Source organism: Dermacentor albipictus, chromosome 10 (assembly GCF_038994185.2).
Source record: "Dermacentor albipictus isolate Rhodes 1998 colony chromosome 10, USDA_Dalb.pri_finalv2, whole genome shotgun sequence".
NCBI classification, from domain to species: Eukaryota; Metazoa; Arthropoda; class Arachnida; order Ixodida; family Ixodidae; genus Dermacentor; species Dermacentor albipictus.
The window spans coordinates 43,311,061-43,432,956 of NC_091830.1; the positions used below are offsets into that span (position 1 = coordinate 43,311,061).

At 43.3% G+C, this 121,896-nt stretch overlaps 3 long non-coding RNA genes across 3 annotated transcripts; all 3 read left to right on the forward strand.

Annotated features, from left to right (window-relative positions):
• The first annotated feature begins 3,711 nt into the window (after window positions 1-3,711).
• LOC139050944 (uncharacterized) lies at window positions 3,712-14,077 on the forward strand. Its single transcript, XR_011509158.1, has 5 exons — window positions 3,712-3,832; window positions 5,476-5,502; window positions 7,579-7,605; window positions 10,753-10,779; window positions 13,960-14,077. It is a non-coding gene; the product is annotated as an uncharacterized lncRNA (long non-coding RNA).
• Window positions 14,078-77,092: 63,015 nt separating this feature from the next.
• LOC139050617 (uncharacterized) lies at window positions 77,093-92,698 on the forward strand. Its single transcript, XR_011508977.1, has 6 exons — window positions 77,093-77,185; window positions 78,833-78,859; window positions 80,834-80,860; window positions 89,282-89,308; window positions 91,334-91,360; window positions 92,562-92,698. It is a non-coding gene; the product is annotated as an uncharacterized lncRNA (long non-coding RNA).
• A 13,116-nt stretch (window positions 92,699-105,814) lies between these two features.
• On the forward strand, window positions 105,815-121,048 carry LOC139050769 (uncharacterized). Its single transcript, XR_011509074.1, has 6 exons — window positions 105,815-105,895; window positions 108,471-108,559; window positions 111,478-111,495; window positions 113,409-113,435; window positions 115,768-115,794; window positions 120,930-121,048. It is a non-coding gene; the product is annotated as an uncharacterized lncRNA (long non-coding RNA).
• The last annotated feature ends 848 nt before the right edge of the window (window positions 121,049-121,896 follow it).

The following is a 121,896-nucleotide window of genomic DNA, read 5'->3' on the forward strand; positions in this document are numbered from 1 at the left end:
TGTGCTCAGCAAGGTGCGCTGTAGAGACCATAACATGCTAAGAACTCGAATTACCCTAGACTTGAGGAGGGAACGGAAGAAACTGGTAGATAAGAAGCCGATCAATGAGTTAGCGGTAAGAGGAAAAATAGAGGAATTCCGGATCAAGTTACAGAAAAGGTACTCGGCTTTAACTCAGGCAGAGGACCTTAGTGTGCAAGCAATGAACGACAATCTTATGGGGATCATTAAGGAGTGTGCAAGAGAAGTCGGTGTTAACTGCGTTAGACAGGATGCCAGTAAGCGCTATCGCAGGAGACGAAAGATCTGATCAAAAAATGCGAATGTATGAAAGGCTGTAACCCTACTGCTAGAACTGGCAGAATTCTCCAAGTTATTCAACAAGCGTAAGACAGCTGACACAAGTAAGTATAATATGAATAGAATTGAACATGCTCTCAGGAATGGAGCAAGCCTGAAAGCAGTAAAGCAGAAACTAGGAATAGGCAAAAATCAGATGCATGCTTAAAGAGGGAAAGCCGGCAATATGATTACTGATACGGATGAGATAGTTCAATTGGCTGTGGAGTTCTAAAGCGATTAATACAGTACCAGTGGCAGGCACGGTGATAATGAAAGTGAGAATGGTCTAGAGAAATTTGAAATCCCATAAGTAACGCCAGAAGAAGTAAACAAAGTCTTGGGGTCTATGCAATGAGGGAAGGCAGCTGGGGACGATCAGGTAACAGCAGATTTGTTGAAGGGTGGTGGACAGATTGTTCTAGAAAAAGTGGCCACCCTGTATTGCAATGCCTCAAGACCTCGAGCCTACCAGAATCTTGGACGAACGCTAACATAATCCTAATCCACAAGAAAGCGGACGCCAAAGACATGAAAAATATGGAACGATCAGATTCCTCTCCGTTGCCTACAAAGTATTTACTGAGGTAATCGCAAATAGAATTCGGAACACCCTAGACATCTGTCAACCAAAGGACCAGGCCGGATTCCGTAAAGGTTACTCAACAATAGACCATATTCACACTAACAATCAGGTGATAGAGAAATGAGCGTAATACAACCTATATTCATATGTAGCTTTCATTGATTACGAGAAAGCGTTTGATTCATTCGAAACCTCAGCAGTCATGGAGGCATTACGAAATCAGGGTGAAGACGAGCCGTATGGAAAAATACAGAACGATATCTATAGCCCCTCCACAGCCATTATAGTCCTTCATAAAGAAAGAAACAAAATCCCAATAAAGAAAGGCGCCAGGTAGGGAGACACGATCTCTCATATGCTATTCACATCGTGTTTACAGGAAGTATGCTGAGATCTTGATTGGGAAAAATTGGGGATAAGAGTTAATGGCGAATACCTTAGTAACTTGCAATTGGCTGATCATATTACCTTGCTTAGTACCTGAAGGCACTAATCGCAATGCATGCTCACTGACCTGGAGAGGCAAAGCAGAAGGGTGGGACTAAAGAATCCATCTGCAGACAACTAAAGTAATGTTTAACAGTCTCGGAAGGGAACAGCAGTTTACGATAGGAAGCGTAGCACTGGAAGTGGTAAGAGAATACCTTTACTAAGGGTGAGTAGTGACCGCGGATTGGGGTCATGAGACTGAAATAATCAGAAGAATAAGAATGGGCTGGGGTGCGTTTGGCAGGCATTCTCAGATCATGAACAGCAGGTTGCCATTGTCCCTCGAAATTAGGGTCTATTATAGCTGTCTCTCACCAGTACTCACCTATGGGGCAGAAACCTGGAGGCTGACGAAAAGGGTTCTGCTTAAATTGAAGACGGCGCAATGAGCTAGGAAAAAGGAATGACGGGTGTGACGTTAAGGGAAAAGAAAAGAGCAGATTGGTTGAGGGAACAAACGCGAGGTAATGATATCTTAGTTGAAATCAAGATAAGAAAATGGGCATGGGGAGGACATGTAATGAGGAGGCAGGTTAACCGATAGTCATTAGGGTTACGGACTGGATTCCAAGGGAAGGGAAGCGTGGCAGGGGGCGGCAGAAAGTTAGGTGGGTGGTTGTGATTAAGAAATTTGCAGGGACGCCATGGCCACAATTAGTAAATGACCGAGGTTGTTGGAGAAATATGGGAGAGGCCTTTGCCCTGCAGTGGGCCTAACCAAGCTGATTATGATGATGGCCTGCTGCAAAGAGCGGTGCATTGCAGCGGTTGTGCAGTGGTTAGCGCGTTGAGCTAGGGAGAAGTATCACGGCTGGTGGGGCTGAGCATGGAGTACTCACGGTGGCCACTACGTATTTTTGAGGTTGGATGAAGTGACGGTATATGTGTGCCATTTTTTTCTCGCACGACTTTTGACACTGTGTTGCGATGACGGCGGGGTCGCGCATTGAGCCAAGTAATACCCTCGCATGGAAAAAGGTGGCATGCCCTGTATGCACGTTATCAGTGGTGTTGAGAAACAGTTCGTATATTTATGGCCTTCTCCAACAAGCTGCGTCAGCGTAAAAAAAGCGCGCACGCAACCTGGAATGGGGAAGCAATTGGGAATGCATAGATTAAATACATGGCGCTTTACTCCATGTGCCACCAGGTAAATAAATGTCCCCCCAAAAGAACTCGGCTAAAGAACTGCACCGTAGTTCAAGAACGTCATGCTCATCGTACATGTCATTTACGAAATGTAACAATGAATTTCGAGGAGGCATAAAAGCGCCTAGAGTTATCTTTAACCTAACCAAGAGAATAATGGCAACAAATTCGATCCTGCTGTTAGTATCAGTGAGTTGCTGTTGCAAAAGTTTGAGTACGGCATGTAGTACAACACTGCTTCTGCATTGAAACTCCCGATAGAGGGATGTGTGACGAAACACCAACCGCGCGGAACATGCAGATTTTCTTGATTGCTCATTTTCAGACGATTGCTAACTCCTTATAGCGCTATGCGTACCAATGCACCTCTTAAGCGGCAAGAGTGATAAATTCGTAAAAAGGTCGTATGAATAATTAGCCTACCAATGCGGAAGGTTACTGAGGTCCTGCAGCACGGGTTTTAATACGGAGAAAATATTACGAAGTGCTTGTGTGGAAATTTACTGGAAGCGACAAAAGATACAGGTCCGTTGGCTCGCGTGAATTCCTCGCTGAAGTATTGCGCTTCGTATAGTGATATAGCAATTGCAGTAGAATATTTCTCTGCATTGCAGAGCTGTGAAGAACAAAAAAAGCAGGTTCCTGTTACGCTTAGTGAAGCACTTGTACAGAACCTCGCATATGATTTTCCACAAAACACTTCCAAATGATTGGAAAGGAAATGAAATAACAAAATTGTCGCTCTCAAGACACCAACATGCTGGAAGGATGAGATGTTCTCCTATTAACACACACACTACTTTCCTTTTAGGTTCCTTTTTTAAAAGCCAGAAGGAGCACAATGGTGTTCTTTCCAGCATTCATCTTGATGTACATTTAATAATAGGTCGCTGTTGTCAATACGGGTCCATCAACTGACTTACATTTCTGCTTTTTTTTGGCTGTTTAGAGAACAATGAATTCTTTATTGTTGCAGGTGCAGAGCGTGGGACGAGTATAGACAGGAATCCCACTATTGTCGCGAATTTCGTGGTGAAGTCTTAGCCACTCATTTAACGAGAATTTAAGGAGTATTTCAAGCCTCAAACAAACATATTCTCAGCCATCTGATCGGACCACCTCTATGTATGCGGATACATAGCACAGCATATATAAAGATGCGGAAACAGCTGAATGTCACTGCAGCCATGGCGTGCATCGTTCAAATGTCACTGCTTTGTTTGTTGCTGCTCTCGGTGTCCTGCACCCCAGGAAGTGATGCTGCTACACGTATGTAGAATTTCCCTACGCTATCATTTTTGTTGTGCAAAAAAAAAAAGGGTTAGCCAAGGGGCCCGAAAAATCGGGGCCCCCGGATAGCTGCTTTTCATCTCATTATTTTCCTAACGAGGGTACCGAATACATTGTTTAGCGCAAAACAACCGACACAAGAAAGACGACCAGGACAAGGCTCTACTCTCAACGGACATCATTTTATTGCGTCACTCCTTTATAGAAAGCTGAAACTAGGGGAACATGGGCAGAGAGCACCATGTGGTGAAAACGCCAACATGCGATCACAAGAGCGCACTCATGCGACAGCATACAAAAAATTATATTCGGCTCCGTACGAGGTTAAGGAAGGCACACTAATGCACTGTGACCCCAATGACTGAAGGAAGAATGCTTGCGATAACTCTCGGGTGGTGGTGTCACGGCTCTTTTTCAAAATCGTGGTATCTCGAAACATGGGTTTTGGTGGTTCCTCCACATGGTGCTCACTGCGCATGTTCCTCTAGTTTCAGCTGTCTATAAAGGAGTGACGCACAAAAATGACGTCCATCGAGAGTAGCGCTTTGCCCAGGTCGTCCTTCTTGTGTCCTTTTGTTTTGCGCTAAACAAAGTATTCATGTATTCGCACCAACTAGCCCACCAACGCATTGTGCTGAATGTCCCGAACCCGGCAACATTACCGCCTTCAGGTAGGACGCGCGGGTTTATTGACCAGTTGTCTTCACCCAAAAAGATCACGTACTCGGGACGCCTGCGGCAGAGAGAATGTTCTGCGTCCGCCACCAAGCTTTTTGAGTCGTGGCGATGCCTAAAACTCACATTGATAGGTCTCGTAGTAACACGTAAATACCCCGGAAAGTTATTTGGAAAACGGTGCCGCCGGTACCTCAATCGGAAGGGCACCGCACGCGTAATGCGAAAGACGGGGGGTCGTTCCCCACCAGCGGCAAATGGTTTCTTCATCCACTTTCATTTCCGTCAATTGGTCGTTTCTTATATCAGTTACAAGGCACAATTATTTCCTGTGTGTCCTCCTTGGTCTCTTTGTTTGTTTGTTTCCTGTAACATTCCTGTAACAGGCCTGTAACAGGCCTGTTTGCTTTCTGTAGCAGGCCCCTCGGTTAACCCCCTTTCATTTCGTCCATCGCATAACGAGGGTCCTGAACCCGTCAACGTTGATGCCTTCAGGTAACACGGCGGGTTTATTGACCTGTTGCCTTCACCCAAGAAAATCATGTACTCGTGAAAATTGCGGCACAAAGGATGCTCCAGATCCGCCGCCAGAGTTTGTGAGTGGTGGCGCTGGCTAACACTCCCAAGGTTCATGTATGAAGCATAGATACCCAAGAAAGTGGACGGTAAGACGCCACCCCGATAGCTCAATTGGTAGAGCATCGGACGCATAATGTGTAGACGTGCGATCGTTCCCCACCTCCGGCGTGTTTTTTCATCCACTTTCACTTCCATTATTTATTATTTCTTTAATTGAATTACTAACCACAAGTATTTTTCCCTGTGTTTACCTTGGTGTCCTTGTTTGTTGACTTCTTATGAAATTATAAAAATATTGGCCACTCGGTTAATCTCTTTTCTTCTCCTTGATGACGAAATGAGTGTATTTTTTTCCGTTTCATTTTCAGTGCCTCCGGGGACCATTCATACGATACGTGAGTGTTTTAAGAATGTCATTTACACAAAGACGAGGTGTATTAAATTTCTACTGCATAACAAAATTTTCTAACCGGCACTTTATAAACATCGAGATTCATTTCTACGTGTTGTGTAATGGGAAAGATTTACGTAGCTAGGATGGTAGTTTGAATTTTTTTTCTAGCAATAACTTCCCCAAAACCTGCGTAGTAGCCAAACAGATATGTGAGAGTGGTTCAGGTTTGTGTAGTGTACTACTCAGGCTCTAGTGTCGGTGATGCTTGACGCAGTGCCGTAACTGTGTTACAAGTTTGGCTCTTTGTTGGGCGAACTTGTGCCCTGAAATACAAGTAACTCTCCAGCAATTCGATAGCGGCGAGCAAAGTCAACGATCGTGGAAAATCTGATCTGTGGGTTAGGCGCTTAAGCTTCAATGCATTCCTCTTCGAAAGTTGTAGGATAATCGCTCGTACTCGAGTGCTTTCCAGAAGCTACTGCGCAATACATGTCGCACATGGAATCAGATTACTTATGTTTGGCTACAGCGTAGACGACAGACAAAATCAACGATAGCACCCGAGTAGGTTCCATATCATGGAGGCGCGTCTTGCACTGAGCAATAACGTTTAAAATTCGTTATCCGGTGGAAAGCGCTCACCGGTGTAACATAAAACAGATACTTTTCTCAATAGAATCGTCAACACCCTTTTCTTGGGCAAGTTGGTACTTGCTGAAGCACACGACATTGCAGCGCGAAAACGTCCAAAAGAAAGATTCACACCTCGTTCGGCTATCACCCCTGTTGCGGAAACCTTCCTTATGAGGCATAATGTCAAGGTGGGCTTGTAGGTACAAGCAGGGTTGCCGAAAAAAGCCGAAGGTGGTGCTATGTTACAAGGTGAAAAACAACCACAGGAAGGCGTCAAAAATCTAGGGGTTACCTGTTGCGTTTTCCGCTCCGAAGAAACCATCTTCCCTATGCCCTCGAATCACTGGATTCACTGCGCAAACGTGTAACTGTAAGTGCGCAAAACGCTGTGTGCACCCCTGCGTGAGAGTGGTATACCCGGTACCGCTAATTGAGACTTATAATGCACCGGACAGACCGGCCGTAGTGTGACCTATTGGATGACAGATCATGCGAATATTTAAAGAAAGAGTATGACCAGACATCCTCTTGCGCATAGCAGGTGTTGCTGCTGTGATCCACATTTTTCTTTGGTGACGATCCTGAGTAGCAGAAGATATAAAACCGCGCGGCAACTGCTTTATCATATTCATATCAGTGGTCAAGCTTGTGCGAGTCAAACATCTATTTTATTAAATGATACGCAAATTCAATTTGTGCGTTTGTCTCAAACAAGATGGCTTGTCATTTGCTCTTTCCCGCGCCCTGGTGTCGAGAGTGCGTGTGAGTTAGATAGGTAGCGAGCATTTCACCTAAAAGGAAAGACAGTTGTGAGGATAGCGCCGTCTTTCTTTCACCTCTGTTTGTAGCTGTCAATGGATCTTTCCGAGCACTTTTGCGCTGAAATATCATGTCTCTCAGTGTAGCAATATGATCACCTTACAAAAATATTCAGTAGTTAGTTGTATTGGCTTTGAGAAGTCATTAGGACATTAAACAGGATAAAGAAGTACAAAATCTTTACTCCGCTATGTGTATTGCACTATAAATTTTTGCGGAAACCTCAAATCGGTGTACCCGAACAACGTATCAGCGATCTAAGCGGCAACTTTGCAGTTACCGGCACAGCAGCTTATTTTACACTGATTTTCTTATTAAGGTTGGGGAGATCGAGCTGTGCGTACATACGCTGGTGTGTGGAAGTTACTGGCTACATGTCTGATTGTCGCAAGCTTCCTCCTGCTTCACTTTTTTTCTTTGACCACGGTTAGTACGGAAGCCTCTGTGTTTCTGTGAGCTCCCTTTTTTCTTAATTTCTGCATCTGTTTGTTGATTATATACGGCTTCTGAAACCTCACTCACCTAGTTTAGTAGTGCAGAATTTCCTTATGAAAAGACGAAAAATACGATGAGCGACATATTTTGCCGAGGAAAATTACCGCATTGTCTTTTCCGGTATTTGCAGCAAAATTTGGGAATCTTCCATTGACAGGTAAGCTTGAAAATTTCCGTTATCTTCAATACGCATTTTTTTCGCTTTCAAAATAACAGTGTACTCTCAAACTTCCTAAAGTTTTTTTAATATGGGGTTTTATGTGGCAAAACCATTTTCTGGTTATGAGGCACGTCGAAGCGGAGGACTGCGGAAATTTTGACCCCATGGGATTGTTTGACGTGCACATAAATCTAAGTAAACGGGCGTTTTCGCATTTCGCCCCCCACCGAAATGAGGCCGCACCAGCCCGGATTCAATCCTGCCGCCTCGTGCTCATCAGCACAACACCATAGCTCACTGACGTTACTCCTATCAACACTTTTAACGCGATAGCGTTAAGGAGCTCGTGTCGCAGAAAAGCCGGTGTCGTCGGCGTCGGGTGTCGGCGTCGGCGGCGTTGACCGTGAGCGATAAATCACGGCAGGCGCTTCATAAATAAAAAGCAAATTCCAAGATTGGCCCGGTGGGAATCGAACCCGGGTCTCCGGAGTGTGAGACGGAGACGCTACCACTCAGCCACGAGTTCGATGCTTCCAAGCGGTGCAAACGCGCCTCTAGTGAATGCGGTGTTGCCTTCGAAACGAGCCGTGGAAAGTTATACTGCGGTGTATATCGGTAATTACGAACATGTAACGTACAGAAGTCACAATTACACGAGTTGCGAAGTGCGTTTCCGCTGCATTTCTTCTGCGCTTTCCGCACACGCAGAGCCATCTTGCGGCAAACACAGAAGACCCCCTCCTCTCAATGTACGGCGCTGCCCCGACAGGAGGCGCGCCGCGCGCGCATTGGGACCGCTGCCAGGCGCGTCGCGGGACTCCCTCTCCCCTGACGACGCTTCGCCGTGCTCCCGCTTTAGATTACTATCTATCTCTCTGCCCGTGCCGATCACGACGTTTGGCTGGCGTAGATCGTTTCCCCTCCGAGACACCGAGTTCTTTGGTTCGTTTCGTTCGCTCAGGCGCACGTTTCGTTGGCGCGCCGAACGCTGCGTTGCTCGACGCTCACCGCGTGATAGGTGGGCGCTAAGTCCGATGCGGGGCGCATCGTAAGTGATTGCTGTGCCGTAGCGCATTGTCTTATACCCCTTGGCGGGTTGACGGCAACGCTGTCGCGTCGCACTCTTGAAGGCGAAGCTTAAGCGTCCTCCAATTTTTGTATCCGTAATGTTACAATAAGTGCCTCGCCTGCACTTCCAACTCTTCTTGCGTGCGATCAGTATAGGCTTGTCCGTTGAAGTCAAGACTCTTTCGACGGCGCGGTCACATCATGGTCGAAGTTATTAAACTTGTGTAGCCCTCAATTCTTGCTCTGTGTCTAAGTTACATAGACAGCGTTAAAAATGAATGATTTAATCATACAGCTATATTCTGGCTCCAGTGATCTCCAGCAGAAAGAAGGCGCATAGACGTTTCTACAAGTGGCCTAATTAGTCTCAATATCACTATTTCAAATGTTTATCGTCATAAAAGTGTACGAAGGTTTAGGCATCAACCAGAAAAAAAAGGAAAAGACGAACATCCTGCCCCGATTTTCTTTTTTTCCAGAGCTCGGTTTGAACCAAATAGCCTAAGTGAAAGCTAATGAGTACAGGGCGAAGGCAGCGTTCGGTGCACAGCTGCAAGAAAACTTTTGCCCAGAGGCAAAGAACATTGCGACGTCGAGAATAAATTTAGGCACCTTACGAAATCAGGGTTTGCTTTACTCAGACGCTCGTCTATTTTGCTCTTCATCGGCGTGGAAAAGCCGAAGCGGAATGTGTAGTTGGAGCAAGCAGTGACTACCCGAGTGGTATCAGAATTTATCCTTCATGGTGCGGATTACAGCAGCGTATGGACTGAACAGATTCGACGATATGCAGTACCACCGTATGGCACGGTTGGATGTACATACTCATTCGTCTCGTTTACTACTCGCTCGAGTGCTCTGCATGCACATTAGGAATAATAAAGTTTTTGTTGCGGTAGAATTTGTGCAGACATTCTAGGCGCATTTGTGCCTATGCCGTCGCCGTGAGGTTCTGTATAAAGTACAAGGGCGATAAAAGTGTCACCGCGTGCCGCATGCTTTATCTACGAGTGCAAGCGCGCGAGGATGAGCCCGCCAACGCGTCTCAATCTTGGGGGCGCGAGTTAGGAAGGCGAGGCGGTAGCGCGCCCGCTTCTATAGCTCGTGGGACAGGGGGGTGTGGCGAGGGAGGTGCTGCGTTCTTCTCCGGTGGCTGCTGGTTATGGTGCGGTCATGTGGGTAGCGCATTTTTAAAGCGCTCTGCGATGTGGCCAAGGGCTGCGCCAGCACGGGTCTCATCTTCAGAGCGATCGGCGATGCTTGGAGAGTGCGCTTGGTGCCGGTAGCTTCGTATAGGCTGTGCTTTTGACGTTTCGTTCGCGTTAGAGCGAGAGATGCATGAAGGTCCATTCGCTCGCTGCTGCTGATGCTGTGTGCGTGCGTGACACCGTGCTTGGTAATTTAGTTAGTAAGCGAGTGTTTACAAATTTCTCCGCCGATAAATGTACTATCCTAAATTCGTATCTGCGTCTAGTAAATTGCTTTCACAATCGATGCTTCTCCTCTCGGGCGAAAGTGCAACTTCTTGTTTCGTTCTATGGTTAATTATCAAAGCACTCAACCGGAAATGACACCTATGTTCACATCGTTCTATGGGGCTGTGCCCTGGCTTCACCGCTTCTTTTAACGAAATAAATAGATATATCAATAGTCACGAAGGTATTACCACATAAACAAAATTAATGAACCACACACTCACAGAAACTACAAGCGCAATGTCGACACGGAAAATTGTATACCTTAACATACAGTGAAATATTATTTGGTATCCTATGCTAACGGATTATAACCAAATGTAAAGGATAACTAAAGAAATGTGCCAAACGTTTACAAAGAAACGGAGAGTGCTAGCCCCTAATAGTATGGCGCATTGAAAATGAATTTATCTGCATTTCTCTCCATACGGGCTTCCTTCAACTTAATTCTTCAACGTAGAACTACTTCGTATTATTACTATGCTCATCTTGTACGTTTAGGGTGCAACGCATCACAGCGAAGCATTTGCTTCTAGACTTATCGGTAAATATAATGACAATCTTATTTCAAAACGAGATAATCATTCACTTTTTTTTTCAGTGCGAGGGCAAGGACTGGAAAAATCAGGTATGAATTTTGAGATTATTCATTTATATTTACAAACAAAGCATGCATTTTTCGTCTATAACATACCCAGTGCTTACTCAGTACATACGCAGTACATTCCTCTATAACATAGCAAGAGTTTTAAATTACAAACCCGTTAATATACAAACTTCACCTGATACTTACAATAATAATGTATAAAGCTTATGCGCGTGGTTGATTATAACAAACTCAGATCGCGCACAACCTTGCTGAAATGTTCTAAGCCCTCAAAGTCCAACTAAACGAACTGATGTAAGAAATGCGGAAAGCAAATGCCAACGTTGGTTGAAGTTTTCTAGTGGCCCTGTTCCTAGAACCAACTGTCAGTTTTTTTCAGGCAAAAATACTTTTCCAAAATACTTGAAGAGAGAAGGATCATATCAGCTTTAAAGACAAGCATACATTTCTAGGAAAACCACATAGACCCAGCGGACTATATTAGGTACACCTGGGTTCATTGTTATTTAACTTTGTATAAATTATTAGCATATGCAGTGTAAATTATGCACATAGTACGGCGTTGTTTTAGGAAAATTAAACTGAAAAATTAGCTTCGCTAAGCAAGTACTAAGCATGATAGAATATTTTAGGTGGCGCGTACTGTTGCGCTTGCTATGTCCCGTACTTTTCCGATTTTGACGATGAATAGACCAGTGGCATCATGAAGCCTTTATATAATATGGCTAAAGCACTGTTGCTTTGGCAGACCTTTCTGAGGAAAATGGAATACTAAGAAAAAGATAATGTTTAGTTTTATTTCTTTAAGAAATGGTGCGGTGCCTTTATTTACTGGCCGCTGACCAGTTGCCTGATGAATGGTTGTCCTGGCAGTCGAAATTGCGCTCTAAGTAAGCTAGGAGACTTAAAAAACTGCGAAACAGAAACAAACCATCTATTTTGGTGTACCTTTTTAACATGAAAGCCATTTCGGAATTCTAAACTTGCGCCATGTGCTGCCTCAATATGTCTTCACTGGCGTAGTGTATTAGGCACCAAGATGGCCAAAGATAAGCTTGGTAGGCGAGAATTTACTTCCAAAACATAAAAGGTTACAACCATATTACATGAAATGTCAGAAACAAGCAAGCTAGTATTGTCATGGCCTAGAATGCATGATATGTTCACTACTTCTAGGCCCGATAGAGGTCGTTCCACTTTAAGGTATGTATTTGGAAAACCGGCAGTGAGCTCAAGCCGGATTATTCGATTTCCCATTTGAGTGATGTTCTTTAAAAGCGTAAATCTTAAGTGTTGGTGTGTGAGAGGTTGTCGTATGAGGAAGAGTTGCTCGTTTCTGTTCCGCACAAGCATTACATGGTAATAACGTTCAAATGTATTCACGCTGACAGTTCATTCTGCAAGATTACCCCGTATTAGAAAATCCAAATCTGTTTTTGCATCCTATACGATTAACAAAACTGGCAAGGTATAGCGGATGCGTCCTTATTTATAACAGATATTTTCAATTATTTCGTAGACATTTGTTGGCGACAAAATTATATGTAGCCTTTCAAGTACTTTTTCGTCGATAAAGATATTCTTTACCAGTCCTTTTAAAACACCGTTAAAAAAACAATACATGTGCCTCATTGCTCTATAGCAGCAGTGTTTGCTCTTTTAAAGCGATTGTTTTGCTCTCACCCTATATAGAAGTATGCCAGGTGTCCCAGCAAACTTTACCAGACTAAAATTATGTGAATACCACGTATCTGGTAAAAAGAAAAGTAATGTTGCTTGCCGTCGCTTTGAGATACTCAAATTATTTCTTTAATTACATCTGATTAGAAATTTAGTCTTCAATAATTAATGAATTTCTCCAATATTATTATTAGATGAAAAGTGTAAGTGATAAAATTGCAGAGAGACATGAAAAGCTTCCGAAACCACTTTCTGTTCGCCCAGTACTTGCTACATAAAAGTGATTTTCCCGAGCGTGAAAGTTGCGTGCAAATGCACGAAAAATTACCGTGCGACTGGCCGGTCTAGCCACTTGGTATGTGTTCGCGGGCTTATTTCACGCTCGGAAAAACACACTTATGTAGCACGTATTGAGCAACAGAGAGCTCTATGGGGAGTTTTTCATGTCGTGCTACAGTTCTTTCATTGACACTTTTCACCTACTTATATTATTTGAGTCGAATAAAAAAAAATTAGGACTAATTATCTAATTCTACGGAATCAAAAAAAAGTTTGAGTGTCTCTAAGCGACGGAAATAGCATTACGTTTAAATAAAGGGAAAATCAGACATCCACCCGTTCGTAGCAATTGCTACAAATGAAACCCATTCCTCGAAAAAAAAAAGCCTCATAGTTGAAGAAAAATTCGTCCTTGTCCGGGACTTTAACCCGGAACCACCGCCCTTCCGGGGCAGCCGCTCTACCATCTGAGCTAACCAGGCGGCTAGCACATGGCAGGGGAAGTCGAATTTGTCGACAACATGAACCAAAGGCAAGAGTTTGAAGTAGTATTTCTGCAGAACCCGCTAGGTCGAGAGAAGGCAAACTCTTGCCTTTGCTTCGTGTTGTCGACAAATTCGACTTCGCCCTGCCATCTGCTAGCCGCCTGGTTAGCCAGATGGTAGAGCGGCTGCCCTGGAAAGGCGGTGGTCCCGGTTACGAGCCCCGGATCAGGAGAAATTTTTCTTCAACTATGAAGCTTTTCTTTCGAGGAACCCGTATGGGTTTCCTTAGTAGCAATTGCTACGAACGGGTGGTTGTCTGTTTTTCCCTTTATTCATTACTTCTCCCCACCTTGCAAGTATCCGCAGAACTACTACTTCAAGTATTACTTTTGTTCTTTCCGGCTACTTGGAATTCGCATATCTTTTTAATAATATATGGGGTTTTACGTGCCAAAACCGCTTTCTCATTATGAAGCACGCCGTAGTGGGGGACTCCGGATATTTTGACCACCTGGGGTTCTTTAGCGTGCACCTAAATCTAAGTACACGAGAGTTTTCGCATTTTGCCCCCATCGAAATGCTGCCGCCGTGGCCGGGATTCGATCCCGCGACCTCGTACTCAGCAGTCTAACACCATAGCCACTGAGCAACCACGGCGGGTCGCATATCTTTTAACTTTGGCTAAAGTTAGCTGGGACGCCCGGAAGATTGACATTATTTGAGTTGAAATGTACTGTCTTCTTTTTCAATTCTGCAGCAGGCTAGGCTTCAAGAAAACGAACAGCCTAGAGGCAGCAGCACCGTGTGAAATGCAATATTTGGAAGAGGTGCAACAATAAAGGTGTCCCTGCCATTACTGCCAACGCTACTGAGAACATTCTATATGCATGTGTTCTTGATGCACTTGACACTTAGAAAATTTGGATCAAGTTCTTATTCTTCATTTGGCTAAAGTTAAGGTGAACGCGCAACAACACACCTCATTGGTTGGTGCGCATGCGGGTAGTTTCAGGCACTATCCGAGGAGCCTATGAGGTGGGCGTTCCAGCTGCGAGTTGCCCCTCCTCAAAAGAGCATTATCGAGATCAGCAGGGCACGTTGGCGACGTCATCCACTGGCAAATGAGCAGGCGATGGGGGCGTGCCACATATGGGAACGCCCCATTCGCAGCAGAGATCTGTGCACCGCTGTAGGGAACGCATGTTTGGCCAGATAAGAGAGGTGGAGCAAGCAAACGGTCGGTGTCTTGAACACTGATATTTGTACTGTCTTAAACCAGCGGTTTGCTAAGATAACGGCTCCTTTTGGGCTAGATCAAGTCAGTTGATCTGCTGTTTCCAATTTGAGAACCCGTGATACCGACGACCACACTTTGTCAACGTATCCAGCTTTTTGGACACGAAGGTTTAGTTTGCGGGAGTGGCATCACGTGGCGTAGTGACGTTGAACATTTCAAACTTCCCGCGGTGATGTTTGATGACGTCAAAGAAAGAAAAATGGAAGAATAAAAGCTATCCCTGTGCATTCAACTTCATCACAACAGATGTCCCACCGAGGGTTATCAGTGTTTTTGATAAAGAGTGGCAACTGGTCGGCTGGAAATTACTTGTCATTCAAAGAACCATTAGACGCGACGAGACAAACGCAGCGGTAATTGATTCCAGGTTTTTCAGAGGCATCCCAAAAACCTGCCACGGTACTTTTTTTTTTTTCCTTCATATCTTCTAATGCTGCGAAGTCGAAGGGCTAGGATAATCGTCGGAAGAACTGCGCGGCAGCTTTAGCACGGGCCTAACTCCGATGTCGCCTATTCCAATACATGTAAAACGCAGAAACGTTTGCTGGAGACAACCAGTGGGCTGTTTTTAGCGGAATATTGTGCATTTGAAAGATGACGTTAGTGTAAAGTGAATGTCAGAAGCAGAACTTTGCATTAGCTTTTGATGTTTCAAAAATTTTTTTTTTAATTTGTAACCTTGAAATAAACACAAGCCCGAAGCTTACACATTCGCGACTCTGCAGCTAGCATAGATATTGCAGTCCTGTAAACTACCCATCAGAGCTTTGAAGGCGGACAAATTTGACACCTTGACTTATATTTTACATGAATTTCTCTCATTGTTTACAATGGTCTCCGAAAAGTTCTACTCACAAATTAGCGTTATTTTTTATAGTCATGAATAACCTCTCAATCCTACAGAATAAACGATGTTTCCACTAATGCTCCTCATGTTATTGCTGCGGCTTTAAACTCGTATTTTCAGTCAGTCTAATCTGTAGACAAGTTAAAAAGCCCTACTTTCGGTTCAGTATCGCGGCTTCCTGTCAATAACCTAATGTATCTATTTTGGTGTCTGAAACCTAGTTTAAACTTCGCATGAAAGAAAGCACAGTACAAGTTTCGAGGAGTGCGGCCTATTTCCGCTGTACAGAATCCCACTTTCATACCGGAAGCATGTCAGCCAAACCGGCCGATGCGTCACTGACAGAATTTGCGACCACCGCGCCGCCGGTAAATCATATGAAGGGCGCGGACATTTGACAGATCACTGGAGATGGTGGTGCTCATGGAAGCCTGACTTTCGCGGGACCCACTTCCTATGCAAGTTTCCCAAGCAAGCTAGAAGAACATTTGCGACCATTTGTATTAGAAACAAAACTGGCAAATGTGCGAGGGCTCCTTCACTGCCCTTGCATGACAAGGAAAAATCATATCTCGAGTTGCACTGAAATTATTTTGAGTGACGATTGCGCCTTCTGCGTCTTTTTGTAGGTTTCTGCGCCATGCCGGTTGCTGGTTCTTTTTGTTAATAAACACTTCTGCTGATCTCTAGCAACAATATATCCTGCGTATACTTGTGTTCATGTGCCTTTGTTATGGTCATGATGTCCAAGTTCTCTTATCGCACCTGGCGGTAACTTCTGCAATGAGTAAAAGTACATATTAGCATGCTTTATAAAAATCCAGGGAAGTAGTACAATACTGACTGGAAGTGACATAATTGGCAAGAACGTTCTGGCTCAAAACAACATATCGAATTTGTAAATATTGACGGACAACTAATTGAGAAAGTTGGTGCACCTACATGTTCAACTTTTGCATATGAGACAAGTGACATAGGGGAAGACCACCGGACACAAAAGCTATCAATTCAACATTTCGTTCGATGCAACCATTGAAAATAACATTTACACTGCTCGTGCACCTGTTGCACGAGCGTTCTTTTAGAAGAAGGGCACAAGTTGCACTGCAAATGTGCAAAAACATGATGAAGTGCACTTGCTTAAAGAATAGAATAAATAAGCACGGAGTGATTGCTATTCCACGTCATTCAGAGAGTATTCCTCTTTGTGATGCGATCATAACCAGCGCTGGCGGAGACGTGTCAGATTTGTTGAAGTGGTATGCCTCAGCTATTTTGATGATGAATCGGTCGACGTAGGGGAACAAAACAGAAGAATAATCTAAATCTGACGCGCATCACCACTCCTGCCTGGGTATCGTTAACTGGAACGGATACTTGTCCATTGGGTTAATTATAGTGCACTCCTTCTGCAGATCCCTATGCAGATGCACATTGCCATCAGCCCCATGTACATTTGGCGAAATATACACATGAGCAAAGGCATAGCTTGCAGTGCCAATGACGAACACGAAACAAATTAGGTGGTACCTTCAATAAAATCTCTCGTGCCTGCAAGCTTTTCTCGATTCACTTGTGGACTACTATGCACACGTATTTCCAGCGAAAAAAATAAAGGGGACAGCATATGCACGACAATCCAAAGTGAATTGAGAGAAGCCAGCACTCAAGCGAGGTTTGCTGAGTAACACCACCAAATTTGTGAATTGTGTGACACACGCAGTGTTCTGTATTCTTACCATGTGTGGTGAAATGTAAACATAGCACACTAGTCAGTGCATAAATGTGTGCCAACGAATCTCCATAATTCGCTGGGAAGACCAGTATGCTCATCCGACTTGGCCACGCATTGACGCGATGAGGCCTTAGGTGGGATTAAATCCTTAACCTATTTTCGGCCACCATGATAAAATGAGAACAGCAATCCCTGATGCATACCACACAAATAAGACATTCTTCAGCCGCCACCTATTATAAATGCTTAAAAATGGTGTTCTTCGTAGATGAGAATATATAGAAATTAGCCTGTGCCTATTTGCTTTATTGACGAAAATCTGTTCATCGTGATTTTAGGCCCTTTTATTAATACTCGCATTTTTCTCCTGAGAGAACCTCTTCACAACATAGGCACACGTGCAGTGTTACACATTCGTCTGCAGCCTTACAAATTATCAGCTGATTTTCAAATGCAGAATGCCCAAATAACTAACTGCCTGGCGAATCTTCTTACGTGAACAACACCAAGCAGAATGAATTGCAAACTACCCACTGTGCCGACCAAATACATGGAAAAGCACCAAAAGTAACAGAAATATTTCTTGAGTGCTGTAGAATAACAACTTGTTGGTTGATAATCAATATTAAAATTACACAAGTACCAAGCAGGTGTTCAGTGGCGCTGTTGAAATCAATTTTATTTGGTGAGCAACACTGCAGTAACAACCAGACCCTATAGCAAGAGGAAGCAGGCAATTTTGCCCAATGTGTGAAATTCCGTGCTCATATAATGATACACCATCACTAGCCTCAACTACCTACCTGCTTCCTTTGTGGTTTATGCTATATAGAAATAAAGAGAAAAATAATGCAGTTGGACACTGACTCCCTCCTGCTACACTGCCTATTTGCTTGACTCGCGATTGCTTAAGAAAAATATAAATAAGTAGAGAGCGAAAAAGCATCTTACAGAATGCTCGTACCTACTGCCTTAACTTTAGCACAATGAATACTGGCGTTTGTATAATTTCCAGAAATTGAAGCTGATCAAATGTTTCAAAAGCTAAGCAGTGGCTGTTATTCCGGGAAGATTACCCAACTCACATTATCATGTAAGCTGGGTAATTGGCTTTGCCATCTAATTACCCTGTAAGTGGGATGTCTATGTGCATGTGGCAGGACAGTGGCAGAGAAAATGATGTGAGCAACAATCTGCCCACTAAAAGTTAAGCTCTTATGTCACACTACTGCTAAAATAACAGATTTACTGAGCGAACGCGTGTATAGTTTCCTGAGTTACAGAAGTGCAAAGCCATTAGTAAGCACAGTGCTTGTGTTTACTAAATACCCTTTCTTCCCTTCACTATGTGTCATTCTTATCTCGTTCCCGCATAATGTTTAGTATAATGTATGCTTAAGTGGGCGATGCAGTGGTGCCGTAGAGATAGAGTATCCGCCTCGCATGCAAGAGGATCGTGGTTCGAATCCCGGTGCCACGCCGTTTTCTACCGGAATAAACAAAAATCCGCGTATTGATAAAACTGCATAAACAGGACTGGAGTGCGGCCTGATCCCGGTGACCAGAACCGGTGACGCACTCCCTCACCAGAGCAGGATTGGTCGCCCTGTTGCAGTATTTGGCCACAACCTCCTATACGAGTACAACAATAAAACCTCTGCCCTCAGTCCCCAGCGGCTGCGAAGCAGCGGACCACGGTGGCGGTCAGTCTTGTGACGTAGCAGCGGGTGCTAAGGATACCTAGGTGTGAACAGGCCGTCATCGAAATCTCAACCTGGCAACGTTTAACGCTAGAACATTATCTACTGAGGCGAGCCTAGCAGTGCTGTTGGAGGAAGTATAGGGCAGTAATAGGGATATAATAGGGCTCAGTAAAGTTAGGAGCCCGAAACAATCATATACAGTGCTAAAATGCGGGAACGTCCTGTGCTACCGGAGCTTAGCGAAGAGACGAGAACTACGAGTTAATAAGGATATAGGTGGTGACACATTATTTTCAAGCATTACCGAGAGGTGGCAGGTCTTGTTGGGAAGCTTAATCAGCGGTACACAATGAAAGTCGTACAGGTCTACGCCCCTTCAACCATTCATGATGACCAGGAAGCCGAAAGCTTCTATGAAGACGTGGAATTGGCGATGGGTGAAGTCAAAACAAATACACCATACTGATACGGGACTTCAATGCAAGGGTAGGCAAGAAGCGGGCTGGAGACAAGTAAGTGGGGGATTATGGCATAGGCTCTAGGAATAGCAGGGGAGAGTTATTAGTAGAGTTTGCAGAACATATTATTATGCGGATAATGAATACCTTCTTCCGCAAGCGGGATAGCCAAAAGTGGACGCGGAGAAGCCCGAATGGTGAGACTAGAAATGAAATATGCCTTATAATCTGCGCTAACGCTGGCATCGTGCACGATGTGGACGTGCTCGGCAAGGTGCGTTGTAGAGACCATAGGATGGTAAGAACTCGAATTAACGTAGACTTGAGGAGGAAACGGAAGAAACTGATACATAAGAAGCCGATCAATGAGTTAGCCGCAAGAGGACGAATAGAGGAATTCCGGATCAAGCTACAGAGAAAGTACTCGGCTTTCACTCAGGAAGAGGACCTCAGTGTGGAAGCAATGGACGACAATCTTATGGGTATCATTAAGGATTCTGCAAGAGAAGTCGGTGGTAACTCCGTTAGACAGGGTTCCAGTAAGTGCTATCGCAGGAGACGAAAGATCTGATCAAGAAATGCGAATGGTTGAAAGGCTGTAACCCTGCAGCTATTCTTCTTCAACAAGCTAACTTCTAACAAGCTAACTTCAACAAGCGTAAGACAGCTGACACAAGTAAGTATAATATGGATAGAACTGAACCTGCTCTCAGGAATGGAGCAAGCCTGAAAGCAGTGAAGAAGAAACTAGGAATAGGCAAAAGTCAGATGTATGCTTAAAGAGGCAAAGCCGGCAATATGATTACTGATACGGATGAGATAGTTCAATTGGCTATGGAGATCTATAGCGATTTATACAGTACCAGTGGCAGGCACGGTGATAATGAAAGTGAGAATGGTCTAGAGGAATTTGAAATCCCACAAGTAACGCCAGAAGAAGTAAGGAAAGCCTTGGGGGCTATACAAAGGGTGAAGGCTGCTGGGAACGATCAGGTAACGGCAGATTTGTTGAAGGATGGTGGACAGATTGTTCTAGAAAAACTGGCCACCCTGTATATACAATGCCTCAAGACCTCGAGCCTACCAGAATCTTGTATGTACGCTAACCTAATCCTAATTCACAAGAAAGTGGACGCCAAAGACATGAAAAATATGGAACGATGAGATTCCTCTCCGTTGCCTACAAAGTATTTACTGAGGTAATCGCAAATAGAATTCAGAACACCTTAGACATCTGTCAACCAAAGGACCAGGCCGGATTCCGTAAAGGTTACTCAACAATAGACCATATTCACACAAACAATCAGGGGATAGAGAAATGAGCGGAATATAACCTACATTCATATGTAGCTTTCATTGATTACAAGAAAGCGTTTGATTCAGTCGAAACCTCAGCTGTCATGGAGGCATTACGCAATCAGGGTGAAGACGAGCCGTATGCAAAAATACAGAACGATATCTATAGCCCCTCCACAGCCATTATAGTCCTTCGTAAAGAAAGCAATAAAATCGCAATAAAGAAAGGCGCCAGGCAGGGAGATACGATCTCTCATATGCTATTCACATCGTGTTTACAGAAAGTATGCTGAGACTTTGATTGGGAAAAATTGGGGATAATAGTTAATGGAGAATACCTTAGTAACTTGCAATTCGCTGATGATATTACTTTGCTTAGTACCTCAAGGGACTAATTGCAATGCATGCTCACTGACCTGCTGAAGGATGGCAGAAGGTCAGTGAGCATGCATGAGCAAACCAGAAGGATGGGTCTAAAAATTGACCTGCAGAAAACTAATGTAATGTTTACCAGCCTCGGAAGAGACCAGCAGTTTACGATGGGAAGCGAGGCACTGGAAGTGTTAAGGGAATACATTTACTAAGGGCGGGTAGTGACCGCGGATCGGGATCATGAGACTGAAATAATCAGAAGAATAAGAATGGGCACAGGTGCGTTTGGCAGGCATTCTCAGATCATGAACAGCATGTTGCCATTATCCCTCAAGAGAATCGTGTATTATAGCTGTGTCCCACCAGTACTCACCTACGGGGCAGAAACCTGGAGGCTTACGAAAAGGGTTCTACTTAAAGTGAAGACGACGCAATGAGCTATGTAAAGAAGAATGATGGGTGTAATTTTAAGGGAGAAGAAAAGAGTAGATTGGGTGAGGGAACAAACGCGAGTAATGACATCTTAGTTGAAATCAAGATAAGGAAATGGGCATGGCGAGGACATGTAATGAGGAGGCAGGATAACCGATGGTCAGATGGTCATTAGGGTTACGGACTGGATTCCAAGGGAAGGGAAGCGTAGCAGGGAGACGTAGAAAGTTAGGTGGGTGGTTGTGATTAAGAAATTTGCAGGGACGCCACGGCCACAATTAGTACATGACCGCGGTTGTTGGAGAAATATGGGAGAGGCCTTTGCCCTGCAGTGGACGTAAACAGGCTGATGATGATGATGACCTGCTGCAAAGAGCGGAACATTCCAGCGGTTGTGGAGTGGTTAGTGCGTTTAGCTAGGGAAAAGTATCACGGCTGTTGGGGCTCAGCATGGAATACTCACGGTGGCCACTACGTATTTTTGAGGTTGGATGAAGGGACGGTATATGTGTGCCATTTTTTTTTCTCGCACGACTTTTGACACTGTGTTGCGATGACGGTGGGGTCGCGCATTAAGCCAAGTAATACCCTCGCATGGAAAAAGGTCGGCATGCCCTGCATGCATGTTATCAGTGGTGTTGAGAAAACAGTTCGTATATTTATGGGGTTCTCCAACAAGCTGCGTCAGCGTAAAAAAAGCGCGCACGCAACCTAGAATTGGGAAGCAAGTGGGAATATATAGATTAAATAGAGGGCCCTTTACTCCGTGTGACATCAGGTAAATAAATGTCCCCCCAAAAAAACTCGGCTAAAGTACTGTACCCTCATTCAAGAACGTGATGCTCATCGTACATGTGATTGACGAAATGTAACAATGAATTTCGAGGAGGCATAAAAACGCCTAGGGTTATCTTTAATCTAACCAAGAGAATAATGGCAACAAATTCGATGCTACTGTTAGTACCAGTGAGTTGCTATTGCACAACTTTGTGTATGGCATGTAGTACAACACTGCTTCTGCATTGCAATTCCCGATAGAGGGTTGTCTGACGAAACACCAACCGCGTGGAACCTGCAGATTTTCTTGATTGCTCATTTCCAGACGATTGCTAACTCCTTATACCGCTATGCGTACCAATGCACCTCTTAAGCGGCAAGAGTTATAACTGCGTAAAAAGGTCGTATGAATAATTAGCCTACCAATGTGGAACGTTACTGAGGTCCTGCGGTACGGGGTATAATGCGGAGAAAATAATACGAAGTACTTCTGTGGAAATTGACTGGTAGCGACAAAAGATACAGGCCCATTGGTCCGCGTGGATTCTTCACTGAAGTATTGCGCTTCGTCTTGTGATATAGCAATTTCAGTAGAATATTTCTGGGCATTGCAGAGCTGTGAACAAAAAAAAAACAAGTTCCTGTTACGCTTAGTGAATCACTTGTACAGAGCCTCGCATATGATTTTCCACAAAACACTTGCAAATGATTGGAAAGGAAATGAAATAACAAAATTGTCGCTCTCAAGACACCAACATCCTGGAAGGATGAGATGTTCTGCTATTAACACACACACAGTACTTTCCTTTTATTTGTTTTTTTAAAAGCCAGAAGGAGCACAATGGTGTTCTTTCCTGCATTCATCTTGATGTACATTTAATAATAGGTCGCTGATGTCAATACGGGTCCATCAACTGACCTACATTTCCGCTTTTTTTTGATGTTTAGAGAACAATGAATTCTTTATTGTTGCAGGTGCAGAGCGTGGGACGAGTATAGACAGGAATCCCACTATTGTCGCGAATTTCGTGGTGAAGTCTTAGCCACTCATTTAACGAGAATTTAAGGAGTATTTCAAGCCTCAAACAAACATATTCTCAGCCATCTGATCGGACCACCTCTATGTATGTGGAGATAGAGCACAGCATATATAAAGATGTGACAAGTGAATGTCCCTGCAGCCATGGCGATCATCGTTCAAATGTCACTGCTTTGTTTGTTGCTGCTCTCGGTGTCCTGCATCCCAGGAAGTGATGCTGCTGAACGTATGTAGAACTTCCCTACGCTTTCATTTGTGTTGTGCAAAAAAAAAAAGGGTAAGCCAAGGTGCCCGAAAAATCGGGCCCCCCGGATAACTCTTTTTCATCTCATTAATTTCCTAACGAGGTTCCCGAATACATTGTTTAGTACAAAACAACCGACACAAGAAAGACGACCAGGACAAGGCGCTAGCTACTCTCAACGGACATCATTTTATTGCGTCACTCCTTTATAGAAAGCTGAAACTAGGGGAACATGGGCAGTGAGCACCATGTGGTGGAAACGCCAACATGCGATCACTAGAGCGCACTCATGCGACAGAATACAAAAAATCATATTCAGCTCTGTACGAGGTTAAGGAAGGCACACTAATGCACTGTGACCCCAATGACTGAAGGAAGAATGCTTGCGATAACTCTCGGGTGGCGGTGTGACGGCTCTTTTTCAAAATCGTGGTATTACGGAACATGGGGTTTGGTGGTTCCACGACATGGTGCTCACTGCGTATGTTGCACTAGTTAAAGCTGTCTATCAAGGAGTGATGATATAAAATGACGTCCACTGAGAGTGGCCCCTTGTCCTGTCGTCTTTCCTGTGTCCTTTTGTTTTGCGCTAAGCAAAGTATTCATGTATTCGCACCAACTAGCCCACCAACGCAATGTGCTGAATGTCCCGAACCCGGCAACATTAACGCCTTCAGGTAGGACACGCGGGTTTATTGACCAGCTGTCTTCACCCAAAAAGATCACGTACTGGGAACGCCTGCGGCTGCGAGGATGTTCTGCATCCGCCGCCAAGCTTTGTGAGTCATGGCGATGCCTAAAACTCCCATCGATAGGTCTCGTGGTAACACGTAAATACCCCGGAAAGTTATTTGGAAAACGGTGCCGCCGGTACCTCAACTGGTAGAGCACCCCACGCGTAATGCGAAAGACGTGGGTCCCACCAGCGGCAAATGGTTTTTTCATCCACTTTCATTTTCGTCAATTTGTCATTTCTTATTTCAGTTACTAAGCCCAATTACCTTCCCCTGTGTCGTCCTTGGTGTCTTTTTTTGTTTGCTTCCTGTAACATTCCTGTAACAGGCCTGTTTGCTTACTGTAGCAGGCCCCTCGGTTAACCCCCCTTCATATCGTTCATTGTATAACGAGGGTCCTGAACCCGTCAACGTTGATGCCTTCAGGTAACACTGTGGGTTTATTGACCCGTTGCCTTCTCCCAAGAAGATCACGTACTCGTGACGCCTGCGGCAGAAAGGATGTTCCAGATCCGCTGCCAGACTTTGTGAGTGGTGGCGCTGGCTAACACTCGCAAGGTCCAAGCAGGAAACAGATACTCAAGAATGTGGACGGCAAGACGCCGCCCAGGTAGCTCAATTGGTAGAGCATCGAACGCATAATGAATAGACGTGCGATCATTCCCCACCTGCTGCAAGTTTTTTTTCATCCACTTTCACTTCCATTATTTATTATTTCTTTAATTCAAATACTAAGCACAAGTAGTTTTCCCTGTGTTTACCTTGGTGTCTGATTGTTGGCTTCTTATGAAGTTATAAAAATATTGGGCCACTCGGTTAATCTCTTTTCTTCTCCTTCATGACCAAATTAGAATATTTTTCGCCTTTCATTTTCAGTACCTCCTGGGGACATTCAATCTGAGTGTAAGTGTTTTAGGAATATCCTTTAAACAAAGAGGACGTATATTCAATTTCTGCTGCATAACACACTTTTCTAAACTGGCTCTTTCTAAACGTGCAGATTCATTTGTACATTTTGTGTAATGGGAATGATTTACGTTGCTCGGATGTTAGTTCGAAATTTTTTTTCTAGCAATAATTTCCCCGAAATCTGTGTAGTAGCCAAATAGATATGTGAGCGTGGTTGAGGTTTGTGTGGTGTAATAATCACGCTCTAGTGATTGTGATGCATGACGCAGTACCAAAACTGTTTTACAAGTTGGACTCTTTGTAGGTCGAACTTTTGCCCTGAAAGACAAGTAACTCTCCAGCAATTCGATAGCGGCGAGTAAAGTCACTGATCGTGGAAAATCTGATCTGTGGGTTAGGCGCGTAAGCTTTAATGCATTCTTCTTCGAAAGTTGTAGGATAATCGCTGGTACTCAAGTGCCTTCCAGAAGCTAGTGCGCAATCCATGTCGCACATGGAATCGGATTATGTAGTTTTGGCGACAGCGTAGACACCCGACTGAATTAGCGATAACACCCGAGTAGGTTCCATATCCTGGAGACGCGTCTTGCGCTGAGCGATAACGTTTAAAATTCCTTATCAGGTGGAAAGTGGTCACGGGTGTAACATACGACATGTACTTTTGTTAATATAATACCCAACACCTCTCTTTTTTTTTTTGGGGGGGGGGGGGCTAGTCGGTACTTGCTGAAGGACACGACATTGTAGCGCAAAAACGTCCAAAATAACGATTCCTTCCTCGTTCGGCTATCAACCCTGTTGTGGAAACCTTCCTTATGAGGCATAATGTCCTGGTGGGCTTGAGGTACAATCAGGGTTGCCAAAAAAAGCCGCAGGTGGTGCTATGTTACGAAAAGATGAACCACAACCAGAGGAAGGCGGCGAAAAGCTAGGGGTTACCTGTTCCGTTTTCCGCTCCGAAGAAACCATCTTCCCAATGCCCTCGAATCACTGAATTCACTGTGCGAACGTGTAACTGTAAGTGCGTAAAACGCTGCGTGCACTTTTCCGTGGCAGCGTTTCACCAGGTACCGTTAATTGAGGTTATGCACTGGACAGACCGGCCATAGTGTGACCTGTAGAATGGCAGATCCCGAGAATAGTAAAAAAAGGGTATGACCGCACATCCTTGTGCGCATTGCACGTCTTGCTGCTGTGATCCACATTTTTCTGAGGTGACGATGCTGAGTAGCAGTAGAGATCAAACCGCATGGCAGGTGCTTGATCATATTCATATCAGTGGTCAAGCTTGTGGGACTGCACAAATTAAAATACAGGGTTTGTCTGAAAAAGATGGCTTGTCATTTGCTCTTTGCCGCGCCCTGGTGTCGACATTGTGTGCGGGTTAGGTATGTAGCGAGCATTGTGCCTAAAGAGCAAGACAGTTGTGAGGGTAGTGCCGTCTTTCTGTCACCTCTCTTTTCGAGCTCTTTTGCGCTGCATTAAATTATATTTCAGCATGCCATTATGATCAGCTAACAAAAATATAGAGTAGGTAGCTGTTCTTATTTGATAGATCATTAGGACACTAAACTGGACGAACAAAAACAAAATATTCATTCGGCTATGTGAATTGCACAATAAGTTATCAGAAATCTTGCCTGTGTGTACAGGAACACCCCATTAGCGAGATAAGCGGCTCCTTAAGAGTTACCGAAGCGCTAGTTAATTTCGCACTGTTTTTTCTTATTAAGACTGCGGAGAGTGGGCTGTCCGTACATACAGTGCTATGTACAAGTGACTGGCTACAGAGAAGAAGCAGGCCTTATTGTCGCATGCTCCCTCCAGCGACACTTTTTTTCTTCGACCACAGTTTGTACTGAGAGCCTCTGAGTTTCTGTGAGCTCCCGTCTTTATGAAACCTGTGTCTGTTTGTTGATTATAATGGCCTCTAAAACATAATTCATCTAGTTGGGTAGTACAGCGTTTCCTTAAGAAAATATGAAAGATACGATGAGCGACATACTTTGCAGAGGGAAATGACCACATTGTCTTGTCTTATATTTGCAGTAATCAGACAGGCTACTGTAGTGAAACGTAAGTTTGAAAATTTGTATTATCTTCGGCACGTATTTTTTTCGCTTTCTAAATAGCAGTGTAGTCTCCAAATGCCTAACGTTTTGTTGTAAAATATGGGGTTTTACGTGCCAAAACCAATTCTTGATTATGAGGCCCGCTGTAGTGGAGGACTCCGGAAATTTCGACCACCTGGGGTTGGTGTTTTTCCATTTTGCCCACATCAAAATGCGGCCGCCCTAGCCGCGATTCGATTCCGCGACCTCTAGCTCAGCAGCCCAACACGATAGGTGCCTAACGTTACTCATATCGACATTTTTGGATCCCCCCTGTTAAAAAAGTGCCGCGTCTGCACTTCCAACACTTCTTGCGTGCGATCAGTATACGCTGGTCGGTCGAGTTCAAGAGTCTTTGGACGGCGTGGGCAGCACATGTGCGAATTTATTAAACTTTGGTCGTCCTCAATTGTTGCTCTGTGTCTAAGAGACATAGACAGCGTGAAAAACGAATGATTTAATTATACAGGCATATTCTGGCTCCACTGATTTCCAACAGAAAGCTGGTCTATAGACACCTCTACAATTGGCCTACTATTCTCAATATCACTATTTCGAATGATTTTCGCCATAAACGGATACGAAGTTTTCGGCATCAACGAAGGAAAAGGAAAGAATGAACATCCTGCGCCGATTCTCTTTTTCGAGAACTCGGTTTGAACCAAACAGCCTAACTGAAAGCTAATGAGTACAAGGTGAATGAAACGTTCTGCGTGCAGCTGCAAGACAGCATTCGCCGAGACGCCATGAAGACAGCTACGTCGAGATAATATTTAAAATCTAACCAAATCAGTGTATGCTTTACTCAGATGGGTGTCTATTTAACTCTTCATCGGCGTGGAAAAGCCGAAGCGGAATGTGTAGAAGCAGCAAGCAGAAGCCACGGTGCTGGGCTCACATTTTATTCTTTATGGTGCAGAATGCAGTAGTGCATGGACTGAGCAGATTCAACGTTATGTAGTACCAACGGATGGCGCGGTTAGATTGACAAACTCATTCTTCACGTTTTCTATTCACTCGAGTTTGCGGTAGCAATTATATAGGCATTCTATGCGCATTTGTGCCGTCGTCATCACCGTCGCCGTGAAGTTCCATATAAAGTCCAAGGGAGATAAAATTGTCACCGCGTGCCGTATGTTGTATCTTCGAGTGAAAACGCGCGAGGATGAGCCCATCTACGCGTCTCAATCTCGGGGGCGCGAGCTAGGAAGGCGAGGCGGAAGCGCGCCCTCTTCTATAGATGGTGATCAGGCACGAGGCTGTGGCGAGGGATGCGTTGCGTTCTTCCCCAGCGGCTGCTGTTGACAATGCGGCCGTGTGAGTACCGCAAGTCGGTGTCGGCGTCGGCGGCGTTGGCCATGAGTGATAAATCCCAGCAGGCACTTCATGAATGAAAAACAACTTGCAAGATGGGCTGGGTGGGAATCGAACCAGGGTTTCCGGAGTGTGAGATGGAGGCGCTACCACTCAGCCACGAGTTCGATGCTTCAAAGCGGTGCAAAAGCGCCTCTAGTGAATGTGGTCTTGCCTTAGAAACGAGCTGTTTCTACGGCTCAGGCGTGCGTCGCTTGCTCAGGCGCAACTTTCGTTGCCGCGCCGAACGCTGCGTTGCTCGACGCTCACCGTGTCCGATGCGGGACGCCTAGTCGCTGCGCCGTAGCCCATTGTCTTACACCCCTTGGCGAGTCGACGGGAACGCTTTCGCGTTCCACTCTTGAAGGCGAAGCTTAAGCGACCTCCAATTTTTATGCGAAGCATATTACGATCGGCTCAACCCAGCTCCTCAGGCGCGGCGGTGACCATGAAATCACGTGACACCGTGACGTCACGACAGAGGAGAAGTGGCTTTGGCTCAACGCTTGCAAGACGGGCTGGGTGGGAATCGAACCAGGGTCTCCGGAGTGTGGGACGGAGACGCTACCACTGAGCCACGAGTACAACGCTTCAAAGCGGTACAAAAGCGCCTCTAGTGAATGCGGTGTTGCCTTAGAAACGCGCTGTTTCTAAGGCGTGCGTCTCTTGCTCAGGCGCACATTTCGTTGCCGCGCCGAACGCTGCTTTGCTCGACGCTCACCGCGTCCAATGCGGGGCGCGTAGTCGCTGCCCTGTAGCCCATTGTCTTACACCCCTTGGCGGGTCGACGGGAACGCTGTCGCGTTCCACTCTTGAAGGCGAAGAAGTAATGCATGAGTTGTTTCTTCGTCTAGCCGAACCAAATATAGCCAAGCAACAGCAGTTCACCAGGCTAAACAGTGGTTCAACAACTAAAATAAAGGCTAGTATGCTTCGCATCCTGGGCTTAACCTTACCTAAGCCACAGCCATTTTTTTTTTAAAACGCACTGCGACGTGGCCAAAGCCTGCGCCAGCGCGGGCCTCAACTTCAGAGCATTCAGCGATGATTGGAGAGAGCGCGTAGTGCCGGTAACTTCGTATAGGCTGTGCCTTTGACGTTTCGTTCGCGTTAAAGCGAGAGATGCATGAAGGCCGATTTGCTCGCTGCTGCTGATGCTGCGGGCGTGCGTTACACCATGCTTGCTAATTTCATTAGTTGGCGAATATTTACATATTTCTCCGGCCGATAAATCTACTATCCTTGTTTCGTATGGGCATCGGCTAATTTGCTATCGCAATCGATGCTTCCCCTCTCGGGCGAAACTGGGACTAGTTGTTTCGCTCTATGGTTAATTATCAAAGCACTCAACCGGAAATGACACCTCTATTTACATTGTTCTATGGGGCTGTGCCCTTGCTTCACCGCTTCTGTTAACGTAATAAACACAAAGATCAACAATCCTGAATGTATTACCACAAAAACAAAATTAATTAACCACACAATCACAGAAGGTACAAGCGCATTGAAGACACGCAAGATTGTACACCTAAAAATACAGTGAAATTTCATTTGGTATCTTATGGTAACGGAATATAACCAAATGCAAAGGATATTTATACAAATCTGCCAAATATTTAGAAAGAAACGGAGAATGCTAGCCGCTAATGTATCGCGATTGAACATGAGTGTATTTATATTTCTCTGCACATGGGCTTCCTTAAACTTATTTCGTCAACTTACAACTATTTCATATTACTACTATGCTAATCTTGCACGTTTAGGCTGGCACACATCACAGCGAAGCCTTTGCTTCTAGACGTATCAGTGAACATATTGACAAACTTATTTCAAAACGAGAAACATTCACTTGTTTTTTTCAGTGCCACCGGAAATGCTGAGAAGAAGAGGTATCAATTTTGAGATTGTTCACTTATATCTACAAAAAACGTTTACATTTTGCGTCTATAACATACCCACTGCTTTAAATCACTAACCCGTTATTATAGAAACTTCAGTTGATGTCTTAGATTAATGAAGTACCAAGCTTGTGGGCGTGGTTGATTATACCGAATTCAAATCGCGCACAAGCTTGGTGAAATGTTCTAAGCCCTCTACGTCCCACTACAGGAACTGATGTAAGAAATGGGTAAAGAAAATGCCAATGTTGGTGAAACTTTTCTAATGGCTATTCCAAAATACTTGAAGAGAAAATGATCATATCAGCTTTAAGGACAAGCATACCCTTAGAGCCAAAGGCCATAGACCCAGCGTACTATATTAGGTACACATGAGTCCACTTTATTTATTTCTATATAAATTATTGGCTTATACTACGGCATTATCTTATGAAAATTAATCTTAAAAATTAGCTTTGCGAAGCAAGTACTGAGCCTGATAGAAAAAAGGCGACGTGCACTGTTGCCCTTCCTAGGTCCCGTACTTTTCCGATTTTGACGATAAATAGATCAGTTGCCTTATGCTGCCTTGAAAAAAATACCTACACAACTGTTGCTTTGGCAGACCTTTCAGAGCAAAATGGAATACTAAAAAAAAGAAAATGTTTTTATTTCTTTAAAAATGGTGCTGTGCTTTTATATACAGGCCGCTGACCAGGTAACTGATGAATGGTTGCCCTGGCAGTCGAAATCACGCTCTAATTAAGGTAGACAACCTAAGACATCGCGAAAAAAAAAAAACAAACGATCTATTATGTTGTACCTTTTTAACACGAAAGCCGCTTCGGAATTCCTAACTTGCGCCATGAGCCGCCTGAAAATGTCATCACTGGTGTAGTGTATTTAGGCACCAAGGGCGCTATAGCGTAAAACCATTCCAAACTTTTCTATTCCAATTCTGTTATCAGCCCTCCATGACTGGTCAAAAACTTTTTTCCACCACGCCCACTTCACCTGCCTGTCACGCGACGTCACGAAAACCGCGATACCTTTCCATCTGGTACGATGTGTACCCACTGATTAGGGATGATTTCACAGAAACAGGAAAAACAGTTATTTCTGATTCGACGCCTTTGACGCCTTTGACGACTCACCGCGTCAAAGTGACGTGTACGCGATAAAGATGCATTATTATGCCGAACAAAACTGAATTTTCTTCGGAATAGCCGCAGGCTGCCCCATTCCGAAAGGAATAAAAGATGGCTGCCGCCGATCACGGAGACGATGGCTACTCGCACCTGCCGGAGAGCATGGGTGTATTTGCGTGTAATAAAACTTCTTGCGTGGCCGTCTAACGTTTTCGAGCACTTTCGGAACGTTTACCGCCTCATTCTGCCAACTCTTCTTTCCTGAGGGTGAGTTTTAGCCTCATTCTTAAGCTTCCGTTGCATGCCGCCGTGATTTTCGACCAGCCACCACAAGCTAAGTAAGGGAAAGCCGGCCAATCGCACGCGCCGGCACCACCCTCTTCATCCGGTTATCGATTTTCAGTGCACTGGCTCTGCCCCAGTGAGTCCCTCTCCACTTGAGCGTTTTCCTCGCCTCTTGTCAGCCAATTAGATACGACAAGCAGCTCAGTTCAGGCAACGTTATTCGCATTTCAAGCAAACAAAAGTGACCTATGAACGAGGAGAGCGTTTGATTGGTTTGTTCCGACAACTCTGCGGGTAACCGCCCGGTGGTTGCGTCAGTGGTTACGCACATTTGACGTCAAGAGATTGGAATAGAAACATAATAGAATAGTTCTACGTCATAGGGCCCCAAGATGGCCAAAGCTAAGCTTGGTAGGCGAGAATTTACTTCTGAAACATAACAGGTTACAACCATATTACATAAAATGTCAGAACCAAGCAAGCCAATATTGTCATAGCCTAAAATGTATATGTTCGCTACTTCTAGGAACACGACGGCTCATTCCACGTTAAGGTACGTATTTAGAAAACTGGCAGTGAGCTCAAACCGCATAATGGGATTACCAATTTGGATCATGCTCTTCAGAAGCGTCAATCCTAATTGCTTGTGCGCGAGATGTTTTCCTTTGGTGGAGAAGTTGCTGGTATTCACGCTAACAGTCCGTCTTTCAAGATTATCCCGTATTGGAAAATCCAAATTCGTTTTTCCATCCTACACGAATAATAAAACTCACAAGGTATACCCATACGCCCTTGTTTATAAAATATATTTTCAGTTATTTCGTAGACATATGTTATTGACAAAATTAGATGTAGAATTTCAAGTATTTTTTCATCGATAAAGATATTCATCTACCACTGCTTACGTGAAACACGGTTTCAAAAAAAGAAAAACGAAATCTGTGCTTCATTTTTCTATAGCCGCAGTGTTTCGTCTTTTAAATCGATCATTTTGCACTTACGCGAGACATATGCAAGGTGTCCCAGCTTACTTTAGCCAAAGTTTCCATATATATGAATGCCACGTATCTGGTTAGAACCAATGTAATGTAGATTGCTGGGGCTTTGAGATACTCAAATAATTTTTTTAAAATTCCATCTGATCAGAAATTTATTCGTTATTAATTAATGAACTTCTCAAATATTATAATTAGATGAAAAGTGTAAATGAGAAAACTGCAGAGAGACATGAAATACTTCCGAAACATCTTTCTGTTTGCCCAGTACTTGCTGCATAAAAGTGATTTTCCCGAGCGTGAAAGAAGCCCGAAAATGCACGAAAAATCACCGTGCGACTGGATGCTCGAGTCACATTGCGTGTGTTCGCGAGCTTGTTTCATGCTCGCAAAAACACGTTTATGCAGCACGTATTGACCAACATAAAGCTCTATGGGGAGTTATTCATGTCGCGCTACAGTTTTTTCATTGACACTTTTCATCTACTAATATTATTTTAGTGGAATAAAAAATTAGGACTATTTATGTATTTCTACGGAATGAATGGAGAGCTTAAGTACCTCCAAACGATGGCTAATAGCATCACTTTTCTTTTATCGGGCTACGTGGAATTCGCATATCTTTAGCTTTGGCCTAAGTTAGCTAGGACACCCTGAAGATTGATAATATTTGAGTTGAAATGTACTGTCTTCTTTTTTAATTCTGCAGCAGGCTAGACTTCAAGAAAATGAACAGCCTAGAGGCAGCAGCACCATTGTGACACACACTATTTTGAAGATTTGTGCCGCAGTTTGCAACAAACGTGCAACAATAAAGGTGTCGCTGAATATAATGCAAACGCTTCTGAGAATATTCTATATGCATGTGTTATCTGGATGCATTTGACACTTTGAACAATTCGCTCGAGTTTTTATACTTCATTTGGCTACATTTAAGGTGAATGCGCAACAACACACCTGATTGGTTGGGGCACGCGCAGGCGGTTTCAAGCACTCTACGAGGAGTGTGTGAGGTGGGTGTTCCAGCTTCGAGAGTCCCCTCCTCACCAGAGCATTATCTTGATCAGCATTGCGCGTTGGTGACGTCATGCACTAGAAAATGAGCAGGTGACTGGGGGCGTGCTACATATGCGAGCGGCCCATTGGCCAGAGAGACCTGTGCACAGCTGCAGCGAACACATCTGAGATCAGCTAAGAAATGTGGAAGAAGCGAAAGGTTGGTGTCTTGAACATTGATATATATACGGTCTTAAACCAGCGGTTCGCTAAGATAACGCCTCCTTTGGGCTAGATCAAGTCAGCTGATCTGCTGTTCCCATTGTGAGGACCAGTTGTACCAATGACCGCACTTCTTCAACTTATCCAACTATTTGTACACCAAGCTTTACTTTGTGGGAGTGCCACTACGTGGCGTAGCGACGTTAAAGATTTCAAACTTCCTGCGGTACGTTTGATGACGTCAGCTAAAGAAAAATGAAGGAATAAAAGCTATCCCTGCGCATTCAACTTCGCCACAGAACATATCCCACCAGGGGTTATCAGTATTTTTGATAAAGAGTGGCCGCTGGTCAGCTGGAAATTGTTATTCGGAGAACCGTTAGACGCGACGAGGGAAACGCAGCGGTAATTGATTGCAGGTTTTTCATAGGCATCCCAAAAAGCTTCCGCCATATTTTTTTGTTTTCCTTTACATTTGTAATACTGCGAAGTCAAAGGGCCAGGATAATCGTCGGAATCACTTCGCGGCAGCTTTTGCTCAGGCCTAACTCCGATGTCGCCTACCTATTGAAATTCATGTAAAACGCAGAAACGGTTTCCGGGGATAACCGCTGGGCCGTTTTTTTGTGGAATATAGGGCATTTGAAAGATATTGTTAGTTTACAGTGAATATCAGAAGTAGAACTTTGAATGAGCGTTTGACGTCCTAAAAGAAATTTAAAATAATTTGTAAGCTTGAAATAAACAGCAGCACGAAGCTTACAAATTCGCAGCTCTGCACCTAATATGAATATTTCACTCCTGTAAACTGGTCCCCATCAGAGCATCGAGAGGGCACAAATTTGATACGTCGATTTATATTTTCCGTGAGTTTCCTATATAGTTTACGTGGTTCTCCCAAAAGGTCTACTCACCAATTAGTGTTAGTTTTGATAGTCATGAATAACATCTCAATCCTACATATTAATAAAGATCGTTTCCACTAATGTTCCTCATGTTATTGCTGCTGCTTTCAACTCGTATTTTCAGTCAGTCTGATCTGCAGACAACTTAAAAATTCCTACCCTCTCTTCAGTATCGCGGCTTCCTATCACTAACCTAAGTGCATTTTAGTGTCTTAGTTTAAACTTGGCAAGGAAGAAATCACAGTACAAGTTTCGAGGAGTGCAGCCTATTTGTGCTGTACAGAATCGCACTTTCACGCGGGAAATATGTCAGCCAAACGGGCCGATGCGTCACTCAAAGAATGTGAGAGCACCACTCCACCTGTAAATCATTTGCAGGGCGCGGACATTTGACAGATAACTGGAGGTGGTTCTTATGCAAGCCTGACTTTCGTGGCACTCACGTCCTATGCAAATTTCCCTAGCAAGGTAAAAGAATCTTCGCGGCCCCTTGTATTAGAAAGGAAACTGGCAAATGTGCGAGTGCTGCTTCGCTGGCCTTGCATGAAAAGGAAAAATCAGATCTCGAGTGGCACTGGAATTATTTTGAGTGACGAATGTGCCTTCTGCTTCTTTTTGTAGGTTTCTGCGACATGCCGGTTGCTGTTATTTTTTTTTCATTAAACACTTCTGCTGATGTCTAGCACACATATATCCTGTGTATCCTTGTGCTCATGTGCCTTTGTTATGGTCATGACGTCGAAGTTCAGTTATCGACACCTGGCGGTAACTTCTGCTTTGAGTAAAAGTACATATTAGCGTGCTTTATAAAAATCTAGGGAAGAACTACCATACTGACTGGAAGTGACATAATTGGCAAGAACGTTTTGGCTCAAAACAACATTTCGAATTTATAAATATTGACGGACAACTAAATGAGAAAGTTGGTGCACCTTCATGTTCAACATTTGCATGTGAGACAAGGGACAGAGGGGAAGACCACCGGACACAAAAGCTATCAATTGAACATTTCTTTTGATGCAACCATTGAAAATAATATTTACACTGCGCATGCACCTGTACTGCACGAGGGTTCCTTTAGAAGAAGGGCACAAGTTGCAATGCAAATGTGCAAAAACATGATCAACAGCACTTGCATAAAGAATAGAGTAAATGAGCAGGGAGTGATTGCTATTCCATGTCCTTCAGAGAATATTCCTATTTGTGATGCATTCATAACCAGCGCTGGCGCAGACATGTCAAAATTTTTTAAGTGGTATGCGTCAGCTATTGTGATGATGAATTGGTTGTCGTAGGGGAACAAAACAGAAGAATAATCTAAATCTGATGAGCATCACCACTGCTGTCAGTGCATAGTCAAATGGAACGGATACTTGTTCGTTGGGTGAATTACAGTGCACTCCCTGCGCAGATCTCTATGCATATGCACAGTGCCGTCAGCCCCATGCGCATTTGGTGAAATATACACATGAACAAAGGATTAGACTGCACTACCAATGACGAAGATGAAACAAATGAGGTGGTATTTTCAACCAAATATCCCGGGCATGGAAGGCTTTCTCGATTCACCTGTGGGCTGCTATGCACATATATTTCCAGTGAAAAAAATAAAGGGGACAGCATATGCACGACAATCCAAAGTGAATTGAGAAAAGCTAGCACGCAAGCGAGGTTCACTTGTTTATATATACCATCGAACTTGCCAATAGTGTGTCAGAGGGAGTGTTCTGTATTCCTACAATGTGTGGTTAAATGTAAACATAGCACACTGGTCAGTGCATAAATATGTGATAAAAAATATCCATACTTCGCTTACAACACCAGTATGCTCATCCGACTTGACCATGCATTGACGTGATGAGGCATTAGGTGTGATTAAATTCTTAATCTATTTTCGCCCACGGTCATCAATTGAAAACAGAAATCAGTGATGCATTCCACACAAATAAGACATTCTTGAGCTGTTGGCTATTATCAATGCCTAAAGAATGGTGTCCTTCGTAGATGGCAAGGTATAGGAATTCCTCTGTGCCTACTTACTTTATTGACACAAATATGTTCATCTTGATTTTATGCCCTTGTATTACAACTCCCATTTTCCTCTTGAGAGAACTTGTGGAAAATATACGCACACATGCAGTGTTACAGATTCATCAGCAGCCTTACAAATTATCAGCTGCTTTTCAAATGCAGAATGCCAAACTAACCAACCACCTGGCGAACCGTCTTACCTATTAAAATTACATATACTATTAAATTACATTATACTATAATTAGACCAGTACCAAGCAAGTGTTCAGTAGGGCTGTTGAATTCAATTTTATTCAATGAGCAACATCGCAGTAATCACGAACTCTATAGAAAGAGCAAGCAGACAATTTTGCACGATGTGTGAAATTGCGTGCACTATTAATGATACAGCATCACTAGCCTGAACTACCTACCAGCTTCCTTTATGGTTTATGCTATATAGAAATAAAGAAAAAATAATGCAATTGGAGACTGACCCCCAACGGCTACACTGCCCATTTGCTTGAATGGGGATTGCTTAAGAAAAATGTAAAATATTGAAGAGCGAAAAAACAAGGCAGTAGGGAGGATCATTCTGTAAGCTTGACTTTACCACAATGAATACTGGCGCCCATGTACAACTACAAGAAATTCAAGCTGATCAAATGTTTCAAAGGCTCTGCAGTGGTGGTTATTCGGGGGACATGGCTGAAAAATTGTGAAACCAATGAAGAATATTGGGCTTGTTGGTGCTGATTAGGCTGCTGTGACATAGTTACTAGCGCGAATGAGACTAAGAAAAAACCACGGGAGAAGCGACAGCTGTAGGCTTCAAGTGATAAGTTTTATTGAGAAAAGCATCTAAAGATGACACCGTATACTAAAACCATGTTCAGAGAGACATATAAACGAGTTTACCACGTGAGAAACAACCAAATGTGCAACGAAGCCGATGAGCACACACAACAAGCCATTCCAAAGCATTCACCAGATCCTTCTCAAGATACAACACTTCTTTATCAGTGAATGCAAGTGACGGTACGCTTACGCCTTCAGAAGCAGGCTTTGAAGAGCAGAACGCCTCCAATATTTCCCAGTCAAACTGCCTGCAGAAATGTCTAATCACTCGCATGTTATGAAAACTCGGGAAGATTTAGGAATATATGTTCGCCATTGGTCAGCCAAGAGGCCAGTACCTGCTAGAACACTTACACCGTTCCCGTGCATCCAGAGTCGGCTATTCAGGCACCAGCCTGTTTGTCCAATATGGCACTTTCCACAGGAAAGAGACACTTGGTATGCCAACCCTACATTGCAGGTGGCACAGCAGGTAACATGCTCCTTTGCGCTTGCGCCTTGACTCCTGGCGTCCTTTACCAGCCTGCACATTATGCAAGCTTTAGTGGCACTGAAAAACACCTAAACCTCACTTGTGTGCCTGTTTTTTTTTAGGTGGTGAGAGACCCCATGTTCATATGGAATAGCCACAGTGTGCCGGTGTGCAGACAATTATGAGAACACATTTTGTCTCGAAAATTAGGCAGTAGTTGTGGCAGACTGTGAGTGCTTACATTTTCCCCTATAATTGTTGGCAAACCGAAAACTACGTAAGCATAGATAATTGACAACGTCGAAGCATATACCGGGAGTCGCAGGTAATTTTAGCCGGAATTGAAAAGTGTGTACATGCCACATGGCTGGACAGAACGAAGGCAATGTTCTTTGCCGTCGATTTGAGATAATCAAGCCATAGATCCATACCACATAATTATATAATTAGTCCTAATTATTCACCTTCACGAATATTATAATTAGAGGAAAAGTGCCAATGGGAATTTTGTAGAGCAACACGAAATCTTCCGATACGCCTTTCTGTTTCTCAATACATGCTACATAAAAGTATGTTTTACGAGTGGTAATTAATCCTGCGAATACACGCAGTGTTTTGAGCGGCCAGTCATGTACCAATTTTGCGTGCAATTGAGCGCTTATTTCACGCACGGAAAACACTTATGTAGCACACAATGAGCAACAGAAATCTTTCTCGGGAGGTTTTCTTGTCACTCTACAATTTTCTCCCTAACAATTTTCATCTAAATTTAATGAGAACTTGAATACTGAATTACGACTAAATATCTAATTAGGTGTAATGACAAAAAATTGTTTCAGTATTTCCAAGTGAAGGAAAAGAACATGTATTTTCTTGGTTCTGCTCAGCTACGAGGCATTCGCTTATAATAAAACTCTGGCTCAAGTTAGCTGGGACACCCCTTAAAATCTAGGATACGTCATTTCAGTAAAAATTGGTGAAGAGGCTGATAAATCGTGATGATACAACTTCACCAGAAATGAGGGAGCTCGCTCACATGATGAACACTTTGTTGTTTAACCTAACCTCTCTCAACGAAAGGAAACGCTCGTCAAGATACTAAATTTCACATTCAAGAAATAAATTGGCACAACCAAATTCTTTCAACCAGCGCTCAGCAAGCATCGAAACAGATTTCACTGTCGTTTTGCGAGTTGTGTTTCTTAGGTTCACAAGGCGTTCTATACAAATACGAGAAGCCCGCCCATTACGCGTGTATTTAGCAATCACGATAACTTAAATTTTATATGGTATGACGCGTTCGAAAAGCACCCTTGAAGTCTATGTTGCTGCACAGTTACTCCCCGCATAAATGTCGCTGCGTAGTTGATGAGTTGAGGCATGGTCATAACACCCATTATTTCTTCACGACGTCCACTAAAGTTTCCACAACAACCCGTGCAAAGGTAACGAAACCCATGACATGAAAATCATTGCTCCACATTTCCCTGGTGCACTGACAACACGGTGAGTTTTGAGCGAGACCCAAACTAACTTCTGCCACTTCTGTCCAGGCGAACTCACATTTCATCACAGCAAACCCAAATACTGATTCAGACAACCATCGTAGCAGCAGCCATCTCACACAACCGACAGAGGCGTCATAAACAGAGGAACAGTATTGATGGACGGATGCTATGAGTGACCCCTTTGAAACGGGAGAGTCAGCGGCACCCTCTTTTGAATTATGGTGCTGTTGTGGCACCCGTAATGCCTAAAATACCAAATATTACACTCTCGCCTGGTGCATTCTTGCACCCAACAATATATACTTGTTTCTGTACAAAAACAACCGTCGAACTCTTGATTATCCGCTATACTTCAATGAATAAAGAAATTCTATGACGTATTTTCAATTTCCAGTAGCTTCCACTGCTTACATGCAGCCAATTGCCCAGCATGACGGCCAGTCCTGCTCTGGTGAGGGAGTGCGTCACCCATTCTGGTCACCGGGATCTGGTCGCACTCCAGTCCTGTTTATGCAGTTTAATCAATACGCGGAATTTTTTTAATCCGGTGGGAAATGGCGCGACACCGGGATTTGAACCACGATCCTCTTGCATGCGAGGCGGATACTCTATCTCTACGGCACCGCTGCATCGCTTACTTATGCATACCTTATACTAAACATAATGTGGGAACGAGATAAGAATGGCACAGAGTGAAGGGAAGAAAAGGTATTTAGTTATGTTTATGTGCATTTGGCAGGACAGTAGCAGAGAAAATGATGTGATCAACAATCTGCCCTCTAAAACTTAAGCTCCTATGTCACACTACTGCTAAAAAACAGATTTACTGAGCGAACGCGTGTATAATTTCCTGAGTTACAGAAGTGCCAAGACATTACTAAGCACAGTGCTTGTGTTTGCTAAATACCTTTTCTTCCTTTCACTCTGTGCCATTCTTATCTCGTTCCCACATTATGTTTAGTATAAGGTATGCATAAGTAAGCGATGCAGCGGTGCCGTAGAGATAGAGTATCCGCCTCGCATGCAAGAGGATCGTGGTTCAAATCCCGGTGTCGCGCCATTTCAAACCGGATTAAAAAAAATGCCGCGTATTGATTAAACTGCATAAACAGGACGTGAGTGCGACCAGATCCCGGTGACCAGAACGGGTGACGCACTCCCTCACCAGAGCAGCACTGGCCATCATGTTACAGTGTTTGGCCACAACATTCTATATGAGTACAACAATCAAACCTCGACCCTCAGTCCCCAGCGGCTGCGAAGCAGCGGACCACGGTGGAAGTCAGTCTTGTGACGCAGCAGCGGGTGCTAAGGATACCTAGGTGTGAACAGGCCGCCATCGAAATCTGAACCTGCCAACGTTTAACGCTAAAACATTATCTAGTGAGTCGAGCCCAGCAGTGCTGTTGGAGGAATTATAGGGCAGTAATAGGGATATAATAGGGCTCAGTAAAGTTAGGAGTACAAAAGAATCATATACAGCGCTAAAATGCGAGAACGTCCTGTGCTACCGGAGCTTAGCGAAGAGACGAGAACTACAAGTTAATAAGGATATAGGTGGTGACATAAGATTTTCAAGCATTACCGAGAGGTGGCAGGTCTTGTTGGGAAGCTTAATCAGCGGTGCACATTGAAAGTCGTACAGGTCTACGCCCCTTCAACCATTCATGATGACCAGGAAGCCGAAAGCTTCTATGAAGACGCGGAATCGGCGATGGGTGAAGTCAAAACAAAATACACTATACTGATAGGGGACTTCAATGCAAGGGTAGGCAAGAAGCGGGATGGAGACAAGTAAGTAGGGGATTATGGCATAGGCTCTAGGAATAGCAGGGGAGAGTTATTAGTAGAGTTTGCAGAACATAATAATATGGGGATAATTAATACCTTCTTCCGCAAGCGGGATAGCCAAACGTGGACGCGGAGAAGCCCGAATGGTGAGACTAGAAATGAAATATGCCTTATAATCTGCGCTAACGCTGGCATCGTGCACGATGTGGACGTGCTCAGCAAGGTGCGCTGTAGAGACCATAGGATGGTAAGAACTCGAATTAACGTAGACTTGAGGAGGAAACGGAAGAAACTGGTACATAAGAAGCCGATCAATGAGTTAGCGGCAAGATGACAAATAGAGGAATTCCGGATCAAGCTACAGAAAAGGTACTCGGCTTTCACTCAGGAAGAGGACCTTAGTGTGGAAGCAATGAACGACAATCTGATGGGGATCATTAAGGAGTCTGCATGAGAAGTCGGTGGTAACTCCGCTAGACAGGGTGCCAGTAAGTGCTATCGCAGTAGACGAAAGATCTGATCAAGAAATGCGAATGTATGAAAGGCTCTAACCCTGCAGCTAGAACTCGCAAAACTCTCCAAGTTATTCAACAAGCGTAAGACAGCTGACACAAGTAAGTATAATATGGATAGAATTGAACATGCTCTCAGGAATAGAGCAAGCCTGAAAGCAGAGAAGAAGAAACTAGGAATAGGGAAAAGTCAGATGTATGCTTAAAGAGGCAAAGCCGGCAATATGATTACTGATACGGATGAGATAGTTCAATTGGCTGTGGAGTTCTATAGCGATTTATACAGTACCAGTGGCAGGCACGGTGATAATGCAAGTGAGAATGGTCTAGAGGAATTTGAAATCCCACAAGTAACGCCAGAAGAAGTAAGGAAAGCCTTGAGGGCTATGCAAAGGGGGGAGGCTGCTGGGGACGATCAGGTAACAGAAGATTTGTTGAAGGGTGGTGGACAGATTGTTCTAGAAAAACTGGCCACCCTGTAAATAAAATGCCTCAAGACCTCGAGCCTACCAGAATCTTGGACGTACGCTAATATAATCCTAATCCACAAGACAGTGGACGCCAAAGACATGAAAAATATGGAACGATCACATTCCTCTCCGTTGCCTACAAAGTATTTACTGAGGTAATCGCAAATAGAATTCAGAACACCTTAGACATCTGTCAACCAAAAGACCAGGCCGGATTCCGTAAAGGTTACTCAACAATAGACCATATTCACACTAACAATCAGGTGATAGGGAAATGAGCGGAATATAACCTACATTCATATGTAGCTTTCTTTGATTACGAGAAAGCGTTTGATTCAGTCGAAACCTCAGCAGTCATGGAGGCATTTCGCAATCAGGGTGAAGACGAGCCGTATGTAAAAATACAGAAGGATATCTATAGCCCCTCCACAGCCATTATAGTCCTTCATAAAGAAAGCAACAAAATCGCAATAAAGAAAGGCGCCAGGCAGGGAGGTACGTTCTCTCATATGCTATTCACATCGTGTTTACAGGAAGTATGCTGAGACCTTGATTGGGAAAAATTGGTGATAATAGTTAATGGAGAATACTTTAGTAACTTGCAATTCGCTGATGATATTACTTTGCTTAGTACCTCAAGGGACTAATTGCAATGCATGCTCACTGACCTGCTGCAGGATGGCAGAAGGTCAGTGAGCATGCATGAGCAAAGCAGAAGGATGGGTCTAAAAATTGAACTGCAGAAAACTAACGTTATGTTTACCAGCCTCGGAAGAGAACAGCAGTTACGATAGGCACTGGAAGTGTTAAGGGAATAGCTTTACTAAGGGCGAGTAGTGACCGCGGATCGGGATCATGAGACCGATCCGCGGTCAGAAGAATCGGAAGAATAAGAATGGGCTCGGGTGCGTTTGGCAGGCATTCTCAGATCATGAACAGCAGGTTGCCATTATCCCCCAAGAGAAGGGTGTATTATAGCTGTGTCTCACCAGTACTCAGCTACGGGGCACAAACCTGAAAGCTTACGAAAAGGGTTCTACTTAAATTGAAGACGGCGTAATGAGCTAGGAAAGAAGAATGATGGGTGTAACGTTAAGGGATAAGAAAAGAGCAGATTGGGTGAGGGAGAAAACGCGAGTTGATGACATCTTAGTTGAAATCAAGATAATTAAATGGGCATGGGGAGGACATGTAATGAGCAGGCAGGATAACCGATGGTCATTAGGGTTACGGACTGGATTTCAAGGGAAGGGAAGCGTAGCAGGGGGCGGCAGAAAGCTATGTAGGTGGTTGTGATTAAGAAATTTGCAGGGACGACATGGCCACAATTAGTACATGACCGAGGTTGTTGGAGAAATATGGGAGAGGCCTTTGCCCTGCAGTTGGCCTAACCAAGCTGATGATGATGATGACCTGCTGCAAAGAGTGGTGCATTGCAGCCGTTGTGCAGTGGTTATTGCGTTGAGCTAGCGAGAAGTATCACGGCTGTTGGGGCTGAGCATGGAATACTCACGGTGGCAACTACGTATTTTTGAGGTTGGATGAAGTGACGCTACATGTGTGCCATTTTTTTCTCGCACGACTTTTGACACTGTGTTGCGATGACGGCGGGTTCGCGCATTGAGCCAAGTAATACCCTCGCATGAAAAAAGGTGGCATGCCCTGCATGCACGTTATCAGTGGTGTTGAGAAAACAGTTCGTATATTTATGGCCTTCTCCAACAAGCTGCATCAGCGTAAAAAAGCGCGCACGCAACCTAGAATTGGGAAGCAAGTGGGAATGTATAGATTAAATAGACGGCCCTTTACTCCGTGTGACACCAGGTAAATAAATGTCCCCCAAAAAAAAACTCGGCTAAAGTACTGTACCCTGATTCAAGAACGTGACGCTCATCGTACATGTCATTTACGAAATGTAGCAATGAATTTCGAGGAGGCATAAAAACGCCTAGGGTTATCTTTAATCTAACCAAGAGAATAATGGCAACAAATTCGATGCTACTGTTAGTACCAGTGAGTTGCTATTGCACAACATTGTGTACGGCATGTAGTACAATACTGCTTCTGAATTGCAATTCCCGATAGAGGGATGTGTGACGCAACACCAACCGCGTGGAGCCTGCAGATTTTCTTGATTGCTCATTTTCAGACGATTGCTAACTCCTTATACCGCTATGTGTACCAATGCACCTCTTAAGCGGCAAGAGTTAAAAATACGTAAAAAGGTCGTATGAATAATTAGCCTAGCAATGTGGAACGTTACTAAGGTCCTGCAGCACGGGTTTTAATACGGTGAAAATTATACGAAGTGCTTGTGTGGAAATAGACTCGAGGCGACAAAAGATACGGGCCCGTTGGTCCACGTGAATTCCTCGCTGAAATATTGCGATTCGTCTAGTGATATAGCAATCGCAGTAGAATATTTCTTTGCATTGCAGAGCTGTGAATAAAAAAAAAAAAACTGGTTCCTGTTACGCTTAGTGAAGCACTTGTACAGAAACTCGCATATGATTTTCCACAAAACACTTGCAAAGGATTGGAAAGGAAATGAAATAACCAAGTTGTCGCTCTCAAGACACCAACATGCTGGAAGGATGAGATGTTCTGCTATTAACACACACAGTACTTTCCTTTTAATTTGCTTTTTTAAAAGCCAGAAGGAGCACAATGGTGTTCTTTCCAGCGTTCGTCTTGATGTACATTTAATAATAGGTCGCTGATGTCAATACGGCTCCATCAACTGACTTACATTTCCGCGGTATTTTTGGCTGTTTAGAGAACAATGAATTCTTTATTGTTGCAGGTGCAGAGCGTGGGACGAGTATATACAGGAATCCCACTATTGTCGCGAATTTCGTGGTGAAGTCATAGCCACTCATTTAACGAGAATTGAAGGAGTATTTCAAGCCTCAAACAAACATAATCTCAGCCATCTGATCGGAGCACCTCTATGTATGCGGAGATATAGCACGGCATATATAAAGATGCGGCAACAAGTGAATGTCACTGCAGCCATGGCGATCATCGTTCAAATGTCCCTGCTTTGTTTGTTGCTGCTCTCGGTGTCCTGCATCCCAGGAAATGATGCTGCTAAACGTATGTAGAATTTCCCTACGCTATCATTTGTGTTGTGAAAAAAAAAGGGTTAGCCAAGAGGCCCGAAAAATCGGGCCCCCCGGATACCTCTTTTCAATCTCATTAATTTCCTAACGAGGGTCTGGAATACTTTGTTTAGCGCAAAACAACAGACACAAAGACGACAGGACAAGGCGCTACTCTCAACGGACATTATTTTATTGCGTCACTCCTTTATAGCTGAAACTAAGGGAACATGGGCAGTGAGAACCATGGGATTGAAATGCCAACATCCGATCACATGAGCGCACTCATGCGACAGAATACAAAAAATCATATTCAGCTCTGTACGAGGTTAAGAAAGGCACACTAATGCACTGTGACCCCAATGACTGAATGAAGAATGCTTCCGATAACTCTCGAGTGGCGGTGTCACGGCTCTTTTTCAAAATCGCGGTATTATGAAACATGGGTTTGGTGGTTCCACCACATGGTGCTCACTGCATATCTTGCACTATTTACAGCTTTCTATCAAGGAGTGATCATATAAGATGACGTCCATTGAGAGTAGCCCCTTGTCCTGTCGTCTTTCTTGTGTGGTTTTGTTTTGCGCTAAACAAAGTATTCATGTATTCGCACCAACTAGCCCACCAACGCAATGTGCTGAATGTCCCGAACCCGGCAACATTAACGCCTTCAGGTAGGACACGCGGGTTTATTGGCCAGTTGTCTTCACCCAAAAAGATCACGTACTCAGGACGCTTGCGGCAGAGAGAATGTTCTGCCTCCGCCGCCAAGCTTTGTGAGTCGTGGCGATACCTAAAACTCTCATGGATAGTTCTCGTAGTAACACATAAATACCCCGGAAAGTTTATCGGAAAGCGGTGCCGCCGGTACCTCAATCGGTAGGGCACCGCACGCGTAGTGCGAAAAACGTGGGGTCGTTCCCCACCAGCGGCAAATCGTTTTTTCATCCACTTTCATTTCCGTCTATTGGTCGTTTGTTAGATCAGTTACTAAGCACAATTATTTTCCCGTGTGTCGTCCTTGGTGTCTCTGTTAGTTTGTTTCCTGTTACATTCCTGTAACAGGCCTGTAACAGCCGTGTAACAGCCCTGTTTGCTTCCTGTAGCAGGTTCCTCGGTTAACCCCCTTTCATCTCGTTCATTACATAACGAGGGTCCTGAAACCCTCAACGTTGATGCCTTCAGGTAACACTGTGGGTTTAGTGACCAGTTGCCTTCACCCAAGAAGATCACGTACCCATGACGCCTGCGGCAGAAAGGATGTTCCAGATCCGCCGCCAGAGTTTTTGAGTGGTGGCGCTGGCTAACACTCCCAAGGTTCAAGTACAAAACATAGATTCCCAAGAAAGTGGACGGTAAGAGGCCGCCCCGGTAGCTCAATTGGTAGAACATCGAACGCATAATGTGTAGACCTGCGATCGTTCCCTACCTCCGGCAAGTTTTTTCATCCCACTTTCACTTCCATTATTTATTATTTCATTAATTCAGATACTAAGCACAAGTATCTTCCCCGGTGTTGACATTGGTGTCATTGGTTGTTGGCTTCTTATGAAATTATAAAAATGTTGGACCGCACGGCTAATCTCTTTTCCTCTCCTTCATGACCAAATGAGAGTATTTTTTGCCTTTCATTTTTAGTACCTCCAGAGCTCATTACATTTCGGCGTAAGTGTTTTAGGAATCTCATTTACACAATGTCGAGGTATATTTAATTTCTTCTTGCATAACCAACTTTTCTGAACCGGCACTTTCTAAACGTGGAGATTCATTTCTACATTTTGTGTAATGGGAAAGATTTACGTAGCTAGGATGGTAGTTCGAACATTTTTTCGAGCAATAATTTCCCCAATATCTGCGTAGTAGCCAAACAGATGTGTGAGCGTGGTTGAGGTTTGTCTGGTGTAGTACTCACGCTCTAGTGACGGTGATGCATGACGCGGTGCCAAAACTGTGTTACAAGTTGCACTCTTTGTTGGGCGAACTTAGCGGCGAGCAAAGTCTACGATCACGGAAAAGCTTATCTGTGGGTCAAGCGCGTAAGCTTTAACGCATTCCTCTTCGCATCCCGCGACACTTCTTTTTCTTTGACCACAGTGTGTATTGGGGCCTCTCAGTTTTTGTGAGCTCCCGCCTTTATGAATCCTATGTCTGTTTATTGATTATAATGGCCTCTAAAACATAATTCATCTAGTTGGGAAGTACAGCGTTTCCTTGACAAATACGACACATAGAATGAGCGACATATTTTGCAGAGGGAAATGACTACATTGTCTTGTCTTATATTTGCAGCAACCTTGAAGCATGCTATATCAAGGAGTTAGTTTGGAAATACCCATTATTTTCTATAAGTAATTTTTTTCGCTTTCTGAATAGCAGTATTCTCTCGAACAACCTAACGTTTTGTTTTAGAATATGCGGATTTACGTGGCAAAACTACTTCCTGATTACGAGGCCCACTGTAGTGGACGACTCCGGAAATTTCGACTACCTGTCCCATACAAAAAAACTTATTGAGAAGGCATTGAATTATAATTGGTCAATGTTGAGTTTTTCATTGACGAATTGTGAAAATTTTGTTGGAGAATTGTTGGGGTGACTGTTGAGTGGCCTTGAATATTGACTACTGAAAATTATTTGAAACACCCTTGGGTGTCTCAATGTTGACGAATTGTTAAGTTACCATTGAAATTCCCTTGCCCTTATGCGGCTCGTTGTGTTCATTTTGTTAAATGGTTGTTGGGTTACCATTGATGCTGCATTGAACTGACGTTGTGATAGTTCTGTTATCCTGTTGTTGAGTTATTTTTGTCACAGCTCTGAAAAGTACATTGTGGCCCAGTTGAGATGGCATTGAGATTTCAGAAGTCGCCATAGAAATATGACTGACATTTCGTTGGGCTACAGGTTTTTTTTCATATGTTGAAATTGCTTTGCTATTTACACTTGCATGCCCCAGTGCCTGCTCATAACTTTCACAAACACAAACAAAAGCAAAGAAGATACTTATCAATTTGAAGTACCTTTATTTACACTAAGGATGCGTGCCCATGAAACATTATAGCAGTACATAAGACACCACAACATCGAACCTGGAGACATAGGCTAGTACCTACAGCACTCTTATCAGTGTAAATACATGTGATAAAACGTATACATATGAATTCAATCAAAACGATCATTGTGGTCTTCACTTGCGACTTAAGTTCATGACTAAAAGGCAAAGCGACTCAAAAGGCAGGGACTAAGCATACCCTTTAAACAACCAACTTTGAACACATGAACACTAGAAGCTGCTTCCGTGTGAATACACACAAGGCATCTGAATACGTTACATTAAAATGTTTCGCACACTAATCCATCAGAGGATAGTTACGGCTGACTTTGAGACGGCAAAATACCAGACTTGAAACAATTTACTTCACGTAAATATATACAAGCATTAGCACACGTCTTTCACCGCGATTAAAATTTAATGACGCACGAATGTAGACTTTTCTGAGCTTTTTGTCTTCGAGATGTATGTATTTTCAGGTTGCCCAATTATTCTATAAAATAACATCACTCAACTTAGCTTATAATTGATGAGATATCATTAAGAATGTAGTCGGGCATGGTAAACACTCTATTCATGTTTTTGACGAGCCAGGTTTGCAAGAACAGTACACCATTTGTATATGTTAAAGTGAGGTACAGAAGAGTTTGTTGGTTGTATTTCATCAATTTAGTGAGCTCATCTTCAGTTACATTTTCTGGACTTGCACAATGTTAATTAAAGCACTTTTTGGGGCCTTTTTCACTAAACTCAGCAACTAAGTGGTACCTGATTCAATAAAGAAATAAGGCAAGGCTAAAACCTTGAACGATAAGAGAGAAAATAAATATTTAGCACAGAAAATTGGTAGTAACACACGGCTAACACAATTCCAAAGAGCCAAGTAGATGGTCACCTGCACTTGCAGTATCAAGTACCCCAGAAATAGTCGTAAAGGATGAGAAAAGGTTCCCTTGACTGGACAGCCAGTTTGGTGAGACAGGAAAAAACGCAAAAAAACGCGTATACGAAACACCAATGACCTCAATTGCGCAGGTAAAATGTTATTAAAATGCTACCAGAATTTTATTGCATATTATACATAAAAGTTGCAAAAAAATTGGGACAAAGCAGAAACAAAGACGGAGGGAGATAGAGCACTTGTGTTGAAAAGAAATTACAAGTGATATACATGCATATTTGAGCTCAAGACAATTTTTTCTCCAATATATACAAAAAGAGCCCATGCACTGACGGCATAAAAGAAGGTTCCTGCGCCTGGAGAATGCGGGACAGTACAAAGCAGCGTCATGAGAACCAAAATCTTGAGCTTAGTATGTTTAAAAAGTACGAATACTCGCATACCCACAGGTTTGTGACATGTCATGCCTTGAATAGATGAAATTCATAAATCTCACACAAATGACGTTGCCATCACTCTTATCGGCTTCCTTAGGGGACTCCTTGAAGTTGAACTAGAAAAATGTACATCATTGTTAAAAGCAGAGAAGACAAGACCCAATAGCGTTCTTTCTGAAATAAACAGCGCAAATACATGGCGCTATACTCCATGTGACCCCAGGTAAATAAGTGTCCCCCCCAAAAAATTCGGCTAAAGAACTGTACCGTGATTCAAGAACGTGATGCTCATCGTACACATCATTTACGAAAAGTCACAATGAATTGCGAGGAGGCTTAAAAACGCCTAGGATTATCTTTCATCTAACCAAGTTTGAGAATAATGCCAGCAAATTCGAAGCTGCTGTTAGTACCAGTGAGTTGCTATTGCACAACTTTGTGTACGGCATGTAGTACAACACTGCTTCTGCATTGCAATTCCCGATAGAGGGATCTGTGACGAAACACCAACCGCGTGGAACCTGCAGATTTCCTTGATTGCTCATTTTCAGATGATTGCTAACTCCTTATACCGCTATGCGTACCAATGCACCTCTTAAGCGGCAAGAGTTATAAATGCGTAAAAAGGTCGTATGAATAATTAGCCTACCAATGTGGAACGTTACTGAGGTCGTGCGGTACGGGGTGTAATGCGGAGAAAATAATACGAAGTGCTTGTGTGGAAATTGACTGGTAGCGACAAAAGATACAGGCCCATTGAAACGCGTGGATTCTTCACTGAAGTATTGCTCTCCGTCTTGTGATATAGCAATTTCAGTAGAATATTTCTGTGCATTGCAGAGCTGTCAACAACAAAAAAGTTCCTGTTACGCTTAGTGAAGCACTTGTACAAAACCTCGCATATGATTTTCCACAAAACTCTTGCAAAGAGTTGCAAAGGAAGTGAAATAACAAAATTGACCCTCTCTAGACAACAACATGCTGGAAGGATGAGATGTTCTGCTATGAATACACACACAGTACTTTCCTTTTAATTCGCTTTTTTTAGAGTTAGAGCCACAAGGAGCACAATGGTGTTTTTCCAGCATTCATCTTGATGTACATTTAATAATAGGTCACTCATGTCAATACGGGTCCATCACCTGACTTACATTTTCGCCTTTTTTGGCTGTTTAGAGAACAATGAATTTTTTATTGTTTCAGGTCCACAGCGTGGGACGAGTAAGTACAGGAATCCCACTATTGTCGCGAATTTCGTGTTGAAGCCATAGCCCCTCATTTAACGAGAATTTAAGGAGTATTTCAAGCCTCAAACAAACATATTCTCAGCCATCTGATCTGACAACCTGTATGTATGTGGAGATAGAGCACAGCATGTATAAACATGCGGCAACAAGTGAATGTCACTGCAGCCATGGCGATCATCATTCAAATGTCAATGCTTTGTTTGTTGCTGTTCTCCGTGTCCTGCATCCCAGGAAGTGATGCTGCTGAACGTATGTAGAACTTCCCTACGCTATCATTTGTGTTGTGCAAAAAAAAAGGGTTAGCCAAGGGGCCCGAAAAATCGGGCCCCCCGGATAACTCCTTTTCATCTCATTAATTTCCTAACGACGGTCCCGAATACCTTGTTTAGCGCAAAACAACAGACACAAGAAAGACGACAGGACAAGGCGCTACTCTCAACGGACATCATTTTATTGTGTCACTCCTTTATAGCTGAAACTAGGGGAACATGGGCAGTGAGCACCATGTGGTGGAAATGCCAACATCCAATCACAAGAGCGCACTCATGCGACAGAATACAAAAAATCATATTGAGCTCTGTACGAGGTTAAGGAAGGCACACTAATGCACTGTGGCCCTAATGAGTGAAGGAAGAAGGCTTGCGATAACTCTCGGGCGGTGGTGTCACGGTTTTTTTTCAATATCGTGGTATTATGAAACATGGGTTTGGTCGTTCCACCACATGGTGCTCACTGCGTATGTTGCACTAGTTACAACTGTCTATCAAGGAGTGATGATATAAAATGACGTCCACTGAGAGTAGCGCCTTGTCCTGTCGTGTTTCTTGTGTCCTTTTGTTTTGCGCTAAAGAAAGTATTCATGTATTCGCACCAACTAGCCCACCAACGCAATGTGCTGAATGTCCCGAACCCCGCAACATTAACGCCTTCATGTAGGACACGCGGGTTTATTGGCCAGTTGTCTTCACCGAAAAAGATCACGTACTCAGGACGCTTTCGGCACAGAGAATGTTCTGCATCCGCCGCCATGCTTTGTGAGTCGTGGCGATATCTAAAACTCCCTTGGATAGTTCTCTTAGTAACACATAAATACCACGGAAAGTTAATCAGAAAACGGTGCCGCCGGTACCTCTATCGGTAGGGCACCGCACGCGTATTGCGAAAAACTTGGGGTCGTTCCCCACCAGTGGCAAATGTTTTTTTCATCTACTTTCATTTCCGTCAATTGGTCGCTTCTCAGATCAGTTACTAAGCACAATTATTTTCCCGTGTGTCGTCCTTGGTGTCTTTGTTTATTGTTTCCTGTACCATTCCTGTAACAGGCCTGTAACAGCCCTGTTTGCTTCCTGTAGCAGGCCCCTCGGTTAACTCCCTTTCTTCTCGTTCAGTGCATAACGAGGGTCCTGAACCCGTCAACGTTGATGCCTTCAGGTAACACTGGGAGTTTATTTACCAGTTGCCTTCACCCAAGAAGATCACGCACCCGTGATGCTTGCGGCAGAAAGGATGTTCCAGATCCGCCGCCAGAGTTTGTGAGTGGTGGCGCTGGCTAACACTCCTAAGGTTCAAGTACGAAGCATAGATACCTAAGAAAGTGGATGGAGAGACACCACCCCGGTAGCTCAATTGGTAGAGCATCGAACGCATAATGTGTAGACGTGTGCTCGTTCCCCACGTGCGGCAAGTTGTTTTTTCATCCACTTTCATTTACATTATTTATTATTTCTTTAATTCAATTACTATGCACAAGTATTCTTCCCTGTGTTTACCTTGGCGTCTTTGTTTGTTGGCTTCCTATGAAATTATAAAAATATTGGACCGCTGGGTTAATTTCTTTTCTTCTCTTTCATGAACAAATGAGTGTATTTTTTGCCTTTCATTTTCAGTACCTCCATTGATCCGTCAATTTGTGCGTAAGTGTTTAGGAATATCATTTATACAAAGACGAGGTGTATTAAATTTTTACTGCATAGCAAACTTTTCTAAACCCGCACTTTCTAATCATGGGGATTCATTTCTACGTGTTGTGTAATGGGCAAGCTTGACGTAGCTAGGATGGTAGTTTGAATTTTTTTTCTAGCAATAATTTCCCCAAAATCAGCGTAGTAGCCAAACAGATACGTGAGCGTGGTTGAGGTTTGTGTGGTGTAGTACTCACGCTCTTGTGACGGTGATGCTTGAAGCAGTGCCAAAACTGTGTTACAAGTTTGACTCTTTGTTGAGCGAACTTGTGCCCTGAAAGACAAGTAACTATCGAGCAATTCGAAAGCAGCTATCAAAGTCAACGATCTTGGAAAATCTGATCTGTCAGCCAAGCGCGTAAGCTTTAATGCGTTCCTCTTCGAAAGTTGTAGGATAATCGCTGGTACTCGAGTGCTTTCCGGAAGCTACTGCGCATTCCTGTCGCACGTTGAATCAGATTATTTAGTCTTAGGCGAGAGCGTAGACGACAGACAACATCAGCAACAGCACCCGAGTAGGTTCCATATCGTGCTGGCATGTCTTGCGCTGAGCGATAACGTTTAAAATTCGTTACCTGGTCGAAAGCGGTCGCTGGTATAAAATAAAACAGGTACTTTTGTCAGGAAGTCAATACCTTTTCCTTGGGCAAGTCGGTACTTGCAGAATAACAATAATAATATATTGGGTTTTACGTGCCAAAACCACTCTCTGATTATGAGGCACGCCGTAGTGGGGGACTCCAGAAATTTTGACCACCTGGAGTTCTTTAACGTGCCTTTAAATCTAAGTACACGGGTATTTTCGCATTCCGCCCCCATCGAAATGCGGCCGCCATGGCAGGGATTCGATCCCGCGACCTCGTGCTCAGCAGCCTAACACCATAGCCACTGAGCAACCACGGCGGGTGTACTTGCAGAAGGAGACGACATTTAAGTGCAAAAACGTCCAAAAGAAAGATTCCCACCTCGTTCGGCTATCCTCCCTGTTGTGGAAACCTTCCTTATGAGGCATAATGTCAAGGTAGGCTTGAGGTACAAGCGGGGTTGCCGAAAAAAACCGCAGGCGGTGCTATCTTACACCAAGATGAACCACAACAAGACGAAGGCGGCGAAAAGCTACGGTTTATCTTTTTGCGTTTTCCGCTCCGAAGAAACTATCTTTCTTATGCCCTCGAATCACGGGATGTGCTGCGCAAACGTGTAACTGTAAGTACGCAAAACGCTAGGTGAACCCCTGCGTGAGAGTGGTCTACCAGGTACCGCTAATGGAGGCTAATAATGCACCGGACAGACCGGCCGTAGTGTGACCTATTGGATGACAGATCACGCGAATATTTAAAGAAAGAGTATGACCACACATCCTTTCGCGCATAGCAGGTCTTGCTGCTGTGATCCAGATTTTCCTGAGGTGACGATGCTGAGTAGTAGTAGAGATAAAACCGCGCGGCAACTGCTTTATAATATCCATATCAGGGGTCAAGCTTTTGCGACTCAATACATCTGTTTCGTTATATGACACACAAATTAAATTGCTTGGTTTGTCTCAAACAACATGGCTTCTCATTTACCCTTTGCCGCGCCCTGGTGTGGACAGTTTGTGCGGGTTAGATATGTAGCGGCGGCCATTGTGCCTAAAGAGAACGGCAGTTGTGAGGGTAGTACCGCTTTCTGTTACCTCAGCTTGTAGCGGTGAAAATGATTTCTAGCTCTATTTTGCTCCAGTAAATTATAGTTACTGCCGTTAGGGTCACTTAACCAAAATATAGAGTAGTTAATTGTTTCGGTTTGATAGATCACTAGCACATTAAACGGGGTAAAGAAGAACAAGATATTTATACGGCTATATGTATTGCACCATAATTTGCAGAAATCTTGCCTCTGTGTACACGAACACCCCATTAGCGAGCTAAGCGGCACCTTAAGAGTTACCAAAACATCCGTTACCTGTGCACTGTTTTTCTTATTAAGGCTGGGGAGAGCGGGCTGTGTGTGCATACAATGCTATGTAGAATTTACTGGCTACTGAGAAGAAGCAGACTTCATTGTCGCATGCTCCTTCCAGCGACATTTTTTTTGTTCGGCCACAGTTTGTACTGGGAGCCCCTGTGTTTCTGTGAGCTGCCGTGTTTTTGAATCCTATGTCTGTTTGTTGATTATAATGGCCTCCAGAACATAATTATACCAGTTGCGTAGTACAGTGTTTCCTTAAGAAAATACGAAACATATGATAAGCGACATATTTTGCAGAGGGAAATGGCCACATTTTCTTGTCTTATATTTGCAGTATTCAGACAGCCTACTAAAGTGGAACGTAAGTTCGAAAATTTCTATTATCTTCGGCACGTATTTTTTTTGCTTTCTAAATAGCAGTGTCTCCAAAAGCCTAACGTTTTGTTTTAAAATATGGGGTTTTACGTGCCAAAACCAATTCTTGATCATGAGGCACACTGTAGTGGAGGACGGATTTCGACCACCTGCGGTTGTTTACCGTGCAACTAAATATAAGTATATTGGTGTTTTTGCACTTGGCCCACATTAAAATGCAGCCGCCCTGGCCGGGATTCAATCCCACGACCTCTAGCTCAGAAGCCCAACACCATAGGTACATAACGTTACTCATATCGACATCTTTGGATCCCTGCTGTTACAAAAAGTGCCACGTCTGCATTCCCAGCACTTGCGTGTGATCAGTATACGCTTGTCAATCGAGTTCCAGACTCTTTGGAGGGCACGGGCAGCTCATGCTCCAAATTCATAAACTTGTGTCGCCCTCAGTTATTGCTCTTTGTGCAAGTGACATAGACCACGTTAAAAGGGAATTATTTATTTATAGAGATATAGTCTGGCTCCTCTTATTTGCAACGCAAAGGAGGCGTATAAACGCCTCTACAATTGGCCTAACTATTCTCGATATGACTATCCTGAATGTTTTTCGTCATAAACGGGTACGAAGTGCTCGTAATCAACCAGAAAAAAAAAGAGGGAACAAAGATCAGGTGCCGATTTTACTTTTTTTTCCAGAACTCGGTTTTAAACAAACAGCCTAACTGAAAGCTGATGAGCTGAACGCGAAGGAAACGTTCTGCGTGAAGCTGCAAGACAGTTTTCGCCCGGACGCCATGAAGATAGCTACGTCGAGATGTTATTTAAACTCTTATCAAATCAGGCTTTGCTTTACTCAGATGCGCGTCTATTTTTCTCTTCGTCGATGCGGAAAAACCGAAGTGGAATGTGTAGCTGCAGCAAGCGGAGGGCCACCGTGGTGGTCTCACATATTATGCGTCATGGTGCGGAATACAGTAGTGTATGGACTGAACATATTCAACGATATGTAGTACCACCGGATGGAGCAGTTGGATTTACAAACTCTTTCTTCTCGTTAACTATTCGCTCGAGTGCTCTACCTTCACGTTAGGGTTGCGGTAGCAATTATATAGACATCCTATGAGCATTGGTGCCGTCGTCATCGCCATCGCCGTGAAATCCCTATCAAGTCCAAGGGAGATAAAATTGTCACCGCGTGCCGTATGTTGTATCTGCGGGGGAAAGTGCGCGAGGATGAGCCCGTCTACGCGTTTCAATCTTGGGGGCTCGACCTACGAACGTGAGGCGGAAGCGTGCTCTCTTCTTTAGCTGGTGAGGCACGAGGCTGTGGCGAGGGAGGGGTTCCGTTCTTCCCCGGCAGCTGCTGTTTACAGCACAATGCATTGGCGGGCTAGTTGGTGCGAATCCAAGAATACTTTGTTTAGCGCGAAGCGACAGACACAAGAAAGACGACAGGACAAGGCGCTACTCTCAACTGACATCATTTCATTGCGTCACTCCTTTATAGACCGCTCAAACAAGAGGAACATGCGCAGTGAGCATGAGCACCATGCGGGGCAGCCACCAACATCCGATACCAAGAGCACACTCATGCGACAGAATCCACCACCGCCCGAGAGTTATCGGAAGCATTTTTCATTCAGTCATTGGGGTCACAGTGCATTAGTGTGCCTTCCTTAACCTTGTACAGCGCTGAATTTGGTTTTTTGGATTCTGTCACATGAGTGCGCTCTTGGTATCGGTTGTTGGTGGCTCCATCGCATGGTGCTCATGCTCACTGCGCATGTTCCTCTAGTTTGAGCGCTGTATAAAGGAGTTACGCAATAAAATGATGTCAGTTGAGAGTAGCGCCTTGTCCTGTCGTCTTTATTGTGTCTATCATTTCGCGCTAAACAAAGTATTCATGCTGTTTACAGTACGGCCGTGCGGCTGCCACATAATTAAAGCGCTCTGTGACGTGGCCAAAGCCTGCGCCAGCGCGGGCCTCAACTTCAGAGCATTCGGCCATGTTTGGAGGGTGCGCGAAGTGCCGATAGCTTCGTATAGGCTGTGCATTTGACGTTTCGTTCCCGTTAAAGCGAGAGATGCATGAAGGCCGATTCGCTCGCTGCTGCTGATGCCGTGTGCGTGCGTGACACCGTGCTTGGTAATCTAGCTAGTAAGCGAGTGTCTACAAATTTTTCCGGCGATAAATCTATTATCCTTAATTCGTATCAGCAACCGGTAATTTGCTATCACAATCGATGCTTCTCCTCTCGTGCGAAAGTGCGACTTTCCATTTTTCTCTATGGTTAATTATCAAAGCACTCGACCGGAAATAACACCTATATTTACGTCGTTCCATGGGACTGTGCCCTTGCTTCAGCGCTTCCTTTACCGTAATAAACAGAAATATCAATTTTCATGAAGGTAATACCACATAAACCAAATTAATGAACTGCACAGTCACATAAAGTACAAGCGCAATGTTGACACGCAATATTGCACACCCTAAAATACAGTGAAATTTCATTTGGTATTTTATGGTAACGGATAATAACCAAAGGTAAAGGATAACTAAACAAACGTGCCAAACGTTTAGAAACAAACGCAGAATGCTAGACGCTATTCTACTGCGCATTGAAAATGAATTTACTCACATTTCTCTGCACATGTGCTTCCTTCAACCTATTTCGTTAACTTACAACTATTGCATATTAGTACTGTGCTCATCTTTGCACGTTTAGGATGCAACGTATCACAGTGAAGCCTGTGCTTCTAGACGTATCAGTGAACCTATTGAAAATTTTATTTCAAAACGAGAGAATCATTCAGTTGTTGTTTCTTTTTTTCAGTGAAACCAACTCCGAAAACACCACGTATGAATTTTAAATTCATTCAGTTATATTTACAAAAAAAGTTTATATTTTACGTCTATAACGCACCCGCTGCTTTAAATCACTAACCCGTTATTATAGATACTTCACTTGATGCCTTACATTAATGAAGTAGCAAGCTTATGCGCGTGGTTGATTATACCGAATTCAGATCGCGCACAAGCTTGCTGAAATGTTCTAAGACCTCTACGTCACACTAAACGAACTGGTGTGAGAAATGCGCAAATAAAATGCCAATGTTGGTGAAACTTTTCTAATGGCTCTGTTCTTAGAACCAATTGTCAATATTTTCCAGACAAAAATACTTTTCAAAATGATCGAAGAGAAAAGTATCATATCAGATTTAAAGACAAGCATACACTTCTACCAAAACAATATAGACCGAGCGTACTATTAGGTACACCTAGGTCCATCATTATTTAACTATATATAAATTATTTGCATATGCAATGTAATAATGCACATAGTACGGCATTGTTTTATGCAAATTAAACTTCAAAATTGGCTTCGCGAAGCAAGTACAAAGCATGACAGAAAAAATTAGGCGGCGCACACTGTTGCACTTGCTATGTCGCGTACATTTCTGATTTTGATGATGAATAGATGAGTGGCCTCATGCTGCCTTGAAAATAATACCTACAGAGCTGTTGCTGTGGCAGACCTTTCTGAGCAAACTAGAATGCTAAAAAAAGAAAATGTTTAGTTTTATTTCTTTAAGAAATGGTGCTGTGCTTTTATATACTGACCCCTGACCAGTAACCTGATGAATGGTTGGCCTGGCAGGCGAAATTGCACTCTAAGTAAGCTAGGATACTTAAAAAACTGCGAAACAGAAACAAACTATGTATTTTGGTGTACCTTTTTAACATGAAAGCCATTTCGGAATTCCAAACTTGCGCCATGTGCTGCCTCAATAAATATGTCATCACTTGTGTAGTGTATTTAGGCACCAAGATGGCGAAAGATAAGCTTGGTAGGCGAGAAGTTACTTCCAAAACATAACTGGTTACAACCATATTACATGAAATGTCAGAACAAACAAGCCAGTATTGTCATAGCCTAAAATGCATAATATGTTCACTATTTCTAGGCCCGATAGACATCATTCCATATTAAGGTATGTATTTAGAAAACCGGGAGTGAGCTCAAGCCGGATAATTGGATTTCCAATTTGCATGGTGTTCTTTAGAAGCGTAAATCTTAAGTGTTTGTGTGTGAGAGGTTTTCGTATAGGGAATAGTTGCTCGTTTCTGTTGCGCACATGTATTGCATGCTAATAACGTTCAAATGTATTCACGCTGACAGTTCATCCTGCAAGATTACCCGTATTGCAAAATCCAAGTCTGTTTTTGCATCCTATAAGATTAACAAAACTGGCAATGTATAGCGGATGCGTCCTTGTTTATAACAGATATTTTCAATTATTTCGTAGACATTTGTTGGCGACAAAACTATATGTAGCCTTTCAAGTATTTTTTCGTCGATAAAGATATTCTTTACCAGTCCTCTTATAAAACACCGTTAAAAAACAACACATGTGCCTCATTTCTCTATAGCAGCAGTGTTTGCTCTTTTAAAGCGATTGTTTTTCTCTCACGCTATATAGAAATATACAAGGTGTCCCAGGAAACTTTAGCTAGACATTAAAAATATGTGAATGCCACATATCTGGTAAAAACAAAAGTAATGTTGCTTGCCGTTGCTTTGAGATAATCAAACTATTTCTGTAATTACATCTGATTAGACATTTAGACTTCAATAATTAATGAACTTCTCAAATATTATTATTACATGAAAAGTGTAAGTGAGAAAATTGCAGAGAGACATGAAAAACTTCCGAAAGAGCTTTCTGTTCGCCCAGTACTTGCTACTTAAAGTGATTTTCCCGAGCGTGAAAGTTGCGTGCAAATGCACGAAAAATTACCGTGCGACTGGCCGGTCGAGCCACTTGGCATGTGTTCGCGGGCTTATTTCACGCTCGGAAAAACACACTTATGTAGCACGTATTGAGAAACAGAGAGCTCTATGGGGAGTTTTTCATGTCGTGCTACAGTTCTTTCATTGACACTTTTCATCTACTTATACTATTTGAGTCGAATAAAAAAATTAGCACTAATTATCTAATTCTACGGAATGAAAAAATAGTTTGAGTGTCTAAAAGCGACGGAAATAGCATTACGTTTCAATAAAGGGGAAATAAGACATCCACCCGTTCGTAGCAATTGCTACAAATGAAACCCATACGGAAACCCATACGATAAGCCTCATAGTTGAAGAAAAATTCGTCCTTGTCCGGGACTCGAACCCGGAACCACCGCCCTTCCGGGGCAGCTGCTCTACCATCTGAGCTAACCAGGCGGCTAGCAGATGGCAGGGGAAGTCGAATTTGTCGACAACAAGAGCCCTGACACCGGGGCGCAACTATGGGCTGTCCAGAGGGCCCACGATGCGGTGGTCGGGCAAGGCCTGACTGTCCCAACGTGGGAGCGGCCCGCGGCGCGCTGAGTCGCGTACCTCAGGACCTTATTAAAGTTTCGCATCCATCCATCCATCCAACACGAAGCAAAGGCAAGAGTTTGAAGTAGTAGTTCTGCAGAAACCCGCTAGGTCGAGAGAAGGCAAACTCTTGCCTTTGCTTCGTGTTGTCGACAAATTCGACTTCGACAAATTCGAATTCAATTGCTACGAACGGGTGCATGTCTGTTTTTCCCTTTATTCATTACTTCTCTCCACCTTACAGGTTTCTGCGGAACTACTACTTCAAGCATTACTTTTGTTCTTTCCGGCTACTTGGAATTCGCATATCTTTTAATAATATATGGGGTTTTACGTGCCAAAACCGCTTTCTGATTATGAGGAACGCCGTAGTGGGGGACTCCGGAAATTTTGACCACCTGGGGTTCTTTAACGTGCACCGGCGGCCGCATTTCGCCCCATCGAAATGCGGCCGCCGTGGCCAGGATTCGATCCCGCGACCTCGTGCTCAGCCGTCTAACACCATAGCCACTGAGCAACCACGGCGGGTCGCATATCTTTTAACTTCGGCCAAAGTTAGCTGGGACGCCCGGAAGATTGACATTATTTGAGTTGAAATGTACTGTCTTCTTTTTTTAATTCTGCAACAGGCTAGGCTTCAAGAAAACGAACAGCCTAGAGGCAGCCGCACCGTGTGAAATGCAATATTTGGAAGAAGTTGGGCCGCAGTTTGCAACGAACGTGCAACAATAAAGGTGTCGCTGCCATTACTGCCAACGGTACTGAGAATATTCTATATGCATGTGTTCTTGATGCACTTGACACTTAGAAAATTTGGATCAAGTTCTTATTATTCATTTGGCTAAAGTTAAGGTGAACGCGCAACAAGACACCTGATTGGTTGGTGCGCATGCGGGTGGTTTCAGGCACTGTCCGAGGAGCCTATGAGGTAGGTGTTCCAGCTGCGAGATGCCCCCCCTCGCCAGAGCATTATCGAGATCAGCAGTGCGTGTTGGTGACGTCATCCACTAGCAAATGAACAGGTGATGGGGGCGTGCGACATATGGGAACGCCCCATTCGCAGCAGAGATCCGTGCATAGCTGTAGCGAACGCACGTGAGGTTAGCGAAGAAAGGTGGAGGAAGCGAATCGTCGTTGTCTTCAACATGGATATTTATGCGGTCCTAAACCAGCAGTTTGCTAAGATAACGCCTGTTTTAGCTAGATCAAGTCAGGTGATATGCTGTTCCAATTGCGAAGACCGGTGGTACCAACGACTGCACTATTTCAGCATATCCAGCATTTTGAACACGAAGGTTTAGTTTGCGGGAGCGCCAGCACTTGGCGTAGTGACGTTAAACATTTCTGACTTCCCGCGGTGAGGTTTGATGGCTTCAGTGAAAGAAAAACGGAAGAATAGCAGCTATCCCTGCGCATTCAACTTCACCACAAAACATGTCCCACCAAGGGTTATCAGTGCCATGAGCTGCCTCGAAATGTCATCACTGGTGTAGTGTATTTAGGCACCAAGATGGCCAAAGCTAAGCTTCGTAGGCGAGAACTTACTTTCGAAACATAACTGGTTACAACCGTATTACATAAATTGTCAGAAACAAGCAAGCCAATATTGTCATAGCCTAAAATGTATGATATGTTCGCTCCTTCTAGGCCCGATTTGGATCATTCCACTTTAAGGTACGTATTTAGAAAAGCGGCAGTGAGCTCAAGCCATCTAATGTGATTTCCATTTTGCATCATGCTTTTTAGAACCGAAAATCTTAGGTTTTCGCGCGTGAGAGGTTTTGTTTTGGTGGAGAAGTTGCTCGTTTCTGTTCCGAACATGTATTACATGGTAACAACGTTTAAACACATTCACGATGACAGTCCATCTTGCATGATTATCCCGTATTGGAAAATCCAAATCCGCTTCTCCATCCTATACAAATAATTACTTTGAAGGTATACCCGTACGTCCAGGTTTATAACAGGGATTTTCAATGATTTCATAGACATTTGTTGCGACAAAATTTGATGTAGCCTTTCAAGTATTTTTTCATCGATAAAGAAATTTTTACCAGTGCTTATTTAGAGCACCGTTTAAAAAAAAGCAATATATGTGCCTCATTGTTCTATAGCCGCCGTGCTTGCTTTCTAAAGCGATCCTTTTGTTCTTACGCTATACAGACATGTGCAAGGTGTCCCAGCTGACTTTAGCCGGAGTTTAAACATATGTGAATGCCCCGTATCTGGTTAGAACCAAAGTAATATTGCTTGTCATCGCTTTGAGATACTCAAATTATTATTTTAAGTCCATGTGATTACAAATTTAGTCTTTAATAATTAGTGAACTTCTCAAATATAATTATTAGATGAAAAGTGTAACTGAGAAAATTGCAGAGAGACATGAAAAACTTCCGAAACAGCTTTCTGTTTGCCCAGTACTTGCTACATAAAACAGATTTTTCCAAGCGTCAAAGAAGCCCGAAGTGCAAGAAAAATTACAGTGCGACCGGCTACTCACCCACTAACACTTTGCAAGTGTTCGTGGGCTTATTTCACGCTCTGAAAAACACACTTATGTAGCACGTATTGACCAACAGAAAGCTCTATGGGCAATTTTTCATGTCGCGCTGCAGTTTCTTCAATCACACTTTTCATCTACTTATGTTATTTGAGCTGAATAAAAACTAGGACTGATTTTCTCATTCTGCGGAATGAAAAGGCAGTTTGAGTAACTCCAAGTGACGGCAAACAGCATTACTTTTGTTCTTTCCTACTACTTGGAATTCGCATATGTTTTAACTTTAGCTAACGTTAGTGCGACGCCCGGAAGATTGACATTATTTGAGTTGAAATGTACTGTCTTCTTTTTTAATTCTGCAGCAGGCTTGGCTTCAAGAAAATGAACAGCCTAGAGGCAGCAGCACCGTGTGAAATGCAATATTTGGAAGACGTTGTGCGGCAGTTTGCTACGAACATGCAACAATAAAGGTGTCGCTGCCATTACTGCCAACGCTACTCAGAATAATCTACATGCTTGGGTTGTTGATGCACTTGACACTTAGAAAATTTGGATCAAGTTCTTATTCTTCATTTGGCTAAAATTAGGGTGAACGCGCAACAACACACCTGATTGGTTGGTGCGCATATGGGTGGTTTCAGGCACTGTCCGAGGAGCCTATGAGGTAGGTGTTCCAGCTGCGAGATGCCCCTCCTCGCCAGAGCATTATCGAGATCAGCAGTGCGTGTTGGTGACGTCATCCACTAGCAAATGAGCAGGTGATGGGGGCGCGCCACATATGGGAACGCCCCAGTCGCAGCAGAGATCTGTGCACAGCTGTAGGGAACGAATGTGAGTTTAGCTAAGAGAGGTGGAGCAAGCAAATGGTCGGTGTCTTGAACATGGATATTTATACGGTCCTAAACCAGCAGTTTGCTAAGATAATGCCTGTTTTTGGGCTATATCAAGTGAGTTGATCTGCTGCTCCCATTGCGAGAACTGATGATACCAACGACCGCACTATTTGAAAGTATCCAGTTTTTCGACACGAAGGTTTAGTTTGCGGGAATGCCACGACGTGGCGTAGTGACGTTAAACATTTCTAACTTCCCGCGGTGAGGTTTGATGGCGTCAGCGAAAGAAAAACGGAAGAATAGCAGCTATCCCTGCGCATTCAACTTCACCACAAAACATGTCCCACCAGGGGTTATCAGTATTTTTGATAAAGACTGGCCGCTGGTCGGCTGAAAATTATTTGTCATTCAAAGAACCGTAGGACGCGAAGAGGCAAAGGCCACGCTAATTGATTCCAGGCTTTTCAGAGGCATACCGAAAAGCTGCCACTGTATTTTTCTCTTTTCGTGGATATTCATAATGCTGCTGAGTCAAAGGGCTAGGATAATTGTCGGAATCACTTCACGGCAGCTTTAGCTCGGGCCTAAGTCCGACGTCGCCTATTCAAATACATGTAAAACGCAGAAATGCTTTCAGGAGATAACCGCTGGGCCGTTTTTATTGGAATACAGTGCATTTTAAATATGATGTTAGTTTAAAGTGAATGTCAGAAGCAGAACTTTGAATTAGTTTTTGACATCCTAAAGGAAATTTTAAATAATTGGTAAGCTTGAAATAAACAGAAGCACGAAGCTTACAAATTCGAAGCTCTGCATCTAGTGTAGGTATTGCGGCCCTGTAAACTGTCCCCATCTGAGCATCGAAAGCGAACAAATTTGATACGTCGATTTATATTTGCCGTGAATTTCTGACATTGTTTACAAGGGTCTCCTAAAAGTTATACTCAACAATTTGTGTTATTTTTGAAAGTTATATATACCATCTCAATCCTTCATGATAAACTCTGTTTCCACAATGATCCTCATGTTACTGCAGCTGCTTTGAGCTCGTATTTTCAGTCGGTTTAATCTGCAGACAACTTAAATATCGCTATTCTTGGTTCAGGCTTCCTATCAATAACCGAAGTATCTATTTTGGTGTCTTTAACTCAGTTTAGACTAAGCAAGAAAGAAAGCACACTACAACTTTCGAGGAGTGCGGCATACTTGTGCAAAACAGAATCCCACTTTCCTACGGGAAATATGTCAGCAGGACAGGCCAATGCGTCACTGCAAAACTGAGACCACCGCGGCACCGTTAAATCATTAGCAGGATGCGGACATTCGACAGATCACTGGAGGTGGTGCTCATGCAAGCCTGAATTTCGTGGCACTCACGTCGTATGCAAGTTTCCGAAGCGAGCTAGAAAAATCTTCGCGACCCCTTGTATTAGAAACGAAACTGGCAAATGTGCGAGCGCTCCTTCCCTGGCCTTGCATGAATTAGAAAAATCTTATCTCGAGAGGCACCTTAATTATTTTGAGTGACAGACGCGCCTTGTGCTTCTTTTTGTAGGTTTCTGCGTAATGCCGGATGCTGTTTCTTTTAGGCATTAAACAATTCTGCTGATGTCTAGCACCCATATACCCTCTGCATCTTTGTGTTCATATGCCTTTCTTCATGTCATGATGTCCAAATTCTGTTATCACCACCTAGCGCTTTATAAAAAGCTTTAAAAAAGCAAAAAGGTTAGTACAATAATCACCGGAAGGGACTTATATGGCAAGAATGTTCTGGATCAAAGCAGGATTTCGAGTTTATAAGCACTCACTTACATCTAATTTTAAAAGTTCGTGCACCTTGATGTTCAGCTTTTGCATGCGAGCCAAGGGACAGAAGGGATACCATCGTACACCAATCCTATCAATTCAACATTTATTTTTATGCGACCATTAAAAATATTACTTACACTGCGTGTGCGCCTGTACTGCACAAGCGTTCTTTTAGAAGAAGGGCACAAGTTACAAAGCAAATGTACAAAGATGTGATGAACAGCACTCGTTTAAGAATAGAATAAATAAGCAGAGAGTGATTGCTATTCCATGTCCTTCAGAGAGTATTCCTCTTTATGATGCAATCATAACGAGCGCTTGAGGAGGCATGTCAAGCTTTTTAAAGTGATATGCCTGCACTATTTCGTTGATGAATCGGTCGCCGTAGGGGAACAAAACAGAAGAGCAATCTAAATCTGACGCGCATCACCAGTCGTGTTACTGCATCGTCAAATAGAACAGATACTTGTCCGTTGCGTGAATTACAGTGCACTCCTGGTGCAGATCCCTATGCAGATGCACAGTGCCTCATGTGCATGTCATGTGCATGTGCATGTCAGCCTCATGTGCATTTGGCGAAATATACACATGAGCAAAGGATTAGACTGCACTGCCAATGACGAAGATGAAACAAATTAGGTGGTACCTTCAACCATATCTCCCGGACCTGGAAGCCTTGCTCGATTCACCTGTGGACTGCCATCACATATATTTTCAGCGAAAAAATAAAGTGGGCAGCATACGCACGACAATCCAAAGTGAACTGAGAAAAGCTAGCACGCAAGCGAGGTTCACTTGTTTAAATGTGCCATCGAATTTGCCACTTGTGTGTCAGAGGCAGAATTCTGTATTCCTACCATGTGTTGTTAAATGTAAACATAGCACACTGGTCAGTGCATAAATGTCTGATAAAAAATCTCCATACTTCGCTTACAACACCAGTATGCTCATCCGACTTGGCCATGCATTGTCGCGATGAGGCAATAGGTGGGATTAAATCCTTAATCTATTTTCGCCCACGGCCATAAATTGACAACAGAAATCTGTGATGCATACCACAAAAATAGGACATTCTTGAGCCGTTGGCTATTATCAATGCCTCAAATATGGTGTCCTTCGTACATGACAAGGTATAGAAATTCGTCTGTGCCTACTTACTTTATTGACACAAATATGTTCATCTTGATTTTATGCCCTTGTAATACAACTCCCATTTTCCTCGTGAAAAAACTTGTGTAAAATATACGCACACATGCAGTGTTACACTTTCATCAGCAGCCTTACAAATTATCAGCTGCTTTTCAAATGCAGAATGCCAAACTAACCAACCACCTGGCGAACCTTCTTACCTGAACCACACCAAGAAGAATAAATTGAAGACTGCGTACTGTGCTGACCAAATTCATAGAAAGGACCCAAAGTAACAGAAATATTTCTTTAGTGCTATAGAATAACTGCTTGTTGATTGATAATCACTACCAAAGTTACACCAGTACCAAGCAGGTGTTCAGTAGGGCTGTTGAAATAAATCAATTTTATTTGATGAGCAACATCGCGGTAATTACCAAACTCTATAGCAAAGCAAGCAGACAATTTTGCACGATGTGTGAAATTGCGTGCACTATTAATGATACAGCAACACTAGCCTGAACTACCTACCAGCTTCCTTTGTGGTTTATGCTATATAGAAATCAAGAGAAAAATAATGCAATTGGAGACTTACTCCCAACTGCTACACTGCCTACTTGCTTGAATTGGTGATTGCTTAAAAAAAATATAAAAAGTGAAGAGCAAAAAAACAAGCTTACAGAATGATCCTCCCTACTGCCTTAACTTTACCAAAGTGAATACTGGCGTCCATGTATAACTATAAGAAATTCAAGCGGATGAAATGTTTCAAAGGCTTTGCAGTGGTGATTATTCGGGGAACATGGCTGAAAAATTGTGAAACCAATGCAGAATATTGGGCTAGTTGGTGGTGATTAGGCTGCTGTGACAGAGTTACTAGCGCGAATGAGACTAACAACAAACCACGGGAGAAGCGACAGCTGGAGGCTTCAAGTGATAAGCTTTATCGAGAAGAGCATCCAAAGATGCCAATGTATGCTTAAAAAATGTGCAGACAGAAACATGAACGAATCTGGCACGCATGAGACAAACAAATGCCCAACGAAGCCGAAAAGCACCCACAACAAGCCACAAAAAGCATTCACCAGGTTCTTCTCAAGATACAACACATCTTCATCAGTGAATGCAAGTGACGGTGCGCTTACACTTTCAGAAGCAGGCTTTGAGGAGTAGAACACCTCCAATATTTCCCATTCCAACTGCCTGGAGAAATGTCTAAGCACTTTCATGTTATTGAAACACGAGAACATTTAGGTATATATGTTCACCATTGGTCACCCACTAGGCCAGTACCTTTTAGAACACTAACGCAATTCCCATGCATCCAAACTCGGTCATTCAGGCACCAGCTTGTTCGTCCAATATAGCACTTTCCACAGGGCAGTGAAATTTGGTATGCCAACCCCACATTGCATTTAACAAAGCAGGTAACATGCTCCTTTGCGCTTGCGCCTTCACTCCTGGCGTCCTTTACCAACCTGCACATTATGCAAGCTTTAGTGGCATCGAAAAACACCTAGACCTCACCTGTTTGCCACCTCTTTTAAGGTGGTGAGAGACCCCGTGTTCATATAGAACAGCCACAGGGCGCCAGTGTGTTGACATTTATGTGAACACACACTTTGTTTCGAAAAGTAAGCTGTAATTGTAGCAGGCTGTGAGTGCTTACATTTCCCCCTATAATTATTCGCAAACCGAAAACTGCGTAAGCATACATTATTGACAACCTCGAAGCATATACCGGGTGTCGCAGCTAACTTTAGCAGGAATTTAAAATCATGCACATACCACGTAGCTAGACAGAACGAAGGCAATGTTCTTTGCCATTTATTGGAAAAGAACAATAAATGGCAATGAAGCCATTTCTTTATGCGGTGCGATTTTATTATTAGTCCTAATTATTCACCTTCACGAATCTTATAATTAGATGAACAGTGTGAATGAGAATTTCGTAGAGCAACATGAAAAACTTCCGATACACCTTTCTGTTCCTCAATACGTGCCACATAAAAGTCTTTTATCGAGCGGTGATTAATCCTGCGAATATACGCAAAGTGATTTCAGCGGCCATTACTGTGGCAATTTTGCGTGAATTTTCGCGCTTCTTTCACGCGCGGAAGACACTTATGTGGCGCATAAGGAGCAACAGAAATCTTTATCGGGAGGTTTCCATCTCACTCTACAATTTTCTCCCTGGTACTTTTCATCTAAATTTAACGAGGCGTTGAATAATGAATCACGAGTAATTATCTAATTAGGCGAAATGAAAAAAGTTGTTTCAGTATTTCCAAGCGACGGAAAAGAACATGCGTTTTCTTCGTTCTGCTGAGCTACGTGGCATTCGCACATATTTAAACTCTAGGTCAACATAGCTGGGACACCCCAGAATTATAATTATAATGAAGGAAACGTCACTTCAGTAAGAATTGGCGAAGAAGCAGATAAATCGTGATTATACAACTTCAGCAGAAATGAGGGAGCTCGCTCAGATGATCAACACGATGTTGCCGAACTAACCTCTCTCATCGAAAGGAAACGCTCGTCAAGATTTTCAATTTCCCATTGACGAAATAAATTTGCACAACCAAAATATTTCAACCAGCGCTCAGCAAGCATCAGTACAGGTTTCCCTGTTGTCTTGCGAGTTGTATTTCCTACTTTCGCAAGGCGTTCTATACGTACACAAGAAGCCCGCCCATTGCGCGTGTATTCAGCAATCACGAAAACTTGACTTGTAAATGGCTTGACGTGGTCGAAAAGCGCCTTCGAAGTGGCCGTTGCTGCGCTGTTACTCCCAGCACAAATGTCGTTGCATAGTTGATGAGCTGAGGCATGCTCATAGAACCCATTATTTCTTCGCGACGTCCACTAAACTTTCTACGACAACCCGGGACAAAGGTAACGAGCCCCACGACATAAAAATCATTGCTCCACATTTCCCTGGTGCGCTGACAACACGGTGAGTTTTGAGCAAGACCCAAACTAACTTCTGCCACTTCTGTCCAGGCGAACTCACATTTCATCACAGCAAACCCAAATACTGATTCAGACAACCATCGTAGCAGCAGCCATCTCGCACAACCGACAGACGCGTCATAAACGGAGGAACAGGGTTGATGGACGGATGCTATGAGCGACCCCTTTGAAACGGGAGAGTGGGTGGCACCCTCTGTTGATTTGTGGTGCTGTTGTGGCATCCGTAATGCCTAATATAACAAATATTACACTCTCGCTTTGTGCATTGTTGCGCCCAACAATGCATACATGTTTCTGTTCAGAAACAACCGTCTAACTCTTGATTATCCGCTATACTTCAATGAATAAAGAAATTCTATGACATATTTTCAATTTCCAGTAGCTACCACTGCTTGCAGGCAGCAAAAGCATGACCTTCGAGATCCCGTTATGCTATTATTAAGAGGCTGTCGCTGGGATTTCATTTCGGCAACGTGGAATTCGCTCAGCTTTTTAGAACCCCATCTTCGTCGCCTTCCACTTGCGCCCACGCTACTCCCGCCAGCACTTCGTATTAATTTACTTGCTGGTGTCGTCAACTTTTGCTGCAGCATTAGAAATTTTTGACACGATCTCGGAGGTACACATGCGCAGTGTGCGATGTTTCTGTACGCCTCGCAACTATTTCCGTCAGAAAGCGTGAAATTTAAGAGGACTCACCGCTCGTGTGGCACCGGTTAAAATCGTGTCATCCGCATTGCTCTCGTGTTGATATGTTGAATTTGCATGGGTTGCCCTCCTGCCGTCCATGTCTTCTGTGTTTATGGTGCGGCAGGCGAAGATTCTGCAGTATGCATTCTGCAGATATCTGCAGTATGAATGTCTTCTATGTGATGTGCGCTAGAAATGTACGGCGGTGTAGAATGAGCTTGCGCGAGGTATTGCCGTGCATTTCAGCGAATAGACGCAGCTGCTTAGCGCATTTTTCTTTTATGTTTCCGCCTATCTTTATAATTTAGCTGCATCTGCAAAAGAATCCACAATGCGCTTACATAACGTTACATTCAGTTATTTTGAGTGTTATTCACCTTAAAAAATGAGAAACCATCTAAAGATGCTCTTGCTTAATAGTGAAATGTCTGAAGTGGTTTGGAAAAATCGGGCTTTTTATTCTTTGAAAATTGACTTCAGTGGTAATTTTACAAGATCGTAGCAATACAGCTATAGACATCGAAATAAGAAGCAAAATTATCTAAATATGGTACAGTAGGTGACTCCCACGGTGATGTGCCAAAATCTCAGCATGTTCGGAGTGCTGAGGACCTTCTACCTTTTTAAATCAAAATATGATTGTCTGCTCATTAGGATCATGAGGAATAGGATTTCCTCATTCCATGGGTCCCAAGTAAAATATTTCATCTGTGCACAGTTGTCTTTTTGAGTTCAGAAGATATTTTGAGAGATTATTCAACAGCACGCATTGCATTGTTTTGTCATGCATTTAGAAGTAATGTAGCTCATGCCATTCATAGTTATTCCGTTCAAGTATTTATATCAGTATGCAAACTCTAATTCCTCTATCGACTGTAGTTTGTATGTCATGAAGCAAAAAATCATTTCCGCGTGTGCTGAAACTATATGATTTCACATTATCATGTGAGTTGGGTAATTGGCTTTGCCACCTAGTTACCCTGTAAGTGGAATGTTTATGCGCATTTGAGAGAACAGTGGCAGAGAAAATGATGTGATCAACAATCTGCCCACTAAAACTTAAGCTCCTATGTCACACTACTGCTAAAAAAGAGATTTACTGAGCGAACGCGTGTATAGTCTCCTGAGTTACAGAAGTGCAAAGCCATTACTAAGCACAGTGCTTGTGTTTACTAAATACCTTTTCTTCCCATCACCATGTGTCGTTCTCATCTCGTTCCCACATTATGTTTAGTATAAGGTATGCATAAGTAAACGATGCAGCGGTGCCGTAGAGATAGAGTATCCGCCTCGCATGCAAGAGGATCATGGTTCAAATCCCGGTGCCGCGCCGTTTCCCACCGGATTAAATAAAAATTCGCGTATTGATAAAACTGCATGAACAGGACTGGAGTGAGGCCAGATCCCGGTGACCAGAACGGGTGACGCACTCCCTCACCAGACCAGGACTGGCCACCCTGTTGCACTATTTGGCCACAACGTCCTATATGAGTACAACAATCAAACCTCGGCCCTCAGTCCCCAGCAGCTGTGAAGCAGCGGACCACGGTGGCGGTCAGATTTGTGACGCAATAGCGGGTGCTAAGGATAACTAGTTGTGAACAGGCCACCATCGAAATCTCAACCTGGCAACGTTTAACGCTAGAACATTATCTAGTGAGGTGAGCCTAGCAGTGCTGTTGGAGGAATTATATTTCAGTAATAGGGATATAATAGGGCTCAGTAAAGTTAGGAGTACAAAAGAATCATATACAGTGCAAAAATGCGGGAACGTCCTGTGCTACCGGAGCTTAGCGAAGAGACGAGAACTACGAGTTAATAAGGATACAGGTGGTGACATATTATTTTCAAGCATTACCGAGAGGTGGAAGGTCTTCTTGGGAAGCTTAATCAGCGGTACGCATTGAAAGTCGTACAGGTCTACGCTCCTTCAACCATTCATGATGACCAGGAAGCCGAAAGCTTCTATGAAGACGTGGAATCGGCGATGGGTGAAGTCAAAACAAAATACACTATACTGATAGGGGACTTCAATGCAAGGGTAGGCAAGAAGCGGGATGGAGACAAGTAAGTAGGGGAATATTGCATAGGCTCTAGGAATAGCAGGGGAGAGTTATGCGTAGAGTCTGCAGAACATAATATTATGCGGATAATGAATACCTTCTTCCGCAAGCGGGATAACCAAAAGTGGACGTGGAGAAGCCCGAATGGTGAGACTAGAAATGAAATATGCCTTATAATCTGCGCTAACGCTGGCATCGTGCACGATGTGGACGTGCTCAGCAGGGTGCGCTGTAGAGACCATAGCATGCTAAGAACTCGAATTACCCTAGACTTGAGGAGGGAACGGAAGAATCTGGTACATAAGAAGCTGACCAATGAGTTGGCGGTAAGAGGAAAAATATAGTAATTCCGGATCAAGCTACAGAAAAGGTACTCGGCTTTCACTCAGGAAGAGGACCTTAGTGTGGAAGCAATGAACGACAATCTTATGGGGATCATTAAGGAGTGTGCAAAAGAAGTCGGTGGTAACTCCGTTAGACAGGATGCCAGTAAGCGCTATCGCAGGAGACGAAAGATCTGATCAAGAAATGCGAATATATGAAAGGCTGTAACGCTACAGCTTGAACTGGCAGAACTCTCCAAGTTATTCAACTAGCGTAAGACAGCTGACACAAGTAAGTATGATATGGATAGAATTGAACATGCTCTCAGGAATGGAGCAAGCCTAAAAACAGTAAAGAAGAAACTAGGAATAGGCAAAAATCAGATGCATGCTTAAAGAGGCAATGCCAGCAATATGATTACTGATACGGATGAGATAGTTCAATTGGCTGTGGAGTTCTATAGCGATTTATACACTACCAGGGGCAGGCAAGGTGATAATGAACGTGAGAATGGTCTAGATAAATTTGAAATCCCACAAGCAATGCCAGAAGAAGTAAAGAAAGCCTTGGGGGCTATGCAAAGGGGGAAGGCAGCTGGGGACGATCAGGTAACAGCAGATTTGTTGAAGGGAGGTGGACAGATTGTTCTAGAAAAACTGGCCACCCTGTATACGCAATGCCTCAAGACCTCGAGCCTACCAGAATCTTGGACGAACGCTAACATAATCCTAATCCACAAGAAAGCGGACGCCAAAGACATGAAAATATGGAACGATCAGATTCCTCTCCGTTGCCTACAAAGTATTTACTGAGGTAATCGCAAATAGAATTCGGAATACCTTAGACATCTGTCAACCAAAGGACCAGGCCGGATTCCGTAAAGGTTACTCAACAATAGACCATATTCACACTGACAATCAGGTGATACAGAAATGAGTGGAATATAGCCTACATTTATATGTAGCTTAATAATAATATTTGGGGTTTTACGTGCCAAAACCACTTTCTGATTATGAGGCACACCGTAGTGGAGGACTCCGGAAATTTCGACCACCTGGGGTTCTTTAACGTGCACCTAAATCTAAGCACACGGGTGTTTTCGCATTTCGCCCCCATCGAAATGCGGCCGCCGTGGCCGGGATACGATCCCGCGACCTCGTGCTCACTGAGTCATATGTAGCTTTCATTGATTACGAGAAAGCGTTTGATTCAGTCGAAACCTCAGCAGTCATGGAGGCATTACTTAATCAGGGTGAAGACCAGCCGTATGTAAAAATACAGAGCGATATCGATAGCCCCTCCGCAGCCATTATAGTCCATCATAAAGAAAGCAACAAAATACCAATAAAAAAGGCGCGAGGCAGGGAGATACGATCTCTCATATGCTATTCACATCGTGTTTACAGGAAGTACCCTGAGACCTTGGTTGGGGAAAATTGGGGATAAGAGGTAATGGAGAATGCCTTAGTAACTTGCAATTCGCTGATGATATTACCTTGCTTAGTACCTCAAGGGACTAACTGCAATGCATGCTCACTGACCTGGAAAGGCAAAGCAGAAGGATGGGTCTAAAAATTAATCTGCAGAAAACTAAAGTAATATTTACCAGCCTCGGAGGAGAAGAGCAGTTTACGACAGGAAGCGAGGCACTGGAAGTGCTAAGGGAATACCTATACTAAGGGCGAGTAGTGACCGCGGATCGGGATCATGAGACTGAAATAATCAGAACAATAAGAATGGGCTCGGGTGCGTTTGGCAGGCATTCTCAGATCATGAACAGCAGGTTGCCATTATCCCTCAGGAGAAGGGTATATTATGGCTGTGTCTCACCAGTACTCACATACTGGGCAGAAACTTGGAGGCTTACGAAAAGGGTTCTACTTAAATTGAAGACGGCGCAATGAGCTAGGAAAGAAGAATTATTGGTGTAACGTTAAGGGATAAGAAAAGAGCAGATTGGGTGAGGGAACAAACGCGAGTTGATGACATCTTAGTTGAAATCAAGATAAGGAAATGGGCATGGGGAGGACATGTATTGAGGAGGCAGGATAACTGATGGTCATTAGGGTCACGGACTGGATTCCAAGGGAAGGGAAGCGTGGCAGGGGGCGGCAGAAAGTTAGGTGGGTGGTTGTGATTAAGAAATTTGCAGGGACGCCATAGCCACAATTAGTACATGACCGAGGTTGTTGGAGAAATATGGGAGATGCCTTTGCCCTGCAGTGGGCGTAACCAGGCTGATGATGATGATGATGACCTGCTGCAAAGAGCGGTGCATTGCAGCTGTTGTGCAGTGGTTAGTGCGTTTAGGTAGGGAGAAGTATCAGAGCTGGTGGGGCAGAGCATGGAGTACTTACGGTGGTCACTATGTATTTTTGAGGTTGGATGAAGTGACGGTATATTCGTGCCATTTTTTTTCTCGCACGACTTTGACACTGTGTTGCGATGACAGCGGAGTCGCGCATTGAGCCAAGAAATACTTGGCAGTGGTGTTGAGAAACAGTTCGTATATTTATGGCCTTCTCCAACAAGCTGCGTCAGCGTATAAAAAGCGCGCACGCAACCTAGAACTGGGAAGCAAGTGGGAATGCATACATTAAATACATGGTTCTTTACTCCACGTGACACCAGGTACATAAATGTTCCCCCAAAAGAACTCGGGTAAAGAACTGTACCGTGATTCAAGAACGTGATGCTCATCGTACATGTCATTTACGTAATGTAACAATGAATTTCGAGGAGGCATAAAAACGCCTAGGGTTATCTTTCATCTAACCAAGTTTCAGAATAATGGCAGTAAATTCGATGCTGCTGATTGTACCAGTGAGGTGCTATTGCACAACTTTGTGTACGGCATGTAGTACAACAGTGCTTCTGCATTGCGATTCCCGATAGAGGGATGTTTGACGAAACACCAAGCGCGTGGAACCTGCCGATTTTCTTGATTGCTCATTTTCAGACGATTGCGAACTCCTTATACCGCTATGTGTACCAATGCACCTCTTAAGCAGAAAGTGTTATAAATGCGTAAAACGTCGTATGAATAATTAGCCTACCAATGTGGAGCGTTACTGAGGTCCTGCAGTACGGGTGCTAATGAGGCGAAAATAAAACGCAATGCTTGTGTGGAAATTAACTGGAAGCGACAAAAGATACAGGCCCGTTGGTCCGCGTGGATTCTTCGCTGAAGTATTGAGCTTCGTGTAGTGATATAGCAATTTCAGTAGAATATTTCTGTGCATTGCAGAGCTGTGACCAACAACAAAAAAAAACAAGTTCCTGTTACGCTTTGTGAAGCCGTTGTACAGAACCTCGCATTAGATTTTCCACAAAACACTTGCAAAGGATTGCAAAGGAAATGAAATAACAAAATTGTCCCTCTCAAGAGACCAACATGCTGGAAGGATGAGATGTTCTGCTATCAATACACACACAGTACTTTCCTTTTGATTCGCTTTTTTTAGAGCCAGAAGGAGAACAATGGTGTTCTTTTCGGCATTCATCTTAATGTACATTTAATAAGAGGTCGCTGATGTCCATACGGCTCCATCACCTGACTTATATTCTCGCCTTTTTTTTTGCTGCTTAGAGAACAATGAATTGTTTATTGTTGCAGGTGCATTGCGTGAGACGAGTATATGCAGGAATCCCACTATTGTGGCGAATTTCGTAGTGAAGCCGTAGCCACTCATTTAACTATAATTTAGGGAGCATTTCAAGCCTCAAACAAACATATCCTCAGCCATCTGATCTGACGTTTATGTATGCGGAGATAGCCACAGTATATATAAAGATGCGGCAACAAGTGAATATCACTGCAGCCATGGCGATCATCGTTCAAATGTTAATGATTTGTTTGTTGCTGCTCTCGGTGTCCTGCATCCCAGGAAGTGATGCTGCTGAAGGTATTTAGAATTTCCCTACGCTATCATTTGTGTTGTGCAAAAAAAAAGGATTAGCCAAGGGGCCCGAAAAATCGGGCCCCCCGGATAACTTCTTTTCATCTCGATATATTTCTAACGAGGGTGCCGAATACCTTGTTTAGCGCGAACCAACAGACACAAGAAAGACGACAGGACAAGGCGCTACTCTCAACGGACATTATTTTATTTCGTCACTCCTTTATAGCTGAAACTAGGGGAACATGGGCAGTAAGCACCATGTGGTGGAAACGCCACCATCCAATCACAAGAGCGCACTGATGCGATAGAATACAAAAAAATCATATTCAGCTCTGTACGGGGTTAGGAAGGCACACTAATGCACTGTGGCCGCAATGACTTAAGGAAGAATGCTTGCGATAACTCTCAAGTGGTGGTGCCACTGCTCTTTTTCAAAATCGTGGTATTATGAAACATGGGTTTGTTGGTTCCACCACATGGTGTTCACTGCATATGTTGCACTAGTTACAGCTCTCTATCAAGGAGTGATGATATGAAATGACGTCCATTGAGAGTAGCCCCTTGAGAGTAGAGTATGTCATGTCGTCTTTCTTGTGTCCTTTTGTTTTGCGCTAAACAAAGTATTCATGTATTCGCACCAACTAGCCCACCAACGCAATGTGCTGAATGTCCCGAACCCGGCAACATTAACGCCTTCAGGTAGGACACGCGGGGTTATTGGGCAGTTGTCTTCACCCAAAAAGATCACGTACTCAGGACGCTTGCGGCAGAGCGAATGATCTGCATCCGCCGCCAAGCTTTGTGAGTCGTGGCGATACCTCAAACCCCCATGTATAATTCTCGTAGTAACACATAAATACCCCGGAAAGTTAATCGGAAAAAGGTGCCGCCGGTACCTCAATCGGTAGGGCACCGAACGCGTAATGCGAAAAACGTGGGGTCGTTCCCCACCAGCGGCAAATGGTTTTTTCATCCACTTTCATTTCCGTCAATTCGTCGTTTCTTAAATCAGTTACTAAGCACAATTATTTTCCCGTGTGTCGTCCTTGGTGTCTTTGTTTGTTTGTTTCCTGTAACATTCCTGTAACAGGCCTGTAACGGGCCTGTTTGCTTTCTGTAGCAGGCACCTCGGTTAACCCCCTTTCATCTCGTCCATTGCATAACGAGGGTCCTGAACCCGTCAACGTTGATGCCTTTAGGTAACACTGTGGCTTTGTTGACCAGTTGCCTTCACCCTAGAAGATTACGTACCCATGACGCCTGCGGCAGAAAGGATGTTCCAGATCCGCCGCCAGAGTTTGTGAGTGGTGGCGCTGGCTAACACTCCCAAGGTTCAAGTACAAAACATAGATACCCAAGAAAGTGGACGGTAAGACGCCGCCGCGGTACTTCAATTGGTAGAGCATCGAACGCATAATGTGTAGACATGCGATCGTTCCCCACCTCCGGCAAGCTTTTCATCCACTTTCACTTCCATTATTTATTATTTCATTATTTCAAATACTAAGCACAAGTATCTTCCCCGGTGTTTACCTTGGTGTCATTGGTTGTGGGCTTCTTATGAAATTATAAAAATGTTGGGCCGCACGGCTAATCTCTTTTCTTCTCCTTCATGAACAAATGAGAGTATTTTTTGCCTTTCATTTTCAGCACCTCCAGCGCACATCACATATCGGCGTAAGTGTTTTAGGAATTTCATTTACACAATGTCGAGGTATATTCAATTTCTTCTTGCATAACCAACTTTTCTGAACCGGCACTTTCTAAACGTGGAAATTCATTTCTGCGTTTTGTGTAATGGGAAAGATTTACGTAGCTGGGATGGTAGTTCGAACATTTTTTCTGGCAATAATTTCCCCAATATCTGCGTAGTAGCCAGACACATGTGTGAGCGTGATTGAGGTTTGCCTTGTGTAGTACTCACGCTCTAGTGACGGTGAGGCATGACGCAGTGCCAAAACTGTGTTACAAGCTGCACTCTTTGTTGGGCGAACTTAGCGGCGAGCAAAGTCTACGATCGCGGAAAATCTTTTCTGTGGGTCTAGCGCGTAAGCTTTAACGCATTCCTCTTCGAAATTTGTAGGATAATTGCTGGTACTCGAGTGCCTTCCAGAAGGTACTGCGCAATCCATGTCACACATGAAATCAGATTATTTAGTGTTTGGCGAAAGCTTAGACAACAGACAGAATCAACGATAACACTCGAGCAGATTCAAATCATGAAGGCGCATCTCGCGCTGAGCGATAACGTTTAACATTCGTTATCCGGTGGAAAGATGTCACGGGCGAAACATAAAGTAGGAACGTGTGTCACTATACTGCTCAATTACGTTTCCTTGGCAAGTCAGCACTTGACGAATGACACGATATTGTAGCACAAAAACGCCCAAAACAGATTCACATCTCGTTCGGCTATCAACCCTGTTGTGGAAACCTTCCTTATAAGGCATAATGTCAAGGTGGGCTTGAGGTACAAGCAGTGTTGCCGAAAAAAGCTGCAGGCGGTGCTATGTTACCACAAGATGAACCACAACCAGAGGAAGGCGGTGAAAAGCTACGGGTTACCTGTTGCGTTTTTCGCTCCGAAGAAGCTGTCTTGCCTATGCCCTCGAATCACTGGATGTGCTGCGCAAACGTTTAATTGTAAGTACGCTAAATGCTGCGTGCAATCTTCCGTGACAGTGTTCTACCAGGTAACGCTAATTGAGGTTAATAATTCGCCGGAGAGGCCGGCCGTAGCGTGACTTGTAGAATGACAGATCACACGAATAGTAAAAAAAGGTGTGACCGCGCATCCTTGTGCGGTCATTTTGCAGGTTTTGCTGATGTCATCCACATTTTTCTGAGGTGACGATGCTGAGTAGCAGTAGAGATGAAACCGCACGGCAAGTGCTTGATCATATTTATATCAGTGGTCAAGCTTGTGGGACTGCACAAATTGAAATACAGGGTTTGTCTGAAAAAGATGGCTTGTCATTTGCTCTTTGCCGCGAACTGGTGTCGACAGTGTGTGCGGGTTAGGTATGTATCGAGCATTGTGCCTAAAGAGAAAGATAGTTGTGAGGGTAGTGCCTTCTTTCTGTCACCTTTCTTTTCGAGCTGTTTTGCACTGCAATAAATTATATTTCAGCATGCCATTATGACCACCTAACAATATTATTCAGTAGTTAGTTGTTTTAGTTTGATAGATCATTAAGAGACTAAACTGGATAAACAAAAACAAAATATTTATTGGGCTATGTGAATTGCACAATAAATTATTTGTAGAAATCTTGCCTGTGTGTGCACGAACACCCCATTAGCGAGATAAGCGGCACATTAAGAGTTACCGAAACACTAGTTAATTTGGCAATTTTTTCTACAATACACTGCTATGTAGAAGTGACTGGCTACTGAGAAGAATCAGGCCTCATTGTCGCATGCTCCCTCCAGCGACACTTCTTTTTCTTTGGCCACAGTGTGTACTGGGAGCCTGTCAGTTTTTGTGAGCTCCCGTCTTTATGAATCCTATGTCTGTTTATTGATTATAATGCCTCTAAAACATAATTCATCTAGTTGGGAAGTACAGTGTTTCCTTAATAAATACGAAAGATAGGATGAGCGACATATTTTGCAGAGGGAAATGACTACATTGTCTTCTTATAATTGCAGCAATCTGGGAGCCTGCTATAGTAACACGTAAGTTTGAAAATGCCCATTATCTTCCATAAGTAATTTTTTTCGCTTTCTGACTAGCAGTGTACTCTCGAACAACCTAACGTTTTGTTTTAGAACATGCGGCTTTACGTGGCAAAACTACTTCCTGATTACGAGGCACACTGTAGTGGAGGACTCCGGAAATTTCGACTACCTGTCCCGTATAAAAAACTTATTGAGAAGACATTGAATTATCATTGGTCAATGTTGAAGTTTTATTTGACGAATTGTGAAAATTTTGTTGGAGAATTGTTGGGCTGACTGTTGAGTGGCTTTAAATATTGGCTACTGAAATTTATTTGAAACACCATTGGGTGTCTCAATGTTGAATAATTGTTAAGTTACCATTGAAATTCTTTTGCGCTTAGGCGGCTCGTTTTCATTTTGTTACTTGGTTGTTGGGTGACCATTGATGCTACATTGAAATAACGTTGTGGTAGTTCTGTTGACCTGTTGTTGAGTTATTTTTGTCGCAGCACTGAAAAGTACATTGTGGCCCAGTTGAGATGGCATTGAGATTTCAGAAGTCGTCATTGAAATATAACTGACATTTCGTTAGGCTAGAGTTTTTTTTTCACATATTGAAATTGCTTTGCTATTTGCACTTGCATGCCCCGGTGCCTGCTCATAACTTTCACAAACACAAACAAAAGCAAAGGAGATACTGATCAATTTGAAGTACCTTGATCTACACTAAAGATGCGTGCCCATGAAACATTATTGCAGCACATAAGACACCACTACATCGAACCTGGAGACATAGGCTAGTACCTACAGCACTCTTAACAGTGTAAATACATCTGATAAAACCTATACATATAAATGCAATCAAAACGATCATTGTGGTCTTCACTTGCGACTTAAGTTCATGACTAGAAGGCAAAGCGACTGAAAAGGCAGGGCTTAAGCATAGCCTTTAAACAACCAACTTTGAACACATGAACACTTGAAGCTGCTTCCGTGTGAATACACACAAGACATCTGAATACGTTACATTAAAATGTTTCGCACACTAATTCATCACAGGAACAGTTACGGCTGACTGTGAGAAGGCAAAATACCAAACTTGAAGCAAATTACTTCACGTAAATATATACAAGCTTTAGCACACGTCTTTCACCACGATTAAAATTTAATGAAGTACCAATGTAGACTTTTCTGAGCTTATTTCGTCGAGACGTATATATTTTCGGGTTGCCCATTTATTCTATAAGATAACATCACTCAACTTAGCTGTTAATTGATGAGACATCATTTAGAAAGTCTTCGGGCATGGTGAACACCTGAACATGTTTCTGACGAGACAGGTTTGCAAGAACAGTACACCATTTGTATATGGTAAAGTGAGGTACAGAAGAGTTTGTTGGTGGTATTTCATCAATTTAGTGAGCTCATTCTCAGCTACATGTTCTGTACTTGCACAATGGTAACTAGAGCACCTTTCGGGGCCTTTTTCACTAAAGCCAGCAACTAAGTGGTACCTCAGTCAATAAAGAAATAAGGCAAGGCTAAAACCTTGAACGATAAGAGAGAAAATAAATATTTAGCACAGAAAATTGGTAGTAACACACGGCTAGCGCAATTCCAAAGAGCCAAATAGATGGTCACCTGCACTTGCAGTATCAAGTACCCCAGAAATAGTCGCAAAGGATGAGAAAAGGTTCCAATGACTGGACAGCCAGATTGGTGAGACAGGAAAAAACGCAAAAAATGCGTATACGAAACACCAATGACCTCAATTGCGCAGGCAAATTGTTATTAAAATGCTACCAGAATTTTATTGCATAAAATACATAAAAGTTGCAGAAGCATTGGGACAAAGCAGTAACAAAGATGGAGGGAGATACAGCACTCGTGTTGAAAAGAAATTACAAGTGATATACATGCATATTTCAGCTCAAGACAATTTTTTCTCCAATATATACATAAAGACCCCATGCACTGACGGTATAAAAGAAGGTTCCTGCGCCTGGAGAATGCGGGACAGTACAAAGCAGCGTCATGAGAACCGAAATCTAGAGCTTAGTATGTTTAAAAAGTACGAATACTCGCATACCTACAGGTTTGTGACATGTCATGCCTTGAATGGATGAAATTCATAAATCTCACACAAATGAAGTTACCATCACTCTTATTGGCTTCCTTAGGGGACTCCTTGAAGTTGAACTAGAAGAATGTGCATCAGTGTTAAAATCAAAGATAAGGCCCTCTAGCGTTCTTCCTGAAATATACAGCGCAAATATTTCATGTATCAATTCTATGGACCTTTCGCCAATTCGGTGTACTTTTATATTTGACAACCACCCAAACAGAGACGACAAGGATGAATTAAGGTAGGAACCCACATGAACGCTGTCTCAACTAGAAGTTTATTGATGAAGACAAAGATTTTAAACACAATGGCCAACTTCACAAAGAAAAAGCCATGTATGTGCTGCAGAAACAGCCCGGCAGAACAAAAAAGGACCGAAAGACATATCCTGTCGAACAAACCTGAGCGTCATAAAAAAAAAGACATGAAAACTGAAAGGTTTGTCCTGTAGGTGATATTAGAGTGAAATACTGCAGCAACTCTTTCCCACTAAGGGTCACAGAAACCTTGCTTATGAATTTTCCTTCGTGATCAATAAATAATTCTTCCATACGTCCTCTTGTGTTCTCGTCTTTGTGATGAAACAACCGTTCTTTCTGATCTATACCTCAACACCAGAGGAGTTCCAGAAGCAATATTTATTGATCACAAACAAAACAAATGCATAACCAAGTTATCTGTTGCCCTTAGTGGGAAAGACTTGCAGTTCTCAAGAGTATTTCTCGTTGGGTAGTATCACTCACTGGACAAATATTTCGCTTTTTCGAAAGATTTTTCTGATAGTTCTCGTTTGTCACGCACGTTTATCCTACATGACCTGACTTTTTCACATTTTTTTCTTCTCGCTCATGGCTGTTTCTGCCACACAAGCACGGCTCTTTACCTTTGTCAAGTTGACCAGCGTCTTTATTACCCCTGTTTTCAAAAATAAACTTAGGCGAACTTGCGCTCGTTTGTGCTCCTACCTATTTTGTCGTCCGCCTCTGTTCGCGTTGCTGTTTCCAGTACGCACGTATCACTTGGTTAGGCTGGTAAACATTCTCCCAAGCGAAACGAAATACCTCCCTCAGAAGGTAGCCCATCCTTCACTATTAAAAGCCAGAGCAAATCGAAAGTAAGCCTTCAAAACGTCCATGCGGCAGCTACTACACCACAGAGCTGCACAAAAAATAGTTAAAATGCCACTTGATGGAGAGTGACAACAGAGATGCGAGCTGGCTAGTGAATCAGCCACATATCAACGGGTGTCTCTTGCACGACACCAAGCTGCTCTTGACGTAGAACGCTTTAGAATCTGGGCATTCGCTGCATGCGTAACTTGCGAGAAAGAAATGCGGACAAAAAATGAGATTGCGCGGATTCAGAATCTGCCACCACACACTGCACATAACTACGCACAAAATAGAAGTACGCACCATACTGGGAAGTAAAAATGTGCGACCCTTTACGAGTGCTGTCTAGAAAAGGAAAAAAATGGGTTGCTACGGTAAATGTTAGCTAAGACACGCACAGCGATGTTTCACAGCGGAGAGAAATATTCCCGGTTCTCTCGAAGAACCAAAGACCACGGGACAGTGCATAGCCGATACCAAGCAGATATCGAATCTTTTGGTAGAAGTCCAGCAGCAGGAATGACCTAAAGATATGCCCAGAGCGATGCGAGCGTGAGCGTGCCTATACGAGTGAGAACATGCACCGTTTCTTTGAAGCTAGCCGCTCCGGCGTGTCTCCGATCATCCCACCGATTTGTGTGCTGAAAGGCGCGTACATGCCCTTGCGCGTTTTGCGCGGTAGCGTCTGTGCAATGAGCTAGCTTGACACACGCGTCATTCTTCACTGCGCAAACGGTGCTCGAGGTAACAACGCGCCTAGTGGCGCTCCTTTCACTTCTGCAAGCAACGCACATTCGTATAGGTCCAGCTCAAAGAGGCAGCAGAGAACGGTGGCATGTTTCGGTTATCCCCAAATAAAATTGCACAGTGCGCCTTCAACGGAAACGTGCCACGCTAGATAAAGATGCTTACTGCGGTAGTTTTGGCGGTGATAGGCGATAAGGCGAGCCCGTCGGCGTCTGTGTTCTTTGGCGACGTCGTCACCACACCTCTGTACATTTGCGCTGTGTATCCGTGTACAGTCACCGCACGGAAGCTGCGACTAATCGGTTGGCTGTTCTCCGCAGATCCCAAAGAGGCGAAATATATTTTGCGGTGCGCCGCATCATTAGGCGCAACCTAAATCGAGGCGCGCTTAACTGCTACGGCACAAAAGGTGATCACAGTAACGGTATGGTTCACGATGAGCCACTACCGATTGAAAAAAAATACTTATGATGTCCTACGTGCAAAATCAACAATCTGATTATGAGGCAGGGGACTCCGTATTAATTTTGACGTCCTGGAAATTTTGACGTGCATACAATGCACAATGCACGAGCGATTTTGCATTCAGTTCCTTTGGAAAGCGGCTGCTGCAGGCATCATATCCACGACCTCGAGCCCCAAATTGCCACGGCGGCCACCATAGTTACGAAATGCGTAAGCGTGACGTGCAACACCGCCTTCCGGTACGAGTGTGGTAAAAAACCGCACAGCCGCACACCTGCTCCACAATATTTTGTCGTGGTTCTCCTAAGCTCGTAGAGTCTGCCTAAATACCTTGAAAGGCAGCGCGCCTCTCACGTATCGGAACACGATAACTAGCGCTTAGACGGCCCACGTGAGCCCCTATGAAAGGTGGCGTGACCACTGTACAAAATTATCACAGCTCAGAGAAGCTGTTCCTTATGTTCAAATTGTGTTCTCTCATACAAATTAGGGAAAGGTCATTAGACAGGAACAAATGAAGCAATGGAATTTCACGCATGTGGGGCGCCGCTGCCTCTTCGGCTACTATGTTTCAAACGAAGTGACGGTGGCAGCGAGCGTTAGTATCGCGCGCTTTCGCTACGGGGCATACGGTTTGCTTGAACAAAGTGAACGGTGTGCTTAACATCTCACGCTTGTCAATGTCAAAATACAATAGAGGCTACGTGCCCAAGAAAAGGAGATTACTTACCTATCTGCAGAAGTTCGGCTGCGACTGTTTCGGGGTGCCTTCTCTCCAACAGGCATCATGAGCTCGGCCGCGTAGCTCATCAAAACATCAGTCGAAGACTAGTAGCACATCAGTCGAAGACTAGTAGCTGGGTCAGCCAACTACTTCAACGGATAAATGTCCCACTCATCGTCGTAAAAGCATTTCACTAAAATGTGCTTCATGATGTCCAAAACGAAAAAATACTTTCATCAAAAAGCACGAGGCGTGACCCACCAGAGAACGGTAACCAACTAACATAGTCCGAAAGCCGTTCACAGCATCACTGTCGCATGGAGATATAAAAACCGTTTAAGCCCAAAATAACCGCACGGAAAAACCACTAATTTTTTAGTAATCATTTTTTATCCACTAAGCTCCATAAAGTTTTAAGAACGACCTAATTTGTAGCGTAAACAATACATACTACGACCAAAATATGCGACTCCGAAACTAGCGGTAACGATGTGCACTGTTGCAATGGTGTGCTGAATATGAAGCTACAGCGGTTCCGCGTGCGCGCACACACACACACACCCGAACGCTACCTTGACATTCGTAGCGCCACCTAGAAATTAAAATTACTACAATTTTTTTTCATTTTTACAAAAGTAACGCTACTAGAATGATTTATAGCACCTTTGCAGATGACGAGTTGACAAGTAAGTCATGATAAGAGTTCGTTACGTGTATTTCTTTCATTTCCCTTTGGTGTTCTTCTATTTAACTGAACATACGGGACCTGTCCTGCAGGCTTGAGAGACGAGAGGACGACAGTTCGGCGAGGCTCAAATAAATTGCATGCTTCTTGGAAGGAGAAAGTCGGGAGCAGCCGCAGATACACCAATTAGCTGCGATACAGTTGCACTGTTTCTGAATCAGAAGATCTTGAAAGTCAATAGTTTGAGCGGCTGCGCGCTGCGATCTCAAATAGTGTTCATTGTTTGATCTAGTACCATGGCCGTTGGATAAAAAAAAAAGCTATATTTACTTTCCGGACAGGGGGTGCGTCGCAGGAAATTCGAAGATCTCTCACGCGTATGTTTGCAGCGTGTGCGCGCTTGCATCCCACGGTTCCCACAGCGCGTCGGATGCTCGAAGGTGGCGTCGTCGCGTGTCGGCGCCTGTCTTATCGCCAGCCGCGCTGCCGCCGTGTCTACTTTTGGGGAACTCCACATGCGCGTAGTCACCGTGTTTGCGAGTGAACTTCACATTCTTCTGCTCCCCGAAATGTGCTCACTTTGGATCGTACCAATTGCTATGTCATCTATTGTATGTTAAAACGACGATGGCATTTGTACACCGGCGAAGAAAAAAATCGTTATAAACTTGAGCGGTCATGAAGCTAGTCTAACGCTGCAGTTTTTACAGAGCGAAAACGGCTACGAAAGTGGGGCGGTCCCGGAAATAGGCGCTTGAAAGCGCCAGCTGTAGCGACAGCCCGAGAAAAGGGCATGCTACGCACGCGCCAAGCATTTCAGAACTTACTGGCTTTCGAACGAGAGGAGCATGCACGTGTTCGTGGTCTAACGGTTAGAGCACCGGGCTCGACGGCTGACGTTCAGTGCCACCCCATCGGTCACGCATTATTTTCTTTTTATGAAAACGAGGCGAAAGAAGCACCTACCTGGCGCAAAGTGACAGGAATGACGTTGGAACGCTTCGCATTAAATTTTTGGAATGTTTTCAATGCGAGTCCGAACTATTGTATACTGGACTGAACTGCTACACAACTAAAAAACAACTGAACTCAACACAAATTACCCAATAAATTGCTTATTAAGAGCACTCAGCGGTAATAGTGTTGTGAAAGTGTTGAGCGAAGTCAATTGCTTTTGAAAATTTGTTGAAGTCCGTTGCTTCAAAAATTCCTTAACAATATATCAATGGTTAATCAACAGTAATTTTTGTACAGGGGGTTCTTTACCCTGCACGTAAATCAAAGTCCATTAGTGTTTTCTTGTTTCGCCCCCATTGAAATGCGGCCGCCCTAGCCGGGATTCGATCGTGCGACCTCTAGCTCAGCAGCCCAACAATATAGCTACCTAACGTTACCCATATCGACATTTTTGGATCCGTACTGCAAAAAAAGTGCCTCGTCTGCACTTCCAACACTTCTTGCGTGCGATCAGTATACGCTTGTCACTCGAGTTGAAGACTCTTTGGACGGCGTGGGCAGCACATGTTCGAATTTATTAAACTTGGGTCGTCCTCAATTGTTGCTATGTGTCTAAGTGACATAGACAGCGTTAAAAAATGAATGATTTATTTATACAGGTATATTCTGGCTCCACTGATTTCCAACAGAAAGCTGCTTTATAGACACCTCTACAATTGGCTTAGTTATTCTCTGTATCACTATTTCGAATGTTTTCCGTCATAAACGGGTACGAAGTTTTCGGCATAACCAAAAAAAAAGTAAAGAACGAACATCGCGCGCCGATTTTGTTTTTTTCCAGAACTCCGTTTGAACCAAATAGCCTAACGGAAAGCTGATGAGTAGAAGGCAAAGGAAACGTTTTGCTTGAAGCTGCAAGGCATTTTTCGACCAGACGCCATGAAGACAGCTACGTCGAGATAAAATTTAAAATCTTACCAAATCAGGGTTTCCTTTACTCAGATGCGTGTCTGTTTTTCTCTTCATCGGCGTGGAAAAGCCGAAGCGGAATACGTAGCTACAGCAAGCAGAGGCCACCGTGCTGGTCTCACATTTTATACTTCATGATGCGGAATACAGTTGTGTATGAACTGAACAGATTCTTTTAACTTCTTTAACTGTTTCTTCTAACGAAATAAACAGAAATATCAGTAGTCATGAAGGTATTACCAAAAAAACAAAATTAATTAACCACACAATCACAGAAAGTACAAGCGCATTGTCGACACGCGAGATTCTACACCTCAAAATACAGTGAAATTTCATTTGGTATCTTATGATAACGGATTATAACCAAATGTAAAGGATATTTAAACAAATCTGCCAAACGTTTAGAAAGAAATGGAGAATGCTAGCCGCTAATGTATGGTGCATTGGACATGAATTTATTTACATTTCTTTGCACATGGGCTTCCTTCAACTTATTTCGTCAACTTACAACTATTTCATATGACTACTACGCTAATATTGCACGCTTAGGCTGACACACATCACACAAAGCCTTTGCTTCTAGACGTATCAGTGAACATATTGACAATGTTATTTCATAACGAGGGAATCATTCAGTTCTTGTTTTTTTCAGTGCCACCGGGAATCCTGAAAAAATTAGGTATAAATTTTGAGATTGTTCACTTATATCTACAAAAAAATTTTACAATTTGCGTCTATAACATACCCACTGCTTTAAATCACTAACCACTTATTATAGAAACTTCACCTGATGTCTTACATTAATGAAGTACCAAGCTTGTGGGCGTGGCTGATTATACCGAATTCAAATCGCGCACAAGCTTGCTGAAATGTTCTAAGCCCTCTACGTCCCACTAAAGGAACTGATGTAAGAAATGGGTAACGAAAATGCCAATGTTAGTGAAACTTTTCTAATGGCCCTGTTCTATACTATTCCAAAATATTTGAAGAGAAAAGGATCATACCAGCTTTAAAGACAAGCATACCCCTCTAGCAAAAGAACATAGACCCAGCGTACTATATTAGACACACATGGATCCACTTTAATTACCTCTATATAATTTATTTGCATATACTAAGGCATTATCTTATGAAAATTAATCTTAAAAATTAGCTTTTTAGCAAAAGCAAAAAAGGCGGCGCGCACTGTCGCACTTCCTATGTCCTGTACTTTTCCGATTTTGACGATGAATAGATCAGTGGCCTCATGCAGCCATGAAAAGAATAGCTACAGAGCTGTTGCTTTGGCAGACCTTTCTGAGCAAAATGGAATACTAAACAAAAATGTTTGTTTCTATTTCTTTAAAAAATGGTGCTGTGCTTTTATATACTGTCCGCTGACGATTTAACTGATGAATTGTTGCCCTGGCAGTCGAAATCGCGCTCTAATTAAGCTAGGTTACCTAAGACATTGCGAAACATAAAGAAACCATCTATTTTGTTGTACCTTTTTAACACGAAAGCCGCTTCGGAATTCATAACTTGCGCCATGAGCTGCCTGAAAATGTCATCACTGGTGTAGTGTATTTAGGCACCAAGGGCGCTATTCCGTAAACGTAAAACTATTCCAAACTTTTCTATTCCAATTCTGCTATCAGCCCTCCACGATTGGTCAAAAACTTTTTTCGACCCCGCCCACTTCACCTGTCTGTCACGCGACGTCACGAAAACCGCGATACCTCCCCATCTGGTACGATGTGTATTCACTGTTTATGGATGATTTGACAGAAAAAGGAAAAACAGTTATTTCTGATTCGACGCCTTTCCGCCACTAGTCTCGGCTATTGGTAAAAAGCTTTCGGGCTGCACTCACTTCACCTGCCTGTCACGCGACGTCACAAAACCGGAAAAACTCACCGCGTCAAAGTGACGTGTACGCGATGAAGATGCATTAATATCCCGAACAAAACTGAATTCTCTTCGGAATAGCCGTAGGCTGCCCCGTTTCGAAAGGAATAAAACATGGCTGCCGCCGATCACGGAGACGCTGGCAACTCGCACCTGCCGGAGAGCATGGGTGTATTCGCGTGTAATAAAACTTCTTGCGTGGCCATGTAACGTTTTCGAGCACTTTCGGCACGTTTACCGCCTCCTTCTGCCAACTCTTCTTTGCTGAGGGTCAGTTTTAACCTCATTCTTAAGCTTCCGTTGCATGCCGCAGTGATTTTCAACCAACCACCACGAGCTAAGTAAGGGAAAGCCGGCCAATCGCACGCGCCGGCACCACACTCTTCATCCGGTTATCGATTTCCAGTGCACTGGCTCTGCCCCAGTGAGTCCCTCTCCACTTTAGCGTTCTCCTCGCCTCTTGTCAGCCAATTAGATACAACATGGCGCTCAGTTCAGGCAAGTTTAGTCGTTTTTCAAGCAAACAAAAGTGACCTATGAACGAGGAGCGCGTTTCATTGGTTTGTTCCGAGAACTCTGCGGGTAACCGCCCGGTGCTTGCGTCAGTGGTTACGCAAATTTGACGTCAAGAGATTGGAGTAGAGACATAATGGAATAGTTTTACGTTATAGGGCCCCAAGATGGCCAAAGCTAAGCTTGGCAGGTGAGAATTTACTTCTGAAACATAACAGGTTACAACCATATTACATAAAATGTCAGAAACAAGCAAGCCAATATTGTCATAGCCTAAAATGTATGATATGTTCGCTACTTCTAGGAATACGACGGCTCATTCCACGTTAAGGTACGTATTTAGAAAACTGGCAGTGAGCTCAAACCGCATAATGGGATTACCAATTTGGATCATGCTCTTTAGAAGCGTCAATCTTAATTACTTGTGCGCGAGATGTTTTCTTTTGGTGGAGACGCTGCTTGTTTCAGTTCCAAACACGTATCACATGGTAATAACATTTAAACGTATTCAAACTGACAGTCCATCTTGCAAGATTATCCCGTATTGGAAAATCCAAATTTGTTTTTCCATCCTATACGAATAATAAAAACTCACAAGGTATACCCATACGCCCTTGTTTATTAGATATATTTTCATTTATTTCGTAGACATTTGTTGGCGACAAAATTAGATGTAGCCTTTCAAGTATGTTTTCGTCGATAAATATATTCTTCTACCACTCCTTATTTAAAACATGGTTTCAAAAAAAGAAAAATGAGATCTGTGCTTCATTTTTCTATAGCCGCAGTGTTTCCTCTTTGAAAGCGATCATTTTGCACTTACGCGATATAGACATATGCAAGGTGTCCGAGCTTACTTTAGCCAAAGTTTTAAAATACGTGAATGTCACGTATCTGGTTACAACCAAAGTAATGTTGTTTGCTGTGGATTTTAGATACTCAAATTATTTTTTTTAATTCCATCTGATCCGAAAATAATAATTAGTAATTAATGACCTTCTGAAATATTATAAGTAGATGAAAAGTGTAAATGAGAAAATTGCAGAGAGACATCAAATACTTCCGAAACATCTTTCTGTTTGCCCAGTACATGCTGCATAAAAGTGATTTTTCCGAGCGTGAAAGAAGCCCGAAAATGCACGAAAAATTACCGTGCGACTGGATGTTCGAGCCACATTGCGTGTGTTCGGGGGCTTGTTTCATGCTCACAAAAAAAACACATTTATGCAGCACGTATTGACCAACATAAAGCTCTATGGAGAGTTATTCATGTCGCGCTACAGTTTTTTCATTGACTCTTTTCATCTACTAGTATTATTTGAGTGGAATAAAAAATTAGGACTAAGTACGTCATTCTACGGAAATAAAGGATAGTTTAAGTACCTCCAAGTGACGGCAAATAGCATCACTTTTGTTCTTTCCGGCTACTTGGAATTGGCATATTTTTTAAGTTTGGCGAAAGTTAGCTGGGACACCCTGAAGATTGACATTATTTGAGTTGAAATGTACTGTCTTCTTTTTTAATTCTGCAGCAGGCTAGACATCAAGAAAATGAACAGCCTAGAGGCAGCAGCACCATGTGACACACAATATTTTGAAGACTTTGTGCCGCAGTTTGCAACAAACGTGCAACAATAAAGGTGTCGCTGCATTTACGGCAAAGGCTACTGACAATATTCTATGTGCATGTGTTATCTCGATGCATTTGACACTGTGAAAATTCGGCTAAAGTTTTTATTCTTCACTTGGCTACAGTTAAGGTCAATGCGCAACAACACACCTGATTGGTTGGTCCGCACGTGGGTGGCTTAACGCAATATGATAGGAGTGTTTGAGGTCGTCGTTCCAGCAGCGAGTGTCCCCTCCTCACAAGAGCATTATCTAGATCAGCAGTGCGCGTTGGTGACGTCATGCACAAGAAAATGAGCAGGTGATTGGGGACGTGCGACATATGCGAGCGGCCCATTGGCTGGAGAGACCTGTGCGCATGCAGCGAACACATGTGAGGTCAGCTAAGAAATGTGGAGGAAGCGAAAGGTTGGTGTCTTGAACATTGATACATATACGGTCTTAAACCAGCGGTTTACTAAGATAACGCCTGCTTTTGGTCTAGATCAGTTGGGTTGATGTGCTGTTCCCATTGCGAGGACCAGTTGTACCAATGACCGAACTTTTTCAACTTATCGAACTTTTTGTACACCAAGCTTTAGTTTGTGGGAGTGCCACTACGTTGCGTAGCGGCGTTAAACATTTCAAACTTCCCGCGGTAACGTTTGATGACATCAGCTAAAGAAAAATGGAAGAATGAAAGCTATCCCTGCGCATTCAACTTCGCCACAGAACATATCCCACCAGGGCTTATCAGTATTTTTGATAAAGAGTGGCCGCTCGTCAGCTGGAAATTGTCATTCAGAGAACCGTTAGACGCTACGAGGCAAGCGCAGCGGTAATTGATTCGAGCTTTTTCAGAGGCATCCCAAAAAGCTGCCGCAGCATTTTTTTCTTTTCCTTCACATTTTTAATGCTGCGAAGTCAAAGGGCTAGGATAATCGTCGGAATCACTTCGCGGCAGCTTTAGCTCGGGCCAAACTCCAATGTCGCCTACCTATTCAAATGCATGTAAAACGCAGAAATGGTTTCCGGAGATAACCACTGGGGTGTTTTTTGTGGTATATATTGCATTTGAAAGATGATGTTAGAATAAAGTGATTATCAGAAGTAGAACTTTGAATTAGCTTTTGACGTCCTAAAAGAAATTTCAAATAATTGGTAAGCTTGAAATAAACAGCAGCACGAAGCTTACAAATTCGCAGCTCTGCACCTAATACAGATATTGCAGTCCTGTAAACTGGTCCCCATCAGAGCAGGAAAAGGGCACAAATTTGATACGTCGATTTATATTTTCGGTGAATTTCTTATATAGTTTACAAGGGTCTCCCAAAAGTTCTACTCACCAATTAGTGTTATTTTTGACACTCATGAATAACATCTCAATCCTGCATATTAATAAAGATCGCTTCCACTAATGCTCCTCATGTTATTGCTGCTGCTTTCAACTCGTATTTTCAGTCAGACTAATGTGTAGACCACTTAAAAATCCCTACTCTCGGTTCAGTATCGCGGCTTTCTATCAATAACCTAATGTATCTATTTTGGTGTCCTAAACTTAGTTTAAACTTGGCAAGAAAGAAAGCACCGTACAAGTTTCGGGGAGTGCAGCCTATTTGCGCTGTACAGAATCCCACTTTCATACGGGAAATACGTCAGCCGAACCGGTCGATGCGCCACTGGCAGAATTTGAGACCACCGCGCCGCCGGTAAAATAATTTGCAGGGCGCGGACATTTGACAGATCACTGGAGGTGGTGCTCATGAAAGCCTGACTTTCGCGGGACCCACTTCCTATGCATGTTTCCTAAGCAAGCTAGAAGAATATTTGCGACTGTTTGTATTAGAACCAAAACTGGCAAATGTGCGAGGGCTCCTTCCCTGCCCTTGCATGAAAATGAAGAATCATATCTCGAGTGGCACTGGAATTATTTTGAGTGACGAATGCGCCTTCTGCGTCTTTTTGTAGGTTTCTGCGCCATACCGGTTGCTGTTTTTTTTGTCATTAAACACTTCTGCTGATCTCTAGCACCCATATATCCTGTGTATCCTTGAGTTCATGTGCCTTTGTTATGGTCATGATGTCCAAGTTCTCTTATCGCACCTGACGGTAACTTCTGCATAGAGTAAAAGCACATATTAGCATGCTTTATAAAAATCCAGGGAAGTAGTACAATACTGACTGGAAGTGACATAATTGGCGAGAACGTTCTGGCTGAAAACAACATTTCGAATTTATAAATATTGACGCACAACTAATTGAGAAAGTTGGTGCACCTTCATGTTCAACTTTTGCATAAGAGACAAGTGACATAGGGGAAGACCAACGGACACAAAAGCTATCAATTCCACATTTATTTTGATGCAATTATTGAAAATATTATTTACACTGCTCGTGCACCTGTTTTGCACGAGCGTTCTTTTAGAAGAAGGGCACAAGTTGCAATGCAAATGTGCAAAAACATGATGAAGAGCACTTGCTTAAAGAATAGAATAAATGAGCAGGGAGTGATTGCTATTCCATGTCCTTCAGAGAGTATTCCTCTTTGTGATGCAATCATAACCAGCGCTGGCGGAGACATGTCAAATTTGTTGAAGTGGTATGCCTCAGCTATTTTGATAATGAATCGGTCGCCGTAGGGGAACAAAACAGAAGAAAAATCTAAATCTGACGCGCATCACCACTCCTGCCTGTGTATCGTCAAATGGAACGGATACTTGTCCGTTGGGTTAATTATAGTGCACTCCTGGCGCAGATCCCTATGCAGATGCAGTGCCATCAGCCCCATGTACATTTGGCGAAATATACACATGAGCAAAGGCATAGCTTGCAGTGCCAATGACGAACACGAAACAAATTAGGTGGTACCTTCAATAATATCTCTCGTGCTTGCAAGCCTTTCTCGATTCACTTGTGGACTACTATGCACATGTATTTCCAGCGACAAAAATAAAGGGTACAGCATATGCACGACAATCCAAAGTGAATTGAGAGAAGCCAGCACTCAAGCGAGGTTTGCTGAGTAACACCACCAAATTTCTGAATTGTGTGACAGAGGCAGTGTTCTGTATTCCTAACATGTGTGGTGAAATGTAAACATAGCACACTAGTAAGTGCCTAAATGTGTGCCAACGAATCTCCATAATTCGCTGAGAAGACCAGTATGCTCATCCGACTTGGCCATGCATTGACGCGATGAGACGTTAGGTGGGATTAAATCCTTTACCTATTTTCGGCCACCGTGATAAAATGAGAACAGCAATCAGCGATGCATACCACACAAACAAGACATTCTTCAGCCGTCACCTATTATCAATGCTTAAAAAATGGTGTTCTTCGTAGATGAGAATATATAGAAATTCTTCTCTGCCTATTTACTTTATTGACACAAATGTGTTCATCGTGATTTTAAGCCCTTTTATTAAAACTCGCATTTTTCTCCTGAGAGAACCTGTGCACAACATAGGCACACGTGCACTGTTACACATTCGTCAGCAGCCTTACAAATCATCAGCTGATCTTCAACTGCAGAATGCCGAAATAACTAACTGCCTGGCGAATCTTCTTACCTGAACAACACCAAGCAGAATGAATTGAAAACTACCCACTGTGCCGACCAAATACATCGAAAAGCACCCAAAGTAACAGAAGTATTTCTTGAGTGCTGTAGAATAACAACTTGTTGGTTGATAATCACTATTAAAATTACACAAGTACCAAGCAGGTGCTCAGTGACGCCGTTGAAATCAATTGTATTTGGTGAGCAACACTGCAGTAACAACCAGACCCTATAGCAAGAGGAAGCAGGCAATTTTTCCCAATGTGTGAAATTCCGTGCTCCTTTAATTATACAGCGTCACTAGCCTCAACTGCCTACCAGCTTCCTTTGTGGTTTATGCTATATAGAAATAAAGAGAAAAATAATGCAGTTGGACACTGACTCCCTCCTGCTACACTGCCTATTTGCTTGACTCGCGATTGATTAAGAAAAATATAAATAAGTAGAGAGCAAAAAAGCAAACTTACAGAAAGCACGTACCTACTGCCTTAACTTTAGCACAATGAATACTGGCGTCCATGTATAATTTCCAGAAATCGAAGCTGATCAAATGTTTCAAAAGCTAATCAGTGGCAGTTATTCCGGGAAGATGTAAAGTTGTGAATTCCATGCAGAAAATCTAGCTAGTTGGTGCTGATTAAGTTGCAGTGGCATGGTTACGAGCGCGAATGAGAATAACAAAAAATGTGGTAGATGAGCGAGCAATAGACTTCAAATGACAAGCTTAAGCATCCATAGAGGCCACCGGATGTTAACATAAACGTGCAGACAGGCAGGTAAACGAATGTGCCATGTTAGAGACAACGAAATGCGCAATGAAGCCGATACGCACCCACAACAAGCCATTCCAAAGCATTCATCAGGTTTTTCTCGAGATAAAGCACTTCTTTATCAGTGCGTGCCACTGATGGTGCGCTTACACTTTCATAAGCAGCTTTTGAAATGCAGAACACCTCAAATATTTCCCTATCTAACTGGCTCGAGAACTGTCTAAGCACTCGGATGTTATGAAAACACGGGAAGAGTTACGAGTACATGTTCGGCAGTGGCCAGCCATAAAGCCAACACCTGCAATAGCATTTAAGCCATTCAGGTGCACACAAAGTCGGTCATTTCGTCACCTGTCTGTTTGTCCAGTATAGCACCTTCCGCAGGAAATTGAAATCTGTTGTACCAACCGCACATTGCAGTTAACAAAGCAGGTAACATGCTCCTTTGCCCTTGTGCCTTGACTGATGGCGTCGTTTACCAACCTGCACATTATTGAAGCTTTAGTGGCATTCAGAAACATCTGAATCTCACTTGCTCGCCACCTTTTTTTAGGTATTGTATGGAACAGCCAAAACGCGCCCATGTGTTGACATTTATGTCAACACACGTTGGCTCGTAAAGTAAGCTGTAGTTGTCGCAGACTGTGAGTGGTTACATTTTCGAGTATAATTGTTCGTAAACCAAAAACCGCCTAAGCATAAGTTACTTACAACCTAGAAGCATATACCGGGTGTCCCAGCTAATTTTATCAAGACTGCTAAAAATATTCAAATGCCACGCAGCTGGAGAGTACAAAAGTAAAGTTGTTTGCTGCTGCTTTGAGATCATCAAGCCATTTATTCATCCCACCTGATTAAATAGATAGTCCCAATTATTCATCTTTAGATGATATAATTACATGAAAATTGTCAAGGAAAAAAATTGTCTAGCCACAGGAAAAACTCCCGATACAGATTTCTGGTCCTTAATACCTGCTACATAAAAGCTTATTTCCGAGTGTAAATAATCCCGCGAATACACGGAAAGTGTTTCGGGCGGCCAGTCATGTGGCAATTTTGCGTGCACTTGCGTGTTTTTTTCACGCACGGAAAACACTTGTGTAGAACATAAGGAACAACAGAAATCTTTATCGGGAGGTTTTCTTGTCGCTCTACAATTTTCTCCCTGGCAATGTTCATCTAAATTTAATGAGGAGTTGAACAATGAATTACGAATAATTATCTATTTGGGCGGAATTACAAAACATTTTTTCAGTATTTCCAAACGACGGAGAAGAACATGCATTTTCTTGTTTCTGCTCAGCTACATGGCATTTGCATATATTAAAGGTCTGGCTCAAGTTAGGTGGGACACCCCTTATAATCAAGGAAACGTCATTTCAGTAAAAATTGGTGAACAGGCTCATAAATCGTGATTATACAACTTCGTCAGAAATGAGGGAGCTCGCTCACATGATGAACACTTTGTTGTTGAAACTAACTTCTCTCAGTGAAAGGAAACGCTCGTCAAGATTTGAAATTTCACATTCAAGAAATAAATTGGCACAACCAAATTCTTTCAACCAGCACTCAGCAAGCATCACCAAAGATTTCACTGTCGTTTTGTGAGTTGTGGTTCCTACGTTCGCAAGGCGTTCTATACACATACGAGAAGCCCGCACATTACGCGTCTAGTTAGTAATCACGATAACTTAACTTTTAAATGGTGTGACGCGGTCGAAAAGCGCCCTTGAAGTCTCTGTTGCTGCACAGTTACTCCCAGCATAAATGTCGTTGCGTAGTTGATGATCTGAGGCACGCTCATAGCACCCATTATTTCTTCGCGACGTCCACTAAATTTTCTATGACAACCAGGCACAAAGGTAATGAACCCTACGACTTAAAAATCATTGCTCCACATTTCCCTGGTGCGCTGACCACACGGTGAGTTTTCAGTGAGACACAAGCTACCTTCTGCCACTTTTGTCCAGGCGAACTCACATTTCATCACCGCAAACCCAAATGCAGGATGAGACAAGCATCGAAGCAGCAGCCACCTCGCACAGCCGACAGACGCGTCAAAAACGGAGGAACAGGATTGCTGGACGGATGCAAGAGCGACCCCTTCAGAAGGGGAGAGCCAGCGGCACCCTCTTTCTAATTGTGGTGCTGTTGTGGCATACGTGATGCCGAAGTTAATAAGTAGTACACTCTCATTTTGTGCCTTGTTGCGCCCAACTACATACAGATGTTGCGATTCAAAAAGAACCGTCGCACTCTAGATTATCCGCTATACTTAGCGCATAAAGAAATTATATGACGTATTTTCAATTTCCAGTAGCTTACACTGCTTGCAGGCAGCAAAATCATGACCTTCGAGATCCCGTTGTGCTATTATTAGGAGGCTGTCACTGGGATTTGATTTCGGCAACTTGGAATCCACTAAGCTTTATGAACCACATCCTCGACGCCTTCCACTTCCGCCCACGCTACTTCCGCCATCACTTCGTTTTAATTAACTTGCTGGTGTCGTCAACCTTTGCTGTAGCATTAGAAATTTTTGACACGATCTCGGAGGTACATATGTGCAGTGTGCGATGTTTCCGTACGCGTTGTAACTATTTCCGTCAAAAAGCATCAAATCTAAGAGGATTTACCGCTCGTGTGGCACCGGTTACAACCCTGTTATCCGCATTGCTTTCGTGTTGGTATGTTGAATGTGCATGGGTTGCCTTCCTGCAGTCCATGTCTTCTGTGTTTATGGGGCGACAGGCGAAGATTCCTGAAAAACAAGCATATATCTGCAGTATGAATGTGTTCTATGTGGTGTGTGCTAGAAATGTACGGCGGGGTAGATTGAGCTTGCGCGAAGTATTGCTGTGCATTTAAGCGAATAGACACGGTTGCTTATGCGCATTTTTATTTTATGTTTGTCATTTAGCTGCATCTGCGAAAGAATCCACAATGCACTTACATAACGTTACATTCTGTTGTTTTGAGTGTTGTTCACCTTAAAAAATTAGAGACCGTTTAAAGATGCTCTTGCTTAATAGTGAAATGTCTGAAGTGGTTTGGAAAAAATCGGGCTTTTTATTCTTTGAAAATCGACTTCAGTGGTAATTTTACAAGATCATAGCAATACAGCTGTAGACATCGAAATAAGAAGCAAAATTATCTGAATATGGCACAGTAGGTGACTCCCGCGATGATGTGCCAAAATCTCAGCATGTTCGGAGTGCTGAGGACCTACCATTTTAAATCAAAGTATGATTGTCTGCTCATTGGAGGTAGTGTATGGGATTTCCTCATTTCATGTGTTCCAAGTAAATTATTTCATCTGTGCACTGTTGTCTTTTCGAGTTCAGAAGATATTTTGAGAGATTATTCAACAGCACGCATTGCATTGTTTAGACACGCATTTAGATGTAATATAGGTCATGCCATTCATAGTTATTCCGTTCAAGTATTTATATCAGTATGCAAACTCTAATTCCTCTATCGACTGTAGTTTGTATGTCATGAAGGAAAAAATCATTTCCGCGTTTGCTGAAACAATATGATTTCACATTATCATGTGAGTTGGGTATTTGACTTTGCCACCTAGTAACCCTGTAAGTGGGATGTTTATGTGCATTTGGTAGGACAGTGGCAGAGAAAATGATGTGATCAACAATCTGCCCACTAAATCTTAAGCTCCTATGTCACACTACTGCTAAAAAACAGATTTATAGAGTGAACACGGTTATAGTTTCCTGAGTTACAGAAGTGCCAAGCCATTACTAAGCACAGTGCTTGTGTTTACTAAATACCTTTTCTTCCCTTCACCATGTGTCATTCTCTATCTCGTTCCCACATAATGTTTAGTATAAGGTATGCATAAGTAAGCGATGCAGCGGTGCCGTAGAGATAGAGTATCCGCCTCGCATGCAAGAGGATCGTGGTTCGAATCCCAGTGCCGCGCCGTTTCCCACCGGATTATATAAAAATCCGCATATTGATAAAACTGCATGAACAGGACTGGAGTGCGGCCAGATCCCGGTGACCAGAACGGGTGACGCAATCACTCACCAGACCAGGACTGGCCACCCTGTTGCAGTATTTGGCCAAAACCTCCTATATGAGTACAACAATCAAACCTCGGCCCTCGGTCACCAGCGGCTGCGAAGCAGCGGACCACGGTGGCGCTCAGTCTTGTGACGCAGTAGCGGGTGCTAAGGATAACTAGTTTTGAACAGGCCGCCATCGAAATCTCAACATGGCAACGTTTAACGCTAGAACATTATCTAGTGAGGTGAGCCTAGCAGTGCTGTTGGAGAAATTATAATGCAGTAATAGGGATATAATAGGGCTCAGTAAAGTTAGGAGTACAAAAGAATCATATACAGTGCAAAAATGCGGAAACGTCCTGTGCTACTGGAGCTTAGCGAAGAGACGAGAACTACGAGTTAATAGGGATACAGGTGGTGACATATTATTTTCAAGCATTACCGAGAGGTGGAAGGTCTTGTTGGGAAGCTTAATCAGCGGTACGCATTGAAAGTCGTACAGGTCTACGCCCCCTCAACCATTCATGATGACCAGGAAGCCGAAAGCTTCTATGAAGATGCGGAATCGGCGATGGGTGAAGTCAAAACAAAATGCACTATACTGATAGGGGACTTCAATGCAAGGGTAGGCAAGAAGCGGGATGGAGACAAGTAGGGGAATATGGCATAGGCTCTAGGAATAGCAGGGGAGAGTTATTAGTAGAGTTTGCAAAACATAATATGCGGATAATGTATACCTTCTTCCGCAAGCGGGATAACGAAAAGTGGACGCGGAGAAGCCCGAATGGTGAGACTAGAAATGAAATATGCCTTATAATCTGCGCTAACGCTGGCATCGTGCACGATGTGGACGTGCTCAGCAAGGTGCGCTGTAGAAACCATAGCATGCTAAGTAATCGAATTACCCTAGACTTGAGGAGGGAACGGAAGAATCTGGTACATAAGAAGCCGACCACTGAGTTGGCGGTAAGAGGAAAAATAGAGGAATTCCGGATCAAGCTACAGAAAAGGTACTAGGCTTTCACTCAGGAAGAGGACCTTAGTATGGAAGCAATGAACGACAATCTTATGGGGATCATTAAGGAGTGTGCAAAAGAAGTCGGTGGTAACTCCGTTAGACAGGATGCCAGTAAGCGCTATCGCAGGAGACGAAAGATCTGATAAAGAAATGCGAATATATGAAAGGCTGTAACGCTACAGTTAGAACTGGCAGAACTCTCCAAGTTATTCAACTAGCGTAAGACAGCTGACACAAGTAAGTATGATATGGATAGAATTGAACATGCTCTCAGGAATGGAGCAAGCCTGAAAGCAGTAAAGAAGAAACTAGGAATAGGCAAAAATCAGATGCATGCTTAAAGAGGCAATGCCAGCAATATGATTACTGATACGGATGAGATAGTTCAATTGGCTGTGGAGTTCTATAGCGATTTATACACTACCAGGGGCTATGCGTGAGAATGGTCTAGAGAAATTTGAAATCCCGCAAGCAAGGCCAGAAGAAGTAAAGAAAGCCTTGGGGACTATGCAAAGGGGGAAGGCAGCTGGGGACGATCAGGTAACAGCAGATTTGTTGAAGGGAGGTGGACAGATTGTTCTAGAAAAACTGGCCACCCTGTATGCGCAATGGCTCAAGACCTCGAGCCTACCAGAACCTTGGACGAACGCTAACATAATCCTAATCCACAAGAAAGTGGACGCCAAAGACATGAAAATATGGAACGATCAGATTTCTCTCCGTTGCCTACAAAGTATTTACTGAGGTAATCGCAAATAGAATTCGGAACACCTTAGACATCTGTCAACCAAAGGACCAGGCCGGATTCCGTAAAGGTTACTCAACAATAGACCATATTCACACTGACAATCAGGTGATACAGAAATGAGTGGAATATAACCTACATTCATATGTAGCTTAATAATATATTTGGGATTTTACGTGCCAAAACCACTTTCTGATTATGAGGCACACCGTAGTGCAGGACTCCGGAAATTTTGACCACCTAGGGTTCTTTAAAGTGCACCTAAATCTAAGCACACGGGTGTTTTCGCATTTCGCCCCCATCGAAATGCGGCCGCCGTGGCCGGGATACGATCCCGCGACCTCGTGCTCAGCAGCCCAACACCATAGCCACTGAGTCATATGTAGCTCTCATTGATTACGAAAAAGCGTTTGATTCAGTCGAAACCTCAGCAGTCATGGAGGCATTACGCAATCAGGGTGAAGACGAGCCGTCTGTAAAAATACAGAACGATATCGATAGCCCCTCCACAGCCATTATAGTCCATCATAAAGAAAGCAACAAAATCCCAATAAAGAAAGGCGCGAGGCAGGGAGATACGATCTCTCATATGCTATTCACACCGTGTTTACAGGAAGTATCCTGAGACCTTGGTTGGGAAAACTTGGGGATAAGAGTTAATGGAGAATACCTTAGTAACTTGCAATTCGCTGATGATATTACCTTGCTTAGTACCTCAAGGGCCTAACTGCAATGCATGCTCACTGACCTGGAGAGGCAAAGCAGAAGGATGGGTCCAAAATTAATCTGCAGAAAAATAAAGTAATGTTTACCAGCCTCGGAGGAGAAGAGCAGTTTACGACAGGAAGCGAGGCACTGGAAGTGTTAAGGGAATACCTATACTAAGGGCGAGTAGTGACCGCGGATCGGGATCATGAGACTGAAATAATCAGAACAATAAGAATGGGCTCGGGTGCGTTTGGCAGGCATTCTCAGATCATGAACAGCAGGTTGCCATTATCCCTCAAGAGAAGGGTGTATTATGGCTGTGTCTCACCAGTACTCACCTACGGGGCAGAAACTTGGAGGCTTACGAAAAGGGTTCTACTTAAATTGAAGACGGCGCAATTGAGCTAGGAAAGAAGCATTATTGGTGTAACGTTAAGGGATAAGAAAAGAGCAGATTGGGTGAGGGAACAAACGCGAGTTGATGACATCTTAGTTGAAATCAAGATAAGGAAATGGGCATGGGGAGGACATGTATTGAGGAAGCAGGATAACCGATGGTCATTAGGATCACGGACTGGATCCCAAGGGAAGGGAAGCGTAGCAGGGGGCGGCAGAAAGTTAGGTGGGTGGTTGTAATTAAGAAATTTGCAGGGACGCCATGGCCACAATTAGTACATGACCGAGGTTGTTGGAGAAATATGGGAGAGGCCTTTGCCCTGCAGTGGGCGTAACCAGGCTGAAAATGATGATGATGACCTGCTGCAAAAAGCGGTGCATTGCAGCGGTTGTGCAGTGGTTAGTGCGTTTAGGTAGGGAGAAGTATCACGGCTGGTGGGGCAGAGCATGGAGTACTTACGGTGGTCACTATGTATTTTTGAGGTTGGATGAGGTGACGGTATATGCGTGCCATTTTTTTCTCGCACGATTTTGACACTCTGTTGCGATGACAGCGGAGTCGCGCATTGAGCCAAGAAATACTCTCGCATAGAAAAAGGTGGCATGCCCTGCATGCACGTTATCAGTGGTGTTGAGAAACAGTTCGTATATTTATGGCCTTCTCCAACAAACTGCATCAGCGTATAAAAAGCGCGCACGAAACTTTGAATTGGGAAGCAAGTGGGAATGCATAGATTAAATACATGGCTCTTTACTCCATGTGACACCAGGTAAATAAGTGTCCCCCCAAAAAAACTCGGCTACAGAACTGTACCGTGATTCAAGAACGTGATGCCCATCGTACATGTCATTTACGAAATGTAAATGAATTTCGAGGAGGCATAAAAACGCCTAGGGTTATCTTTAACCTAACCAAGTGAATAATGGCAACAAATTCGATGCTGCTGTTAGTACCAGTGAGTTGCTATTGCAAAACTTTGAGTACGGCATGTACTACAACACTGCTTCTGCATTCCAATTCCCGATAGAGGGATGTGTGACGCAATACCAACCACGTGGAGCCTGCAGATTTTCTTGATTGCTCATTTTCAGACGATTGCTAACTCCTTATGCCGCTATGTGTACCGATGCACCTCTTAAGCGGCAAGAGTTATAAATTCGTAAAAAGGTCGTATGAATAATTATTCTAGCAATGTGGAACGTTACTATGGTCCTGCAGCACGGCTTTTAATACGGTGAAAATATTACGAAGTGCTTGTGTGGAAATTGACTGGAAGCGACAAAAGATACAGGCCCTTTGGTCCACGTGAATTCCTCGCTGAAATATTGCGCTTCGTCTAGTGATAAAGCAATTGCAGTAGAATATTTCTGTGCATTGCAGAGCTGTGAACAACAAAAAACAGGTTCCTGTTACGCTTAGTGAAGCACTTGTACAGAACCTCGCATATGATTTTCCACAAAACACTTGCAAAGGATTGGAAAGGAAATGAAATAACCAAGTTGTCGCTCTCAAGACACCAACATGCTGAAAGTTTGAGATGTTCTGCTATTAACACACACACAGTACTTTCCTTTTAATTTGCTTTTTTAAAAGCCAGAAGGAGCACAATGGTGTTCTTTTCAGCATTCATCTTGATGTACATTTAATAATAGGTCGCTGATGTCAATACGGCTCCATCAACTGGCTTACATTTCTGCGGTTTTTTTGGCTGTTTAGAGAACAATGAATTCTTTATTGTTGCAGGTGCAGAGCGTGGGACGAGTAAATACAGGAATCCCACTATTGTCCCGAATTTCGTGGTGAAGTCATAGCCACTAATTTAACGAGAATTTAAGGAATATTTCAAGCCTCAAACAAACATAATCTCAGCCATCTGATCGGACCACCTCTACGTATGCGGAGATATAGCACAGCATATATAAAGGTGCGGCAACAAGTGAATGTCACTGCAGCCATGGCGATCATCGTGCAAATGTCACTGCTTTGTTTGTTGCTGCTCTCGGTGTCCTGCATCCCAGGAAGTGATGCTGCTAAACGTATGTAGAATTTCCCTACGCTTTCATTTGTGTTGTGCAAAAAAAGGGTTAGTCAAGGGGCCCGAAAAATCGGGCTCCCCGGATACCACTTTTCCATCTCATTTTTCCTAACGAGGGTCCCGAATACCTTGTTTAGCGCAAAACAACAGACACAAGAAAGACGACAGGACAAGGCGCTACTCTCAACGGACATTATTTTATTGCGTCACTCCTTTATAGCTGAAACTAGGGGAACATGGGCAGTGAGAACCATGGGATTGAAACGCCAACATCCGATCACATGAGCGCACTCATGCGACAGAATACAAAAAATCATATTTAGCTCTGTACGAGGTTAAGGAAGGCACACTGATGCACTGTGACCCCAATGACTGAATGAATAATGCTTCCGATAACTCTCGGGTGGCGGTGTCACGGCTCTTTTTCAAAATCGTGGTATTATGAATCATGGGTTTGGTGGTTCCACCACATGGTGCTCACTGCATATTTTGCACTATTTACAGCTTTCTATGAAGGAGTGATCATATAAAATGACGTCCACCGAGAGTAGCCCCTTGTCCTGTCGTCTTTCTTGGGTCCTTTTGTTTTGCGCTAAACAAAGTATTCATGTATGCGCACCAACTAGCCCACCAACGCAATGTGCTGAATGTCCCGAACCCGGCAAGATTAACGCCTTCAGGTAGGACACGCGGGTTTATTGGCCAGTTGTCTTCATCCAAAAAGATCACGTACTCAGGACGCTTGCGGCAGAGATAATGTTCTGCATCCGCCGCCAAGCTTTGTGAGTCATGGCGATACCTAAAACTCCCATGGATAGTTCGAGTAGTAACACATAAATACCCCGGAAAGTTAATCGGAAAACGGTGCCGCCGGTACCTCAATCGGTAGGGCACCGCACTAGTAATGCGAAAAACGTGGGGTCGTTCCCCACGAGCGGCAAATGGTTTTTTCATCCACTTTCATTTCCGTCAATTGGTCGTTTGTTAGATCAGTTACTAAGCACAATTTTTTTCCCGTGTGTCGTCCTTGGTGACTTTGTTAGTTTGTTTCCTGTAACATTCCTGTAACAGCCCTGTAACAGCCCTGTTTGCTTCCTGTAGCAGGTCCCTCGGTTAACCCCCTTTCATCTCGTTCATTGCATAAGGAGGGTCCTGAACCCGTCAACGTTGATGCCTTCAGGTAACACTGTGGGTTTACTGACCAGTTGCCTTCCCCCAAGAAGATCACGTACCCACGACGCCTGCGGCAGAAAGGATGTTCCAGATCCGCCGCCAGAGTTTGTGAGTGGTGGCGCTGTCTATCACTCCCAAGGTTCAAGTAAAAAACATAGATTCCCAAGAAAGTGGACGGTAAGACGCCGCCCCGGTAGCTCAATTGGTAGAGCATCAAACGCATAATGTGTAGACTTGCGATCGTTCCCTACCTCCGGCAAGTTTTTTCATCCCACTTTCACTTCCATTACTTATTATTTCATTAATTCAAATACTAAGCACAAGAATCTTCCCCGGTGTTGACCTTGGTGTCATTGGTTGTTGGCTTCTTATGAAATTATAAAAATGTTGGGCCGCATGGCTAATCTCTTTTCTTCTCCTTCATGGCCAAATGAGATTATTTTTCGCCTTTCATTTTTAGTACCTCCAGAGGGCATTACATTTCGGCCTAAGTGTTTTAGGAATCTCATTTACACAATGTCGAGGTATATTCAATTTCTTCTTGCATAACCAACTTTTCTGAACCGGCACTTTCTAGGCGTGGAGATTCATTTCTACGTTTTGTGTAATGGGAAAGATTTAGGTAGCTAGGATTGTAGTTCGAACATTTTTTCGAGCAATAATTTCCCCAATATCTGCGAAGTAGCCAAACAGATATGTGAGAGTGGTTGAGGTTTGTCTGGTGTAGTACTCACGCTCTAGTGACGGTGATGCATGACGCGGTGCCAAAACTGTCTTACAAGTTGCACTCTTTCTTGGGCGAACTTAGCGGCGAGCAAAGTCTACGTTCACGGAAAAGCTTATCTGTGTGCCCAGCGCGTAAGCTTTGACGCATTCCTCTTCGCATCCAGCGACACTTCTTTTTCTTTGACCACAGTGTGTATTGGGGCCTCTCAGTTTTTGTGAGCTCCCGTCTTTATGAATCCTATGTCTGTTTATTGATTATAATGGCCTCTGAAACATAATTCATCTAGTTGGGAAGTACAGCGTTTCCTTAACAAATACAACACATAGCATGAGCGACATATTTTGCAGAGGGAAATGGCTACATTGTCTTGTCTTATATTTGCAGCAACCTTGAAGCATGCTATATCAAGACGTTAGTTTGGAAATACCCATTATTTTCTATAAGTAATTTTTTTCGCTATCTGAATAGCAGTGTTCTCTCGAACAACCTAACGTTTTGTTTTAGAATATGCGGCTTTACGTGGCAAAACTACTTCCTGATTACGAGGCACACTGTAGGGGAGGACTCCGGAAATTTCGACTACCTGTCCCATACAAAAAACTTATTGAGAAGGCACTGAATTATCATTGGTCAATGTTGAGTTTTTCATTGACGAATTGTGCACATTTTGTTGCAGAATTGTTGGGGTGACTGTTGAGTGGCCTTGAATATTGACTACTGAAAATTATTCGAAACACCCTTGGGAGTCTCAATGTTGAGTAATTGGTAAGTTACCATTGAAATTCCCTTGCGCTTAGGCGGCTCGTAGTGTTCATTTTGTTAAATGGTTGTTGGGTTACCATTGATGCTGCATTGAACTGACGTTGTGATAGTTCTGTTATCCTGTTGTTGAGTTATTTTTGTCACAGCACTGAAAAGTACATTGTAGGCAAGTTGAGATGGCATTGAGATTTCAGAAGTCGCCATTGAAATATGACTGACATTTCGTTGGGCTAGAGGTTTTTTTTTTCATATATTGAAATTGCTTTGCTATTTACACTTGCATGCCCTGGTGCCTGCTCATAAATTTCACAAACACAAACAAAAGCAAAGAAGATACTGATCAATTTGAAGTACCTTTATTTACACTAAGGATGCGTGCCCATGAAACATTAATGCAGTACATAAGACACCACCACATCGAACCTGGAGACATAGGCTAGTACCTACAGCACTCTTAACAGTGTAAATACATCTGATAAAACGTATTCATATGAATTCAATCAAAACGATCATTGTGGTCTTCACTTGCGACTTAAGTTCATGACTAAGAGGCAAAGCGACTCAAAAGGCAGGGACTAAGCATACCCTTCAAACAACCAACTTTGAACACATGAACACTTGAAGCTGCTTCCGTGTGAATACACACAAGGCATCTGAATACGTTACATTAAAATGTTTCGCACACTAATCCATCAGAGGAACAGTTACGGCTGACTTTGAGAAGGCAAAATACCAGACTTGAAACAATTTACTTCACGTAAATATATACAAGCTTTAGCACACGTCTTTCACCGCGATTAAAATTTAATGACGTACCAATGTAGACTTTTCTGAGCTTTTTGTCTTCGAGATGTATGTATTTTCAGGTTGCCCAATTATTCTATAAAATAACATCACTGAACTTAGCTTATAATTGATGAGACATCATTTAGAAAGTTGTCGGGCATGGTAAACACTTTAATCATGTTTCGGACGAGCCAGGTTTGCAAGAACAGTACACCATTTGTATATGTTAAAGTGAGGTACAGAAGAGTTTGTTGGTGGTATTACATGAATTTAGTGAGCTCATCTTCAGTTACATTTTCTGGACTTGCACAACGTTAGGTATAGCACTTTTTGGGGCCTTTTTCACTAAACCCAGCAACTAAGTGGTACCTCAGTCAATAAAGAAATAAGGCAAGGCAAAAACCTTGAACGATAAGAGAGAAAATAAATATTTAGCAGAGAAAAGTGGTAGTAACACACGGCTAACACAATTCCAAAGAGCCAAGTAGATGGTCACCTGCACTTGCAGTATCAAGTACCCCAGAAATAGTCGTAAAGGATGAGAAAAGGTTCCCTTGACTGGACAGCCAGTTTGGTGAGACAGGAAAAAACGCAAAAAAACGCGTATACGAAACACCAATGACCTCAATTGCGCAGGTAAAATGTTATTAAAATGCTACCAGAATTTTATTGCATATTATACATAAAAGTTGCAAAAAAATTGGGACAAAGCAGAAACAAAGACGGAGGGAGATAGAGCACTTGTGTTGAAAAGAAATTACAAGTGATATACATGCATATTTGAGCTCAAGACAATTTTTTCTCCAATATATACAAAAAGAGCCCATGCACTGACGGCATAAAAGAAGGTTCCTGCGCCTGGAGAATGCGGGACAGTACAAAGCAGCGTCATGAGAACCAAAATCTTGAGCTTAGTATGTTTAAAAATTCGAATACTCGCATACCCACAGGTTTGTGACATGTCATGCCTTGAATAGATGAAATTCATAAATCTCACACAAATGACGTTGCCATCACTTTTATCGGCTTCCTTAGGGGACTCCTTGAAGTTGAACTAGAAAAATGTACATCATTGTTAAAAGCAGAGAAGACAAGACCCAATAGCGTTCTTTCTGAAATAAACAGCGCAAATACATGGCGCTATACTCCATGTGACCCCAGGTAAATAAGTGTCCCCCCCAAAAAATTCGGCTAAAGAACTGTACCGTGATTCAAGAACGTGATGCTCATCGTACACATCATTTACGAAAAGTCACAATGAATTGCGAGGAGGCTTAAAAACGCCTAGGATTATCTTTCATCTAACCAAGTTTGAGAATAATGCCAGCAAATTCGAAGCTGCTGTTAGTACCAGTGAGTTGCTATTGCACAACTTTGTGTACGGCATGTAGTACAACACTGCTTCTGCATTGAAATTCCCGATAGAGGGATCTGTGACGAAACACCAACCGCGTGGAACCTGCAGATTTCCTTGATTGCTCATTTTCAGATGATTGCTAACTCCTTATACCGCTATGCGTACCAATGCACCTCTTAAGCGGCAAGAGTTATAAATGCGTAAAAAGGTCGTATGAATAATTAGCCTACCAATGTGGAACGTTACTGAGGTCGTGCGGTACGGGGTGTAATGCGGAGAAAATAATACGAAGTGCTTGTGTGGAAATTGACTGGTAGCGACAAAAGATACAGGCCCATTGAAACGCGTGGATTCTTCACTGAAGTATTGCTCTCCGTCTTGTGATATAGCAATTTCAGTAGAATATTTCTGTGCATTGCAGAGCTGTCAACAACAAAAAAGTTCCTGTTACGCTTAGTGAAGCACTTGTACAAAACCTCGCATATGATTTTCCACAAAACTCTTGCAAAGAGTTGCAAAGGAAGTGAAATAACAAAATTGACCCTCTCTAGACAACAACATGCTGGAAGGATGAGATGTTCTGCTATCAATACACACACAGTACTTTCCTTTTAATTCGCTTTTTTTAGAGCCACAAGGAGCACAACGGTGTTTTTCCAGCATTCATCTTGATGTACATTTAATAATAGGTCACTCATGTCAATACGGGTCCATCACCTGACTTACATTTTCGCCTTTTTTGGCTGTTTAGAGAACAATGAATTTTTAATTGTTTCAGGTCCACAGCGTGGGACGAGTAAGTACAGGAATCCCACTATTGTCGCGAATTTCGTGTTGAAGCCATAGCCCCTCATTTAACGAGAATTTAAGGAGTATTTCAAGCCTCAAACAAACATATTCTCAGCCATCTGATCTGACAACCTCTATGTATGTGGAGATAGAGCACAGCATGTATAAACATGCGGCAACAAGTGAATGTCACTGCAGCCATGGCGATCATCATTCAAATGTCAATGCTTTGTTTGTTGCTGTTCTCCGTGTCCTGCATCCCAGGAAGTGATGCTGCTGAACGTATGTAGAACTTCCCTACGCTATCATTTGTGTTGTGCAAAAAAAAAAGGGTTAGCCAAGGGGCCCGAAAAATCGGGCCCCCCGGATAACTCCTTTTCATCTCATTAATTTCCTAACGACGGTCCCGAATACCTTGTTTAGCGCAAAACAACAGACACAAGAAAGACGACAGGACAAGGCGCTACTCTCAACGGACATCATTTTATTGTGTCACTCCTTTATAGCTGAAACTAGGGGAACATGGGCAGTGAGCACCATGTGGTGGAAATGCCAACATCCAATCACAAGAGCGCACTCATGCGACAGAATACAAAAAATCATATTCAGCTCTGTACGAGGTTAAGGAAGGCACACTAATGCATTGTGGCCCTAATGAGTGAAGGAAGAAGGCTTGCGATAACTCTCGGGCGGTGGTGTCACGGTTTTTTTTCAATATCGTGGTATTATGAAACATGGGTTTGGTCGTTCCACCACATGGTGCTCACTGCGTATGTTGCACTAGTTACAGCTGTCTATCAAGGAGTGATGATATAAAATGACGTCCACTGAGAGTAGCGCCTGGTCCTGTCGTCTTTCTTGTGTCCTTTTGTTTTGCGCTAAAGAAAGTATTCATGTATTCGCACCAACTAGTCCACCAACGCAATGTGCTGAATGTCCCGAACCCCGCAACATTAACGCCTTCATGTAGGACACGCGGGTTTATTGGCCAGTTGTCTTCACCGAAAAAGATCACGTACTCAGGACGCTTTCGGCAGAGAGAATGTTCTGCATCCGCCGCCATGCTTTGTGAGTCGTGGCGATATCTAAAACTCCCATGGATAGTTCTCTTAGTAACACATAAATACCACGGAAAGTTAATCAGAAAACGGTGCCGCCGGTACCTCTATCGGTAGGGCACCGCACGCGTATTGCGAAAAACTTGGGGTCGTTCCCCACCAGTGGCAAATGTTTTTTTCATCTACTTTCATTTCCGTCAATTGGTCGCTTCTCAGATCAGTTACTAAGCACAATTATTTTCCCGTGTGTCGTCCTTGGTGTCTTTGTTTATTGTTTCCTGTACCATTCCTGTAACAGGCCTGTAACAGCCCTGTTTGCTTCCTGTAGCAGGCCCCTCGGTTAACTCCCTTTCTTCTCGTTCAGTGCATAACGAGGGTCCTGAACCCGTCACCGTTGATGCCTTCAGGTAACACTGGGAGTTTATTTACCAGTTGCCTTCACCCAAGAAGATCACGCACCCGTGATGCTTGCGGCAGAAAGGATGTTCCAGATCCGCCGCCAGAGTTTGTGAGTGGTGGCGCTGGCTAACACTCCTAAGGTTCAAGTACGAAGCATAGATACCCAAGAAAGTGGATGGAGAGACACCACCCCGGTAGCTCAATTGGTAGAGCATCGAACGCATAATGTGTAGACGTGTGCTCGTTCCCCACGTGCGGCAAGTTGTTTTTTCATCCACTTTCATTTACATTATTTATTATTTCTTTAATTCAATTACTATGCACAAGTATTCTTCCCTGTGTTTACCTTGGCGTCTTTGTTTGTTGGCTTCCTATAAAATTATAAAAATATTGGACCGCTGGGTTAATTTCTTTTCTTCTCTTTCATGACCAAATGAGTGTATTTTTTGCCTTTCATTTTCAGTACCTCCATTGATCCGTCAATTTGTGCGTAAGTGTTTGGGAATATCATTTATACAAAGACGAGGTGTATTAAATTTTTACTGCATAGCAAACTTTTCTAAACCCGCACTTTCTAATCATGGGGATTCATTTTTACGTGTTGTGTAATGGGAAAGCTTTACGTAGCTAGGATGGTAGTTTGAATTTTTTTTCTAGCAATAATTTCCCCAAAATCAGCGTAGTAGCCAAACAGATACGTGAGCGTGGTTGAGGTTTGTGTGGTGTAGTACTCACGCTCTTGTGACGGTGATGCTTGAAGCAGTGCCAAAACTGTGTTACAAGTTTGACTCTTTGTTGAGCGAACTTGTGCCCTGAAAGACAAGTAACTATCGAGCAATTCGAAAGCAGCTATCAAAGTCAACGATCTTGGAAAATCTGATCTGTCAGCCAAGCGCGTAAGCTTTAATGCATTCCTCTTCGAAAGTTGTAGGATAATCGCTGGTACTCGAGTGCTTTCCGGAAGCTACTGCGCATTCCTGTCGCACGTTGAATCAGATTATTTAGTCTTAGGCGAGAGCGTAGACGACAGACAACATCAGCAACAGCACCCGAGTAGGTTCCATATCATGCTGGCGTGTCTTGCGCTGAGCGATAACGTTTAAAATTCGTTACCTGGTCGAAAGCGGTCGCTGGTATAAAATAAAACAGGTACTTTTGTCAGGAAGTCAATACCTTTTCCTTGGGCAAGTCGGTACTTGCAGAATAACAATAATAATATATTGGGTTTTACGTGCCAAAACCACTTTCTGATTATGAGGCACGCCGTAGTGGGGGACTCCAGAAATTTTGACCACCTGGAGTTCTTTAACGTGCCCCTAAATCTAAGTACATGGGTATTTTCGCATTCCGCCCCCATCGAAATGCGGCCGCCATGGCAGGGATTCGATCCCGCGACCTCGTGCTCAGCAGCCTAACACCATAGCCACTGAGCAACCACGGCGGGTGTACTTGCAGAAGGAGACGACATTGAAGTGCAAAAACGTCCAAAAGAAAGATTCCCACCTCGTTCGGCTATCCCCCCTGTTGTGGAAACCTTCCTTATGAAGCATAATGTCAAGGTAGTCTTGAGGTACAAGCGGGGTTGCCGAAAAAAACCGCAGGCGGTGCTATGTTGCACCAAGATGAACCACAACAAGACGAAGGCGGCGAAAAGCTACGGTTTATCTTTTTGCGTTTTCCGCTCCGAAGAAACTATCTTTCTTATGCCCTCGAATCACGGGATGTGCTGCGCAAACGTGTAACTGTAAGTACGCAAAACGCTAGGTGCACCCCTGCGTGAGAGTGGTCTACCAGGTACCGCTAATGGAGGCTACTAATGCACCGGACAGACCGGCCGTAGTGTGACCTATTGGATGACAGATCACGCGAATATTTAAAGAAAGAGTATGACCACACATCCTTTCGCGCATAGCAGGTCTTGCTGCTGTGATCCAGATTTTCCTGAGGTGACGATGCTGAGTAGTAGTAGAGATAAAACCGCGCGGCAACTGCTTTATAATATCCATATCAGGGGTCAAGCTTTTGCGACTCAATACATCTGTTTCGTTATATGACACACAAATTAAATTGCTTGGTTTGTCTCAAACAACATGGCTTCTCATTTACCCTTTGCCGCGCCCTGGTGTGGACAGTTTGTGCGGGTTAGATATGTAGCGGCGGCCATTGTGCCTAAAGAGAACGGCAGTTGTGAGGGTAGTACCGCTTTCTGTTACCTCAGTTTGTAGGGGTGAAAATGTTTTCTAGCTCTATTGTGCTCCAGTAAATTATAGTTACTGCCGTTAGGGTCACTTAACCAAAATATAGAGTAGTTAATTGTTTCGGTTTGATAGATCACTAGCACATTAAACGGGGTAAAGAAGAACAAGATATTTATACGGCTATATGTATTGCACCATAATTTGCAGAAATCTTGCCTCTGTGTACACGAACACCCCATTAGCGAGCTAAGCGGCACCTTAAGAGTTACCAAAACATCCGTTACCTGTGCACTGTTTTTCTTATTAAGGCTGGGGAGAGCGGGCTGTGTGTGCATACAATGCTATGTAGAATTTACTGGCTACTGAGAAGAAGCAGACTTCATTGTCGCATGCTCCTTCCAGCGACATTTTTTTTGTTCGGCCACAGTTTGTACTGGGAGCCCCTGTGTTTCTGTGAGCTGCCGTGTTTTTGAATCCTATGTCTGTTTGTTGATTATAATGGCCTCCAGAACATAATTATACCAGTTGCGTAGTACAGTGTTTCCTTAAGAAAATACGAAACATATGATAAGCGACATATTTTGCAGAGGGAAATGACCACATTGTCTTGTCTTATATTTGCAGTATTCAGACAGCCTACTAAAGTGGAACGTAAGTTCGAAAATTTCTATTATCTTCGGCACGTATTTTTTTTGCTTTCTAAATAGCAGTGTCTCCAAAAGCCTAACGTTTTGTTTTAAAATATGGGGTTTTACGTGCCAAAACCAATTCTTGATCATGAGGCACACTGTAGTGGAGGACTCCGGAAATTTCGACCACCTGCGGTTGTTTACCGTGCAACTAAATATAAGTATATTGGTGTTTTTGCACTTGGCCCACATTAAAATGCAGCCGCCCTGGCCGGGATTCAATCCCACGACCTCTAGCTCAGAAGCCCAACACCATAGGTACATAACGTTACTCATATCGACATCTTTAGATCCCTGCTGTTACAAAAAGTGCCACGTCTGCATTCCCAGCACTTGCGTGCGATCAGTATACGCTTGTCAATCGAGTTCCAGACTCTTTGGAGGGCACGGGCAGCTCATGCTCCAAATTCATAAACTTGTGTCGCCCTCAGTTATTGCTATTTGTGCAAGTGACATAGACCACGTTAAAAGGGAATTATTTATTTATAGAGATATAGTCTGGCTCCTCTTATTTGCAACGCAAAGGAGGCGTATAAACGCCTCTACAATTGGCCTAACTATTCTCGATATGACTATCCTGAATGTTTTTCGTCATAAACGGGTACGAAGTGCTCGTCATCAACCAGAAAAAAAAGAGGGAACAAAGATCAGGTGCCGATTTTCCTTTTTTTTCCAGAACTCGGTTTCAAACAAATAACCTAACTGAAAGCTGATGAGCTGAACGCGAAGGAAACGTTCTGCGTGAAGCTGCAAGACAGTTTTCGCCCGGACGCCATGAAGATAGCTACGTCGAGATGTTATTTAAACTCTTATCAAATCAGGGTTTGCTTTACTCAGATGCGCGTCTATTTTTCTCTTCGTCGATGCGGAAAAACCGAAGTGGAATGTGTAGCTGCAGCAAGCGGAGGGCCACCGTGGTGGTCTCACATATTATGCGTCATGGTGCGAAATACAGTAGTGTATGGACTGAACATATTCCACGATATGTAGTACCACCGGATGGACCAGTTGGATTTACAAACTCTTTCTTCTCGTTAACTATTCGCTCGAGTGCTCTACCTTCACGTTAGGGTTGCGGTAGCAATTACATAGACATCCTATGAGCATTGGTGCCATCGTCATCGCCATCGCCGTGAAATCCCTATCAAGTCCAAGGGAGATAAAATTGTCACCACGTGCCGTATGTTGTATCTGCGGGGGAAAGTGCGCGAGGATGAGCCCGTCTACGCGTCTCAATCTTGGGGGCTCAACCTACGAACGTGAGGTGGAAGCGTGCTCTCTTCTTTAGCTGGTGAGGCACGAGGCTGTGGCGAGGGAGGGGTTGCGGTCTTCCTCGGCAGCTGCTGTTTACAGCACAATGCGTTGGCGGGATAGTTGGTGCGAATCCATGAATACTTTGTTTAGCGCGAAACGACAGACACAAGAAAGGCGACAGGACAAGGCGCTACTCTCAACTGACATCATTTTATTGCGTCACTCCTTTATAGAGCGCTCAAACAAGAGGAACATGCGCAGTGAGCATGAGCACCATGCGGTGGAGCCACCAACATCCGACACCAAGAGCGCACTCATGCGACAGAATCCACCACCGCCCGAGAGTTACCGGAAGCATTTTTCATTCTGTCATTGGGGTCACAGTGCATTAGTGGGCCTTCCTTAACCTTGTACAGCGCTGAATTTGGTTTATTGGATTCTGTCGCATGAGTGCGCTCTTGGTATCGGATGTTGGTGGCTCCACCGCATGGTGCTCATGCTCACTGCGCATGTTCCTCTTGTTTGAGCGTTCTATAAAGGAGTGACGCAATAAAATGATGTCAGTTGAGAGTAGCGCCTCGTCCTGTCGTCTTTCTTGTGTCTGTCGTTTCGCGCTAAACAAAGTATTCTTGCTGTTTACAGTGCGGCCGTGCGGCTACCACATATTTAAAGCGCTCTGTGACGTGGCCAAAGCCTGCGCCAGCGCGGGCCTCACCTTCAGAGCATTCGGCCATATTTGGAGAGTGCTCGAAGTGCCGATAGCTTCGTATAGGCTGTGCATTTGACGTTTCGTTCGCGTTAAAGCGAGAGATGCATCAAGGCCGATTCGCTCGCTGCTGCTGATGCCGTGTGCGTGCGCGACACCGTGCTTGGTAATTTGGTTAGTGAGCGAATGTCTACAAATTTTTCCGCCCATAAATCTATTATCCTTAATTCGTATCAGCATCCGCTAATTTGCTATCACAATCGATGCTTCTCCTCTCGTGCGAAAGTGCGACTTTCCATTTTGCTCTATGGTTAATTATCAGAGCACTCAACCGGAAATAACACCTATATTTACATTGTTCCATGGGACTGTGCCCTTGCTTCTGCGCTTCCTTTACCGTAATAAACAGAAATATCAATAATCATGAAGGTAATACCACATAAACAAAATTAATGAACTGCACAGTCACAGAAAGTACAAGCGCAGTGTTGACACGCAATATTGTACACCCTAAAATACAGTGAAATTTCATTTGGTATTTTATGGTAACGGAATATGACCAAAGGTAAAGGATAACTAAGCAAACGTGCCAAACGTTTAGAAACAAACGCAGAATGCTAGACGCTATTGTACAGCGCATTGAAAATGAATTTACTCACATTTCTCTGCACATGTGCTTCCTTCAACCTATTTCGTTAACTTACAACTATTGCATATTATTACTGTGCTCATCTTTGCACGTTTAGGATGCAACATATCACGTGAACATATCACTTATCACGTGAAGACGTATCAGTGAACTTATTGAAAATGTTATTTCAAAACGAGAGAATCATTCAGTTGTAGTTTGTTTTTTTCAGTGAAACGAACTCCGAAAACATCACGTATGAATTTTAAATTCATTCAGTTATATTTACAAAAAAAGTTTATATTTTACGTCTATAACGTACCCGCTGCTTTAAATCACTAACCCGTTATTATAGATACTTCACTTGATGCCTTACATTAATGAAGTAGCAAGCTTATGCGCGTGGTTGATTATACCGAATTCAGATCGCGCACAAGCTTGCTGAAATGTTCTAAGACCTCTACGTCACACTAAACGAACTGGTGTAAGAAATGCACAAATAAAATGCCAATGTTAGTGAAACTTTTCTAATGGATCTGTTCTTAGAACCAACTGTCAATACTTTCCAGACAAAAATACTTTTCAAGATATTCGAAGCGAAAAGGATCATATCAGCTTTAAAGACAAGCATACACTTCTACCAAAACAACATAGACCCAGCGTACTATTAGGTACACCTAGGTCCATCATTATTTAACTATGTATAAATTATTTGCATATGCAATGTAAATAATGCACATAGTACGGCATTGTTTTATGCAAAGTAAACTTCAAAATTGGCTTCGCGAAGCAAGTACAAAGCATGACAGAAAAAATTATGCGGCGCACACTGTTGCGCTTGCTATGTCCCGTACATTTCTGATTTTGACGATGAATAGATGAGTGGCCTCATGCTGCTTTGAAAATAATAGCTACAGAGCTGTTGCTGTGGCAGACCTTTCTGAGCAAAATGGAATGCTAAAAAAACAAAATGTTTATTTTTATTTCTTTAAAACGTGGTGCTGTGCTTTTATATACTGTAAGCTAGGCTACTTAAGACATTGCGAAACAGAAACAAACCATCTATTTTGCTGTACCTTTTTTAACATGAAAGCCATTTCAGAATTGCTATCTTGCGCCATGAGCTGCCTCAAAATGTCATCACTGGTGCGGTGTATTTAGGCCAAAGCTAAGCTTGGTTGGTGAGAATTTACTTCTGAAACATAAAAGGTTACAGCCATATTACATAAAATGTCAGAAACAAGCAAGCCAATATTGTCATAGCCTAAAATGTATGATATGTTTGCTATTTCTAGGCCCGATTCGGATCATACCACTTTAAGCTACGTATTTAGAAAAGCGGCACTGAGCTCAAGCCGTATAATGGTATTACCAACTTGCATCATGCTGTTTAGAAGCGTGAAACTTAAGTGCTTGTGGGTGAGAGGTTTTCGTTTGGTGACGAAGTTGTTCGTCTCAGTTCCGCACATGGATTACTTGGTAATAACGTTTAAACGCATTCATGTTGACAGTTCATCTTGCAAGATTACCCCAAATTAGAAAATGGAAATCTGTTTTTGCATTGTATACTATTAATAAAAACTGGCAATGTATAGCGATGCGTCCTCGTTTATAACAATATTTTCAATCATTTCGTAGACATTTGTTGGAGACAAAATTAGATGTAGTCTTTCAAGTATTTTTTCACCGACATAGATATTCTTTACCAGTCGTTTTTCAAAACACCGTAAAGAAAACAGTAAATTTGGCTCATTGTTCTATAGCCGCAGTGATTGCTCATTTAAAGCGATTGCTTTGCTTTCACGCTATATAGACATATGCAAGGTGTCGCAGCACACTTTATCCAGAGTTTAAAAATATGTGAATGCCACGTATCTGGTTAGAACCAAAGTAATGTTGCTTGGCGTCGCATTGGGATACTCAAATTACTTTTTAATTTCATCTGATAAGAAAGTTAGTCCTAATTGTTTAAGGAACTTCTCAAATATTACAAGTAGATTAAAAGTGTAAATGAGAAAATTGCAGAGCGACATAAAAAACTTTTGAAACAGCTGTCTGTTTGCCCAGTACATGCTGCATAAAAGTGATGTTGTCGATCGTGAAAGAAGCCCGTAAATGCACGAAAGACTACCGTGCGACTGGATGCTCGAGCCACATTGCTTGTGTTCGCGGGCTTATTTCACGCTGGGAAAAACACTCTTATGTAGCACGTATTGAGCAACAGAAAGCTCTATGGGGAGTTATTCATGTTGAGCTACAGTTTCTTCATTGACACTTTTCATCAACTAATATTACTTGAGTGGAATAAAGAATGAGCACTAATTATGTAATTCTACGGAATGAAAGGTGAGCTTAAGTACCTCCAAGCGACGACAAATAGCATTACTTTTGATTTATCGGGCTACTTGGAATTGGCATATCTTTTAAGTTTGGCGAAAGTTAGCTGGGACACCCTGAAGATTGATAATATTTGAGTTGAAATGTACTGTCTTCTTTTTTAATTCTGCAGCAGGCTAGACATCAAGAAAATGAACAGCCCAGAGGTAGCAGCACCATGTGACACACAATATTTTGAAGACTTTGTGCCGCTGTTTGCAACAAACGTGCAACAATAAAGGTGTCCCTGCATTTACGGCAAAGGCTACTGACAATATTCTACGTGCATGTGTTATCTCGATGCATTTGTCACTGTGAAAATTCGGCTAAAGTTTTTATTCTTCACTTGGCTACAGTTAAGGTCAATGTGCAACAACACACCTGATTGGTTGGTCCGCACGTGGGTGGTTCAACGCAATATGAGAGGAGCGTTTGAGGTGGGCGTTCCAGCAGCGACTGTCCCCTCCTCACCAGAGCATTATCTAGATGAGCAATGCGCTTTGGTGACGTCATGCACTAGAATATGAGCAGTTGATTCGGGGCGTGCGACATATGCGAGCGGCCCATTGGCCGGAGAGACCTGTGCACAGCTGCAGCGAAGACATGTGAGGTCAGCTAAGAAATTTGGAGGAAGCGAAAAGCGGTGTCCTGAACATTGATATATATACGGTCTTACATCAGCGGTTGGCTAAGATAACGCCTCCTTTTGGTCTAGATCAAGTCGGTAGATCTGCGGTTCCCATTGCGAGGACCGGTGCTGCCAACGACCGCACTTTTTCAACGTATCCAGCTTATTGGGCACCAAAGTTTAGTTTGCGGGAGTGCCACCACGTGGCCTAGTGACGTTAAACTTTTCAAACTTCCCGCGGTGATGTTTTATGACGTCACTGTGAAAAAAAATGCAAGAATAATAGCTATCCCTGCGCATTCAACTTCACCTCAAAACATGTCCCACCAGGGATTATCAGTGTTTTTGATACGAGTGGCCCATGGTCGACTAGAAATTACTTGTCATTAAAATAACCGTTAGATGCGCGAGGCAAACGCAGCGGTAATTGATTGCAGGTTTTTCAGAAGCATCCGGAAAAGCGGCCACGGTT